The sequence below is a fragment of the Dipodomys spectabilis genome, unplaced genomic scaffold (assembly GCF_019054845.1).
Source record: "Dipodomys spectabilis isolate Male_0828 unplaced genomic scaffold, ASM1905484v1 ptg000069l, whole genome shotgun sequence".
Lineage (NCBI taxonomy): Eukaryota > Metazoa > Chordata > Mammalia > Rodentia > Heteromyidae > Dipodomys > Dipodomys spectabilis.
In genome coordinates this window covers 19,648,914-19,793,092 of record NW_024870746.1, presented here as the reverse complement: position 1 = coordinate 19,793,092, position 144,179 = coordinate 19,648,914, and the positions used below count along the sequence as shown (strand labels likewise).

Below are 144,179 nucleotides of genomic sequence, written 5' to 3'. Positions count from 1 at the left end.
TAATAAAAAGTTCAAGCCATCTCTATTCTCCACAGAAAACAGGCAACAGTTAATTTTCAGGGGATCTCCTTCTGGATCAACAGCAGCACCCAAACAGAAGGAGAAAAAAAAAAAAAGCCTACAAACCAGTATGGAGCAGTTCTTCAGATTAGTAACAAAGGCTGCTATTTATTCGTGGCCTAGAATTCAGAGTAGTTAAATTTCAGTTGCTGAATAAAATTACGAAAGACTGGCAAAGTTTTGAGTGTATGTGTGTATGTATGTGTCCTTTTGACACAAAAGTTTAAAAAAGGTTTCTAGGTGAGCACAGGTGGTATGCCTAGGGAGCAGGCGCCTCAGCACTATACAATGATTCATAAAATATTAATGACAGGGCTGGGAAGGTGGCTCAGTGGTAGAGCGCTTGTCTTGCATGCATGAGGCCCTGGGTTCGATCCTCAGCACCACATAAGCAAAAAGAAAAAAGCCAAAAGTGGCGCTGTGGCTCAAGTGGTAGAGCGCTAGCCTTAGGCTGAAGAGCTTAGGGACAGCACCCAGGCCCAGAGTTCAGGCCCCACGACCGGACCCAAAAAAAAAGATATAAAAAATAAAATATTAATGAACACACTGGATGTTTTATACATTTCTTATACATTTAAACAGAAAAATATTTAGCAATGGGTATAAGGCTGTGAATATGGGTGATGTCGGCGGTAAGGTTGCCTGGCCTGTCTGTCTCTGAAGGACCTCTCTGCCATGGCTGTTTGTAATCCTAAAACCTTGGTAGTGGAGAATACTGACTTTCAACATCAAAAGCTAATTTGGAAGCCAGGCTGAGATCTGAGGATTATGGCTCAAAACTAGCCCTGGAAGCAAAGGCCATGAGACTCTTACCTTCAATTAGCCACCAGAAAATGGGAAGTAGACCAGTGGGTCAGAGTGATAGAGAACTAGCCTTAAGCAAAAAAGTTCAGGAAAAGTGCCCAGGTTCTGAGATCAAGCCTCATGACTGACAAATCTAAATAGACCAGGTGCTAGTGACTCACATCTCAAATCCTAGCCACTCTGGAGGCTGAGATCTGAGGATCACGGTATGAAGCCAGCTGGGGCTTATCCTCCAATTAACCAGCAAAAAGCCAGATCTGAAGGCAGTTTTTTTTTTTTGGGGGGGGGTCCGGTCTTGGGGCCTGAACTCTGGGCCTGGGCACTGTCCCTCAGCTCTTCAGCTCAAGGCTAGCGCTCTAGCACTTGAGCTACAGCACCACTTCCGGCTTTTTTCTTTTTGCTTATGTGGTGCTGAAGAATCGAACCCAGGGCCTCATGCATGCAAGGCAAGCGCTCTACCACTGAGCCACCTTCCCAGCCCCCTAAAGGCAGTCTTGAATGGAAAAAAATCGAGTAAGAGTATGAGGCTCTGAGTTTAGGCCCAAGTACCGGCCAAAACAAAAAACTAAAAAACTAAATTACTTTCAAGTCAGTTACTACTCATCAAGTTCATGTTAATACCTGTATTACCTATTAACGGAGACCATCTTGCACCTATTTTCTCCATGGAATTACATGCACACGTGCAGTCCTACATCCTGTGTATGTGTTAAACCTGGAGCCTCCCTCATCAGAAGGTAGAAGACATGGTTTTTATGCTGGAGGGCAACATTTAAAAACCTTCCTTTACAGTGGAAAAGCTTTAGATTAATGATACTAAAAATAAGAGGGGGGGTCAGGCCTGGGAAGGTGTCTCAGTGGTAGAGTGCTTGCCTAGCCTGCATGAAGCCCTGGGTTCTATTCCTCAGTACCACATAAACAGAAAAAGCCAGCAGTGGTGCCATGGCTCAAGTGGTAGAGAGCTAGCCTTGAGCACAAGAAGCTCAGGGACAGTGCCCAGGCCCTGAGTTCAAGCCCAGGACTGGCAAAAAAAAGACTGAAAGAGGGAAGTGGCATTGTGGCTCAAGTGGTAGTGCTAGCCTTGAGTAAAAGGACCTTGGGGGCAGTACCCATGCCCAGGGTTCAAGCCTGAGGACTGGCAAAAAAAAACAAAATTAAAATTAAGAAAGAAAGAAGTAAAGACAATAAAGCACAATGCCTCTTGTCTGAGAGCCAGCACAATGGATGTCCAACAACGTATAAGGACTAGCAACTGAGTCTAGAGACAAAAGTCCAGCAGAAGGTGACAGCAACAGGGTGCTGGTGGCTCATGCCTGTCATCCTAGCTACTCAGGAGGCAAGATCTGAGGATAGAGCTTCAAAACCAGCCCAGGCAGAAAAGTCCCCATGAGACTCCAATTAACTATGCAAAAACTGGAAGTGGCGCTGTAGCTTAAAGTGGTAGAGTGCTAGCTTGAGCAAAAGAGCTCAGGGACAGCGCCCAGGGCCTGAGTTCAAGCCCTACCACAGTGTTAGCAGGCTTACTATGGAGTCTAGAGTAGATGTTTTGACTTTCAAGTACAGAACTCAGATGTAGATATACACTATGCTGTTGGAAAAGATTCGTGCACATCAGAACAACCCGACACAGACTTACGCTCCAGCCTTTCCTCACGGGCTTTGAGGGCTCGCTCTCGCTCCTGTAACTGCATTTCCTTTAGCTTCAATTCACTCAATACCGGGCTGGAATCCTGCAACTTTTCAGGCTCTCCTAATCGTCGCCCTCTCCTCTCAAGATTTTTTCTTTGCTCTTCTGCAACCAAGTCCACTATCAAAGGGTTCTCAAGAATGTCTTCCACAGAAGGTCGATGGTAATCCTGAGGGAGAATACTCAGAGTGACTGTCCCATTGTGTAACAGAATCTCCCCCCTATGAGAGCAGTTACATTAGAAGGGCCAATATACGGCATGGCAAAAGAAAGGACTTCTTTAGGGACAGATACTTAAACAAACATCTGAAAAAGTAAGTTCACTAGCCATGAGGGTTGGGGTCCACTAGGTGATACAGTTTCTTTTTTCTTTTGTATGTTGGGGCTCAAACTCAGGGCCTGGGCACTGTTCCCCAGCTTTTGCATACAAGATAGGCGGTTTACTATGTGAACCATAGCTCCTCTTCTGGTTTTGTTGTTTTGTTTTTGTTTTCTTGTGTGTGTACTTAATTGAAGATGAAAGTTTTATAGACTTCACTGTCTGGGCTGGTTTCAAACTGTGATCCTCAGATCTCAGCTTCCTGAGTAGCTAGGATTACAGTCATGAGCCTCTTACCCAGCTGATGCAGATTCCAACTTAACTTTTCTCTCATCACACCTTTCTAAGGAGACTTACATTCCAGAAGTATTCTGGCAATTTTACGTTGGTGCCTAGAAGCAGTGCTATGGTCTGCTTTAGGGAAGCATTGCCCTGACATCTGAATCTATTAATCTCCTCTACGCTCCTGCAGCATTCCCAGCCATCCTTACATGAGCCTGTCCCCAAGACATCTTCCTTCTCTCCACTCCCCCACCTTCCATCTCTCTTCAACTTATTTCCCTCTACCTGTCCCTTGGCCCTCTTTTCTCCTTCTGATCTTTTTTTTTCTTTTTTTGGTCAGTTGTGGGGCTTGAACTCTGGCCCTGGGCACTATCCCTCAGCTCTTCAGCTCAAGGCTACTGCTCTACAACTTAAGCCACAGCGCCACTTTCCGTTTTCTGGTGATTAATTGGAGATTAGAATCTCATGGACATTCCTGCCCTGACTGGCTTTGAACTGTGATCCTCAGATCTCAGCCTCCTGAGTAGCTAGGATTACAGGTATGAGCCACCAGCACCCAGCTTCTCCCTCTGATCTTTACAATTTCTCAATAAAATTAGAGGCAAAATAATAAAGTCAGTTTTCTGCCACTTCTCTATTATCTGTCACTATGAAGTAGGCAACAAAAGGGGAAGTGAGCATATGGAAACTTTTGCAGTCCTTCCTTGCTACCAACCATCTGTTTACACAGCAGTGGGAAGGAAAAGAAAGCGCAGAAGGCAGGTAGGCAAGGGGCCCCATTTCCAGATTTACATATGCTGTCACTTGTGTTAACAGAATATATTTAGCTAAGGAAATTAATGTTTCTTCAGTTATGTTAATTAATTAGTAAGAGTATATTTAGCCAAGGAAACTCTTCAGACTCTGCCATTCTACAAGAGAGAATATACACTTCAAAATGGAACTGAGAAAAAAAAAGACAATATAAAATCTTATAAACTTTACCTTTAAATTTAACATCCTTGTAATTATGTCATTCAATTCATCAGAGTAACGATATGGAATTCTCCTGAATTTGCCTTCTCTGATCTTCCCAGCCAGTTCTTTTTGGTTAAAAGCTGTAAACGGGGGCCTGAGACAGGAAACAGGGGCAGGGGGAGGGGGTGAGGAGGTTGGAAAAGAAGATACAATTAAAACTATGGAGGGGCTGGGAAGGGAGTGCTTGCTTTGCATGCATGAGGCCCTGGGTTCAATTCCTCAGCACCACATAAGCTGAAAAAAGCCAGAAGTGACAGTGTAGCTCAAGTGGTAAAGCACTAACCTTGAGCTGAAGAGCTGAGGGACAGCGCCCAGGCCCAGAGTTCAGACCCTACGACAGGCCAAAAAAAAAAAACCTAATAATGGAAACATACGGTACATAATAGGACCTGGATCAAGATCAAATGCACAGGAGGGGGGACCAAGATGGCGACGGGGCAGTAGGGAAACGCCACAGCTCTCTCCAACCAAAAAGAGAGTTCGAGTTCCAACGTTTAATCTCCCCAAGAGACCGACAACAACAAAAAGACGAACACTCAGAGAAAAACCAGAGGTGGAAAATAACAAAAAAAGAAAGAGAGGAAAAGAAGAATTTCAGAACAGAGAAGAGCGAAGACCCCTCCCCCAACCTTTACTGGCCGCGCGGCAGTGCGCCAAGCCGCCGGCCAGCCGGCCCGGCGGGGGCTGCCGGAGCCCCAGAGACACAGGGGGCTGCTTGCAGATCACCAGGTACCGGATTGCAGAACAGCGGATCGCCAGGAACAGAGAAACCTACCAGCCGGGAGTCTCCACGAGGATCCCACCCCCACCCCTCACTCTCCACCGGAGCGGAGAGGCTCCATCCCGCCAAAGCCGCCCGGCACCAGCAGCGCCACAAAGGGACCTGTCGGCAGAACACCCGCCCAATCGCGATCGCAACTACCCGGCGGGGGCCGCCCAACCCAGCCCGCAACCACCCCAACTGAACTCGGACTGCAACAACAACTGACGACCTACAGGGTGAGTACCCAACAGGGGACAGTGAATCCCTCAAGGGAGACCAGAGCTGGAGGGAATCCCCAGACCCTGACCTAGACTCCCTACCCCAACACCCGGACCACAGGACCCACTAAAACTGGGAACTGTTCGAGAGCTCCACCAGCCGGTGGAGCACACTCTGCTGGCCAGGCCAGAGCAAGAGCGCCCCTGGAAGGGAGCTTAAATGCTCAAGCCAGGAACAGCGCCCCTGGGTCAAGACTACCAACAGTAGAAGAAATTTGAACTGTGTCCTCCAGGCTGCATAACCTAGGTGGTATACACATTAGCACAGGCCTAACGAGCGCGCTCCAGGCTGGGGCCGGAACCAGGCCTGGGGACCGGCACCTGAACAAAGCAAAAAGGGTCAGAAGTGGGGCTGTGACTCAAATGGTAGGGTGCCAGCCTTGAGCTGAAGAGCTGAGGGACAGCACCCAAACCTAGAGTTCAAGCCCACAACCAGCCCAAAACAAACAAACAAAAACACATCAGGAGCCCATAGCAGACTCCAGTATTTGGGAGAGTGCATCCAGAGCATCTGATCTTCCCAAGAGCACCCGCAGGAGCAAACACAAGCAGTCTAGGCTGCTCAACCCTTCCAAAGGCGGGAATTGCTACAGCAGAGAGCTGAGAATCCCAAGTAAGTCAGAATAGCAGCTGGAAATAGGCTCCCAAAAGAATCCAGATCAGGCACAGACTCTCTCTACCAATACAGAATCAGCAACCAAGCAAAGACAGACACACCAAAACAAGATTGAAGAGCAGTCTCCTGAACCCCCATGCGAAAATCACAGAGAAAAATCACAAGGTTTACCACTACCCAGGACAGCAAGCTCACCTCAAAAGCCAGCAGCCACGCAGGGGAGAGCCCCAGTGGGAGCAAAGCAGGAATGGAAGACAAAAACTACATCCAAGGGTTGCTGGAGGCAATGACTCAAGAAATAAAGCGAGAAATGGATCAGAAATTGAGAGAGCACAAGGATGAACTATCAAAAGATATACAGGACATCAAACAAAAGTTGGATGCAAAAATAGAAGCTGCACAAACCTCAGTAAGAAGTGAGATAAACGCCAAATTAGAGGTAATGCATACTGATCTCACCTCATTGAGAGGTGAGATCAGTACTCTGAGAACCAACATTGAATCCATAAAGGGATCCATTTCCACCATGCAAACCACAATAGAAGCCACGGTCAACAGAGTGAATGAAATGGAAGGTAGAGTGTCAGATACAGAAGACAGAATACACCAACTGGACCAAAAAGTGACAGATATGGAAAAATCACTCAAATTAAACCAAAGGGAAATTCAAGAGCAAGCAGATAATGCTAAAAAATTTAACCTTCGCATAATCGGAGTGGACGAAGGTGAGGAATTCCAGAGCAAGGGAATACAACACCTATTTAACAAGATAGTCAATGAAAATTTTCCCCACCTCAAAAACGACCATCTTAACTACATCACAAAAGCTTATCGAACACCCAACAAGCAAGATCCCAGGAGAAACACTTCTAGGCACATTATAGTAACAATGATGGATCTGAATAATAAGGAAACAATCCTGCATGCAGCAAAAATGAAGAAGGAGCTATACTACAACGGGAAAAAAATTAGAATCACTGCAGATCTCTCCACACAAACAATGAATGCAAGAAAAGCCTGGGAAAGCACCATACGAGCCCTGAGAGCCAATAACTGCCAACCCAGACTGATATACCCGGCAAAGCTAGCATTCACATTCGATGGAGAACTGAAAACTTTTAATAGCAAAGAAAAACTAAATGAATACATAAACATTAAGCCAGCATTACAAAGAATTCTAAGAGGGGGGACACAACCTGAAGAAAGCAACCAGGAACTGGGACCTGCCCCAAACAGGCATTACTCAAAGTCTAACTGAGCAAGCCCAGGAGGAAAGGAAAAAAGAAAAACTTAGGAAAACGGAATGGCAGGGACAACAATGCATCTCTCTATACTTTCTCTTAATATAAATGGGCTGAATTCGCCAATTAAAAGAAAACGAACTGAGGACTGGATCAGAAAACAAGACCCATCCATCTGTTGCCTTCAGGAGACCCACCTCTCAGCCAAACATACAAACAAACTCAGAGTGAAGGGGTGGAAAAGGATCTACCAATCAAATGCCCCCAATAAGAAAGCAGGTGTAGCTATCCTGATATCTGACAAAATAAACTTTTCATTAAAATCAGTACAGAAAGACAAGGACGGACACTACATATTAATAAAGGGAACAATCCAAGAGGAGGATATAACCATCATCAACTTATATGCCCCAAATATCGGTGCACCCAGATATGTTAAACAAATGCTCTCAAACTTACAGAATAAAATAGATCCCAATACGATAATACTAGGAGACTTTAACACGCCACTCTCACCAAAGGACAGGTCTACCAACCAGAGGATTGGCAAAGAAGCTACCGAATTAAGTGAGGCCATACTTCAAGCGGAATTAACTGACATCTACCGAGTATTTCACCCTAAAACAACACAGTACATATTCTTCTCAGCAGCTCATGGAACTTTCTCCAAAATAGACCATATCATAGTTCATGCAAGGAACTTAAGCAAATACAAAGGGATCGACATAATCCCCTGTATCCTATCTGACCACAGTGGAATCAAGCTAGCTCTCAATAACAAAGCATACCGCAGAAATTTCTCTAATACATGGAGATTGAACAGCACACTCCTTAACAAGGCCTGGGTAACAGAAGAGATCAGAGAAGAAATAAAGCATTTCCTACAACTCAATGAAAATGAAAACACCTCACAAAGAAACTTGTGGGACACAGCAAAAGCAGTCCTGAGGGGCAAATTTATTGCCCTCAGTGCCCACATCAAGAGAATGGAGACAGACCAAGTAAATAATCTCATGTTGCAACTAAAACAGCTAGAAAAACAAGAAAAAATGGGACCTAAAGCTACTAGACGAAGCCAGATAACCAAATTGAGAGCAGAGATTAACCAATTAGAAAATCAGAAAACCATAACCAAAATAAACCAAACAAAAAGCTGGTTCTTTGAAAAAATAAACAAAATTGATGGCCCGTTGGCAAGATTAATTAAAAAAAGAAGAGAGGAAACCCATATTAATAGGATTAGGGATGCCACGGGAAACATCACAACACGTACCCAAGATATCCAAACAATTCTAACAGACTACTTTCAAAAGCTATACTCTCTAAAGGAAGAAAATCTGGCAGAAATGGATGCATTTTTAGAGAAATACAAGTTACCCACACTGAGCAAAGAAGAAGTTAACCAATTAAATAAGCCAATATCCTATAATGAGATACAGGAAGCTATCAAAAGTCTTCCAACAAAAAAAAGCCCAGGACCAGATGGATTCACAGCAGAATTCTATAAGACCTTTAAAGAAGAACTAATACCCATACTCCTCAAGCTCTTCAGAGAAACAGAGAAGGAGGGAGCTATCCCAAACTCATTCTACAAAGCCAATATCACACTCATCCCCAAACCAGGCAAAGACCCAACCAAAAAGGAGAATTACAGGCCAATTTCCTTGATGAACACAGATGCAAAGATCCTTAACAAGATTCTAGCTAACAGAATCCAGAAACACATAAAAAAAATAATACACTATGATCAGGTAGGCTTCATCCCAGAGACACAGGGATGGTTTAACATACGTAAGTCAATAAATGTAATCCAGCATATCAACAGAGCCAAGGTCAAGAATCACATGATTATCGCCACAGATGCAGAAAAGGCCTTTGATAAAATTCAACATTCATTCATGCTAAAAGCTCTGGAGAAAATAGGAATAGAAGGAACATTTCTAAAAACAATAAAAGCCATTTATGACAGACCAATAGCCAATATTATACTTAATGGGGAAAAGCTACAACCAATCCTCCTAAAAACAGGAACAAGGCAAGGATGTCCACTGTCTCCACTCCTCTTCAACATAGTCCTAGAACCCTTAGCCAGGGCAATAAGGCAAGAAAAAGACATTAAAGGGATCCGCATAGGGAAAGAAGAAGTTAAACTATCCCTTTTTGCAGACGACATGATACTATACCTCCATGATCCCAAAAACTCCATCCCCAAACTTTTAGAAATCATAAGTCACTTCGGCAAAATAGCAGGATACAAAATAAACCCACAAAAATCAGTTGCCTTCCTATACACTGATAATGCACAGGAAGAGAGGGAAATAAAGGGAGCAACCCCATTCACAATAACCTCCCAAAAAATAAAATATTTAGGAATTAACCTAACCAAAGATGTAAAAGAACTATTTAATGAGAACTATAAAAAGTTAAAGAAAGAAATTGCAGAAGACACTAGGAAATGGAAAGACCTCCCATGCTCCTGGATAGGCCGACTTAATATAGTAAAGATGGTGATACTTCCAAAACTAATATACAAATTCAATGCAATTCCTATTAAAATCCCAATGACGTACATCACTGAAATACAGAAAACAGTCCAAAAATTTATATGGAACAACAAAAGACCTAGAATAGCCAAAACAATTCTAGGGGATAAAGACAATATGGGAGGGCTATCCATGCCGAACTTCAAACTCTACTACAGAGCTATAATCACAAAGACAGCATGGTACTGGCACAAAAACAGACCCGAAGACCAATGGAACAGAATAGAAGATCCAGATATAAATCCACAGGCCTACAGCCAGCTGATATTCGACAAAGGAGCCAAAGACATACAATGGAAGAAACACAGCCTCTTCAACCGCTGGTGCTGGGAAAACTGGGCAGCCACATGCAGAAAACTAAAAGTGGACCCCAGCCTATCACCATGCACCAACATCAACTCAAAATGGATTAAAGACCTTAACATTAAACCTGAATCTCTGAAACTACTACAGGACAGAGTAGGAGAGACACTTGAACTAATAGGCACAGGAAGGAACTTCCTGAACAGAGTCCCAGGGTCACAACAAGTTGGAGAGAGACTCGACAAATGGGACTACCTTAAAATAAAAAGCTTCTGCACAGCTAAATCTATCGCAACTAAGCTAGAAAGACAACCAACTAATTGGGAAAAAATATTTACCAGCAATATATCAGACAAGGGGTTAACATCCTGTATACACAGGGAACTCAAGAAACTAATCCCTCCCAAACCTAACAAACCAATTACTAAATGGGAAAGGGAACTAAAGAGGGACTTCTCAAATGAAGAAATAAAAATGGCAAAGAAACACATGAAGAAATGTTCATCATCCCTGGTGGTGAAGGAAATGCAAATAAAGACAACCCTGAGATACCACCTTACCCCAGTCAGAATGTCCCACATCCACAAATCAGCCAACGACAAATGCTGGAGGGGATGTGGAGAAAGAGGAACCCTGTTACACTGCTGGTGGGAATGTACACTTATACAACCACTTTGGAAAGCAGTCTGGAGGGTCCTTAGAAAGCTAAAGATTGACCTCCCTTACAACCCAGTCATACCACTTCTAGGCATCTACCCTGAACAACAGGAACCAATATACAAGGACACGTGCACCTCCATGTTTATTGCAGCACTGTTCGCAATAGCCAGGATATGGAAACAACCTAGATGCCCCACCACAGATGAATGGATCCAAAAATTGTGGTATCTATACACAATGGAATATTATGCAGCCATTAGAAATGACAAAATAATGGCATTTGCAGGGAAATGGATGGAGCTAGAAGGAATCACGTTGAGCGAGGTAAGCCAAGAACGAAGAGACAAACGGTACATGGTCTCCCTGATAAGTGGATGCTAAATCCAAAAGGTTAGGTGATACGATAAAACTAACAGGACTTAAGAAACAAAGAACTCCCGCTCATCTGGTTGAACCACTACTAAATATCCCCATGCTGCTGATCACAAATATGGTATATAACATGTGAACACTGTTATATATTACAGACTGTGGTAGACAATTTGCTCCAGGGAAGTTAGAATGAACTTGTGACTTTGAAATTATGTAATCATTTAATCACAATCAAAAAAAAAAAAAAAAAAAAAAACCTCAGGGAAGGGAGGGAGGGAGGGGATGGTAGGGGGAAAACAATGGAGGGGGTAACAATGTTCAAGAGGAAGTGTACTCATAACCTCACTCATGTAACTGTAACCCTCTGTATAGTATCTTTACAATAAAAAAAAAAAAAAAAGATAACAGGAATCTGCGCCACTGGATAGCTTTGAAATACAAAAAAAAAAAAAGATCAAATGCACAGCTTAAGGACCAATCTGTATTTATGTTTGTACTGGGATTTTCTTTTATAATTAACTTTAGTAGTTCCTTGCCACTATCCATGTTGAGGGTTGAATAAGTTTTATTTGGGGATTGTCCTCTGTATTTTAAGGTATCTTGCAGGATGTGAGGCCTCTAGTCACTAGATGCCAACAGCGCTCTCTAGTGGTGAGGACAAAAAGTGTCTCTAGACAATGCCAAATGTCCCCATGAGAGCAAAATTGCTTTCTCATTCCCAGGAGAAAAATCAATGTTCCACAGAACAGTTCCAAAAGGGAAAAAACTAAAAATAGGGAAGAATTAGATCTGGTCTCCAGATTTCCATACTTTTCCCCTTGATCTTTGTTTCATTTCCTCTCTGCCCTTACAGTAGCTTTATGTTATTACCTGCCTGACCTATGAACTCTCCCCGTGGACTCAGCATCAGTTTAACCGGAAAGCAAACCAGTCAAGTCTCTTAACAAATGAGGACCAGGACTCCTAGGTCACACTTTTCATTTATATATAGTTATTTTTAAAAATCTGTCCTTTTCCTTTAAAAGTTTTATAATTTTTAGACTTGAGTATGTTTTTATTAGCATGGATGCTCAAAAGGCTGAACCACTAAGAAGTGTTGAGCAGTTAGTTGCAAACTTAAAACTGGGCATCAAACCATGTCATACTTACATTAATGCACACAGTTCATACAGCAAACAACCCAATGACCAGATATCTGATTTCTCATTGTAAGACATGCGATTTATTTGTTCCTAGATGAAAAGAAAGGGGAGGGAGTGAAAAGGTAACACTTTATTTTATTTTAAAGCTTAAAATACACCTGAGATCTAGTGCCTGTGCTCACAGCTGTAATCCTAGCTCCTCAGTAGGCTGAGATCTGAGGATAGCAGTTGAAAGCCAGCGCGGGCAGAAAAGTCTGTGAGACTCTTATCTCCAATTAGCCACCAGAAAACCAGAAATGACACTGTGGATCAAAGTGGTAGAGTGCTAGTGCCCAGGCCCTAAGTTCAAAAGAAAAGATTTGCTGGGCACCAGTGGCTCACGCCTATAATCCTAGCTACTCAGGAGGCTGAGATCTGAGGATCACGGTTCAAAGCCAGCCTGGGCAGGAAAGGCCGTGAGACTCTTGTCTCCAATAAATCACCAGAAAACCGGTGCTAGCCTTGAGCTGAAGAGCTGAGGGACCACACCCAGTCTCAGAGTTTAAGCCCCATGACTGAAAAAAAAAAAATTCCAACAAAACTAAAACATGGATCTAGCTCACATTAAGATGGATAGACAAGAGTAATTAATTGAATTACTCATTTGTATGTATATTTTTTTCTTAGTCTATTGTACAACAGTAACATGTTCTCATTACCTGCTTTAATTGTTTGCTTTTCTTTCATGCCCACCCAGGTACTGGTCAACCATAGCTGTCATTACCAACAAGAAGCCCACAGGCAAGCACCAAAATCTCCACAAGGCTGGATGTGAGTCTAGCAGATGCTTGATACCACACTTCTAAACAAGCAATGCCTTAGGGAAACAGCTGGTCTACTGCATGTGCAAAAGGGAAAAGGAACAAAAGAACTGCACACACAGGTTTCAAATTTTCCAAGAACCACTTCTGGATAATTTTCCTGTAGAGAAAAGGTTTGCTACGTGGAACATGATACAGTGAGGAAATGGCCCTGCTGTGGCCATGTCTAATTTATTATTTTATTTATTTTGTTGCCATGTCTAACTTTAGTTACAGAAGAAAATGATTAAGTTTGCAAAATTTTATATTGTAGTCAGATCTGATAGCATAACTTATGAGAATTTGAGCAAAATGCTACCAATGACTACAAATTACTGAAGAAACTCATTATTTGCTCAAATTTCATACACACTGATGCGGTCCCTTATAGATGAAGGCGTTTTGAAAAATCCTCAGACAGTATCGAATGACAGACCCAAATTTTGTTATAGTCTTTGTTACACTTCAAGGAAAGAGAAAAAAAGAAAGAAAGGAAGGAAGGATAGTTCATTCAAGGATATGTACAGCAGAGCTCCTTAGAATATTGTGAAATTTTAGAAACAAAATATCCAGCAAAGGGTAAGTGGGTGAACTCTGTAACACATTCAGGAAAAGGCAAGGGAAAAAAAATGCACAAGAAACCAATTAAAAACACCTAAAGTAGGCTGGGAAGGTGGCTCAGTGGTAGAGTGCTTGCCTTGCATGCCTGAGGCCCTGGGTTCAATCTCAGCACCACATAAGCAAAAAGCCGGAAGTGGCCTTGTGGCTCAAGTGGTAGCACTAGCCTTGAGCTGAAGGGCTGAGGGACAGCACCCAGGCCCAGAGTTCAGGCCCTGCGACCGGACCAAAAAAAAAAAAAACACCTAAAGTGATGAACCTAAGAATCTATCTAAGCCAGGTGCCAGTGGCTCACACCTGTAACCCTAGCTACTCAGGAGGCAAAGATTTGAGCATCACGGTTCAGCCAGCCCAGGCAGGAAAGTCCATGAGACTCTTATCTCCAATTAACCATCAGAAAACTGGAAGTGGTGCTGTGGCTCAAGTGGTAAAGCATTAACCTTGAGCTAAAGAGCTCAGGGACAGCACCCAGGCCCAGAGTTCTAGACCCATGACGTGACCGACAAAAAAAAAAAACAAAAGAATCTATCTAGAGAGTCTGTGGTCTAGGGCTGGGGATGTGGCTTAGTAGTAGAATGCTTGCCTAGCATGCATGAAGCCCTGGATTCGATTCCTCAGTACCACATAAACAGAAAAAGCCAGAAGTACACTGTGACTCAAAGCTCAGGGATAGCACTCAGACCCTGAGTTCAAGCCCCAGGACTGGCGGAGAGGGTGGGGGGGGGGGGAGAGGGGGAGAGAGAGAGACAGGGAGGGAAAGGGCCAGGGGAGGGTGTCTGTGGTCTATTAAAAATACAAGATCTAAAATAAAAGGGTGGGGGAGAATCCAAGCACCTTCCCAGACAGAGAAGGTAATCAACTGCATTTGCCCTTGAGGCCCAGGTTTCTATATGACTAATTCTGGGCTGCTAAAGTTACCTAAATCCCTTGCATTTAAACACTTAGCATTAGGATATTAAAAAGCACGTACATCCTGGAGTACTTACAGGAGACATGTAGTAAGGCGTGCCGACAAACGTTTTTGCAAAACTTGTATCATGATTTAATATCCTCGCTAGCCCAAAGTCTCCAAGCTTGACATTCTGCTTGCCATCCAGGAAGACATTGGCTGGTTTCAGATCCCGATGCAGCACGGTATGGCCGCCATCACTTCGCCGATGACACTCCTTCAGAGCCAGTGTCAACTGAGTCATCACTCGAAGAACAAACTCTTCCTCTAAGTACTGCCTGAAACCAAAGCCATCATATAAATGTAACTTCACAGAAAAACATTACAGATATGGACAAGGTCAATTATTTAAGTGTTTAAAATGCACAAATAGGGAAATAAATTACCTTTTTGTTTGTGTGGGTTTTTATTTTTTGAGGGGGCTGGAACTTAGGGCCTGGGCATTGTCCTTGAGCTTTTTGTGTTCAATACTAGTCCTCTATCTACTTAAGCCATAGCTCCATTTCTGGCTTTCCTGCTCAGACTGGCTTCAGACTATAATCCTCAGATCTCAGCCTCCAGATTAGCTAGGATTACAGGCATTTTTGTATCAGAACTCAGGGCCTCATGCTCTTGCTTAGCTTTATTAGGGGGAGAGGGGAAGAGTAGGGTATTGGGCACTGTCCCTGAGCTTTTGTGCTCAACTCTACCACTTGAGCCACAGCTCCATTTCCAGCTGTTTTGGTGGTTGATTGGAAATAGGAATCTCACAGACTTCTCTGCCTAGGCTGGCTTCAAACTATGATCCTCAAATCTCACGCTCCTGAGTAGCCAGGATAACAGGCATGAGTCATCAGTGCCTAGCTTTAACATTTTGCTCAAGGATGGTACTCTACCACTTGGCCACATCCCCATTCTAATTTTTGCTGGTTAACTAAAAGAATCTTTCAGATTTGTCTACCCAGGATGGCTTGGAACATATATCCTCATATCTCAGCCTCCTAAGTGGCTAGGATTACAGGTGTGAGTCACAGGTGCCCAGCAAATAAATATCTTTGTATAAAATATAGCTTCCAGTTTACCAGTCATTTTCTAAGATTCTGTGGATGAGCCAAAGAAACCCAAGAACATTTCCATATTTATACATACCTTGTCCCTGATCCTAACACAGGATGCTTAACAGTTACAAAATTAGACCCATTTTCAGTCTACATTTAAAAGACTGCATTTACCTTTCCTTGGTTCCTTTAGTGATCACACTTGCCAGGTCCCCTCCTTCGCAATATTCCATTACAATGTACAGTGTTGTGTTGGTTCGGTCAATAATTCGATCATAGTATCGAACAATGTTTGGATGTTTCAGTTCACGAAGCAAATTCACTTCAGAAACAAGCATCTGTTTCTCGGCTTCTGTCATGGAGCCATAATCAAGCTCTTTCCAGACTAGTATCTGAAAAGAAGAAAATTTCCAAGTTATAAGAACTTACTATGCTCAGAAACAAAAACTGAAATAGATAGATGGTCCAAAATTGCACAAATGGCCTCCCTTTTAAACAAATCCTCCAATCCAAAGTCATGATCATGTAATTCAGTTCAATAAACTGTAAGTCCTGACTTTACTTGCCTTAATCTTTCTCTAATCTTTTTTTTTTTTTTGGCCTGGTTGTGGAGCCTGAACTCTGGGCCTGAGCACTGTCCCTCAGCTCTTCAGCTCAAGGCTAGCGCTCTACCACTTGAGCCACAGCGCCACTTCCGGCTTTTTTCTTTTGCTTATGTGGTGCTGAGGAATCGAACCCAGAGCCTCATGCATGCAAAGGCAAGTGCTCTACCACTGAGCCACCTTCCTAGCCCTCTTTCTCTAATCTTTAAGCAGTAAATGTTCTGGGCAGAGAGGTGCATGATATATTAAGGTTCTCCAAATCTCTATTCTCAATTCTTAGTGGGAAACAGGCCAGTGGTATTTTGGTCAAAGCTAGTATTGAGGAGGTCAGAGTCCCCTAGCTGTCTATTCCAAACCGCTAGTGCCTTCCGAGAACCTTAGTAAAGATCCAGCCGCGGCTAGGCAGCTACCTCTCTAATGTTGCTTTCTGAACAAGATCTATGCTCACTGGGAATCCAATTTCAAACTAATAAGAGATTTGTGTGGATTGTGATTGCAGATGCAAAGCTTGAGGATATGGTGGCCTGCCCCTGGTCCTCTCTGAGCTGTCTGCCATCATTGGAAGATATTAAGGAAGTCAAAGCAGGAACGAGAAAATATGAAAAGAACTCATCAATATCTGTATCCGAGGACACGACCCAGGCTCCGCCCAGGCTGCGGGACGCAGATGCAGGGGCGAGGCTGAGACTTCCGGGCCGGGAGCCCCCGACCCCCACCCCGGGGGGCGCAGGGGCGGGGACTGGGCCAGAGCCCGCGCCCACCTTGCCGTCGCTCTTCCTCCGGATCTTCTGGCAGCGGCCGTAGGAACCGGTGCCGATGGTGTAGAGCACTTCATAGTCCTCCACCCGCGACGGCATGGCTTCCCGCCGCCGGCTTCCTGAGGTCACTTGCAAGCCGCACCGTCCCGAACCCCGGCCCGGGCCCAGTTTAACCGTCGCGGGCCCCGGCCTTGCCATCTATTGGCCGAGGGTGAGGCCGACACGCTTCTCTGATTGGCTAAGAAAAGAACACAGCACCCTAGGCATCCTGGGAATAGCGTGTCGCTAGGCAACCGCGTCGGGTCGGCGCCTGCTTCCGACCTCTGGGGAGAGGAGGGCGGAGCCAAAGCCAAGGCTGGTGGGGGCGGGGTAAGAAAGCCCAGGGGTGGGGGGGGGGGTTGTGTTTGGGGTTTGGGGGCGGGAGGGGGGGGAGAGTGAGGAGGAGGAGGGGTTCCAGTTCTAACCCTAAGCTGAGGTCACCAAGGTAACAAGTCCGTGGGTCTCAGACTCTTCTGCCCACCGCTTCAAAACCAACTGCCCTCTGACCTTTCCACTTTGACCTTAAGATAATCACACCCCTCTGCACCACGAGTCTCTCTCCCCTTCTCTAGCTTCCTCCTCTCCTCGCTCCCTCGCCTCTTCGTTTTCCTCTCTTCTCCTCCATCTCCTCTCTCCCTCTCTCCCTCTCTCCCTCCCTCCCTCCTGTCTCCCTCCCTCTCTCCCTCCTGTCCCCCTCTCTCTCCCTCCCCTCTCTTTCCGGTGGTGACTTCCTGCGCAGCCTAGGCTGTGTTATGCGCTTTATTTCCATCCACACAAACCTGTAAAAGCAGGAAGTAATGGTATTTATTTTTTTATTTTTTTGTCTGTTGTGGGGCCTGAACTCTGGGCCTGGGCACTGTCCCTCAGCTCTTCAGCTCAAGGCTAGCGCTCTACCACTTGAGCCACAGCGCCACTTCTGGCTTTTTTCTTTTTGCTTATGTGGTGCTGAGGAATCGAACCCAGGGCCTCAGGCATGCAAGGCAAGCGCTCTACCACTGAGCCACCTTCCCAGCCCCAGTAATGGTATTTTTATTTTTCAAGGAAAAAACAGAAGCACGCGCTTGTTTGGGGTCCAACAGCCAAAAGCGGAGACTTAGTGTCAAAAACAGTTATTCATGGGAATTATTTAAAACCTGACTTGTAGATAATGAACACCACATGCGGGTACCTGGTCGACTTCCAGAAAGGTGTAAAATCCTCATGGAGGAATAAGGAAAGGCCCTGATGTTTCCGAATATACAAGAGAATATGGTAGTCCTAAAACAGAAATGAGTTTTACCTTCAAGACTTCTATAAAACAACATCACTAGAAAACACTACCAGACACCTAGGGTGCCCAACACATAATTAGTTGGCAGTACTTCATGAATTGTAGCTTCCATGGAAACCAACTCACCTAGCTAAATGGAACAGTTTTATTTTTACCTGGGAGAGAAGTCCTAGAGCTCTCCAACCAGAGCTTGTTAAAGTATAATGTGTATTGCCAGAGAGTGAATAATTTGGTAATGCCATAAGTAGGTCAGTTTTCTTTAAATATCTATTCAGTGTGGGATTAAAAGGAACCTGATGTTCTATTAATAAGAACTACAAACCTATTATGTTGAAAATAACGTATTTTATGCACTGAGTATAGCATAATTGGAATTTCCAACCAGGGGAATTTTTAAATTAATAATCAAGGGCATCGTCTTCCCTCAAAGGAATAAGACCAGTTTGGGTTTCACAAGTTATGTAAAGGGCTACAAGTGGAGGAAGTCATTTGCATTCCTTCTTTTTCCTTCTTTCTTTCCTTTATTTTTTCTGTGTGTGTGTGTGTGTGTGTGTGTGTGTGTGTGTGTGTGCGTGCATGCATGCATGTGTGTGTGCTTCTTACAATTAGAATTCATGGAATTCTTTGGCTAGCCTGCACTAAATCTAGTCTTGAGCCTTCACTGTCTGCTTTCCTGCTGTGTGTGTCTGTGTGTGTGTGCACATACATATGTGCCAGTACTAGGGCTTGAACTGAACTCAGGGCATGGTAGTTTTGCTTGGCATTTTTGCTCATGGTTGGTGCTCTACCACTTGAGCCACGCCTTTTTACTGGTTAATTGGAAATAAAAACCTCATGGACTTTTCTGCCTGGGCTGGCTTTGCTTGTACAGTGATCCTCAGATCTCAGCCTCCTGAGCAGCTAAGATTAACAAATGTGTGCCACCAGCAACTGGCCAGTGTTCTATTCTTACTCTGCCCAAACCCAGAACACTTTTTCAGCTTCTCTTCACCCCCATGACCTCTGCTTCTGTCATCTGATTTGTCGGGAATTCCATTTGTCCTCCCTCCACTCCGCTCCCCCTAGTCATCTCTGTCCAGAGGTTACAATTTGCCTGGAAAAAGCCCACTCCAACTTTGTTATCTCTACTCTGAGGAGCTTAACATACTCAGACAGTAAATTCCTCTCTCCACAGTGTTCTCTGGTGATGATGTACATGAGTTAACACACTTGTTTATCAATGGTTTCACAGTAGTCAAACTCCAAGTGTCTTGCAGCTAACATAAATCCTGGAATAGGGAGGCATGCAAAAAAGCATTGTTAAATGAAAGAAGGTCATTTACTTATGCAAGGATTTGGAGTGAACCCTGAAGTACTCCATTTTCAAATGCCCCCAGTTCTGTGGCAGAGATTATCTGGGAAAGAGCCAACTCAACAAATGTTTACTGAGTGCTTACTGTGAACGTTGTATCAGTAGTGTGTGTGTGTGTGTGTGTGTGTGTGTGTGTGTGTGTGGTTACTGGAGCTTTAACTCAGGGCCTTGAGCTCTTTCTTAGTTTTTGCACTCAAGGCTGGGCTCTATCACTTGAACCACACTTTCAGCTTTTTACAGATTCATTGGAAATAAGAGTCTCACAGATTTTTCTACCTAGACTGGCTTCAAACCATAATCCTGAGAAGCTAGGATCACAGGAGTGAGCCACTAGCACCTAACTTTAACCATCTATTCAAGATTCAGCTTATGTTGGAGCAACAGTGGCTCATTCCTGTAATCCTAGCAGTTTGGGAAGCTAAGATCAGGAAGACTGAGGTTCAAGGCCAGCCAGGGCAGAAAAGTTTACAAGATTTCCTGCAGTGGCTTGCATCTGTCTTCTCAGTAAGGTTAAAGTAAATGGATCGAGACTCTGAAACTTACAGCCCAGGTTAGAAGTGAGAACCTATCTCAAAATAACCAGCAAAAGCCAGCCCCAGTAGCTTATGCTAGTAACACTTACTACTCAAGAGACTGAAAGCTGGAATCTTGGGGAATATCTCAGAAGAAAAGTTTGTGAGACTCTCTCTCCAGAATAACCAAATAAAAATCAGGGCTGGAGGCATAGCTGAAACTGTAGCGTGCCAACTGAGCACGCACAAGACCCATAGTTCAAATTCTAGTACCACATACACAAAAAACACTTTGTGCTCAGTTTCCTCCCTGATTAACTGCAATCCTCTGTAACCTCCTAATTCCTTCCAAGAGTAAGTGACTATGCTGTATACCTCTCATGTGTATCCATTCTATCTGTCCTATGAATTAAAAACCTCAGCTTCAGCGAGTATAAACCAAGACCCTGCCAAGTATTCATCTGCCAAAGATACTTAAGGAGAACAGATAAATAGTCCTGGAAGTGAAGAAGAAGATGTAACAATGTAACATAGACAGAGACACACATTATGAATTGAGCTGCTGATTTAAAAAGTTGAGATGGTTACAGTTCAGCAGAGAGCTGACTTTTTCCATGTATGTCATCAACCCTGAAACCGCTCTGTAACTGATCTCCCTGCACCAACTGTCAGACTCACTTTCCCTACACTTTGCTGGCCATATTCGCTGTGATTGTCAAATTCCATTCACATCTGGTGAAATAAGATATTATCTGCACTATATATTCTCTGTTCACAAGGGCTCTACCTAGAAAAGCATCACAAACTTCGCAGGTCCAAAATCAAGCTTGTGATTTTTTTTTTTTTTTGCCCCAAATTTGTTCAGATCTCTGTTTTAAATAACTGATGCAGATAGGCATTTGTGACTGTTTTATTCACTTAAGGATCTCCAGCACCTAAAACATAGCAGGGACTCAATTGAACATTTATCCCTTTAATGAAGGAATGATGGAAGCCATACCTCCTTGCTCCCTTTTTATGTTGTTTCTCACGACTGAGTTTCCTTACAGCTATATGAAAGGCCCACTAGAGGGCTGTACATCACTGCATGATGAGTTGAGGAGGCGGCATCGGCTCTGAGCTGCCTGTAGACACCTGTCCTTACAGGAAACCACAACATTTATTTAGTTGAATATTTATAATCAGATGTTGTGTAAATTTCATCTCCACAATTACTTGCTCAGGGCAGTTTGAAGCTAGGGATTATGGAAATTCTTTAAAGTGATTCAAAAAGATTTTTAGATGCTGCACACACGGGGGGGAATGGGGGAGTGGGGTGGGGTGTTGCATTCCTGTAATCTTAGCACTCAGGATTAGTCAAGAAGATTGGGAGTTTGAGGCCAACCTGAGCTACAGAGGGAGACTATCTGGAAAAAAATTTAAAAGTAGAAGGCAGAGGGTCGTAGATTTGGCTCAAGTGGTAGATTATCTGTCTTGCAAATGTGAGGTCCTGAGTTCAAATTCCAGTATCACTGAAAATGTAAAACAAGAGATTCTTTGTTGATACCAGTAAATTAACAAGTATTTTTTGTAGGAAGTGTTTAACATTTTTACTTTAACATGCTTAGCTGAGGGAAAAATGGGAGTTGGTCTTATGCTGTTTTATCTAATTTGAAAAAGATAATTACAATGGCTGTAGTGTATCATATACTTACTCATCATACATAGATCACTTCTGTCTGTGGGTGGGTTGTTTTGAATACTAGGGTTTGAACTCAGCGCTTCATGCTTGTTAGGCAGGCACTTTACCACTTGAACCACATACCTAGCCCTTATCCTTGGCTATCTTTTTCTCCTATTTGTGAAAGTAGGGCAGAGATTTGTTCATCTGAACTCCTAATTATGTCCTTAAGATGCTTGGTATGCTAGGCACCAGTGGCTCATGCCTATAATCCTAGCAACTTAGGAGGCTGAGATTTGAGAATTGTGGTTTGAAGCCAGCCTGGGCAGGAAAGTCCGTAAGACTCTAAGGAAGAGGAGGAAGAGGAAGAAGAGGAGGAGGAGGAAGAGGAGGAAGAAGAGGAGGAGAAGGAGGAGGAGGAGGGGGAGGAGGAGGAGGAAGAGGAGGAGGAGGAGGAGGAAAAAAAGAGGGAGGAAGAAGAAAAAGAGGAGGAGGAGGAGGCCTGAAGCTACAGCTCAAGTGGTAGAGTGAGGGCCTGAGCAAAAACAACTCAGGAACAGCATCCAGGCCCTGAATTCAAGCCTCAGGACTGGCACGTGCACACACGCACAAAGATGCTTGTTATATTTCTTTTCCTTTTCCTTTATGTGAAACCATGACATTAAGTAACCTCTGAGGGCTGGAAATGTGGCTTAGTGGTAATTTGCTTGCTTAGCATGCATGAAGCCCTGGGTTTGATTCCTCAGTACCACATAAGCAGAAAAAAGCCAGAACTGGTGCTGTGGCTCAAAAGGTAGAGCAGTAACCTTGAGCACAGAGAGGCTCAGGGACTGAGCCTAGGCCCTGAGTTCAAGGCCCAGACCCGACAAATGAATAAATAAATAACAAAAACAAGTAACCTTTAACATTTCTTCATTTTCCTATAAAGTATAATAGCTTGTCTCAGGAGGTGGTGGATCGGAGGATTGTAACTAGAGGTCAACCTGGGCAAAAAGCAAGTGAGACTCCACCTGAAAAATAACTAAAGAAAATTGGTTGCATATACTCAACAAATATGTGTTCTAGGATAAAAAAAATAAAATGTAATATAAACAGACACTGAATCTGCCTGCACCCTGTTCTTGGACCTCACAGGTTCAAAACTGTGAGCACAAATAAAATCTATTGCTTAGAATTTTCCTAGTCTGTGATGTTTTGTTCTAACAGGCCAAATGGCACGAGACAATAGTCTTCATGTATGTATAAGCATAAGAGGTAACAATGATCGATAGGAGATGGCTCATGTATCTTTACAATAAAAAATACTTATTTTTTTTTTTAAAAAAAAGGACAAGAGCTGGGCATTGGTGGCTCACGCCTGTAATCCTAGCTACTCAGGAGGCTGAGATCTGAGGATCACAGTTCAAAGCCAGCCCGGGCAGGCAAGTCTGTGAGACTCTTTATCTCCAATAAACCAGTAGAAAACCAGAAGTGGCGCTGTGGCTCAAGTGGTAGAGTACTCAGCCTTGAGCTGAAGAGCTGAGGGACAGTGCCCAAGCCTAGAGTTCAAGCCCCATGCCCGACAAAAAAAAAATAAATATAAATAAATAAATAAAGGACAAGTCTTTTCAAAATGGTGGTGTCCTTCAGCGCTGGAGGGAGGTGGGAGGTAGAACAGGTATGTGTATAAGTGTGTATGTGTGTGTGTGTCTGTGTCTGTATCTGTGTCTGTGTATGTAGGGTTTGAATATAAAAGGTCCCTCAAAGCTTCATTGTTAAAAAAAAAAATTGGTCTCCAGCTGGTGATGCTATTCTGGAAGGCTCTGGAAACCTCAGAAGGTGGGGCCTAGCTAAAAGAAAGAGGTCACTGGAAGGGCTTGTCCTTGGGGACTATAACGTATCCCAAGCCCTCCTTCCAGTCAATTGTAGAGTGAATATCTTCTCACAAGCACCCACTATTATCATATTCTGCCATACATGGACATATAATCATCAGAGCCAAAAGACTATGGGTAGAAACATCCGATATGGTAAGTAATTCCTCCCTTAAATTCTTCCTTAGATATTTTGTCACAACAAAGAAAAGTCTAACATAGATGCTGAGTTTATTTGAGCATAAGAGCCTGTGGGGAGCTAGACACAAGATCTCAACAGAGCCTTCTAAGCTCCAGACAGAGAGCCGAGAGCAGGTGTTGTCAGGGGCTCGGTGTGGGAAGAATACACCTGTCAATGGCAGAGTAGGCAGGAAGATCGGAAAGGAGCCTGGAGATAGATGTAGACAATGGGAGGAAGAAAAGTCAGCAAAGGGGACCAAGGGAGGTGAAGAGAGGAGCAGAGTGCCAGTGGAAAGAACCCGTAAGTTCCCACAAAGGGGAGCATGTCAGGAATGTAGGAGCGGCCCATAACACTCGCTGCTGTCACCAGAGCATGCAGGCTGGATTTGTCGTTTGGAGTGACCTCTCTGAGGACATTTTCAACTTGAGTGGAGCAGCATCCAGCCCACCGGGGTTTCTGAGGGCCCCGATGGTGAGGAGGGGTGGATGGGGTGTGTGTGTGAGGTCAGCCCTGGGCTGTTTTTCAGAGCAGCCACAGGCTCTGCCTTTTAGCCTGTTCACACTTTGCTTCTGTGTCCTGCCCAGCCCAGGGTGGAGAGGGGCAGATACAAATTGAAGGCCAGCTGGGATTCAAGCTCTTGAAAGCTGGTTTATATGGTTTGTGTGTAGTTTTATTCCGGGTGGATGGGGTTTAAAAACCAAACCAAACCACTACCAACAACGAAAATCCAGCAACAACCCAGTTTCCAGTTTGCGTTACCTATTGGCAGCGAATGCCACAAGTCTGGCCCATGCCTTCTGACCCAATGTCAACATCCTTGCTGAGCTCCGGGAGCTAGCCTGCCACCACAGCACTCACTGTAAGAGCAGTGGAGACGCAGGGCTTCAGGATGCTGCTCCTGAATCACACAGACCCCAGGCTGTCACTGAGCCCTGCTCACAAGCCAAGTGAGACCACAGGCAGTTACATCTCCTCCCTACGGAGTTCTGGATGCTTCCCTGTGCACTCAGGGGGGAATGGGGTCTGCTTTGCCAGGTTCTGTGGGAGGAAATGAAGTGTGGCCTGCCTAAAGGTCCCAGATACAGGGGTTGCTGTGGTTCTTAGGAGAATTATCCTACTGGGTAGAGTCATGGAGGAAAAATCCAATGCCCCCGAGCTCCTGCTGTCTAGCAAGATTCCACCAGGAGTATTTGATACGACCTTCAGCTTGGCTGTCCCAGCCAGCATCTCCCCAGCAAACATTTCCGAGGCTGACCTGTCCCTTCATCTCGCTTCCGCCTTGTCTTCCTCCATCCTGCCATCCTGCCCTGGGTGGCTCCTCAAACCGCATTCAAGGGCACTCAGGTAGGATCTCTCCTGTCAGTGAGGGGAGTGAGACCATGAGTAGCTAAAGCTACTCCCCACCAAAGAGCAAAGTGCTCCCAAATGCTCACCACTCCCTGCTGCACAGAGGACCTGCACAGGCTCAGGTACTCGGGCGAGTGGGCCAGGTGGCTGATGTGCAGCTGGGAGAAGCTCTCTCCTATGGTCCTCTAACTTAACCCTACACTGGCCTCACTCAGGTCTGAGACTATGCAGACAGCTTTGTCTTCCTGTCTTTTCTTTTCTTTTCTTTTCTTTCAGGAAACATCTGGAAACTCCTCAGGGGAGATGTGCCTCAAGGCCTGCAGTGAGTTTTTTAACTCCTGCTTATTCTCTTCAACTTCTTTGTTGGATGTTATGAGAAAGGACATGGATTTCTCCAGAATACACAGCTTGAATCCAAAGGATTGAATCCAAGAATACCAGAATGGACGGAACGAAGTCATCGGTGGAAGATCACTTGTGACACAAAGCGCTCATTATTTTAGGAAAGTATTTGCTCTTGATTAAATGCTAGTCTTCTAGACAGCTCTTAAAACATGTTTTAAATTAAAAGATACTCTTTGCATTGTTGTTTCTTTTGAGGAATTTGTGGTACACAGAGGAGGTCAAACATGCAACTATTCAGGACCTGTTGGGTTGCAGCATCATGGTGTTTGGGTCCTCCGTAGCCATGGAGGGGGCGGGGCTGGGAAACCTGGTGATCTGAGGGCACACAGAGACCTGGCATGATTGGTATGGCCTGCAGAACCAGGATGAGAAAAGCACCTGCTCACCCACACCCAGCCACTCACTCTTCTCTTTGGCTCTTTACCATATCCCACAATTGGAGCATTGGCTTATTTCCATTTTCCAGGAAAGGAAATGTGGTTAAGTCTCAGGCCTCGTAAAGCACCACCCACCCAGAGATTTTTCAGAAGGCTGCCTCAAAAATGTCTGAGAAAGCTCTCTCCTCAACTCATCCCCAGTTCTACGGCCAGCCACCCAAAGGACTTGTAGGGGTGAAGAGCCAGGGGTCCTGAGCACAGAACTGGACCAGTGACTGGAGATGCTCCAGGGAGGGAGTCTCCAAAGGAAGGAAGCCTCTGCCTGACCCCTGGTACTGAGTTCTTAGTGTTGTCACCAAAAAAAAAAAAAAAAGAATCTGAGGACACATCATAGTAGAAACAAATAAAGATTATTATTAAGGAGCTGGGAAGGTGGCTCAGTGCTAGAGTGCTTGCCTTGCATGCATGAGGTCCTGGTTCGATTCCTCAGTACCACATAAGCAGAAAAACCAGAAGTGGCGCTGTGGCTTAAGTGGTAGAGTGCTCACCTTGAGCTAAAGAGCTGAGGGACAGCACCCAGACCCAGAGTTCAGGCCCACAATCGACAAAAAAAAAAAAAAGATTATTATTAAAACATAGTACATAACCCAGACATGAGTGCTAGCATATCTGGTAACAGGGACAATGAGAGCTCTCCTATCATGGGTATTTATGGTGATAAAAGGTAGGTTGAGTTTGGCTTAAATGCACCTGAAGATGAATGTTGCCCTTTGTTCCAATAGCTGGTATATTTCATCATTTTTAATTTTTTTTACTTTTTATCATTATTATAAAGGTGATATAAGAGGTCTGGTCACAGTTACATAAGTCAGGTAATACATTTTTTTTTTTGTACATTGTCATCCCTTCCCTCACTCTCTCCCAGTCCCGCCTTCCCCCCACCCTAAACTCCATCCACACCCACAAGTTAGCTCATTTTGTGTGTTTTTTTGGGGGGGCGCCCGGTCGTGGGGCCTGAACTCTGGGCCTGAGAACTGTCTCTCAGCTCTTCAGCTCAAGGCTAGTGCTCTACCACTTGAGCCACAGTGCTACTTCCGGCTTTTTTCTCTTTTTTTGCTTATGTGGTGCTGAGGAATCGAACCCAGGGCCTCAAGCATGCAAGGCAAGCGCTCTACCACTGAGCCACCTTCCCAGCCCTCATTTTCAATCTAGTGAGTACCACTGCTGCATTTGTTTCCCCTTTGTCCCTCCATTTCTCTGCCCCCTTACCCTCCCAAAGACTGATGTCATATTATATAATAAATATTATTTTAAGCATTGTGTCTTTGTGTTGCTCTCCTAAGAATATCCTTCTTGGCTGGGAATGTGGCTTAGTGGTAGAGTGCTTGCCTAGCATGCATGACGCCCTGGGTTCAATTCCTCAGTACCACATAAATGGGAAAAGCCCCAGGTGAAGTGGTGCTGTGGCTCAAGTGGTAGAGTGCTAGCCTTGAGCAAAAGAAACTCAGGACAGCGCCCAGGCCCTGAGTTCAAGCCCCAGGACTAGCAAAAAAAAAAAAAAGAAAAGAAAGAAAAAAATAGATCCTTGCTGTTATACTATTTTGTTAGTTGGGCCCAGAAATTTCCGGGCTGGTCTTGGGTCATTGATATTTAGGCATCTTCTTGAAGCCAAGGATGGCTAGGGTCACATAATCTCACTAAGACAGGTGTCCGTCCCCAAGGTAAGTTTTCTCCCTTAAACGTGTCCTCTGCCAAGAGGAGTTATTTTCCCAGGATGTTACTTTCTTTAAAGTATTCTTGCCTCGCTCCCAGAGCACACTAATTATTTGGGCAAGCAGTCAAGGGTCAGAGGGAGAGAGCTGTTCCTTTTTCTTTGTTGTTTTGTTCTGTGCTCTCTTTTTCTTTTTACTAAACCATGTCGCTGCTGAGAGTACAAGGCTTACAGCAAAAATAATGCGTATGTGCTTTTAATCAAGCTATTCATTAATACAGTTAGGCTCTGAATTCCTGGCTGCTGTTTCCCAGGCCTCTTTTTCTCTAGGCTCCTGGGTGTGCGCCTTGCACGCTGGGTGGCCTGTGTGTGTCTGTGCACACAGAGGGAAGGGTACAGCGGTGATGAGAGTTGTTTTGACAAATAGAAAAGCTGCAGTCTCCCCATTGTCAGCCGTGTGAGTTATGTGTCCACCACAAAACAAATGGGGCAGGAGAATCATATAAAAACAGAACAAAAAGACCACAGCAAAGCCTGCTCCAACAGGAAATGAGAGAGGGCTCCCAGGAGAGAAAGAAACTCCTTATACTCTCTTCTTGAGTGCTTCATAAATCTAAAACCTCCCAAAACGAAAGCATTTGGGACTAAGGGTGTAGCTTGGTGGTTGAACACATGTTTAACATGCATGAGGCCATGGGTTTGATCCCTAGAACCAGAAATAAATAAGTAAATTATTTATTTTTGTCTGACACTGGGGTTTGAACTCAGGGCTTGGGCACTGTCCCTTAGCTTTATTATTCAAGGAGGGTGCTCTACCATTTGAGCCACAGGCCCATTTCTGGCTTTTTTCAGGTTAATTTGAGAAGCGTCTCATCAATTTTCCTGCCTGAGGCTGACTTCAAATTGCAATTCTCAGATCTCCGCCTACTGAAGAAGCTAGGATTATAGACGTGAGCTATAATGGCCCAGCAGTAAAAATTCATCAAAACTTGAAAGAAGTGAGCTGGTGGTTCACTCTTGTAATCCTAGCTACTCAGGAGGCCAAAATCTGAGGATCACAGTTCAAAGCCAACCTGGGCTTTGACCCTGAGACTCATATCTCCAATTAACCATCAGAAAACTGGAAATTGTGCTGTGGTTCAACGTGGTAGAGCTTTAGCCTTGAGAGGAAAAAAAGCTCAGGAACAGTGCCCAGGCCCTGCTTTAAGCCCCAAGATTGCCAAAAATAGAAAAGAAAAAAAACCTGAAAAAGAAAAAAGGCTCAACTGATCTTTGAACTTTAAGAATTTTGTTCTTTACCAAATGTGGATATCTCCTAATGTACTGTTTCAAGTAGTAGTTAGTTTGTCAGTACCTGAGAGCTTCCAATGTACTCATGGAGTCTAGTTCCTTACAGGAAGACCCACAGGGCTTCTTCAGGCTGAATTCCTCCCTGAAGTCTGAGACATGGAACAGTATTGCTAGAGTGGTTTCTGGGCTGGAGCATGGAGTGTGAGCCAGGAAAGGAGAAGGAAGAGAAAAAAGAGAAAGAAGAGGAAGAGGAAAAATGAGGAAGAGGGGAGGGAGGAGAAAGAAAAGGAGGAAGAAGAGGAGGAGGAGGAGGAAGAAGAGGAGGAGGAGGAAGAAGAAAGGTCCTAAAATAAGTAAATATAAATATGTTACACAAATCTAGTTGCATACATTCAAAACTGATTTTAATGGCTTGGTAGGTCTGACAACTCAGAATGAAAGGCTTCTCATGAAATCAATGCTAACCAAAGCTGACTTCCCCTCAGTCTAGCTTTGGGTCATTTTCTGATTGCTTTTCTTTCACATCCTGCTCAAAGCTTAGCCAATCTGAGCCTACTGGATGACCACCGTGAGTTTAATGTCCCTGTCCTTGGTGTTTCATTTTAACTTCTTCTTTTTTTTTTTGGTCATGGGGGCTGAACTCTGGGTCTGGGCGCTGTTCCCCAGCTCTTCAGCTCAAGGCTAGTGCCCTGTCACTTGAGCCACAGTGCCATTTCCGGCTTTTTTCTGCTTATGTGGTACTGAGGAATCGAACCCACGCTCTCATGCATGTGAGGCAAGCACTCTACCACTGAGCCACCTTCCCAGCCCCTCTTTTTAACATGTTTATTGTTATTATAAAAGTGATATACAGAGGGTTTACAGTTATAAACGTCAGCAATGAGTACATTTTGATTTTACAATGTCACCCTTCCCTTGCTCTCTCCCAATCCTCGGGGCTTTCAAAGCACTCTTCCCACACTAGGGAAGCCTGTCATGCTGTTTTCCTGTGAAGATCCTCGAGTGGTCTCCAGGCGTGCCTTTCAATACTCACTTCACCTAATCCTATCATGCTATGTTTGTAGCACAAGGTAACCAAGCCTGGGCCTGTCCCACATTTCCATCCTGAAAGTTTGCATTCTGGGAAGCTCCCAGCCCCAGGAAACCAGAAGCGTTGGTCGTTTTGCCTCTGGAAGCTCTCTGTAGTCTCGCCCATGTCACATGCAGTTGGTCCTTGGATGGCACAATAGAGAAGGCTGAAAACCATCTCCATCATTTCTATCCTTGCTATGCGTGAACGTGGCTTATAGCTCTACAAACTCACGTGAAAGTCTAATCTTCATAAGGGGATGGACATGTAATCTGATCGGGCTGTTTAGAGGTGAGTGAGGTGAAGTAAAGTCATTAGAGTAGATCCCTTATGTTTGAATACTCAAATGCTGTGAATCCTGTGGCTTTATAGGAAGAAAGACCAGAGAAGTCTCTCACACACACACACACACACACACACACACACACACACACGTTACAACCTGGCCCAGAGCTTTTGGGAGGGCAGCAAGGCACTACAGTACATGGAAACTTCTCATTCGGAACAGATATCAGTGACTGAATTCTGAAAATCTGAGGAAGCCTGCAAGTGTATAGTGCCCAAACACCATAATGTCTGTCTTTTCTGAGTATGCAGCAGAAAAGGAGAGCTAGAGGAATGCCTTAAGCCTGCTCTAAGTTACTGATTTAAGACAGACAAAAATTTGAAAATGTTGGCACCTTAACAATTATTAGCCAAAAAGTTATTTGTAAGACCTCACCATCAAGCTCAATACTCTACAGTTCTCAATTTGTGTGTGTGTGTGTTATGTGTGTTTAATACTGGGGCTACACCTCCGTCCTCCTCACCCAAGGTCTCTAGAAAGGGTGTAATTGTGATTTTGGGAATGCCCTCAGGTGGTTCTAGGAGAATCCTCCGAGAAGAACCAGTCCTGATCAGACCTGCCCTCTTTGCCATGTTGTCTGTCACCACGAGGGGGCGCCATCCAAGGAGAATAGGGACAACGCTGTTCTCAATCGCTAGGCTGGTATATTTGGGGGGAGGAGGGCTATGGATTGTGATACTGGACTCTAGAGAACTGGAAACCTTTGGGAGGCTTAGAGACGACACAATGTCTGATTATAGAACCACACTGACCCAATTACTGGAACAGTAACAGCAGCAAATTGCTGCTTTTTATGGACAGAGATGTTCCTGAAAGGGACTAGGGACTTGTTTGCCCAACCTGGGAGTGATTGGTTCTGATCCCTTCTCTCTTTTCAATTCCAGTTCTCTCCACCTGTTTGGATCTGACTTTGAGAAGAACCCAGGGAGGTGAAAGTCACAGCCCATGGGCGGTGGGACTTTTTCTCTCCAAGTGCTGTTCCAAGTGGGCTCTCAGAGCTCAGGATCCAAAGCTCAAGACCCAAGGCTCAAGACATGGCTCTGCCCTCTGACACGCAGAGCCTGGCTGTGCTGGGAAAAATAAAATCCATCATGATGGCCAAGTGGCACCTTCACTGCTTTGAAGAGGTAAGTACACAGAAAGCAACACCTCCTTCCTGCCTTGGGAATCAAGGAAGGCTGCCAAGGAAATAGACCCTTCAATTGGGTTTTGAAGGTCAAATAGGAGTGAGCTAGGAAGTGAAGTCTGGAGTGGGGGAAACAAAACACACAGTCTCTTTGCACTCACACATTTCTGCACTAGCGGTATGGTCTTGTTTTTGTTTTTTCCCACACTGGGTAAGCCTCCACTCCCAGCGGAGCATCCCACAATGTAATCCAATTCCCACCCTCTCCAACCTGGCTCAGGGGTTAAGTCCTGCAAGTCAAAACCCAGGGCTTCCTGCCCTTCTGACCAGCCAAGTATAAATTGAGAGTTGCCATATCCCCTCCCCTCCCCCCTCCCCCCTGCCAGGGGTCTCACAGTTTGCTAGAGTGATTCATAACCACAATAAGCCACTACCTACAGTTCCTGGATTGTTATAAAAGGATGCAACTCAGGAAGAGTCAGGAAAGGAGATGCACAGGGGAAGATGTGGGTGGAGCCAAGGTGTATGTGTGTTGGGGGGAGGGGGCCTTTCTGAGCACCCTACTCCTCCTAACACCTTTAACTTCTCACTCACCCAGACACTTAAGATCATCAGCTGCTGCCTGATAGTGGGAGCCACAGAAGCGGGCATGAATGAGGCGGCCAGAGGAAGGCATGGGCAGAAGTGACAAGATGGCCACAGAGAGGTGGGCCAGCCGGGGAGCTGTGTGGGGACAGTGATCTCTGCCTTCATGACTTTGCGAAGCTCTTGTGCTGATGAATCCAAGCCCAGTCATCACGATGGGACTGGCACTTGCTCTCCAATAAGTGAGCTTTTTTGGATACATATTAAGGTGAGGGTTTGGAGGCTGAGTAAACCAAGTTAGGAATGTCCCCACCTGCCTTGACCTGGATGGTAATGCTTGGATGGTAATGGCCTTGGAAGGAAGGATCAGGTGCAGAAGAGCATGAGAGAAGATGGAGGCCCCAGAATTTCTACCCCCCACTGTGTTAGCACCCCAGAAATGTGTGCCACAGGAAGAAGGTAGCAAGGTGGGGATATATCATCTATATACCAAAAAAGGGAAGCTCTGGAAAGAGAAGTCTGAAATTCAAGCATGATCCCTTCCTGCAGCAGCTTTGGAGGCTGAAGCAGGAGAGCTTGGGAAGAGAGCTGGGCCCAGCGCCTGTGGCTTTGGCCATGGGGTTTCTCTATCTGCATTTGTTCTTTCTCTTGTCTGCTTGTCCGTCTGTCCGTTTATTTTTGTTGTTGTTCACTGAATTTGTTTTTCTTGTCCCCACCTTGTGTGCTGCCTGCTGTGGTAGGTGCTGTACACTGTGAGGGTTCTTCTTGGGGAGCATTCACTACAGTGGGAGGAGAGGTCAGCTAGTAACTACACAAAGCTGACTCAGTATACAACAAGTAGTGAAAAGTGCTGCCATGACAGAATGGGTACCATGAGGGCTGTGTGTGTGTGTGTGTGTGTGTGTGTGTGTGTGTGTGTGTGTGTGTGTGTGTGTGTGTGTGTGGGTGGGTGTATGTGCATAAATACAGGGCCTGGGAGGTAATCTCTTAGTTTTTTTCAATGAAGCTTGGCACTCTGCCACTTGCGCCACAACTCTACTTCTGCCATTTTGGTTAATAGGAGATAAAAGTCTCACAAAATTTTCTGGCTGGATTTGAACCATGATCTCAGATCTCAGCCTCCTGAAGAACTAGGCATTAGGATTTTTTGGTCGCCTCCTTGAGTTCCGATGTTTTGGGTAGGTAGCACACTCTTCATTACAGTAAAATCATAACCAGTTCATGGATTCCCACCCAGGAACTTGACAAGGATTACTTCATCTAATCTTTACAACTTTAGAAGTTGATTCTAGAAGTGAGGTGCTATTTTTATATGGATACACTCCATTAAAGATAAGACAACAAGCCTCATTGATCTATAGGCCGATTCCCAGACAAGAGGAAGTCTGTTTGTCCCCAAGCCATGTTTGTGGTCACCAGTGTCCTTGGCTTCCTGAAGCAGTAGTTTCCTAGGCCAGCATCCCTAGAGGGGATACCAGAAGGGTGAGATATTACATAGCAGCCACACTGTGGGTGGGTGGGTGTCCTTGCTCACAGGCAAACCTGAATCCAGCCAGTTTAGAAGCCAGCATTTTCACAGGAGGCTGGGATGGCTCAAGTTATGCATGAACAGCCTCTCTGCACTGCAAAACATTGTTGTCTTCTAAAGAATTATGCACCTTGGGAGCTGGAATGTGGCTTAGTGGTAGAGTGCTTGCCTAGCATGCATGAAGCCCTGGGTTTGATTCCTTGGTACCACATAAGCAGAAAAAGCCAGATGTGACACTGTGAGTCAAATGGTAGAGTGCTAGCCTTGAGCAAAAGAAGCTCAAGGACAGTGCCCAGGCACCAGTGTGCAAGCCCCAGAACTGGCAAAAAAAAAGAAAGAAAAAGAAAAAGAATTATGTACTTTGGACATCGCTGTGGGCATCAGGGTGGACGGGGTCTTCCTGGCTGAGTTGGCAGGGGCATGTGACACCCATTTGTAAGGCTACATTTGCTGGATGAAGACAACACTAGAGGTATGTAATGATCCAGATGGTCGGTAGGATGGGTGGGCCCCATGTTTAGTCTCGGACATGGCTACTAAAGGGTGGTTTCCTGACCAGAAGTCCTGGAGGACAGCTCTTGAGCAAAGCAGATTCTGGCCCATCTAGAATTACTGAGTCAGGAACTCCAGGCAGAGTAGAGTCCTGGGTTTCAGGAATGGTGGCCAGGGAGGTGGCTGGAAACTACAAATGTGGTTTGAGGGCAAAGAGACTCCTATGAGAATTTGTCTCTGGATTACTGTGGCTTAGTTCACTTATCTGTTTGTTTGTTCTGGGCCTATCTTGGGCTCTTGGCCTTGGTGCTCTACCACTTGAGCTGCAGCTCTACTCTACACTTTTTGGAAGTTCATTGGAGATAAGAGTCTCCAGGACTTTCCCGCCCCCTGGCTTCAAATAAAAATCCTCCAGAGTGGCAAGTATGACAGACTTGAGCCACCAGTACTGGGCTTAGTTCTCTTATCGTTAAGAGGAAGTGTGTGTATATAAAAATAGCACCTAACTTCTAGGACCAACTTCTAAAGTTGCCAAGATTAGATTAAGTAATACATGTCAAGTGTCAGAGACCTGGCACAAATACCAAAAACATGAGCTGGTTATAATTTTCCTCTCATGTATATTTTCCTAGGTGCCTGCTGAGAGTGAGCTTATCTACCCAATCCACTAGAACACAAGGAGTTGTCACAAAGCTCAGTCTGGTTGGCCCTGTGCTGGGCAGGTCTGCAGTTCTGAGGCTGTCGGCTGCCTAGGCTCCAGGGCTGCGTGCCTCCTGGACCTGAGGACTTGTGGAACAAAGTCAGGAATCTAGGCCTTTACTTCCCAGCACTGTGACTTATTGGATCGGGTTACATATGCAGATCATCATCAGACACCAGGCACACTAAGCCTGGTAGCCTTTAGTGCCTCCTGTGTGATCTAAACAAGGGTATTGACCTTGGGGGGAAAGGAGAAAACATAGGAAGGTGACATGCTAAACAGGTGTGTGTGTGTGTGTGTGTGTGTGTGTGTGTGACAGAAAGGGCTGCTTCATTTTCCCATAAGCAAGAAAGGTGGTGACTACAGTCTTCAGTGTTTCTGTTACCTTTTGGACTATTTGTCTCTTTAAGCATCTTGAATCTTCTCTTCCAGAGCTGGGGACAGCCATGCTGCCCCGGGCAGATGGTCCAAGGCAGCTGTGCAAACACACGCTGCATGTTTCCAAACTAGTGCAGCTTGCCTCACTGCTCTTCTGGGAAATGGCAACATGTGACTAGACTCCCAGGGCTGGCAGCATGGGTAATAGGCCCGATACTCACTGCCTCCTCCCACTTGGAAGGGGAGGCACAGCCTCTTTAGGAAGCCCAAACCTCCCCCGGGGTGGTAGTGTCTCTGACTGAATACCTCCGTGTCATCCTTTCCCAGAGGAAGACATCTGGGCCAGTTTGGCACATCTGCTTGCTGGGACAAGGTCCTGAGGGGCTGGTGGCCTTCCCTGGGATGGAGTGTGCAAGTGGCCCCCGCCTTGTCTGCTCTACACTTTTATTTTTGGTGGGGGTTGAACTCGGGGCCTGGGCGCTGTCCCTTTGCTTTTTCCACTCAATGCTAGTGCTCTACCACTTTGAGCCACAGTGCCACTTCTGGTTTTCTTGTGGTTAATTGGAGATAAGATTTTCATGGACTTTCCTTCCCTGGGCTGGCTTTGACCCATGATCCTCAATATCTTAGCCTCCTGAGTAGCTAGGTATAGGTGTTTTCCACAAATTTGATTTGTGGAAATCAAATGATCTGCTTGAAAATACTCCACATTATGTGTCACTGTTTTCAGGTTATGCTTTGCCATGAATGACTCCGTGTGCATGTGTGTGTGTGTGTGTGTGTGTGTGTGTGTGTGTTACTGGGACTTGAATTCGTGGCTTTGGTAGTGTTCCTTAGCTTTTTTTTTTTTTTTTTGCTCAAAGCTAGTGTTGTATCATTTGGGCCATAGCTCTGCTTCTGGCTTTATTTTGGTGGTTATTTGGAGAGAAGGGTCTCACATTTTTCTGTCTGGGTTGACTTCAAGCTGTGATCCTCAGATTTCAGCCTCCTAAGTAGCTAGGATTACAGACATGAGCCACCATGCCTGGCATGCATAACTCCATTTTATAAAACAGCAGTTTGCTCCATTTGGAGCATAAATGCTGAGACAGAAGGACTTTACATTTTGTTTGGACAAGTAAACAATCACCAATTGTCCAGCACTAATGATGAAACACACCCATGAATAATTATGTAAATGAAAAATTACCACCTAGGAATTTATCACACTGAGCCAAGAACACACGGATACCTGGTCCTATCAAATCCATGTCAGAAAAGCCAGGCTTGTGACCTTATTGAACACACCAAACCAAGGAAGGACACACCCCCGCCCTCACCTGGATCACATAAAAGGAGGGGCACCTAACACTAGGGTATAGTAACATACACCGACCATCATCAACCAAGATCATTGCCATTGGACCATTGATTAATAAGCAATGAACTCCCTCCAGACTCAGGCCCCAGGACTCCAGCTCAGTTGGATCCCTCTGCTTGAAGTGAACCACTTGCCTTCCATAGACCAGACCCCGTAAGTAGATGCTTTGACCCAGCGTTGAACCTTGAGCTAGCTCCCTGTTTTGATACCATTGTGTCTCAAGAGCCCAGCAACTCAGTGTTAGGTTAGTGTCAACTCTGACCACCTGCAGCAGCTCACGTGCATCTGTTCTTGCTCTCTTTTGTGCCTTCATCAAGGCCTCTTCTGAAAGCCACAGCCAGCTGCTTCACTCTCAGCAATTCTGCGACCTCTATATTACTGTGGAGTATAATGTGTTAGTTAACACTAGTTAATTAAGGTTAATACTAGTAATTAAGGTTGGATAAAAGAAATGGTTTTCCAATTGCTCATGACTAGCAAGCGAAATCAGTAGTGCTTGGCAACTGTATGCCAATGAAATTGATGTAGCTTGTGAATTGATTGTTGCACAATGTGTTCTAACGACTAAGTGTCTCTGTTTCCCTATAGATAGCTCACCAGTGAACAATGACCTTTTTCTCAACTCTGCCCAGACAAGCAATATTTTTAGCCCTACAATGCTCTCCTGGCTTCCTGATAGGGCTCATAAATTGGGGTCAGAGAGCTGATATCCCAGCAAAAAAGTCGACCTTAATATTCAGATATGTATGTTTTCTAGTCCTTCTGATTTCTGTTCTTATAATTTATGAAGCTCTTGATGTTTTGATTTTTGAAAACTATTTAAAATCCCTTACAGAAGATACTTTTTGGGGAGGGGGGTCAATTGTGGGGCTTGAACTCTGAGCCTGGGCGCTGTTCCTGAGCTCTTTCACTCAAGGCTAGTGCTCTACCACCTTGAGCGATAGCGCCACTTCCAGTTTTCTGGTGGTTAACTGGAGATAAGAGTCTCACAGACTTTTCTGCCTGGGCTGACTTTGAACCGTGATCCTCAGATCTCAGCCTCCTGAGGATTACAGCTGTTAGCCACCAGTGCCTGGCTTCCCGTCCCCTGCCCCTCCGCCCCAACCTCATTTTCTCAGATGGCAGTCTATTTCTGTCTGAAAAGGGGATAAAGTGTGATTTCGGGAGGATGTTATCCCCCATGCCAGGATGCAGTCTTATCCCAGACACTGGAGAAGGTATGGGACTAGAGGTCCTATGATCTGTAGACCTTGGTGCTCTTCATTTTCCAGGAACAGCTTTTGTTCTTGTTTCTTTCCATCTCAGATGCCCCTCGGGGACAGCTCTCTTTCCTTGTTCCTCTTCTCTCAGGAAACCCCATTGAGGGAGAGGATGTGAACGCCCTCCTCTTGGTGGCCTCACCAGAACCCTCATTAGACATGGCTCTTGGCACACCATCTCACAACAAGCTTCTGAAACAGTCCTGGATGCCCTCCCTGCCCCCCCCCCCGCCTCCGCCCTCCACACACCCAGACCAACCATGGAGGCTCTCAGCCCTCCATGTACACTGTGGCTTCTTCTTCCATTTTCCCCCATCATCTGACCCAAGTGCCTAGCAGCCTATTGGTGGAAGAGGTGGTAGATCCACCACCGTCACTTTTCATTCCTCTCCCTTTTTTCTCTCTCTTTTTATGGTACTAGGATGGAACCAAAGACCTTGCACACACTAGGCAATGTCTGAGCTGTACATCCCAGCCTACATTCTGTGGGATCTGACATTTCTCTCCCATTGAAAGCCCAGCACTGGCTGCCAATTCTTATTGATAATGAATCCCTAAATATGAGTCTGCCACCATGCTGACAACCTCTGAGATTTCATGGAAGGACTCGGGATTACAGGCTCCACATCTGTGTAACTTTTGTTAGGAGGGACCGTGTGGTCCTCTGTAATTATTCTCAGGAGACTGGTTCCAAGATTTCTTGTCATTCCAAAATCTAAGGACACTTGATTTCCCAATATCCAATGATAGTATTGACATATAACCTACCCACACTCCTCCTCCTCCTCCTCCTCCTCCTCCTCATCTTCTTCTTCTTCTTTTTTGGTCAGTCGTGGGGCTTGAACTCTGGGCCTGGGCGCTGTCCCTCGGCTCTTCAGCTCAAGGCTAGTGCTCTATCACTTAAGCCATAGCACCACTTCTGGCCTTTTCTGTTTATGGTGCTGAGGAATGGAACCCAGGGCCTCATGCAAGTGAAGCAAGCACTCTACCACTGAGCCACCTTCTCAGCCCACACACTCTTCTGTATAGGCAGAGTCATCTCTAGTTGACAGAACACCTAATACAGTGTAAATGCTATGTAAATAGTCGTTACACTGTCTTATCTAGGGAAAAATGTTTGTGAAATTCAGTTACAGGTACAATCATTGCAGGCCTAAATATATAGTACACTTTAGCAGCAACAGGATTTTTTTTTTTAAAGTTTTTATCTAGTGCGTTGGCTGAATGTTTGGATGAAGAACCCACCAGTATAGAAGACTCATCAAATAGAGGAAAGGTTGAGCTGGGAGACTACTATTTGGACATAAAATGCCACTTACCTACTTTATATGCTTGGACAAATAACCTCTTTTTGTTGTTGTTGTTGTTCATGCTTTAGTTGTCTTTTTTTTTTTTTTTAGATAAAGTCTTAACATGTAGCCTAGTCTAGCCTTAAACTCATGAACTTCCTTCCTCAGTCTCATGGGTGCTTAGAGAATAGGTGTGTGCCACCACTCACAGCTACATTTTAGTCATCTTTTTTTTTGTGCCAGTCCTGGGGCTTGAACTCAGGACCTGGGCACTGCCCCTGAGCCTCTCTGTGCTCAAGGTTACCACTCTACCACTTGAGCCATAGTGCTACTTCCAGCTTTTTCTGTTTATGTGATACTGAGGAATCAAACCCAGGCTTCATGCATGCTAGGCAAACACTCTACCACTAAGCCACATTCTCAGCCCCCATTTTAGCCATCTTTAAGTGTTCAGTTCAGGGACATTAAGAATAATCACAGTATTGTACACATTATTATTCATCTGAGACACTGGCAGTTTGTACAACAGACATTCTAGGAAGTTCTGATATGTGCTCCAACATGGATAAATTAGTTACGAAAAGACAAACACATGATTCCACTTACATGACAGAGAACGTAGAAACAGAAACATTGGTGGAGGCCAGAGTCTGGGAAGGGGTTATTATCTGAGAACTTGCAGACTGGATGTACAAACACTCATAATATTTTAAGGCAGTAAATTGTATATTATGTGGACTTTTCCACAATTAAAAATTTTTAATGCTGAGGATACAACTCTGGTAGAGTATATACTAGAAAGTGTGAGATCTTGGCCTTGGGTTCAATCCTTAATAGGGTTAAAAAAAAAAGAACTCTCTGTACACGCTATCTCTTTTTATTCAATTTGTAAAGTAGGGATAATTAAACTGTTTCTTTCACAAGGTTGTGTTGAGGGTTCTCAGGGTAATGATTCACACTGCTGCAAGCTGTAATTATGGCGAATGGGGACAGGAATGACGTGAAGTGGTGTATTGGGAAGACCATCTAACTATTCCGAGATTGTAGGAATCTACCCTGAAAGGTGGAAGAATTTGCCAATACTTTGTTGGAACACCCGGAGCTTGATGGAAAATGACTTAAAATGAAAGCGCTCACCTTCCCCCCAACACCAGCCTCCCATAGCCATATCTTAGAACTACCCTTGCTGCCGACCCACTGAAACATCTCCTCTCCTCTGTCCCCTGAACAAACATACCCTGTGGTCTTAGAAGGGAGCCTAAGACCAAAACCACAAGGGAGGCTGATGCCCCAGTGGACTCAGATTCTGTTGAGAACTTGAAACTCCTCAGTCAAAATAACATTCATTGCTCGCTGCCTCCTCACCCCGCTCCCATCGGCCCCACCTGACTTCATTCCTTCCGTTTATTTAAAGAGACCCTAGTTGTAAGAGGCGTGGGGGAGGGGGGAAAGGACACTTGGTTGCCCTTCCCAGACTTCACTCCCCAATAAAGCCTGTTGGATTGTTGAGTTTCTTGTTTCTTTTCTTACAGGGTGAAAGGTCTGTCCTGGGCCATGCCGGCCTTGGCCTCTCCACTTCCTGATAAAGTCTCTGCCCAGAACCTGCTTTACCTAAGTAACTGGCACACCTGGAAGCAGTCACCTTCCCCTCTTCCCAGGTCACATCCTGAGTCACCCGTGTTCACACCTCCCATCAGACGGGAAGGGGGGGGGTCCCAGGCCCTGAGGTCACATCCAGATTCAGTGTGGACATATCTTTCCCCCACCTGGCCACACCTCTTCCTGTCCCTGGCCTAGGTAAGTCTTGGCTTGGGGATGGTTGGTTGTCCCCTTTGACGGTGTGATCTCCACCATGCATGGAGGGGCAGCAGTTCTGTAAAACAATAAACTTCTCTTCCTGCCTGCACACCACGTGGTGTTCTCTTTATTGGCTACCTAATTAAACCTACCTATTTAATTTACCTAACACAGGGCCCAGGGGAACTTCCCACAGACTCTAATAATTCTGAATTTCTGATTATTTGTACATAGGTTGGAGTGTCTGATTCTTTGGTCTCACAAAGTCTACCTGACTTTGGAGTCAAGTCAGGTAGACTGAGTGCAGGTGACACTTCTAAATTTCTCAGCAGAATAAATTTCCACCAGGACCATTAGCAGAGTTTCGCAGAAATGTAGTTGTAAATCATCTTACCTACTCAAGAAATTTTTTTGGGGGGGGTCCGGTCGTGGGGCCTGAACTCTGGGCCTTGGCGCTGTCCCTCAGCTCTTCAGCTCAAGGCTAGTGCTCTACCACTTGAGCCTCAGCGCCATTTCTGGCTTTTTTCTTTTTGCTTATGTGGTACTGAGGATTCGAACCCAGGGCTTCAGCATGCAAGGCAAGCGCTCTACCACTGAGCCACCTTCCTAGCCCTCAAGAAATTTTTCCTAATGAATGCCTTAGTTTTTTTTCATTCTGGTAAAATATACATTAAACATCAATTTTTTTCTTTAACATTGTCAGTGTGTGTTTCAGCAGTGGTAAGTATATTCCCATTCCCATTGCTGTACTTTTTTTTTTTTTTTTGCCAATCCTGGGGCTTGAACTCAGGGTATGGGCACTGTCCGTGAGCTTCTTTTGCTTAAAGCTGGCATTCTATCATTTAAGCCACAGTGCCATTTTTGGCTTTTTCTGTTTATGTGGTACTCAGGCATTGAACCCAGGGCTTCATGCATGCTAGACAAGCAATCTACCACTGAGCCACATTCCCAGCCTGCTGTCCAAGATGTATTTATTTAAAAGTCTCATGAAATTATAAAATGTCAATCACATGTATGTATTTAATTTTTATATTGCTGAGAATTGAATCTATGGTCTTGCATAGGAAAGTACTCTGCCACCAAAGTACACCCTCAGCACCCTCATTTAGCAAAAACAAAAACATTAATTAAAAGAAAAACTCACACTGGAAGCCTGAGAAGTACAGACCCCTGTTTTATTGGGATCCTATCATCATGAAACCAGGAGCCTGGACTCTCTCCTTTTCCCAGAGTTCTTCCTATGACTTGGAAAGAGAACAAGCAACTAAATGGAGTCCCAACAGTTTGAAGTAAAGATCCAGATGTAGATAGACAGCAAAGAGAAGCAGAAACAAAGAAAGGAGATTATTCCAGGGGACTTTACAACATCTGCCAGACCACATGTTCTCAGACATCTGCTCTGAGGGCACGCTAACAACCTCATTTCCCCTGAATTTCCCCAGCAGCCATCCTACAGGGCCACGTCAAGAGGTAGGCCTTGCCTTCAGGTGAAGGGACTGACAAACCCTAGAGGTAAAAACAAAGGTAGGAGTGAGGATGGGGACAGACTTCCTGCAGTCAGTCCTTCTGGCAGTCAGGGTGCATGGAGATAGAGGCGTGCAGGGCCCAGGACAGAAAGTACTTGGGCGCCTCGCTCTCCTTTGCCTCCACTGAGGTACAGAGCCACAGCAGCGATGCTGGGAGCACTGAGGTACAGAGCCGCAGCAGCACCAATGCTGGGAGCACTGAGGTACAGAGCCGCAGCAGCGATGCTGGGAGCACTGAGGTTCAGAGCCGCAGCACCGATGCTGGGAGCACTGAGGTACAGAGCCACAGCAGCACCAATGCTGGGAGCACTGAGGTACAGAGCCGCAGCACCGATGCTGGTAGCACTGAGGTACAGAGCCGCAGCAGCACCAATGCTGGGAGCACTGAGGTACAGAGCCGCAGCACCAATGCTGGGAGCACTGAGGTACAGAGCCGCAGCAGCGATGCTGGGAGCACTGAGGTACAGAGCCGCAGCACCGATGCTGGGAGCACTGAGGTACAGAGCCGCAGCAGCGATGCTGGGAGCACTGAGGTTCAGAGCCGCAGCACCGATGCTGGGAGCACTGAGGTACAGAGCCACAGCAGCACCAATGCTGGGAGCACTGAGGTACAGAGCCGCAGCACCGATGCTGGGAGCACTGAGGTACAGAGCCGCAGCAGCGATGCTGGGAGCACTGAGGTACAGAGCCGCAGCACCGATGCTGGGAGCACTGAGGTACAGAGCCGCAGCAGCACCAATGCTGGGAGCACTGAGGTACAGAGCCGCAGCACCAATGCTGGGAGCACTGAGGTACAGAGCCGCAGCAGCGATGCTGGGAGCACTGAGGTACAGAGCCGCAGCACCGATGCTGGGAGCACTGAGGTACAGAGCCGCAGCAGCGATGCTGGGAGCACTGAGGTACAGAGCCGCAGCACCGATGCTGGGAGCACTGAGGTACAGAGCCGCAGCAGCACCAATGCTGGGAGCACTGAGGTACAGAGCCGCAGCACCGATGCTGGGAGCACTGAGGTACAGAGCCGCAGCAGCGATGCTGGGAGCACTGAGGTACAGAGCCGCAGCAGCGATGCTGGGAGCACTGAGGTACAGAGCCGCAGCACCGATGCTGGGAGCACTGAGGTACAGAGCCGCAGCAGCGATGCTGGGAGCACTGAGGTACAGAGCCGCAGCACTGATGCTGGGAGCACTGAGGTACAGAGCCGCAGCAGCACCAATGCTGGGAGCACTGAGGTACAGAGCCACAGCACCGATGCTGGGAGCACTGAGGTACAGAGCCGCAGCAGCACCGATGCTGGGAGCACTGAGGTACAGAGCCGCAGCACCGATGCTGGGAGCACTGAGGTACAGAGCCGCAGCAGCACCAATGCTGGGAGCACTGAGGTACAGAGCCGCAGCACCAATGCTGGGAGCACTGAGGTACAGAGCCACAGCACCGATGCTGGGAGCACTGAGGTACAGAGCCGCAGCAGCGATGCTGGGAGCACTGAGGTACAGAGCCGCAGCAGCACCGATGCTGGGAGCACTGAGGTACAGAGCCGCAGCAGCGATGCTGGGAGCACTGAGGTACAGAGCCGCAGCAGCACCAATGCTGGGAGCACTGAGGTACAGAGCCGCAGCACCGATGCTGGGAGCACTGAGGTACAGAGCCGCAGCAGCGATGCTGGGAGCACTGAGGTACAGAGCTGCAGCACCGATGCTGGGAGCACTGAGGTACAGAGCCGCAGCAGCGATGCTGGGAGCACTGAGGTACAGAGCCGCAGCAGCGATGCTGGGAGCACTGAGGTACAGAGCCGCAGCACCGATGCTGGGAGCACTGAGGTACAGAGCCGCAGCACCGATGCTGGGAGCACTGAGGTACAGAGCCGCAGCACCGATGCTGGGAGCACTGAGGTACAGAGCCGCAGCACCGATGCTGGGAGCACTGAGGTACAGAGCCGCAGCAGCGATGCTGGGAGCACTGAGGTACAGAGCCGCAGCAGCGATGCTGGGAGCACTGAGGTACAGAGCCTCAGCAGCGATGCTGGGAGCACTGAGGTACAGAGCCGCAGCAGCGATGCTGGGAGCACTGAGGTACAGAGCCGCAGCAGCGATGCTGGGAGCACTGAGGTTCAGAGCCGCAGCACCGATGCTGGGAGCACTGAGGTACAGAGCCACAGCAGCACCAATGCTGGGAGCACTGAGGTACAGAGCCGTAGCACCGATGCTGGGAGCACTGAGGTACAGAGCCGCAGCACCGATGCTGGGAGCACTGAGGTACAGAGCCGCAGCAGCGATGCTGGGAGCACTGAGGTACAGAGCCGCAGCAGCGATGCTGGGAGCACTGAGGTACAGAGCCGCAGCACCGATGCTGGGAGCACTGAGGTACAGAGCCGCAGCAGCACCAATGCTGGGAGCACTGAGGTACAGAGCCGCAGCACCAATGCTGGGAGCACTGAGGTACAGAGCCGCAGCAGCGATGCTGGGAGCACTGAGGTTCAGAGCCGCAGCACCGATGCTGGGAGCACTGAGGTACAGAGCCGCAGCAGCGATGCTGGGAGCACTGAGGTACAGAGCCGCAGCACCGATGCTGGGAGCACTGAGGTACAGAGCCACAGCAGCACCAATGCTGGGAGCACTGAGGTACAGAGCCGTAGCACCGATGCTGGGAGCACTGAGGTACAGAGCCGCAGCAGCGATGCTGGGAGCACTGAGGTACAGAGCCGCAGCAGCACCAATGCTGGGAGCACTGAGGTACAGAGCCGCAGCACCAATGCTGGGAGCACTGAGGTACAGAGCCGCAGCAGCGATGCTGGGAGCACTGAGGTACAGAGCCGCAGCACCGATGCTGGGAGCACTGAGGTACAGAGCCGCAGCAGCGATGCTGGGAGCACTGAGGTACAGAGCCGCAGCACCGATGCTGGGAGCACTGAGGTACAGAGCCGCAGCAGCGATGCTGGGAGCACTGAGGTACAGAGCTGCAGCACCGATGCTGGGAGCACTGAGGTACAGAGCCGCAGCAGCGATGCTGGGAGCACTGAGGTACAGAGCCGCAGCAGCGATGCTGGGAGCACTGAGGTACAGAGCCACAGCACCGATGCTGGGAGCACTGAGGTACAGAGCCGCAGCAGCGATGCTGGGAGCACTGAGGTTCAGAGCCGCAGCACCGATGCTGGGAGCACTGAGGTACAGAGCCACAGCAGCACCAATGCTGGGAGCACTGAGGTACAGAGCCTCAGCAGCGATGCTGGGAGCACTGAGGTACAGAGCCACAGCACCAATGCTGGGAGCACTGAGGTACAGAGCCGCAGCACCGATGCTGGGAGCACTGAGGTACAGAGCCGCAGCAGCGATGCTGGGAGCACTGAGGTACAGAGCCGCAGCACCGATGCTGGGAGCACTGAGGTACAGAGCCGCAGCAGCGATGCTGGGAGCACTGAGGTACAGAGCCGCAGCACCGATGCTGGGAGCACTGAGGTACAGAGCCGCAGCAGCACCAATGCTGGGAGCACTGAGGTACAGAGCCGCAGCACCGATGCTGGGAGCACTGAGGTACAGAGCCGCAGCAGCGATGCTGGGAGCACTGAGGTACAGAGCCGCAGCACCGATGCTGGGAGCACTGAGGTACAGAGCCGCAGCAGCGATGCTGGGAGCACTGAGGTACAGAGCCGCAGCACCGATGCTGGGAGCACTGAGGTACAGAGCCACAGCACCGATGCTGGGAGCACTGAGGTACAGAGCCGCAGCAGCGATGCTGGGAGCACTGAGGTTCAGAGCCGCAGCACCGATGCTGGGAGCACTGAGGTACAGAGCCACAGCAGCGATGCTGGGAGCACTGAGGTACAGAGCCGCAGCACCGATGCTGGGAGCACTGAGGTACAGAGCCGCAGCAGCGATGCTGGGAGCACTGAGGTACAGAGCAGCAGCACCAATGCTGGGAGCACTGAGGTACAGAGCCGCAGCAGCGATGCTGGGAGCACTGAGGACCTTGGCTGCTTCTCAGAACTTGGGTCCCTGAGCTCTTTTGCTCAAGTTTATCCCTCTACCACTTGGGCTAGAGCTCCATTTTTGCCACCTCCTCTTTCTTTTCTTCCTCCTCCTCCTATACTTCCTCCTCCTGATGGTTAGTAGGAGAGTCTCACAGACTTTCCTACCCAGGCAGGCTTTGAATCACGATCCTCACATCTCAGCCTCCTGAGTAGCTAGGATTACAGGCAATTACAGTGCCTGGCTTCTACCTCATGCCTTTTAATGTTACTTTAGTTCATTTCTCTGATTTGGAATAGAAGTCTGACACAAACTCAGGCGAAGGCAGGCCCACAGTCTGTATAGCTTCCGTTGGCTACCCTTCCTGTGGCAGTCTATGTTCAGGCAGGGTTGTGAGGCCAACCTGAGTTACACAGCAAAACCTTGTCTCAAAACAGCAACATCATCATCATCAACAACAACAACAAAATTAACAACAATCTATCCAACCTTCATGTGACCTCCATAAAGCCTTCCCAAGTCCCAAGGCTTATCAGAGTCTGCTTTTGTTGTTGTTGTTGTTGGATGTGGGGCTTGAACTCTGGGCCTGAGTGCCGTCCCTCAGCTCTTCAGCTCAAGGCTAGCGCTCGACCACTTGAGCCACGCTGCCACTACTGGTTTTCTGGGTGGTTTATTGGAGATAAGAGTCTCACGGACTTTCCTGTCCAGACTGGTTTTGAACCATGATCTTCGGATCTCAGCTTCTGGAGTAGCTAGGATTACAGGTGTGAGCCACTGGCACCCAGCTTCAGAGTCTGCTTTTAAATATCATAAGATTCATAGCCAAGTGTCAACCAACAGCTCATGCCTGTAATCCTAGCTACTCAGGAGGCTGAGATCTGAGGATTAAAGTTCAAAGCCAGACAGGACAGAAAAGTCTGAGACTCATCTCCAGTGAGTCACCAAAAAGCTAGACGTGGAAGTATAGTTCAAGTGGTAGAGCTCTAGCCTTGAACAAAAAAAGCTCTAGCCTTGAACAAAAAAAACTAAGGGACAGTGCCCAGGCTCAGAAGTGAAGCTGTAGTACCAGCATGCACACACACACACACACACACACACACACACACACACACACACACACACACACACACACACACACACACACACACAGGCTCAGCAATCTTTGTTGCCCAAGAAAGCACAGTGGAGTATGATAACAAGCCTGAACAAACACTTGCGCTTCCTTCTGATGACCAAAGCTAACCTGATCAACCAGGCTACTATTGGACTACTCTCCCTTTCTCTCCACCTTCCCCTTCTCTAGTCCAGAAAATAAACTAAAAATTAAGGGATGGACAAGGAAGATCCTTGCAACCATTGTATTCTGAAAGGGACCACAGGATTCCTTGAGAATACCCAGCAGGCAAAGCTCAAATTTACTATTCTTTGTGCAGCTCTGCACTGGTTGACAGGCAGACCTCATAGGAGTGGATGACTTCTATGCCAATCTCCTATAGTAGTCTAATTTGTTCTTGCCTCTAGCTCAGCATTTATACTGTGCTTGTACTTTGTGCTAGTTGCTTGTACTTTGTTCTAGGTATTACAATCATGGCACATGTGTGTGTGCTTGTGTGTGGGATAACAGCTCCCTAAGGCCAGGGGTGATACCTCCTGCAGCTACACTTCAGCTGAGCATCTCTTTAGGGAAGACTTTGCCTCCCCTGGGCGCTTGCAGTGGAAAGCAGATGTTGCGCTCCTCCTTGCCTTCTACCTATACACCCAGGGCCCAGAATGAGTGTGGTTTCTGAGTTGGGTTTCTTCTATTGGCAGGAGATTTTTTGGGGAAATCACACTGAAGGCTGGAGACGAGCCCCAGACTTTGGGTCTCAATCTGTGGCAGACACCGAGGGCTGCTCAATCCCAGCTGCAGCACCCCAGTGCTGAGGCCTCTCAGGTTTCTTGACATATCAGAATGGTGAGGGAATTGAGAACCTGAGATTTCCTCAATAATTCACATCCATGCTCCTCCTTTTACTGGATTGTATGGCCTCAAACAAAGTCCGTGAACATTATCCCACAGCAACCTAATCTCCTAGATCAGCTAACAACAACAAGGAGAACAGTACCAAGAATTACCTTGAACTCTGGCCAGCAGACCCTGGGAGAACTGAACCTAGCTGGCGGCCAGTGACCTGGAAAAGCCATTTAAGCTCAGCAATGGGCTTCAATTTGCTGGGAAGTGCAGGATAATTGGGCAAAAGGAAGCTGTTTACTTTGAGAGACTTAGGAAAATAATGGAGGCCTGTGTTGCCTGGGGGGATGGTGAGTTTAGTCTGGATGTCCATTCCCTACCAGGCCTCTAGCACTGTCAATCGGGGCCCTCTGTTGGTCACTTGCTCCTTTTTCTTTCACTTGTGCTCCAGGGATGTCCCTGTCCTTGTCCTATGTTTTCCCTTCTTTTCCTATTCACCTGCTGTCTATACTGGTCCCATTTCCTCAATAAAAAACAAAGTTCTTGTAATTGGATAAAAATCCTTTGTCCATATGTTTATTCCTTTCCCTTCTTCCTTATTGTAGTTCATGATATCCCAAGGCCTCCAGTTCCATAAAATACAAGTTGTAGATACCTCAGGGTCAACTCCCTCAGCCAAGTCTTTTCTGGACCTTAGTCCAATGGATCATTCTTTCCTATTTGTGTCACTACATCTAGGTTAAGTTTGCATCTGTTCTTGTTCCTATGATTGCTTCTCTAACTTAGACAAAACACATATTCTTTCGGGGGTCTGGTTCTCTCTTCTTCACAGTGTACATCCCTCTTAGCAGAACAGAGTTTTATTCTTAATGGTTCTGTATTTCTAAGATGGATGTGCAAAAATACTTCTCATGTGAAATACAAGACCACACACACACACACACACACACACACACACACACACACACACACACACACACACGAGTACCTGTTACAGGCATTGACATAAGTTCTCTCAAGTATTTTTTCTGTGAGATGAATGCAATATAATAGAAAATGTAATCTTGGTGGCCAGAGAGGAGGTACAGCTCAGTTGTACGGTACTTGCCTAGCATGAGCAAGATCTAAGTTTAACTTTTAGAACTACAAAAAAAATGAAGGGAAGGAAGAAAGATGGAGGGAAGAAGGAACAAAGGAAGGAAGGAAGGAAGGAAGAAAGGCAAGATATTTGTATAATTTTCCCTTTGCAGAATACAGTACTGATATTAGTGAGCTCAGCACTAAAGCATCTAATGCTTTAAAAAATTCTTTATTAAGTGATTACATAAAGTTCACAATCTTGTGGGATAGTGATACTTAGCTAAAGTCGCAAACACATTTTAACCTTCACAAGGTGAATTGTCATTATTATGGTCTCGAAGTTTGTGAACTCTACAAACTTTGACACTACAATTATTTTTTTCCAAATCGGGTGATATGTACATTTCTTCCCTTTTGCTTAGTGTCAGCCGTTCCCTCTTTCCCTCTCATTCCCTCCCTCCCATCGCTGTCCTTGAGTTGCGTAGCTCACTTTCATCAATGTCCAGTGCAGTTGATGGGTCCCTCTGCTATATTTTCCCCCGTTTTCCTCTGATTCTGTGTCCTCCTCCTAGCTTCCCTCCGATGTGCACATGTATATACCATATGTGGGGTCAAGAACATAGAGTCCTCTAAAAACAATAGGACAAATTAAGAAGAGGTCCTATGTTTCTTGAATCCTGTTTACTTTGTCATATCTCGTGTTTTGAATTTAACATGTGCATATCAGGGAGACCATGTGCTGTTTATTTCTCTGATCTTGGCTTATTTCTCTCAACATGATTTGTTCTAGTTCCATCCATTTCCCTGTGAATGCCATTATTTTGTCCTTTCTAATGGCTGCATAATATTCCATTGTATATAGGTACAACAATTTTTAGATCCATTCATCTGTAGTGGGACATCTGGATTGTTTCCATATCTTGGCTATTGTCTAACACTTTTTACTCCCTTTTCAAAGGGTAACCATATGAAATTAAATTACAGGGCCAACCTTGGATACATGTCATTGTTTAAAGCAAATAAGTCTCCTACTCCAGCACTCTATGACTGCCATCACTACTTCAGCACATCTAATGATATAGTGTGTGCCAAGTCCAACTGTAGGGAAGGGCTATTCTGTGCATGTCCCAGCCAAGCACTGAAAGCCAGTTACCAGCTACATTGGGGAAGCACATGAACCACTCTTTGACTGTATTTTTCTTTGTTTATTCTGTTGATTTGCCAAGAGAGCCTAAGTTTGAAGCTGGCTATTAGCCAGATACTACTAGAAGTTCTTTACCATGTGGGCTTCTCCAACATAGTAGCTTGCTTCATCAAAAGTACAAAGAGAAAGAGTCTCTCCATCCTAATCTTTTATAACCTAATTACAGTCAGTACATCCTATCACCTTGGCACAAGTTCCTGGTTCAACTTATATGCAAGAGAAGGAATCCCTAAGTTTGTGAATACCAGAAGATGGGAAGGTTGGTGGCTGGGACCATACTCCAAGTCTGCCTACCACAAGGTACAGCTGTTTAAGAAATGAAATTACTAGCTGAGTGTCTACCTTATGCCTATAATCCTCGCTACTCAGGAGGCTGAGATGTGAGGATCACAATTCAAAACTAGCCCAGGCAGGAAAATCCATGAGACTCTACCTCCAATTATTGACCAAAAAGCCAGAAGTGGTACCGTGGCTCAGGTGGTAAAGCACCAGTCTTGAATGAAAAAGCTAAGGGACAGTGTCATGGCTCTGAGTTCAATCTGCAGTTCTGGCACAAAATTTTAAAAAATAATGTAACTGACTGTTCCTTTTGCTTTTCTACTGAATAAAAAAGAGCTCCATCAATACTTTAGCACTAACTCCCTCACTGAAGCATACTGATTTGCTTAAATAAATGTTTCATTCTCCAATTCTAAATTGAAAATCAAAGATGATTCCTGTGTGTACAATAAGCCTTTGTTTTAAGCTGGGATGATAATTCAGATTGCAGTGGTTGCCAGTGACAGAAAACAAATATGAACCTGTTTAGGTAAAAGGGGAAACATATTGGCTCAGGTAACCAAGCCATAAGGGAAGTTCTTAAAGGAAGTTCTTAAAGGTAGCTGTCACCAGCTCTTCAGTGCCACCGAGTCTCTGCACACAGTGTCTGCTCTTCTCTTCTCTTGCAAAAAAATCCCTTATGATTCCCATGCTCATCTCTGGGCCACTTGAGCAGAGAAGTGTGCTGGGCATTGGGTCTCATATGGAGAAGGAGGGGGAGGGGAAGGAGGTGGTAGTTATCTTTATTGGAAAATATTTGCAGATGTAATAAATCCTGGACTTAGGGTGAGTACTTAGGGTGGGCCCTAAATCCAATGATGTAGTGTTAGAAGAAGAGGAGGAAGGAGGAGGAGGAGGAGGAAGACGGGGAGGGCACCAATAAGCCAAGGAATGTCAAAGTTTGGAAGTCACTAGAAGCAAGGAAAGAGGCATGGGATAGTTTCCTCTTTCAGCTCTTAGAAGGATCCTACCTTGACTTGAGCTTCTGACTTCCTGATCTGAGAGAACAAAAATCTGTCATTCGAAGCCACCCAGTTTGTAGCAGTTCATACATTGGTCTTAGGGATGAATGCATAAAGATGAAGACTGTAGCCTACAAGTGTCTGGGATAAGCATAGCTTAGCAATTACATGGAAACCCATAGTACTTTTGCCTATGCAGGCTGTTCCAATCCCTCCTGACTGTGCTATTCTCCTACCTTGATCAAGCCAGCAGTCCGCCCTCATCTGTGTGGGATACTCTGAAGCTGGGCAGTCATCTCCAAACACAGAGGCAGAAGTTTCATGGACTCAGTACTGTCTCTACATGCTGGTAGTGTTTACTGAGTGTTTGCTTCTATGCCAGCCATTGTTCCAGGCACTGGCTCACCTAGTACACTGTGTGCCAGGTTCTCTTCTGCTTGTGAGAAAACAGGCTTGTGAGAAAAGTGGCTCAGCTCAGATTTGAATCCAAGTGGCTAGCACCTGCTGCCTGCCATGCTTCCCTAGGCAATGAGGAGCACCTTTTCCTCATTTATTGGACACAGCCATTATCAGAGCCCCTAGCTGCTAATCTGTTTCCCCCTTCCTTCTGCCTTTTGCCTCATTGTCTAAGGAGATTGCCCAGCTCTGAAAACTTCCCGTTTTCTAGTCTACCTCCTCCTCAGGTCAAGCCTGGCCTTTGGTGTCCTCAGGGACTGGCCAGCCCCACTGGCACAAATCATTACACATAGGGAAACAACCCGATTGGAACTGTGAACCAACAATATCCAGCCCAGGTACTTACTTCCAGGTGAGACATAGTTGTGAAAGTCCCCCATCCAGTTATCAGGGATCCCTACCAGCTGGGGTCCCCGCCAGCAATCCCAGCTCAGGGCTGCAGGAGGTTGCTCCTGGGTGTTTCATCCCTGAACTGTTGATTTTTCTCAGTTTCCCAAGTGGAAACGTTCAGCCATCCCCTCAGCTTCTACTCCCACCTTGAGACCTTGTCCTCACACTCAGCCTTTCCTGGCCATGACTCAGTTCTTCCTGAATCCCATAGGATCCCTGGTAGCCTACCAACCCCAACTGCTTCCATTTTATCTCTTCAACTCGGACACATCCCTGAGCTGGGTTTAGGAATCCACTCATTCACTGGAAATGTCCCCTTAGATATCTAGTGTCAGAAAACTTACCTTGTTCACAATTTTCCTGTTCCCATCATCCCGAAGTCAGCAAATGGTACCTCAGTTCACCTGGTTGTTTTAGCCTTAAACCTAGGATTGTTTCTCTCTCTCTCTCTCTACACACACACACACACACACACACACACACACACACACACACACACACACACGTTCAATTTCAATTAGTCAGGAAACCAAGCTTAACTCTTCCTCTCAAGCTTCTGCCCTAAGTGTGATAGCTCAGGGTGGAGGCTAGGCCTATCTCAAGCCTGACCACAGGCATCACGCTCACTTGGTCCCAGTTTCCATCTTGGTCTCTTTCATCCAATCCCCTACACAGCAGCCATATCTCTATGAAAACCCATAGATCAGCTTCCTTGTTCTTCTAGAACCCTCCGACTTCCTCGACATTCAGAATCAAAGGCAAGGTTTTGAGAATCAGAGTCAAAACCAAAGGCTCCAGAGGCCCACTGTCTTCTCTCTAGCATTTCCTTTTTTTTCTAGCAACCTAGCACAATCGGATCATTCCTGCTGCCATAATGTTTTGAGGTTATCAGGTCAATCCAGAGGACATTGACAAGTTGTTTAATTCTAGGACCTTGCAACATAGACTTCTGCTTGTGATTTTATTTTATTTATTTTTTATTTTTTGGGTCCGGTCGTGGGGCTTGAACTCCGGGCCTGGGTGCTGTCCCTCAGCTCTTCAGCTCAAGGCTAGCGCTCTACCACTTGAGCCACAGCGCCACTTCCGGCTTTTTTTCTTTTTGCTTATGTGGTGCTGAGGAATCAAACCCAGGGCCTCATGCATGCAAGGCAAGCGCTCTACCACTGAGCCACCTTCCCAGCCCCGTGCTTGTGATTTTAATAACCATTCTTAGACCTAAGGATGAAAAACATATTAGGCAGTTTTCTTGCATGCTTGATCCCTAGGGGGGAGGAAGTATCTTTCGGGAGGAGCATGAAGCTTAAGGAAAATGGTGTTTGTTCACATCTGCACCAGGCTATAGATCAATACAATGTCGATTTCTGAATTCTTGGGTTTGGCTTCTCATGACCCTACCTCTTCTTCATTCAACTTAATTATATCCTCACAAACGTTTCCACGGTTTTGGTTCCTTCCTGGCACTCCATGTTTTTCCTCCTGTCTGAGGCTCTGCTGCCAGATTTACACATGCCCGCACACGCCAGTCAGCTGGCAAATGCCTTGGATTCTCTCATCTTTCCCTTCTGTCTAGGAGCTTCCTGGGTGTGGTGTAGGAACATGCCACTTCCCTCACTGGCCCACTTCTCCACTTCCATGGTATCTGGTTCCCAGAACAAGGCTCTACCTTCCCTGCCACCCCCCAAACCGGTTCCCTAACCTAATGGCTGACCATTATCTGACGATTCTCCTTCATTTTGAAGTAAGGGAAGGACTAGGTTTAAGTAAGTCACCTTGTTTTCACAGCCATCTTGGCACCTAACCAGGTGATGGGGGCTGTCCACCCAGCTTGCCAGGCCTAGAGGTGAGTGAGACAAGCCATCCTTTGAATTGCAGATAAGCCATGATGTTTAGACCCAGTGAGGATGTGCAAATGTTTCCCATTGTTTGTTCTCAGGGAAGTCCCACCTCCCAGGTTATGGGTGTGCCTGAATTCCTAGAGGCAGGGGCAGGGACTTGGATGATAGGTTACTGGACCTGTCAGTCCTTTGCCTTGAACTTGTGACCCCTGCAGCCCCCCCCCCCCCCACCTCCCAGCTGACCAGATTTCAGGAGCTGACCAGTGTAATAATCCTTCACAACCATCCCACACAGAGGCAATTAGGCACAGGAGAAAGAGTATGATAAGGTTTCTTAGAGGGGCCATATCTCCCAGGAGAGGGAGCACATGGTGTCTGTCCCTATCCAAGTGGCAAGTAGGTCTGGGGAGGTGGGTGTGTGCCCCGGTGGGTCTAGGCCAGCTGTATAGCATTAACTCTTGGGCTGGGGGAGCTCAGGTCTGGGTGGAGCTGAGGACCAGAGGTGGGGATAATACACAACCAGATTTTAGGGTCAGACCAGCACAGACGCCATTACGCCAGGCCTCGTGTGCTGGGTCCTGTCTCCTGACTCAGCTCTGGTCATCGTGATGTCCCACTTCAGCTCTCCATTAGGGTGGATCTGTGTGGTTAGGATTTTTTTCTGCTCTTTCTTTCCTCTCCTGCTCTCTTGGCTCAGTTTTCTAACAGTGTTGAGTGTATAGGGGTGGGGGTGGGGGGAGGTTGCAGGTCTTTGTGACAATAGTCTGCTTGAAGATGCCAGCTTTCAAGTAAAGACTCCCAATTCGCCCTCTCAAGATGTGGCTTCTCTGTATCTCACTGACTGGATTCACCTTACAATAATCCATCTCTCTGATCCTGAAACACAATCTAAAAGGGAAAGGTAAGGAGCCACTTGACCTTCCATTTTAGTTACGTGAAATATATAATATTCTGTAGCTATTCTGTAGTTTGGGGACTTCAGTGTCTTCCAGATGAAGTAACAAGACTGAGTTTATGTCCTTGAGCCCCCCTGATTGTTTCCCTCGATGGTTTGCTTTTCTGTTAGGTTTAAGCGTCCTCATCTGGTTTGATTTGCTCAAGTATAACACTTTGGTTGAGTTTGACTCCCCATACCTTGTGTGGTTTTGGCCCATATAAGCTTTGTGCTAGCTGTATTTGGGGCTGCTGGTCTTTGAGACCTGAGTCCACCAGGAATCCTCCAGCTTTCCAATAAAGACTCATAACTTGGCCTTTTAATTGGTGGCTTCTCACGATTGAACTTCCTTACAACACAGGGTGGAAAGTATATTGGGTCAGGGATTAGAAGTCTTGACTTAATAATATCAGTACCATAAATGTTGCTTTGTTCAAAGTCATCCTCCTGCTCTCCTCCCTCCTAAGCCTGCCTCCTCTGTTTTACCTCATGCTGTCTTACTCCAGGGTCTCCATTCTAGGCTCTGCCTTCTCTTTCCTTGTTGATCCTCCCATGGTTTCTCATTGTCTTCCATTTCTGGGACATACAATAACCATGAGACATACAACACCCATGGTAAGAGTACCAGTACCCCTGGTGTCTTCATCTATTTCATGCTGCTGTAACAGACTGGGGAATTGCCCTTGGTGAGAGCCTTTTTAGTTGTATCATCTCATAGTAGAAGGGCAGAAATAGGCAAAAGAACATGGGAGTTGGGTGCTGGTGGCTCAAGCCTGTAATCTGAGATCTGAGGATTGCTGTTCAAAGCCAGCCCAGGCAGGAAAGTCTGTGAGGCTCTTATCTCCAATAAACCACCAGAAAAGGGGAAGTGGTGGCGTGGCTCAAAGCCATAGAGTGCTAGCCTCAAACAAACAAGCTCAGAGATCACGCCCAGACCGCAAGTTCAAGCTCCAAGACCAAAACACAAAAACATAGGAGACTGAGAAACAAAAGGACCAAGCTCAACCTATCACCAGTACCCACTTCCACAATAACTAACTCCCACCAGGAGGCATTAATCCATTCACTAGGGCAGAGCTCTCTTGATCAGATCTCCTTTCAAAGGGTCCCCTCCCTCTTCTCAGAAGACTCCAGGAACTTTGGAGAATACATTCAAACCAAAACACTTGGCTAGTAAAGATGAGTCATTTGTTTTGTGCACTTTTTTGTTTTTCTTTTCAAATGTACCTTAAAACATTTCAGGATCTTGCCTTCAAGTCTACACTAGGCTTGCTGGTTGGATGAATGCTATGGAATCAATTCAGAAAGCTCATTTTCCCCCAGTAATAATACCCTATGTTGACATAGCATTTGACCATGGAGCTCACCCTTGTGTGGAGAGTCACATCTAAGTGACTCTCGTGAGAAGGCAAAAACAGACAGGAGCAGGCCTATTAGCTCCCTTTATCAGTTGAGTCACAGGAGGCTCAGAAAATGCAAGACTTGGCCTCAGGCCATAGATCTCCTAAAGTTTGGCTCTGGAAGGAGAATTTCTGGCTCCAACCCCAGGTCAAGCACTCCTACAACCCTGAGACAACTTACTTTTGGGCCTGTTTGAGCATCCAGATTCCAGACAAACAGGTGCTTGCCAAGCTAACCAGCTCCAATAAGAAACTCCGCTGTGTGTACCAGGAGGCCAACCTTGGAACAAGGCACCAAGGCAGCCAACTGTTGTTTTTCACATCACATTCCTATTAGATTGCAGTTGTGTGACAGAAAGTTCCTTTCAGAGGCATGGGTTCACTTGATCTCCCAAAGACCCGATGAAATGGAAGTGGCAGGGCTGATCACTGTCTCAAGAGGAAGAAATTATAGAAATTAAAATTCTTCGGATCATACTTTAAGATTCCTACAGTTCCTTTGAGGTGGCTTCTTCCATGTACAGATTAATGATATGTTTCTGCCTCTGCTGGCAGGTTCAGGTTCAGGGCTTCTGGGGCTTCTCTGAACAATGTGAGAGATAACTGGGTCAAGGAAATGAGGAAATAAGGTTCAGGAAAAGAGTCTTGGAAGGGGGAGGAAGAGCTCAAGGTAAGCCTAGGCAGGTGTTTGGGGAACAGAGCAGCAGAGTCTCTGGTATTCATTCTCGCGCCAGCAATGGGGTTCATTCTGGATCCTTTCCTAGGCTCCATGCCTTTTACTAGGAAGACTTTAAGGGTTACCCCCACCCCCCATCCAAACACATCCCAGACACCCTCAAGCGCTGCAGCACTGCTATGGCTTATCTTATTTCAGCCTTAGGCTGTTACCTGTAATGGTGATAATGCCTGTACTAGTCCTGCCCCACCGTTCCCTTCTCCAACATGGTGGTTCTACTTGGGAGGAGGCTCGTTCCAAGAATGTACAGCTGTCAGTGAGAGGGAGTAGAGGAGGGAGGGAGGAATTTGCAGAACAATGCACATCATTTTCTGCTCTTACACTGTGCCACTTCTGCCCAGTTTTCTCTTGGGAGGCTAGTCCCTAGGGAAACCTGGGCCATTGGACAGACAGATGGACAGCTTACTGCTTGCTGCTCAGTACATCCCCTTGGCTCACTATTTTCTGATGTCATTGTGACTGCAGCTCTGATTCTGTAGAACTCGCTCACTGTGGGCAATTTCCCACCTCAAACACACAGGCAAGTCTTTTGCCTTTGTCCTTGGGGATTGTCTGGTGCTAGGGATGGAGGGACCTTGTGTGTGTGTTTGTGTATGTGTGTGTGTGTGTGTGTGTGTGTGTGTGTGTGTGTGTGTAGAGGTCCTTGGGCTTGAACTCAAGGCCTGGGTGCTGTCTCTGAGTGCTCTACCATTGGAGCTACAACTCCTCGTCTGGCTTTTTTTGTTTAATCGAAGATAAGAATCTCATGGATTTTCCTGCCCAGGCTAGCTTTGAACCTTGATCCTCAGATCTCAGCCTCCTGAGTAGCTAGGGTTACAGGTATGAGCCACCAGCAGTCAGAAATAGGGAACCTTTTAGTAACCCACTGCAGGGGCAACCTAGGTTTTGTTTGGTTGTGGGGGAGGGTAGGTTAGTGATCACAGAGATAGCTATTATCCAGTGGGGAGGGAGGCAATTGGTGAAGGCTAGGTTTCCCATCCATCTTTTAGGGCCCCAGGCTTACAGTTGAGTGCTGATTCACTTGCACTCTTAATGTCCTGCCCTCTAAGAGCATTTTGTCCAGTGCATGAGAAGGAGGGACAGAGAAGGGACACTGAGGAACCCAGGTATCTGGCTCCTTCGGACTCCTCCTTTCCTTCTGAGTGGTCCCGGTAGGAGGGCTGAATTCACAAGTGTGTAACCTGCTCGTTCCAATGTTCTGCATGCTCTCTTGACATTTGTACTAAGTATTTATGAAGGCAGAAAGATCCTTCTAGATTTCAGTGACTTGAACAACCTGCTATTCATTGATCAAAGAAAGAGATTAGATACTTGGTAAAGATTTTACTATTACAAGACAAAAGAACAAATTCAAAATAGTTGCCAGGGGAATTGTTTTGTATAAAAACAAAAAATGAAAAGCAAGGAAATTCTGAACACTTTTCCGCCAGGACCTCAGAATTTTCACTTTGCAACACAAGCGATGCAGCCGCCCCTGCCTGGTGGTTTAAAGCTTGGAGAGGCCTCCCCAGGTGACAAGACCCTGCCTTCTGGCCAGGCTGAGATCATAGTTCCCTCTCTCCTCTGAGCACAATAGAAAAGACAAGACACAATAGCAGCTTTGATCAGGGTCCCTGTGACAAGGGCCTATGGTAACTACCAAAGGAGAGAGGCTTTAGGGGGCCAGCTAGTCCAGCCCCAATGCTCACCCACTACCTCCCCCTCTCCCAGTCCCAGTTGGGTTCTTCCACCCAGCACCCCTGGTACTGGCTTGCTCATCCTTTGTGTGAATTCTTCTGGTGACAAGAGAGCACTTGTCTCATCGTGGGCTCTTACAACTGCCCTCACATGTGAAGTATTTTGAGTTTTTTCCAGCCTTTTCATGCGGTCAAGTGATCTCCCTGGATGCTAATGGCCTCTCCTTGGGCGATGTGTAATCTCTAAGAAGCAGACACTGAGAAAACCATCAAACATACTACTTGAGCAGCTTTGCCCTTATGATCTGGCTTTTTCCTTTTCCTTTCATCAGCTGTGCATATCTTGCTTCATTACCAAGTCTTTCAGCCTATCAGAAGAGAAGAAGGGAAAAAAAACAAACGCTACTGACTCTATACTAAATCATTTCCTCCTTGTGGTATAGTAGTCAATGTGATGTTTGTTTTTCTCCAGATGTGTCTCACTTTAACCATCTGAAAATGGTACGCATCCCAATAACCTTTCTATGTTTTCTCCAAATGCTTTAAATGTATTAGAACTCTGTTTAAGGGGGGCAAAATAAAGCAGGGTCTCAGAATCTCCCTCCCCATTGCCCAAATAAATAAATGCCAAAATTCACAGACAAATAGAAGCAGTAACAACTACCTCAAACCACCGGAGTCATCAACATCACTCATAGAAGGAAAGGGCGCAGTGCATGCTGTGAGAAGTATCAGTAAGGGAAGGACATAGAAGTTTCTAGACTCAAGAGACCTTTACTTCATCCCCATAATTCATAGGAGCAGCTTCCTGAGGAGTGCAGGGCAAGGATCTCTGTGAGTGTATGTCTTTAGACTGGAGCAGTGCAGGAAGAGCTGTCCAGAGGTTGGCCATCTTCTAGGTGGGGCCCAGGGCTAGAAATTCTTCTCTAACTTCAAGTTTTATGCTTGCCATTGAAGGCCTTAGATACATTAGATAGGCCTGACATTGGGGTCAGGAGCTTGGCTAAGCCCATGTGAAGGGTAGTCCAGGTAGAATAAGCATACACACACACACACACACACACACACACACAGACGCACGCACACACACACACCACTGAGTTGTCTGGTGCCAACCTGAAGCCCAGAACAAGACCGCTTATCTGCTCCCACTTGCTGATTGGGCTGAAAGCCCTCCTGCTTCCATAGCTTAGAGCAAATCTTACTGGCTCAAGGCCTTTTGCTTTCTTCCTGTGGCTCCCAGTCTTACTACCTAGGTCCTGTGCCAACTCTGCCTGCCACTCCTCTCCCAATAGTAAATACTCTTGAAATGACAGGTTCTGTTTGCCTTAGACTGTGCCACTGTTAGTTGGGTGCCTCAAGTGGGGCAGGGGAGGTTGGCCCTACTGTTACTCTCTGTCCTTCCTCTTTCAAGGTCTAATGAATGAAGAGTAAACTAGCTTGAACCATGTGCTTCCTGACCCACCAGGCCCCCCATTGTTCATGCATAGTCACCAGTCCTGTGTTCATCCCTGAACAGACACCCACACACTCTGAAAGCCCAACTGCTCAATGCAGTCAGCTACTCCACTTCTCTGCCTCCGTGGAGAACCTGGGATATAAATCCGTGTCCAATCGTTTTTCCTTTTTAGCAATGGCTTGGGAAGACAAAACAGGCCTCCTTGACCATGAGCAGCCCAGTACTGCGCTGAATGTCATAGTGCCTGAGCAGGCATCTCTGTATCTATGAATGATTATGCTAAGCTTCCTACAAGATGATGCCTTATGAATACTAAGACATCTATTCCGTAATCTCATCTTTGCTCTGCATCTTGTTCTCTCCTGCAATCTCCACCTTGCAGTGTTGCTCTGTAGAAGATCTGCGATTATAACCCATTGGGTACCAGGTTGATACCCAACCTATTGGATACTAGTGGCTCATATCTGTACTCCTCGAGCCTCAGAAGATCTTGGTTTGAAGCCAGACAAGTTAAAAAAAAGCCCGCCTCACCAATTAACCAGCAAGAAAGTAGGTTGGAGGTATAGCTGAAGAAGTAGAACACAAGCCATGAGCAAGAAAGCTGTATAAGAGCACCAGGCCAGGGCTGGGAACGTGACTTAGTGGTAGAGTGCTTGCTTAGCATGATGCATGAAGCCCTGGGTTTGATTCCTCAGTGCCACATAAACAAAAAAGGCCAGAAGTGACGCTGCGGCTGTAGTGGTAGCAAAAAGAAGCTCAAGAACAGTGCCCAGGCCCTGAGTTCAAGCCCTAGGACTGGGTGGGGGGGGGGAGGGGTAAAGAACCTTGCACTTAAACCCCAGTACCAGCACAGAAAACAAACTCCTTTTCACTGCTACCATCCAGCATATCTACTGACCAAAGCAAACCTCATTTTCCCCTGTAGCATACCACAGTCTCAATAAACATAAAGCAGGACAGATTCTTACCTGCCACTTCTTCTGGCATCTTCATTCTTTCTTTTTTGGTCTGTTGTGGGGCTTGAACTCGGCCTGGGCACTGTCCTTTGACTCTTCACCTCAAGGCTAGCACTCTACCACTTGAGCCACAGTACCACTTTTGGCTTTTTCTGTTTATGTGGTGCTGAGGAATCAAACCTAGATCCTCATGCATGTGAGGCAAGCACTCTAACACTGAGCCACCTTCCCAGCCCAGCACCTTGATTCTTAAGAATTAATTCTCAATACTTGCCACTAAAAAATGGCAGTCAAAATATAAGCTTCTGAGATTTCTTCTGCAACCAGGAAAAAAAAAGAGTTTTCAACATTACTCTCATCTTCCTGAAAATTTAGGATGCTTTCAATGCAGAGTTTTATATTTAGGATCAAATGAATTATGCAGACAGAGGGAACTATGGGCTGGATGGTGGCTCGCTTCCAAACACTAGAAATTAAATTTCCCTCTTGTTTGATAATTAGTTCAAGGTCTTCACCATAGGTTACATCATGTCTCAGAAGCAAAAATAGGTCCCTATTAAAACTATGTAATGTCTCCTGTCTAGCAGATCCTATTTCTTCTTTATGCTCCCATCTCTCCACCTTCATAATTGCTTCTCCAACCTCAGAGCTCTTTTCTTATACAGGGCCTTAGATATATCAGATACAGGACAGGAGCTGATGATGGGGACTGCATTTGTCTAGCTTAGAAACTCAGTGCACCCAGGGCTCTGGAAAATAGGCTTGTAGGCATTAATAGCCTACGTGAGTGATACAATTTTTATGCACAGATCAGGTCATTTGGAGTTTGGGCACAGCTAAGTACAGGAATAATTACATCCTCTGTTGAGCTCAGTGGAGCAGATAAACATCCTCTTACTGAACATTCAGCACATGTGCTAATGACCTATGTACCTCAGATGTTTCAGCACACTTTATACCATAAAGAACTCTTTGAAAGTTTCCCATTAGACACGTGTGAGTGAAGTTGAGAAGAAATATACCAAAAGGCATAACTAGGGCTCAAGCTCATGGCTTCTGTGGTTCTTCTGTGGGCTCCTTCTTGAATTTAATGGTGCTATGATGGAAGGACACTAAGGCATTAAGGTAATAATCACCGCCTAGAATTTATCACCCAGCATCAGTTTCATACCTGGAATTCAGAAATAACAGGAAGTATTCTGAGATTGAAATCTCTATTTCATTCAGTGAGAAGCTAAGGCACTTGTTAATATTCTACACAGGGCACACTTCCACAGCTACAACCCTAAAAGAACAAAACTATGAACTCTAGGCTCTTTTTAAAATGATAAGTGGTATCTTTGCAATACTTGAAAGGCACATTTATAAAAATTATCTGATTTTGGCTAGGTGCCAGTGGTTCATGCTTGCAATCCTAGCAATTTAGGAAGCTGAGGTCTGAGGATTGTCATTCAAAGCCCAGCCCAGGCAGGAAAGTGTGTAAGACTCTTATTTCCAATTAACCACCAAAAAGTGGAGCTGTGGCTCAATTGGTAAAGTGCTAGCCTTGAGCCTAAAAGGCTCAGGGTGGTACCCAGGTTGAGTTCAAGCCTCAGAACTGGCACTGGCACTGGTACACACACACAGACACACAGACACATACACACACACACACAAGCCATCTGATTTTGGGGACTATTAAGTTTACTTTAAAATTGAGGAAGAAGAAATTGTAGAACTCTTAGACCATCATCCCCTTTATAAATATATTTAATCCTTGATGTTTAATTCTCATTTACTAAAAATAGAAACCTGAACAGAGGCAATCTGCTGTTTTGGACAAAGCACAATTATCAAGGAGCCATTTGATTCCACAGCAATGGACACAAACTACACCAGAATAAAATCTGTCCTCCCAGAGCAAAGTGATTTCTAAGGTTTCTAATAGATTCCAAGGACCAGTGACTCACACATCCATCAGTGTCAAAAATAGTATAAAGACTAATCCCAAACAAAAGCTTTGTTCTTTTAGCTAGGTGTCCATTTGATTGTAATGTAAGAGAATGAGTGGCAGTATAATAGATCTAATCGGCTAAAGTATTTGGAAACTTGAAACATTTCCAATTAACGGGGATTGTCAAGTATGAGAACTCTTCTCAATATTCTTTAAATAGCCGAGGATGTTCTACTGTGATAGCCAATCTTCAAAAATAGCTCCTATTACCAGGTGCTAGTGGCTCACACCCATTGTCCTAGCTACTCTGGAGGCTGAAACCTGAGGATGGGCAGAAAAGTCTGTAGGACTATCTCCAATAAACTCAGAAAAAGTTCAAAGTCGTGCTGTGGCTCAAGTGGTAGGGTGGTAGCCCTTAGAAAAAGAATCTCAGGGATAGCACCCAGGCATTGAGTTCAAGTCCCAGGACCATCCTCTCCTCCAAAACAAATAGCACCCACAAAGCTGAAGGTGTGGTTCATCAAGGTGTGGAGCACCAGCTATAACTAGCAAGCCAAACAAATGAGGCCGAGTTTAAGTCCTGATACCAGCAAAAGCAACTCCTGCTGTGAGCTTGGATGGGACCCTGTGACTTGCTTTAGCCAAAGAATACACAGCAAGTGATGCTGTTCCTGGTTAATGCCTTAAGAGGTCCTGGCAGCTTAGGCTTTTGTGCCTTTGGGAGGCCTAAGCTGCCATTGTTCTCCTTTCCTACATTAAGTACACCAGAGATCCAATAAATCTAATACTGGCACAAATTCTAGGGCTATCTTTGTTCTTACTGGTTGTATGCACACACACACACACACACACATATGTAATTATACACATATATATTTGGGAAAAAAGCTCTATTGTGGACTATAGGTGATGACTAACTGTCCTTTGTTGGGCCTCCCAGAGGGAGGTGCCTAATGGTTGAGAAATATGCTTTTCTTGTGTTATGTGCATGTATATGTACATGTGCATATGTGTGTGTGCATGTTGTGTGTAGGGGGCAGATACCTGAAGGAAAAGATAGGCTCAAAGCTGAAGGCTCAAGATGGCCCTGGACAGTTAAATGTGGAAGCTGATTTTCTTGAGATTATCACTTGTTGCCAGTTAAATTTAGGGATTTTTTTTTCCCCTTCCCCTCAACTGTCCATCAAGTTGGCCCTGAGAATGCCAACTAGTAGGATGCTGCAGGGAGTTTTTGCATCAAAATGAGATAGAGGGATAAAGGTATATATAATAGTAAGAGTTTTCAGGGCTGGAATTTAAGTCACACATTTTCTCAGTGATACCATTAAGACAGCCTTCACATTCACGAGATGGCTGCGTCTTCTCCTACCTTGGGTCAGCTCCAGAGTGAGGCACACCTAAAAGGCAGGAAGTATTCCCAGAGGTCTGTGCTGTGATAGGTTCCATGATTCCTAACAGAAAATAGTATTTCAATTCCTTTTGAATAAATGGTCCAATTATATCTAACCATTTTATCTAAGCTATTTTTTTCTGAAAGGAGCCTGTCTTGTTTCCAATGATTTGCTAGCCCTTTTCCCAGGTTGTATTTGTGCATTTATTTTGCTATGACTCTAGAAAACAGTTGGTGTTTCTCCAGCCTCAAGGTTAATAACAAACTTTCCCAAATCCTGAGAAGTAAAAATTTATTGATTTCTATATCAGCATTTATGATATGGTTACACCTGTTCATACAGCTGACTTCTTAGAGCCAAGATTTTGCTTTTCCTTTTAAAAATACATTTTTTTCACCAGGAAGAAACATTTTTTTTAAAGCAAGCAACTTCATATTAAGTGGGAATTAAAAACAATAGCTTCCCCCCAACTTGTGAAGAAGAGGGCTGGTCAGCAATAGATCTCTGAGTGCTTCGAATTTACTTTCAGGCCTCTGTCCCAATCTGTTCTTCCACAGAAAGTACTTCTCAGAGGAAAAAAACCCGAGTACCTCACCAGAACAGCAGCTTAAATCTAGATTAAAAAAGAAGAGGTAGACTGAACTGTAACTATTTAACTTATTTGGTAGATAAGACAAAGTATTTTTTTTTAACACATTTGAATTTTTCAGTGGGATCACATTCTACAAACAAGTAACTAAACGATGTTTCAAATGCTTACAACAAAGTCTTAGAGATACTTATAATACATTTACTTAGCTTTGAGTAATAAAAACATTTTAGAAATATGCAAGCTTCCCTTGTACTTCAGGAAGTTTGCTCTTGTCAAATTCTTTTCAGATGAAAAGCTCACTCACTAGGGTTGATCTGAATGACTTTTCAGAGCCTTTTAGGCCTCTTCAAGGGTCAAGAGGAGCATCTTCTCTGAGCAGTGAGTAAATTAGTTTTGAGAAGTTTATCCAATATCAATAATTTAAAACAAAAATGAAAAATCCAACCCTACAAAGAACAGGGCAGTGGTGTGCTGGAGACAGCTCCTACTGGCTCCCAAGAGCCAATCATTTAATTTTAGGATTTTTTTTTTCAGTACTTGTTAAGCAAGTTGTTAAAAACTTACTGAGTTATATAAAGTTATAATTGGTGCTAAAGGTACATGTGGCTTTGTATAAGCAGAAGAAATAATTTAACAGGAACAGTAAATCACATATTAGATTGGATGACAATAATTTTATTGGGAAATGAGTTAGTAGTTTCGGACATAATGCTGTAATGCACATCTTGGTTGATCTAAGACCTTAGGTTGGCCATGTTTTAGCAAAAAGCAATTAAATATCTTGTTGAGAATCAAGATATAATTGGTGATCTGGACTGATGGTATTTATAACTTATTCACTCATGGACACATAATTTTTTTTGGTCGTGGGGCTTGAACTCTGGGCCTGGGCGCTCTCCCTGTGCTCTTCAGCTCAAGGCGAGCGCTCTACTGCTTAAGCCACAGCGACACTTCTGGTTTTCTAGGGGTTTATTGGAGGTAAGAGTCTCATGGACTTTCCTGCCCAGGCTGGCTTTGAACCGTGATCCTCAGATCGCAGCCTCCTGAGTAGCTAGGATTACAGGTGTGAGCTACTGGTGCCAGGCTACATACATACATACATACATACATATATATATATTCACCCTCGCCCCCCAGGACAGTGGATTATTACCAGCATACTGCAGAATGGAAAGATAGAGAGAAGGGGACAAATCATGAAACCAGTGAAGGAAGTCTGACATGTTTTCATTTGGTGTTCCAGCTTACCCTCAACCTTCAACTGCATCATAGGCTCTAGCTTCACGCCTACAGGTGTTAATACTCACACAGCTCCAGGACACAGACACCACAACCCCATTACTAAGAATGAAAAGCATTGTACTTGAAAAAAATCAACTTTATTTTCTCTACGTTTAAAAAAAAATAGAACCAGCTATTAATTTTTGCTGAGAAAAATGCTTCTTTTGGTGTTTACATCTAAATTTCTGAAAAGGTGATCTGGTTACTAATTTTTATCCCAAATGCATTCGTAGCCAGATCCATGTGTGACCAGCCCTTTACAGAAGTCAGTTACAGTTGCCACAGCCTTTACATTCACTCTCATCACACAGTACGTCATGTCATGCAGGTACACAAAGAAAGGTCAACAAGCCAAAGTAAACATTACAGCAGAAAATGAAAATCCATCTATATAAAATAAATAGAACTTCGTAATAAACTATAAAGAAAATGAAAGCACTTAATAAAAAAGTGGCAGGTGAATGTGTAACTGTCTCATTACCCAATCATCAAGGAAGTTACTGTAAAATGCATAGATTCCTTACAGGGAAAGAATTTGTGCACCACAGTCAAGTGTTCAACAGTTTTACACAATAAAAATAAAGCCATCTGAAATGTATGCACACATTGCAACTAGAATACACTTAAAATCTTTTTGCTCTTTAAATTGTTTTAAAAAATATCAAATGTAAAAATCCTCAGAGGGAAATTTTGCAGAAATTCCCATATTTTATCTTCATATGGCTACAGTCACCCTCCCCCAACAGTTCGCACCCTCCACATACTCGCACAGCCCACTTCCTAAGTGTTGGGGCCTGGTGCAAAATGGTTATAATTAAGCACCGAACAATGACTGCTCCAGAGTACACTTGGCCCTTTAGTGATCCAGAAATTTCCAATTTAGGTGGTTTTGGTCCCAAACCCATTAGTCTCTAATCCTCATAAAATGAACTAGTACACCTGTTGCCCAGTGCTCCTTTTGACTTTGCCTTGCATGATAACAGATGTTAGGCTCATAGCACTGCAGGACAAGAAAAACAAAACAAAACAAAACCACATGACAAACCATTATTACCCATCCACTGTGGACCAGAGTTGAATACACTCATAATGGTAACTCTGGAGTGAAGTCCTTGTAGTGACCTCAAAAAAAGAACAACAGAAATAGTTCACTCTTCCTATTCAGTAGTGCAAATAAAACATTTTTTAAATATAAAAAAAGAATATACAAGACTACTTATGATCAAAGACTACTTTCTAAGATTATAACCAGGACCAAGTAGTTCAGAAGAGTTTTTTCAGAAGTGATTGTCAAAAAACATGACTAAGACAAAACCACAAGAAGTGATCAACCAAAGTCAAGAATGAAGTTGTATTTTCAACACTAGAATGATGCTCTGAGGTTTTATGCTAGAGAACTGAAGATTTCGTTTTCAAAACAATTTTAGCTCCAACCAGCTCTTGATTATTCAGGGATGCCTTTTCCAGCCCAGGGGTTACTCAGGTTTTGGTACTTCTTCTTCCTGATAGCAGTCTGTATTTCCATGTCATTTCACTTATTCATTAACACAATCATAAATACATAGGCAAAAGAAGTCAATCAATTCTCTCATTGATCCAATGGAAAAAAATCAGAAAAAAAATTTATATTAGTAAGCATCCCTACAAGGAAAAAATGAGTGAAAATTCACACTTCTACACAGAATTTTTTTGGCTTTCCTATGACTTACTACTACTGGATTAACTAACCAGTAATAAGTATGCAGTAATCCTTAATTCCTTTACTGTGGAAAATTAAGAATTAGTTGTAACATCATAAGAGATTGAATAACATGACAGATCTGAATTCACAGCTATCTTATATTCTCAGCAATTTTGCCCACCCCAAACATTTTCTTTAGCTTCATTGTGTATACGTTTCTCTATCATATATTTCAACACCAATCATTTTGAAGCTAAGTAAGAGTGAGCTACTGGCTTGGTCACTTTTGGAGTCACTGAACCCTACTGTGGCTGAGCAGATGCTCTATTATGACTGGCTGATACTAGATTTTGGTAGGGAGTTCTCGACCTGTCTGTAGTGGGAATCTAGGAAGTCCAACTGAGCCTGCAATGCTGAGATTTCTAATAAGTCACTGGTATAAAACTGACATAGGCATCCCCCCAACACACTTAGAACAAAAGCATAAGCTCCTTTAATTTCACTTTACAAAGAAAGCGCAGATAGGTATTTTTATTCAATTCTGTGTAGTGGCATATTGCTGCTGCCCCTGATTGCCATAAATGAACATGATTCTTTCTTTACATGTCTTAGTGCAAGCAGGTGAACTCCAGTTACTAAGAAGGAAAGCACTATCAATGCTTTCAAATATATTTTGCAAATATTTTCAGAAAGAATTGAAGAGGGGCAGGACAGTCAAATGCACATCATGGATCTATTTCAAAAGGTAACTCACAAATCTATATATCATTTTAGAGACTGTGAAAATGACACTGCATTTGAAATGTAAAGCATCTTAACAGGAGAGTGTGTCTAACGCATACAGTATATTTAACAATATCATGTTCCTTTGGAGCACAGCAGTGGCAAAGGTGGCCCAATGCCACATTTATTTATGCACATATGCACTATTTTTTGGATTAGACAACTGACACTCTACCCTGTTGTCTCCTTTGCAATGAGGAAATAGTCTATTAGCTAGAACTGTACATGCTATACTTGACAGTGAGCAACTTCTTCCCCAGATGGCTAATGCCTCAAATGATCAACTTCAATTCATACTGAGTAGTGTTTGGTCTAAAAAAAAACCCAACCCATTGTACAGCTTCTCTTTGGCTTTCTATCATCACTGATACCTCTAAATGAGACTTTTCACAAATTCATTCATTATAGAATACATAATGATGTGCTGACTTCCCAAAAACTGAATAACAGCTGTTCCCAAACCAAACATTCTGCATTTTGACAGTAGTGGTATAATATTCAATGAGGTATTTTCAGTTAATGAATCATTCTCTCTCATGTATTCTCTGAGTTATCTTAAAAGATGAAGCCGCTGGAAGAGTTTATTTGGTGTTGCTTTAGCTTTCCCACATAACTGGGGGAAAATTCACATTTTTTTCAGATTTTTCTTTTGGTTTATTTGGAACAGAGAACATTAGCTTTTATTTTTGTTCAACAGTCTACTTCTCAGAATTGTTATTTATGTGATTAGTTGGTAACGGGGATCTATAGTGCTTACATTACAGAAAACTACCACTGACTTATTCTTCGATCTTAACAGTTTTACAATCCTAAGCCAAAAACAAAAACAAAAACAAAATCCTCTACCTAAACACTGATGTAGGGCCTGAACTTTTAGTGAAGTTTGGTTCTCCTATGAGGTAAATCACATGAACACAATGACAAATTAAAAAAAAAGTTTTCTAGAAATAATAGAACCTTGGCTTTACCCTCTTGTATAGATTGTACCACTGGAAAAGACCGAGAAGACTTTTGTGCCGGTCTCCCCTTGGTTACACCGCCCCGAGCGGCCAGCTGCTAGTTGTAATAACAAAACATTGCTCTCTGCACCAGTTCTGGGATGCTCACAAGACCTTGTCACCACTCTAAGCTAATGGATGTCTGGCTCAAGCTCTTATATTCCTAATAAACTAGTCTATTTTCCTTTAAGCTGATCATTTGAAGGTTTTGTTTCAATTATCCCCAACTACATTTACTGCTACTATGTATGTCAAGATGTGAAAAGGTTTCCCGCTACAAAGGGCATGGGGTCAGGGAGGTGACCAACACAGTGTGGTGCGGGAGCGCATCTGGGGCACAGATGAGGACAGGAGAGCCTCCTGGGAGCAGCTCACTGATGACGAGGCTTCCCTTCATTTGTGGGCTTTGTGACTCTTTTGCTATGTCTGCATCTGATAAGAATGCATTTTGTAAAATACAACTATCAGTCTGTGATATGCCTTCTGAACAGAAAGAGAAATTCAGTGACATAGCCACAGCAGAAGGGAGAGCACTAGTGCATGTAAACATGGTGCTGGACTGAGCTGGCCTCTGAAGGAACACAGGTGTTCAGTGGACACCGCCCCGTCCTCAAGAAGGCCAACACTGGGTTTCTGTCCCGTGTCGAGGACTGGAGTCTGCTACCACAAATGGCCAGGACACCAGTCTTCAGGAGGTGCCCAGTTGTTCTTCTCAGACTACTAGAACCACAGTGTGGGTGAGTGAAATGAGGGCGCTGTGGAGCACTGCTCTGATGGAGATTACTAGCTAGGAGGGGTGAGCCCACTTCTGAGCCTGCACTACATGACCAAGTGTATCTGGTGGCAACAGTTTCTTTCGATGTCTTCTAGGATGATTTTATGATTTCTTCTTCTCCAAATAGGATGTTTTCTTAAATATATTGTAGAGTGTATCTCTTTAAAACATGGCAAGTTCTTAAAATATATTATTAGCAGGTCATTATATTACTGATCTTCATTTTAGTGGAGTTTTAAAATATCCCAAAGGGGGATAAACATTAATCCATCCATTGAATTTCCTTTGCTTTTTGATAGTATTTTGATTTGCACATGTAAAATAATGCACACTTATGAAAGTCTGAACTCCTATGGTGACCTTGACAAGTCCAAGTCAATCTCTAAAATAGGCAATGGTAAAAATACTGAATGATGTTGTACCACATGTAGCCTGACAAAAACGCAAAAGACTGTATGAGAAATATCCACATGTTGCTGAGGGTCATCTCCTTGGAAACAGCTTCTTTATGGCCCTTGAGAGGTGGAAAGGCTCCTAAAAGATAGGATAGAAATTTGTTTTATTGTGGTGGCAGGTATCCTGGAATAAAAGTTGAAGATTATTTTAATTACACTTGTGTTTTTCTGTGATTTTTCATTGCTTTTGAGAGATTTAGTCTAAGCTGTGTATCCTTGTCTTATATCCTGGCCCTTGACTTTATTACTCTGCTTTATTACTCTCCTTCTCAGTAAATGGCTGGATCACTGGCATCCATCCCACACCAGAAAAATGCCTACCCCCTGAGCCCTTTCATTCTCCTGTCCAGCTTTAGTTCCTTCTTGGCATTTTCCCCCATGTGTAATGGTCTCTTGTCTCTGTCTCTGCCTCTCTCCTTGTTTACCACCTGTCTACCAATGGAATAAAATCTGCATGAGAACCAGGACTCTAGTTGCCTGTCTTATATGTCCACTGGATCCCTACAGAGTTCCACAGATCTGTAAAATCGACATCAAACACTTTCTGAAATAGCAAAATTTATACTAATTCCTCTATATACAAGTTAGATTTATTTTGGTCCTGAAAAGTACTTATATAATACTGACTTTTTCAAGAGGCAATATGATTTATTAAATATATCTTAGTAACAAAAAAGGGGAATACAAAGTAATTAGACATGTCTGAATTCTCTTCTGAAAGGAAAACTAGATCACTTCAGAGCAAACTTATGAAGGTCATCTTTAACACTGTTCAGCATTCAGTCTGTCCTTGCTAATAATCCCCCAGGGTAAGCAGATTCACAAGGGGATTTGCTTCTTGCAAGTAATTTAGCGTGCACTTTAGGATTTCAAGATCTAATATGAAAATAGCTTTGTTTCTTTCTTTTTTTGGGGGGGCCAGTCCTGGGGTTTGAACTCAGAATCTGGGAGCTGTCCCTGAACTACTTTTGCTCAAGGCTAGCACTCTACCACTTGAGCCACAGTGCTACTTCTGGCTTTTTCTGTGTACATGGTACTGAGGAGTCAAACCCAGGGCTTCATGCATTCTAGGTAGGCACTCTACCCCTAAGCCACATTCCCAGACTGAAAATAGCATTCTTAAAAAGAGTTTTCCAGGCCGGGCGCTGGTGGCTCACGCCTGTAATCCTAGCTACTCAGGAGGCTGAGATCTGAGGATCTCGGTTCAAAGCCAGCCCGGGCAGGAGAGACCGTGAGACTCCTATCTCCAATAAACCACCAGAAAACCGGAAGTGGCACTGTAGCTCAAGTGGTAGAGCGCTCGCCTTGAGCTGAGGGACAGCGCCCAGGCCCAGAGTTCAAGCCCCACGACCGACAAAAAAAAAAAAAAAAAAAAAAAGAGTTTTCCAAGCTGGGCATGAGGGCTGAAATCCTATCTATTCAGGAGGCTGAGATACGAGGTTTGCTGTTCAAAGCCAGCCCAGGCAAGAAAGTCCATGAGACTCTAACCACTGGAAAACTGGAAGTGGCACTGTGGCTCAAAGTGGTAGAGTGCTTGCCTGGAGCAAAACTGCTCAGGGAGATCAGCTAGGCCCTGAGTTCAAACCTCATGACCTACAAAAAAAAAAAAAAAGAGGCTTCCGTTATTCCATTACTCTTGCTATAATAATTTAGGCCAAATATCACAAGACAAGTGACTGAGGATTAAAAAGGAGAGAGACCATGCTGGTCTCTTATCTCATGCCTTCTCAGCCCTTCAGTCAAATCTGTGTAACCAATGGCTATCCTGAGATCCAAGGTACCTCTGTTTACTTTTTCATCCCCTTTAGTTGCTAGAAAAATAGGCCTACAGCACAGCAGTTCCTCAAAGCACTTTGGACGTCTCTGGCATTCTACCAATGTTATTTCTTTCCTTTCTTCTTCCACCTCCCCTCATGTTTTTCTCATTGTAGTACTCATGAAATATTGAGAAGATAGAATTGAACTGAGTTTCAGATAGACATGATTTCCTTCCCAGGGAGAAAAAGACTGTATCCATGAAAATTTAAGAAAAAACTATTCCTCATGTAAAGTTTTTTTTTTTTGCTTCCCAGATGCTATAAAGTAAGCAGCTTCTCTCTATCTTGTGTCTTTCGCCATGATCTTCACAGATCAAGTGACCACAGACCAAATTGTTGCAGCTGGGCTCACAATTAAGTTTACCTTGAGGCTCACAAAAGACTTGGTTTGGATTTTTGAGTAATGCTGAAACTCTAAGACTTTGGGGACTTACAGAGATGGATTAGAGGCTGATTATGAGATGGACTTGAGTTTTTAGGAGTCAGCAGCAGCATTCATGGTTTGGCTCTGAACTATTTTCCCCACACCAGTAGAAGCCAACCTGTGGCACTACTGGAAGGTGATGTAACCTTTAGGAAATGGGATGTAATGAAAGAATCGAGTTTACTAGTGGGGCAGGGTACACCTTGAATGGATATTGGGACTCTGGCCCCTCATTGTTTTTGCTTTCTAGCCACCAGGAGGTGAGCAGCTTTACTATGTCACACATCTACTAAAATAATGTTCTGCCTGGTCCCAGGCCACTGGCCCAAAGCAATGGACTGAGACCTCTGAAACCATGTGACAAATCTTTCCTCAAAATTGTTTTCAAAAAAGCATTTTAAAAAATGACCACAGGGCTAAGAAGGTGGCTCAGTGGTAGAATGCCTGCCTCGCATCCAGGAAGCCCTGAATTCAATTCCTCAGCACCTGCAGAAACAGAAAAAGCCAGAAATGGTGCTGTGGCTCAAATGGCAGAGTACTACACGTGAACAAAAGAAGCTCAGAGATAGTGTCCAAGCCCTGAGTTCAAGCTCCCGGACTGGCAAAAACAAATAAACAAAAATGACCGCAAATGACACTAATAATCAAGTACAGTGATTAGACTGGATGTTATCACTACTTCGTAAAACACCTCACATAATGGGGTAAGAATGACTGTAGCCTGTAGCCTGTTGTTCCTTCTTGTGTAGCCTCTTGAATGAGATCTAGTATGTGACATCACACTTGTCACATGGTCCTTGCCCACAGGTTAATAAAGAACATAAATACATTTAACATAAACTTATCTTTACAGAAATTCTAAACAGAAAATCTTAACTATAAAAATATTCCGATTTCTTTAGGATATCGACAGAATTTTGAAGAAAAAAAAGGTTCTCTCAATGCATACATTTGAAATATCTAGTAACTTCACAAATGCATGTAAACAGAAGAGACTGTGTACCTGTTTCATAAAAATGTGATAAGAGGTCCTCTTTTTCAATAAACCGTTGATAGAGCCAATTGGCAAGATCATCTGTCTCCAGAGGTACATCTTTAATTGGAAAGATCCTATTAAGAGGGGAAAAAAGGGTAAATTTGCCCTTAATTCAGAAGTGGAAATCATTCAGAACCATACATTAGCTTTGATGATAAAAAGCTGAATAAACTTACTAGCCAACTGTGCTTTTTTTTTTTTTTTTTTCCCAACTGTGCTTTTATAAGGGTTAGCCTCTTCAGCTTCTCAGGGCCTCCTGACCTTTTGAAGTTATTGATTACACAGCAGTCATTTATACATTCATATAAAAACATTCAGTCTCATATTTTGTGTTAGGTGCTGAAAAGCATACTTTTAAATTGTGCTCTGTCGGAAGTGGCACTGTGGCTCAAGCCGTAGAGCGCTCGCCTTGAGCTGAAGAGCACAAGGACAGCGCCCAAGCCCAGAGTTCAAGCCCCATGACCAACAAAAAACAAAAACAAAATAAAACAAACAAACTAAATTGTGTTCTGTCAATGAATAATTACTAGGAATGATTATGTCTCGTATGTTTGTGGATTTATGAATGAGCAGTACATAGAAGAGATAAAAATTTAAATGTAGCTAAATGAGTACATGCTCAGTCATTTAGTGAAATGCTAGATCAAATAATGCATCTTGGCATTACTTGGTGGGAAAGTCTGAGAACCAAATGAAATCTGCTCAAATTAGTGGCTTTTACTAATTATTTATTTCACGAATAGACTACTTTTTGTTTTCCAGTATTGGGGTTTGAACTCAGGACCTTTTGCTTGCCTGGGTAGATGTTCTACTATTTGAGCTATATCCCCAAGCCCCACTTTTTTTGTCAGTAGTTGGGCTTCAACTCTGAGCCTGGGTGCTGTCCCTGAGCTCTTCAGCTCAAGTCAAGCACTCTACCGCTTGAGCAACAGTGCCACTTCTGGTTTTGTGGTGGTTAACTGGAGATAAGAGTCTCATTGATGTTCCTGCCTGGGCTGGCTTTGAACTGGGATCCTCAGATCTTAGCCTCCTGATAGCTAGGATTACAGGCGTGAGCCACTGACACCCTGCCCCAGTTCTTTTTATTTTTTAAATTGGTCTCATGTTTGTGCTCAGGTCAACAAGTACTGTGATCCTATGTATACTTCCTGTGTAGCTGGGATGATAGGTGTGTGCTACCATGATCAGTTTTTTAATTGGTTGAGATAGGAGTTTTGCAGACTTTTGCAAAGGCTGCATTAATTCATGATTGTGTAGACCTCAGCCTCCCAAGTAGCTCAGACGATAGGCTTGAGCCACTACCATCTATCTAGCACACGCTGGCTTGAAACTTGCAATCCTCCTGCCTCTACCTTCCAAGTGCCAGGATTACAGACATGACCATCATGTCCAGCTAAGACAACTTTTACTAACTGGGAGTGGCTTTTGGGACACTATTCTAAAGACTCTGGGATCATGTCCTAGTTCAACAGGAAATATGATTGTGAGCATTAATGATACCAATAAAGTGAGAAGAAAAGAGGCAGTATGAGTGTTATTTACTATGAGGTTTTTGTGTTTTTCAATTTATTGGCAGCTTTTTCTCTATTTTTTTTCTTTATTAAAGACATAAGCATGTAGCTTTAAAAAAAATCTGCATTGGGCTGGGAAGGTGGCTCAGCGGTAGAGCGCTTGCCCTGCATGCACGAGGCCCTGGGTTCAATTCTTCAGCACCACATAAGCAAAAAGAAAAAAGCCAGAAGTGGCACTGTGGCTCAAGTGGTAGAGCACTAGCCTTGAGCTGAAGAGCTGAGGGACAGCGCCCAAGCCCAGAGTTCAGGCCCCACAACCGGACCCCAAAAAAAAATCTGCAAAAAATATATATGAAAAATGGCAGTCTTGCCCTTCTTTTTGTTTCTCTCTCCCCAGGGGAATCGATTCTCACCTCCTTTAAATGATTACCTTGGTATTTATGATTATGTTCCTTCTGTTTTACATGGTTTGACTTCCTGATAATGGAAGATAAGAATCAAATTGCTTCCTTTTCCTATTCACATGCACACCTTTCATCTTCCCAGTGCAGTTGTATAGTTAATTCAGTCAGCTCAATCTTAGCTGTTTTGTAATATCAAAATCTAGGCATAATCATATGAAGTAAATCCTGGCTACTTTGTCCTCTTGCCCAATTTTTATTTTCCCTAGATTAGTCATTTATATTGTTTTCCATTTGCTTCATTTTCTATATACATGCAAGTACTGCCACCATAAGCTCTGTCAGTTGCCTAGATCACGGACTGTTTGAAAGGCTAGGTAGATTTTAGATGTTGAACAATTTGGTCTCTGTCATAGCTACTAGTTCTTTCTGTAGTAATGAAAGTGGCTGGTGAGAATGTATAAACATGCTGAACTATGATTAAAAAATTTTATCTTAAAATGCCATGAAGACTGGATTTGATGCTTGCCATTTTCATTCTGTGACATCACTATCATCCTGATATGCTACACTCCTAAAATGGATACAGTGTACCCCAAATCTCAGTCTTCCTTTTTCCCTCCTCATTTCATGGAACATATCCTCCAGAAATTCTTTGAGAAAGGTTATTTCAAATCTTACATGTCTGCCACTGCCATTTCCCCCCAGTATTTCTGTAATTTGAATCTTAAATGTCCCCCAAACAGTAATATTGTGAGAGGATCAATCCTCAGGGAGGAGCTAGCTATCAGGAGGCGGTGAATCATTTAAAAGATGGAGGCTCGGGGCTGGGAAGGTGGCTCAGTGGTAGAGCGCTTGCCTTGCATGCATGAGGCCAAGGGTTTGATTCCTCAGCACCACATAAGCAAAAAGAAAAAAGCCAGAAGTGGCGCTGTGGCTCAAGTGGTAGAGCGCTAGCTAGCCTTGAGCTGAAGAGCTGAGGGACAGCGCCCAGGCCCAGAGTTCAGGCCCCACGACCAGACCAAAAAAAAAAGATGGAGGCTCTTGGGATGTTCTTAGGACGTGTCCTTGAAGTAGGTGTGGGGTCCCAGCTTCCTCTTCTCTCTTTGCTCCTTGACCTGAGGTGAGTAGTTTTGCTCCACTACACACTCTGACCATGATATCACAAGCCCCAAAATAACAGGGCCAATTCATCTTGACTAAAACTTGTAGAACTGTAAGCCAAAGAAACTTCTCTTTATAAGTTATATATAATTATATATAACAAGTATCTATATCAGGTATTTGTTAAACTTCACAAACATAGTCCTCAACCTTGGCTGCCTAATAATTTGGCTAGATATAGGATTCAGGGTTAGAAACTATTTTCTTCCATTGCTGTCTTTTTGTTTTCCTTTATGGAAGACTTCTCATTTAACTTCTAAACCTCCTATTGACATGTTCTTTTATTGTATTTTTAATTTCTAAGAGCTCTTTCATGTTCCATTTTTATAGTATGCTATTTTTGTTTTATTGCTGCAGTCTCTTATTGTTACAAGAAATTTTTACAACTATAACAGAAAAAACTTAAATATTCACAGAAGTAGAGAAGAGGGTTAAAATTGGAATTTTTGGAAGTTGTCCTTTCCTCATACTGCCTCTGTTCCTCCAAGTCACCTCCTCTGTTGGCTTTCAGAGAAATCTAATACTGGTATTAGGTTGCTAATACCAGTAATTCTTTGTTGCCTTCTCACAGTTGCAGATGTAAGGCTAAACAGCTAATTCAAGGTTCTCAGAGTGTGTGGGGCCTGCTAACCATGAGCTCACTGAGGGCAATCTGGAGGGCCCATATCAAATAGTCTTTTTTATTTTTTTTTTGAGTCTGGTCGTGGGCCTGAACTCTGAGCCTGGGTGCTGTCCCTCAGCTCTTCAGCTCAAGACTAGCGCTCTACCTCCTGAGCCAAGTGCCACTTCTGGCTTTTTTTTTCTGCTTATGTGGTACTGAGGAATGGAACCAGGGTCATTCATGCAAGGCAAGCACTCTACCACTAAGCCACCTTCCCAGCCTGTCTTTTTTATTCTTAAATGCATCCATTTCTCACTAGAGAGTAAAACTTTACTGTGGCCAGAGAAATAAGAGGGCTGGGAATGTCAGCACTCAGCACACTGACATCCCTTTACCAATGGGGACCTGGGCCTCAGCAAGGCCTGTGACTCCTTAGCACAGAGTTCCTATTTCCTACTCAGCAGGAAGCCTTCAGTGTTTGCCAGGCCAGGGAAAGAATTAGCCAGCTGCAAGGTGCAGGATCTGAATTCTGATCTGAGTTCTTCCAGAGCATATTTTGAACAGTTTGCCAAAAGTTTAGTAGCACTTTTAACCCTATGTCCACAGGTACTGATGTGGCCAGCCTTTCAGAAGCTCTACAGTGTGAATTCCCACTTCCCCACATGGGGCTCAGAATTTTGTTGCCAGCTTCCTAAGGACTGATGACAGTGGCTTCCCTTATGTTCTCTTCTTCCTTGTGAGTTTTACCTTTAAAAAACCCATTTAGACTGAGCGCCTGTAATCCTAGCTACTCAGGAGGTTGAGATCTGATGATGATGATTCAAAGCCAGCCTTAGGCAGGAACGTCTGTCTGTGAGACCCTTATCTCCAGTAAACTACCAAAAGCCAGAGGTGGAGCTATATGTGGTAGAAGGTTAGCCTTGAGCAAAAGAAGCCTTGGGAACAGAGTCCAGGCCCTGCATTCAAGCCCTAGAAATGGCAAAGGGGGAAAAAAAAAGAATACAGGTAGGTTCCTTTTTACAAACGTAGTCTCCAAGTGCTTCACACTTGGAAGAAATCAAATTATCCCTATTCACAGATGATAGAATTCTATAATTGAAGACCTTAAAGAAGCTGGCTCATGCTTAAAATCCTGACTTCTCAGGAGGCTGAAATCTGAGGATCTGAAGCTACAAAGAGGATCCATCTGTGAGTCCTTTTCATTCTCTTTAAGATTATAGCTGTCTTATGTTTTCATCTCAACATTCATCTTAATTAAATAAAAACATTCTGAGTCATGAAGATAAGCACCTTATAATTAAGCACTACAGTTTGACTGTCAGGCCTGTGCTTGTGCAATCAGTTGGTACCATGTAATACTACTGAAAGCAAAAGGCCAGAGAAGTGAGCAAAGGCATATTTAAGAGCAAAGCCTATTCTCTTACCGCTTGAAGTTGAAGACTGAGCTGTAACTCTCATAACTTTTGTCTGTTTTTATGTTTTAGCAGTACTGGGGCTTGAACTCAGGGCCTCATGCTCCCAGTCCTTATTTGCTTTAGTTAGTTTTCAGGTCGCTCTCTTGTTTCTACCCAGAACTGGCCTCAGATGGCAATCATTCTACCTCCAGTCTCCTCCATCGCTGGGGGATGACAGGTACATGCCACCACATCTAGTTTATTGATTCCAATGAAGTCTTGCTAACTTTTTGCCTGGGCTGGCCTCAAACAGCAAACCTTCTGATCTCTACTTCCCCTGTGGCTAAGATTGCGAAGTTAGTGAGCAACCATGCCTGGTCCTTCCTGTGACTTTCAATATCTATTAAAATACGAGAGGCGGGCTGGGAAGGTGGCTCAGTGGTAAAGCACTTGCCTTGCATGCTCGAGGCCCTGGGTTCGATTCCTCAGCACCACATAAGAAAAAAGCCGGAAGTGGTGCTGTGGCTCAAGTGGTAGAGTGCTAGCCTTGAGCTGAAGAGCTGAGGGACAATGCCCAGGCCCAGAGTTCAGGCCCCACGACCGTCCCCCCCCCCCCCCCAAAAAAAAGAAAGTAAAATACGAGAGGCTTCTGCTTTCTGTAATGGTAAATTCTAGACAAAAAAATGTAAGACACAACTACTGGGTAAACTGAACTGGGAGTCATTAAAAGCAGGCAGGTATTGGAGGTGAGTCAGCACAGGAAGGCCTTTTACAGCTTTTCACCTGAGAATAGTTCTTAGTTAGGACCATATAGGGAGGCCAAAACTTATACAGAACCCTGTGTAAGTCTTATTGGTTAACAAGTAGGAAGACAAGAGATTAGAGTAACAATAGCAACTGGAAATCTAGGAATCTCCAAAGGAGTAAGGTCAGACAGAGTGGAGTATAAACACTACACATGTATGAATGGGGTTGACACTAACCAGAATTAAGTCCCCCCCAGTTATTAACAACCACAATTCTGGGAATAGGAAATTCAATAATTTGTTTCTTTCTCTTTGTTCCAATTTAAATGCTCTTAAAAGGTCAATGAACTTTGTCCTGATACTAGACAAAGGGATGTGTTTTATAATCCCAGCTCCGTGGGAAACTGAGGCAGGAGGATCCTGAGATCATGACCACAAGGTTATGTATCTTAAAACTAAAAATTAAATGAAAAGATAGATTCCTTTTCCTTTTTGTTGGTCAGTCAGGGGGCTTGAATGCAGGGCCTACTCACTGTCCCTGAACGCTCAAGGCTAGCACTCTACCACTTATTTTTTAAGTGAATGCGCCATAAATTACTGAATTTTTACTTTTAGATAAAAAATTATCTAGCTGTTCTACATATATATTTTCTAGTCTAAATAGTCCTTAAGCTATAACACACAGAATAGGTAGGCACTCTTTATAAAAGTGATATATACATACATAGCCACACACAGACAGACACACACACACATATGTATATATAAGTCTGTTGTGGGGCTTGAACTCAGGGGCTGGGGGCTGTGAAATATTTCTACTCAAAGCTAGCATTCCACCACTTTCAGTTACAGCATCACTTCCAGTTTTATGGTGGATAATTAGAGATAAAGTCTTATGGACTTTCCTGCCCAGGTTGGCTTTGAACTGCAATCCTCAGATCTCAGCCTCCTGAGTAGCTAGGATTACAGATGTCTCAGACACCCACCTTGAGATGAATATTTAAAATCACATCAGATAATACATACAGCATGTTTTGAAATATGTAAGATTAACTTGGTTTCTATCAATATAAAATCAGGCCTAACTAACTGAATGAGCCATCATATTTAAGATATCCTTATGAGGAGCAAGCTAACATTAAAATAAAGGCTGAATTAAACAGAACTTTTGGTTTGGACTGAAAACCTAACTGCTGTCTGACCAGAATAGTATGGATATTCTTTTGACTAAGAAACAGCCAGGACAGCAGACCAAATGCTTATTCTCATAAGCAATCTTTTTCAAAAAGCAGAATCAGGGAACTGTGACCCATAGAACTTGCAAAGAGGAGGATAAGTAGATAAACCAAAATCAACAAATAAATGGGGGTAAGGGACTACAAAAGAATGAAAAAGTAAGAAAGACCAAAGAATGAGACAGTAAGAAGAAACAAAGAATGAGGAAATAAGGACTAGGCACTAAATCTCTATATTAAGACCACCAATCTGAAAATCATTTTAAAGGATTTCAATTCTCACTATTTAACCTAAGGCCAAGCAAGCTCTTTAAGGAGGAAGACAATAAAGATAGTACAAGATGGCCGATTTGGGCTGTCTTCCCTGTGGCATATCTATGGCATACTGCTGTGTGTCTATCTGTGTGTGTGTGTGTGTGTGTGTGTGCACGTGCGCACATGCGCGCATACTACTTTGTGTGTGTTTGCCAATACTGAAGCTTGAACACAAGGCCTTTTCAGCTCAGCTCAAGAGCTCTACCACTTAGGCCACAGCTACATTTTCAGATTTTTGGTGGCTAACTGGAAATAAGACACTCAGGGGCTTTCCTACCAGAGCAGGCTTTGAACAAATTCTTAGCTCTCAGCTGCCAGAGTAGCTAAGATTACAGGCATGAGCCCCGGGTGCTTAGGGCACCCTTGCTCTTTTAATAAACTTTTCTATCATCTTTACTTTTTAAAAAAGAGCAATCTACTTCTATAACTGATTATTGTGTACCCTAGGATTAAAATATTAAAATGAATAATCCTCTAATACAATAAAGGAACAAAAGTAGTGAATATCAGGGAGTTCTCTTGGAATCAAATAAGAAGTGTTATTAGAGGGTTTAAAGAAATAAATCTAAACATATCAGAAATAAACCTTAAGAATACCAATAGCTAAACAAATGGAAAATAGCTCCTCATTTTTGAGAAACAAAAAACTGTACTACCAGTAATATAAAATGTGCATTTAACAGAATATCTCACCAAAATCCATAGAATTTGATTTAAAGTACTAGACGAACCCAGGGCCTCATGCATGCAAGGCAAGCGCTGTACTTACACTTTCAAAAAAGATGTAAAACAATGAATAGATGGCACTCTCTATATTCAAGTTAGAATATTTGAATTTTAAGCCATCAAGGTACCAAAATATGAGCCAAAAAACCTAATTAAACTCTAAATTCGAATGTGTCAACTACACATAAGGAACCAAGCATAGATGGAGATGCTGGGATAATCAATTCTTGGTTTCAAAAGATTAGTACGAGAGCAAAGTGATGAAAGAATTAAGCCACCAAATATGGCAAGTGTTGTATAAAGAGTTTGAAGAACTATTATATGAGTTTAAATGAATGTTTGTGTTCATTTATGGCACAGATTATGGAACAAAGTATCACTTGAGTTTTGTTTAAAAGAGCTAACAATTAAAAACATTTTAAACTAACACTGCATATAATTTTCAAAAAGCAAAGTATACTATGATAGGCAATGAAAAAGTAATTTCCCTTTTCCTTTCCTTCCTAGATCCCTGTATGTCAGATGCAATCCCATTCTTCTAACGGTATCTTTTGCTATTTGCTTCCATCTAGCTTAATAACATCTGAGTGTTACTATTTAGGGATGATCCCATTGCAAATGTGCTCACTGCTTCCTGCTATGGAAGATAAGTATCTGCGTATCTTCTACCATTTCTTCTCTTTCTCGTTCCTCTTCCTCCTCGATTAGATAACTAAAACTTCCTTCTCCTCTTTAACTGACTTTAACTGTTGCCCCTCTGTATATGACTTTTATAATAACAATTGTTCAAAAAGTTATTCTCTGAAGCCGGGCACCAGTGGCTAGGATTATACCTGTAATCCTAGCTACTCAGGAGGCTGAGATCTGAGGATCATGGTTCAAAGCCAGCCCGGGCAGGAAAGTCCGGGAGACTCTTTCCTTGTTTATTTATTTTTTAGGTTCTGGTTGGGGGGCCTGAACTCTGGGCCTGGGCGCTGTCCCTCATCTCTTCAGCTCAAGGCTAGCGCTCTACCACTTGAGCCACAGCACCACTTCCGGCTTTTTTTCTTTTTGCTTATGTGGTGCTGAGGAATCAAACCCAGGGCCTCATGTATGCAAGGCAAGTGCTCTACCACTGAGCCACCTTCCCAGCCCTCCATGAGACTCTTATCTCCAATAAACCACCAGAAAAACCAGAAGTGGCACTGTAGCTCAAGTGGTAGAGCATTCACCTTTAGCTGAAGAGCTCAGGGACAGCGCTCAGGCCAAGAGTTCAAGCCCCACAACCGACCAAAAAAAAAAAAAGTTATTCTCTGAAAAAAAAAACAACTTCTTTCTCTGTGCTCACTTGGTCCTTTTTAACTATGACTATGATTATATTTATTATTTTATGGCCTCTGTATTTTCTTAAGTGTTTGTTTCCTGTAGTCAACTGTGTTATACTCATCTTTGCATACCCAATGTAAAAGCCAGTGCCTGGTCTTTAATGGTAACTCACTTTTGCTGAACTGAATTAAACTGACAGTGCTAAGAGTGGCTCAAATGGGACTATGCTTGCCAAATAAGCACAAAGCTCTGAGTTAAAACCCCACTATGACTAACCGCCCCCCCAAACTAAACTGACAGTAATCTGCTGGCATAAAACTTTATGAGGTACCACTTGTAGATAGTCATTGATACCATGGGCTTAGTGAACTGACACTATCAGAGTTAGAAAAGAATAGCTGTGCAATCCAGAAACTACTTGTATCCAAAAAAAACAAAAAAACAAAAAACACCACCCAACAACAACAAAACAAAAAGCAAAAAAAAAAAAACACCTTATGATCGAGTACAGGCACCATCAAATATTATATTTCAGAATACCTCCCAGCATTCATTTCCCCACAGTTTTACCCTGAGCCATTATCCCAAGGTAAGCTGCTTAGGCCTAATCTTCAATACTAAACCATAATAGCTATATAGATCCCACTAGAACCATTACAAATGCTTTAGAAACCACTGTGTTATCTGAAAACAGAATTCAGAAAACCAGATGTTAACTTTTATCTATTTTTTAAAAGAAGGAATAAATGAAGGCAGACATTTCCAGAGACTCTACAGGTAGCAAACCTATAATAATACTAGGAAATACTGTTGCATGACCTTAAAGTTTGTTATTTAGAAGGAAGATGGCAAATAGCACATAGGTTTCTGCTTTGCTTCACAGTCAGGGATAACTGAGCACCTTGCCCTGGAATCCTGCTTGCTGCAACAGACTAAGCTACATCATACTAGATTAGCAGTCCTTGACCCCCTACACACCCAACAAGCTGTGGGGCTTGAACTCTGGGCTGTCCCCCAGCTCTTTTGCTAGTATTCTGACACTGAGCCACAGCGCCATTTGCAGCTACACCACACTAGAATGCCACTTGAGAATACAAAGAATAAGATGGCACTGCTTAGAATCAAAACTATGGATGTGACAGTTTTCTTCTGCTAGAGGGGAAATGCCACTTTTAGCTCAAGAATGCTCAAAGATTTTCTCATTTGTAGATAAGTAATCTGGAGCTTGCTGAGGGTAGTCAACTTCTAAGCACGTTCCAATGTGCCACTTGAGTGGGTGACACATTAGGGTTATTCATAGCTAATAAGGAAAGTAGACCAAAAACATGATTCTCAATGTGTTAAAAAACAATAGCTTCACTTTTATTATATATTGATTTTACTCTATTCTAACTCTTACATCAAAAAGTTATATAAGCCAGGCGCTGGTGGCTCACGCCTGTAATCCTAGCTACTCAGGAGGCTGAGATCTGAGAATCGTGGTTCAAAGCCAGCTGGACAGGAAAGTCCTTGAGACTCTTATCTCCAATAAACCACTAGAAAAACGGAAGTGATGCTGTGGTTCAAGTGGTAGAGCACTTGCCTTGAGCTGAAGAGCTGAGGGACAGCGCCCAGGCCCAGAGTTCAAGCCCCATGACTGACAAAAAAATAAGTTATATAAATTTTAGCAGGGCGCCGGTGGCTCATGCCTGTAATCCTAGCTACTCAGGAGGCTGAGATCTGAGAATCACAGTTCAAAGCCAGCCTGTGCAGGAAACACTGTGAGATTCTTATTTCTAATAAACTACTCACAAAACTGGAAGTGGCACTGTGGCTCAAGTGGTAGAGCACTAGCCTTGTACTGAAGGGCTGAGGGACAGCGCCAGGCCCAGAGTTCAATCCCCACAACAACAACAACAACAAAAGTTTTATAAATGTTAACCCCAAGAGCTCAGTTTTACAAAGAAAACACAAGAACATAATTTAAGCTAGTTCAATATCTTTGATTTAAAAGAAAAAAAATCTATTTAATATCTATTAAATGTTATGCATTTTAAATGTGAACTTATAAATTTTTTATAACTATGAGATGAAAACACTTAGGTTGCAACCAACTAAGTCCTGATTCTAAATTGAGTGGACAATTTCATTTTCCAATTAATTTTTTAAAATTAGGGACTTAATAAATGTACACTGTAAAAAACAAAAGCGCTCAGTAAGATAATAAGAAGTAGGAGCCTCTACCCAGAGACACATAGCCAATGGCTGAATACCTTCCTGTTTTTCTGTTGCAGAGGAACAAGGATGGGGATGGAAGAACATTACCTTTAAAACTCTTTTGGTCTGTTTGAAGTACTTCCTGCAGAAGCTCCAATTAAATTATAAACAAGCTTTCCAGCATTGATTTTAGAATTTGTCCCAGTTTTTAAGATGTTAATATGTGAAAAATGTACTTTTTCTTTTCTTTTTTTTTTTTTTTTGGTCTGTCATAGGGCTTGAACTCTGGGCCTGGGTGCTGTCCCTCAGCTCTTTAGCTGAAGATAGGTGCTCTACCACTTGAGCCACAGCACCACTTCCATTTTTTTGATGGTTTATTGGAGATAAGAGTCTCATGGGCTTTCCTGCCTGGGCTGGGTTTGAACTGTGATCCTCAGATCTCAGCCTCCTGAGTAGCTAGGATTACAGGTGAGCCACAGGTGCCCGGATTAATTTATTAATTATGGTACACTGTGCCATTTTCATTACTTGAATTTGGCATTTAAGACGTGAAAGTACCTCATCTATATGAGCTATACTTTAAATATCACTTGTATAACTGCTAAATATAAGAAATATAAGATCGGGGCTGGAAAGGTGGCTCAGTGGTAAAGTGCTTGCCTTGCATGCATGAGGCCCTGGGTTCAATTCCTCAGCACCACATAAGCAGAAAAGGCCGGAGGTGGCGCTGTGGCTCAAGTGATAGAGTGCTAGCCTTGAGCTGAAGAGCTGAGGGACAGCGCCCAGGCCCAGAGTTCAGGCCCCATGACCAACAAAAAAAGAAAAAGAAAGAAATGCACGCACGCATGCACGCACACACGCGCATGCGCACACACACACACACACACACACACACACACACACACACACACACACACACACACACACCTATTTTACCTTTTCACTTATCTTTATTCCCTCAAATGAATTTTATAACTATTTTGTCAAGTTTCCTGAACAACCATTCTGGACTGTGACTAGAATTACATTAAAAATTATAGATTCATTTGGAGTAACAAACTATAATTTTGAGTTTTCTCTTCTTTCCTTATTAAGATTATTTTATGTTTTAATATTTTACATAATACACAATGACAAGTGAAGTGATGTTCAAGTCTTGCTTCAATTTGGGTCATGGCAATAAAAGAGGAAATATCCTTGGTCTTAAGTTGGTACTTGTTGAAGGGGTAAGATTGGGGACATGAGGCTTCATTTATAGGCTGTTACACCATTTAATTAAGAAAACATTGGGGCAAAAATGTCAAAATGGTAATATATATATACTTTACATAGGCAGTGAGCATATTTGTCTTAAAGCATAGATATTTCTTCTCTGAATTAAAACCCCCAAGTTGAAAAGTTCTTGCCTCAAGTCCATAATTGAATACCCTTTCCAAAGTAACCAATTCTGCCATCAAATCAGACATGACAACATTGTTTCTGCTTTAAATCTATCTATGCCACTACACTTAAGACTTCATTTTTTTCTTCAATTTTTTAAAATAAAAAGGATCATCTTTAACTTACTGTCCCAATTTGGAGCGAAGCAGACATTTATATTAAGGAGAGGAATTATTGTTCTTTTTACCCCTTTGAACACTCTTGCCTACGATTAAAATCTAATCATGCTTAGTTTGCTGATTATTTAACAGCAGTATACTGTGTCTACTACCTATTTAATAGTAATAAGCTGTCTTCCAGTTTAACTAAAGTAAAAAGGGGAAGGGGAAGGAAAAGTTCTTTCTTCTCAGATGTTTTCCATAGTTAAGCCTTAATTCCTCTTGTAAAACAAGCTTTACTCCTCCCTTTCTCCCTCCTGTTTTTTAGTTTTTTGACACAGAATCTCACTACCATAGCAGGCTGACCTTGAACTCTAGATCCTCCTGGCCTTGAACTCAATCCTCTTGCCTCAGTCACAAAGTCTTACAAATTCCTGAAAGAAAAGGAAAGTATATTTCCTCACCTGTCCCATGAGTCCTAGGGTATGCATACATAAATAACTGGGTATAATGTGCACTTTAATGAATTTTTCAGAGTATTATTCCATATCTTAATTTAATCTCTACAAACCCAACACAACAAAGCTTTCTTTTGAAAAAAATTTTATGCCTAGCAATAACATTTCTATTAACATACTTCCGTGAAACTTCTTTTTAATCATTGGAAGTATTATTCTGTATCAAATCAAATGGTCCTCATTCTCTATCACCAATATAGTTTTATTTTCTAAGATACAAATTCTTTATTTATGAGTCATAATTTTGAGAACACAATGAATGCTATGAACCTTCTCTGTAAAAAATCCTACATTATACACAAAGTTTGCATATAAATTCAGCAAAAAAAATTCTGAGATCTATCCATGAGCCCAAATGGTAAAGAACTGTGTTTCAGCTGAATTTAAGAGTCTTATCCTGGGGCTGGGAAGGTGGCTCAGTGGTAGAGCGCTTGCCTTGCATGCCTGAGGCTCTGGGTTCGATTCCTCAGCACCACATAAGCAAAAAGAAGAAGACCGGAAGTGGCACTGTGGCTCAAGTGGTAGAACACTAGCCTTGAGCTAAAGAGCTGAGGGACAGCGCCCAGGCCCAGAGTTCAGGCCCCACAACCGGACCCCCCCCCAAAAAAAAGTCTTATCCTTACTCTTGTTAAAGTAATTCTCCTAAAAATGGGCCAGTTCTTCAGTTTTTAAGATCCTTTATCATTTATTTTTTTCTGATTATCTACAAGTAAATTCCATCTATTTCCTGCCAGCTTAGGCAAGAAAGTCCAGGAAACTCTTATCTTCAACTAAGCAAAAATCAGAAGTGGAGCTATGGTTTTAGTGGCAGAGCACTATTCTTGAGCAAAAAAGCTCAGGGATAGTGCCCAGGCTCTTAGTTCAAGCCTCAGGACAATATACGCACCAAAAAAGGCAAGTAGGGTTAACTATAACTGAATGGCTGGATACTAGAATATTTCTTTTAGTTCTTCAGGGTACAGTTTGCTAAAAATATCATGTATATTCAGTGCAAATGCAATCTATCTGTATGCTACACATATCCAACTACCATGTAACCCTAGTTTAGACATTAACACTGAACTTTACTGATAATATTATTCCTAGAGCAATTCTTCCAGGGCCTAGCACATAACCTTTTATATAGTGCTCAGCAACTTAAGAAAGATATACAGCATTCACGGAGTAAGAATCAAAGCAGTCTGAAGAATTATACTCTTATAGCTGGGTGTGGTGGCTCATGCCTGTAATCCTAGCTACACCAGAGGCTGAGATTGTGAAGATTATGGTTCAAAAATCAGTCCAGGCAAAACAACCTGTGAGACCTCCATCTTAACCAATAATAATCTAGGAGTGGTGGTGTATATCTGTGATCTCAGCTATTTGGGAAGTGTAAATAAGGAAGGAAGAATGCAGTCCTGGCCAGCCCAAGTAAAAAGCAAGACCCTATTCAAAGGATAACAAAAGCAAAAAGGGCTAAGGATGTGGCTCAGGTGGTAGAGTTTCTGCCTAGCAAGTATGAAGACCTGAGTGTACCACCAAAAAAAGAAAAAAAAAAAAGAATTACACTCTACTATTATGTTATGCATGGACTACCCAATTTGGCAATGTAAGTCAAACAGTAAAATCAACTGTAATTTTATAGCCACTTATCATACATCAAAAGTCCAAACTAGAATTTTTTTTTTTGATGTCAGTACTTAGGCTTGAACTCAGGGCCTGGGTGCTGTCTGTCCCTTAGCTTTTTTGTTCAAAGCTGGCCATAGCTCTACTTCTGGCTTTTTAGTAATTAATTGGAGAAAAATATTATGGACTTTCCTACCTGGAATGGCTTCAAACTGTGATGCTCAGATCTCACCCTCTTTTTTTTTTTTTGGGTCCGGTCATGGAGCCTGAACTCTGGGCCTGCTGCTGTCCCTCAGCTCTTCAGCTCAAGGCTAGCACTCTACCACTTGAGCCACAGTGCCACTTCCGGCTTTTTTCTTTTTGTTTATGTGGTGCTGAGGAATTGAACCCAGGGCCTCATGCATGCAAGGCAAGCACTCTACCACTGAGCCACCTTCACAGCCCCAGATCTCACCCTCTTGAGTAGCTAAAATTACAAGCATGAGCCATCAATACCTGGCTAACATTTACTTTTTTTTGGTCAGTTGTGGGTCTTGAACTATGGGCCTAGACACTATCCCTCAACTCTTCAGCTCAAGGTGAGCACTCTACTTCTGGTAGAAGTGGTACCATAGCACCACTTCTGGTTTTCTGGTGGTTAAGTAGAGATAAGAGTCTCATGGACTTTCCTGCCCAGTCTGGCTTTGAACCAGTATCCTCAGATCTCAGCCTCCTGAGTAGCTAGGATTACAGGTGTGAGCCACTGGTGCCTGGCTAACATTTACTTTTTTTTTTTTGGTCCGGTCGTGGGGCCTGAACTCTGGGCCTAGGTGCTGTCCCTCAGCTCTTCAGCTCAAGGCTAGCACTCTACCACTTGAGCCACAGCGCCACTTCCGGCTTTTTTCTTGTGTGGTGCTGAGGAATCGAACCCAGGGCCTCAAGCATGCAAGGCAAGTGCTCTACCACTGAGCTACCTTCCCAGCCCCCTAACATTTACTTTTAAGTTACAAAATTTAAGTTTTAAATCCCTCCAACCTGTCCTTATATTTACATATAAATATTCTTCCAACTACATACTTATAGAATGCTGATTAAACATGTGATGCACATGAAAACAAGCTAGCTATGTGCTATTGATGGCTATGCAATTTGAGCAATTTTCCTTTCATCTTAGTGTCCTTTATGGGTACTGTTATCTTCCTTGGGACTAATTCCTCACATTTTAAGTTAGTTACTTTGCTGAGGTGTCTGACAGGGAGATGAAAGCTAAATGGCCTATCCAAGCCTTATCCATGTCATGCTTTAATATGAACTTTCACAAATTTACAAGAAACTCCTTCCAAAAATGTACATTAAAAAAAATTTCAAGAAGCTAGCAAGACTACTCAATAAATATTTTTTCTTTTATTTATGCACATAGGATGGTCTTAGCAAAATATTAAAAAATATGTAAGAGTAAGTCATATCTACGTTATCAGTTTACTCACTCAGCATTTTTTTTTTTTTTTTGAAATCAGGGCCTGGGCACTGTCCCTGAGCTTCTTTTGCTCAAGGCTAGCACTCTACCATTTGAGCCACAGCACCACTTCTGGCTTTTTCTGTTTATGTGGTACTAAGGAACTGAACCCAGAGCTTCATGCATGCTAGACAAGAACTCTACCTCTATGCCACATTCCCAGTCCTCACTCAGAAAATTTTATGTGGATTAATCATTTCAAAACAAAGTCCACTTCTATTAACACATATCTAGGTAACCCAAGTGAGTATATGTTTATTTCTGACATCATAGTGTCTGAAATCACAGTATATGCAGAATACCACTTTTAGAGATCTATATTACTTGGTGAAAACTACTTCAAACAAATGAATGTTTCATATTAAACATTTAGCATAAGAGTAATTTTCATTCCTGCAACCATGAATCATGAGATGTAATTCAAGCTGGCAAGAGCAAGGCCCCAAGTTCAAATTCCAGTGCCACCAAAATAATTTAAAAATTTACACTGTCCTGAGGTAGTATGGCTGTATATATAGTGAGTACTAATGAATAATTCTTACCTGTAATGTACATGTGTAACTGTTGGTTTCCTGTACCCAAGGATCCAGGTTTGAATATCTATAGGCTCAGCTTTGGGATAAGCTATGGTTGTATCTATTATCCACTGGAGGCCTTTTGATTTGCTCTCTGAGAAATAAAAAAAATGATTTAAGATTGGATCAAATTTTATGCTATCTAAGACAAACAATACAATATATTTTATTTGAGCAGCAAAAAGTTTATCAATATAACTTCTGCTTTAAAAAACAGAATTCTGGTTCTATAATGCACTTATGATTAAATTTAAAACTGTAAATTTTAAATTAAATATTTCTAGCCAGATGCTGGTGACTCATGCCTGTAATCCTAGTTACTCAGTAAGCTAAGATCTAAGGATTGAGACTTGAAGCCAGCCTAGGCTGAAAAGTCCATGAGATTCTTATCTTCAACTAAGTGAGAAGAGATGGAATGACTCAAGTAGTAGATTGCCAGCCTTGAGTGAAAAAAAATCAAGCTAGAGTACCAGTTCAAGCCCCAGTACTAACAAAAAAATTAAACTAATTTAATTAAAATTTCTTATTATAAAATGAACGAACTTTGAACAAATAATACAACACTATTATTTACTACATATGTACCATGAGAGTATTCCATATACTCATAGACTATTACTTATACTTATTATAATGCTGTATTTTGTCACTGTTATAAAAGTGGCTATGAAGAAAAAGGTTAGAAGTTAAAGCATCATATCACAAAAATGAAAAAAGAGTTCTAATCAAAACCAAGCAATTCCCTAAATGAAATGTAATATAATACAAACACCAAAATCTGCAATGTTTAGGTGAAAGGGTAATAGAAATAAGCATTTGTAGACATTTCAGTCAGTCAGAAGCTCCTCCAATTTTAGCCTTCCTGTCCTTCAGAAGGAGTAAAAGTGCTGTCAGAGGGGTTGGGGAAATTCTATTTAGTCCTCTCCTTTGTAACTTAAAAGTGTAATAGTAGCTGGCTGCTGATGGTTCATGCCTGTAATCCTAGCTACTCAGGAGGCTGAGCTCTGAGGATTCTGGTTCAAAGCCAGCCTGGGCAAGAAAGTCTGTGAGACTCTTATCTCCAATTAACCACCAGAAAACCGGAGGTGGTGTTGTGGATCAAGTGGTAGAGTGTTCGCCTTGAGCTAAAGGGCTCAGGGACAGTGCCCAGACCCAGAGTTCAAGCCCCACAACTGACAAAAAACAAAATAAAACAAAACAACAACAAAAAAGTGTAAGCCGTTCTGTTTAAAGTACCAAAGATTTGAAAAAAATAAATAAATAAAGTACCAAAGAGATTAACAACAACTATAACAATAACAACAACAACAAAACCCTCACAGGAAGTAGCACTATAGCTTAAATGGTAGAGCCCTAGCCTTGAGCACAAAGAGGCTCAGGGACAATGACCAGGCCCAGAGTTAAAGACCCACAACTGACCAAAAACCAAAAACAAACAACAACAACAAAACCCTCTAATTTTCAAGCCTAAATCTAAATGCACATTAAGAATCAATGAACTATTTTTTTTGCTTTCATACAGTAAAATCTGGCCATAAATTCTTTAAAGATTTTTGAACAACATTCTGAAGGAGGAAAAATAACCTTTAGAAGAAGTTTTAAAAAAACCTAAAACTCATTTAAAAGTAACTTGCTGGGGGAGGGGCACACGACTATAATCCCAGCACTATGTGGGAAGATTGTGAGTTCAAGGCTAGCCTGGAAAACATAGCAAGACTCTGTCTCAAAGCAAACAAATAACAAAAAAACAAACAAACAAAACCCAACCCCCACCATTAAAGGAACAGATTCTGTGTAAAGATTTTAACAAGTTACCAGTTATATATTCTGGGTAAAGCATACTGATAATCTCTGAGATACATCTGAAAAAAAAAAAAAAAAAAAACCAAACCAAACCAAACCCACAAGATGGATGGAGTGAAGGGTAGAGAGAAATGTGAGAAAGCAAATATAGCAATTTCTTATAGAATCTAGTTGGGCAGTTTATGTATAATCTCTGTAAATCCTTTGGATTTTATTTGAAAACTTTCATAATAAAATAAAGGAAGAAGCTTTCAGCGTCCCAGTTAATATGTAATGAATCATACACCAAACACAAAAAACACAAATGCTTTTCAAGTTAACCAGGTAGGCTAACCAGATAGTTGACCAGATAACTGTGATTTATTTGCATCACATATTACAAGAAATGGAAAGTCATGGTTTGTATTTACAGGGGATAAAACACTAGCTCAGGCTGGAAAGTATGAGAGACTCATCTCCATCCACAAATTACTCAGAAACAGCTAAAAGTGGCACTGTGGCAAGTGGCAGAGTGCTAGCCTTGAGCAAAAGAAGCTCAGGGACAGCACCCAAAAGCCCTGAGTTCAAACTCCAAGACTGGCAGACAAACAATCAAAAAAACAATACTTGCTAATACAAACATTAAGGAAAACAGAATACAGAATATCAAAACATAAAGAAGAAAGTAGTCTAATACAGGTCAAACTAGTTTTCAGAAATAATGACCTTTACTAAACTGCTACAATTTTAAAAAATTAAGGTAACAATAAAGTATTTTGCTATAAAGAGAAATTGTCTCTCCAAAAGAAAACCATCTTCTTTACTCCTAAGCAACTGGTATGACATTTGCCCCTTCCTTTGAGACTTAGAACACCACAAGGTCAAGGTAGTGACCAACGGACTATTTAGACAATAGTCTGCCTTAGTGAGACTAATTCTGTTTGAAAGACCTTTGCCTTCAGCTTTGGCTTGGCAACTGCCAGTGTCTCTCCATCAGTGAAGCTGGAGTGAAGCTATTTTGAACTTTCCTTTTCTATTAAAAGACTCTTTCAATTTGTCTTTTTAATGGATGATGAAAGATAGTTGACTGCCAAGCAGTTCCTTGAAAAAAACGAACAAACAAATGAACAGAAAAACTCAGTGCAATCTAATGGGCATTATTTCTACATCCTCTTTTTAGCACCATTTAAAATGTAGTTTTGAGAGTCAATAGTTCAATCTTTATTTTATTCAAAGAATATTAAAATAACAAAATGCTACTAGGGAAAAAGGCCTGGAAAATATCATTCAGCTTCTTAATTTATAACTTTTCCCTACATTTTTATAGTGGTAGTGGCTTTCAGCTTGTTCAAAAGACTAGTTTAGTTGACACAAACACTTTCTGCAAACCTTCACAAGACAATTTTGTCTATTGATGACTGCCTACATATTCTTTTCCATAAAAGAAATTACTTTAAAGAAGGGGAAATTCAACTAGGTTCTACTTACTGGCTTACTCATATAATTCCACCTATTCTGTTGGCTCAGATGTCAAGAATCACAGCCTAGGCAACAAAGTCTGGGAGACACATCTCCAATTAACAAGGCTGGAAGCATGGCTCAAGTGGTAAAGTACTATCCGAACAAGCAAAGCTGAACAAGCCTGAGGCCTTGAATTCAAGTCCTGGTATCAGAAATTTAAAAAGAAACTCAAAAAGTATTAAGAAATGGGGGCAATATACATAATGCAACAACTTAGGGAAACTTTTAGAATCTTTTAGAATGTCTTTTAGAATGTTAATACTTTTAGAATCTTTTCTGCTGTCATACAGTTTATAGCCTTTGTTGATATTGTTCCACAAGAGTTGTGTTTCCCCACCCTACTAACAATGTGGCATAAGAACTCTGCCAATGCTAGCCTTGAGCTGAAGAGCTGAGGGACAGCGCCCAGGCCCAGAGTTCAGGCCCCACGACTGGACCCCCCCCCAAAAAAAAAAAGAACTCTGCCAAGCCAATAAAACCTTTTCAAAATCATCATTATAGTGATCATGTTATATTCCACAGAACAGATGTTTAATAATTACTTATTCATTCTCCCTCTGATCATTTATAACTAATACTGTGACAAATTTCAATGCCTGGACTTCAGATTATTTCCTTTTGGTAAATATTACTTGCAATAGACTAATAAATCCATTTATTAACATTTTGAAGGGCTTAATAATGTCATTAATTAAATTTATTGCCTAGTAAAAGCAAACAAAAGTTAGAAAGCTTTTACAGAAAAAACTGATTAAGTGAAAAACATGCATCATTACTATGATAGTTTTTTCCAACAATTTATTTCTGTATTTCTTTTAACCTAGCAATTCCACTTCTAGGCAACTGTGCCACAGAAAGAGTTTCACAACACATAGATATTTCTAGGAATGTTTAATTTGCAGTGGGATATGTCCCGAGTAAAGATATGTGGGCAGGAAAAACACCTTTGACTTTACACATTTCTGTATTATTTGAACAAATTATTTTAAGCACAGACTGCTTTCGTAAATAAAAATCACCAGAACTTAACAGTTTTATCCCCTTGAGTATTATTTCTATTTGATAAAAATTATATTTCAAAACCAATTACATCATCTGGAACTCCAGAAAAACCTTCAATTCCTACAAGGTTTGAAATGCTAAAAGCCATCATACCTAATTGTTTCGCATCTCCTCCTGCTGGACTTCCATTCTCCTGTCGTGCTACCAGTGCATTCAGAATAATTTGTGTGGCCCCAAACCTTGGCAAAGTGACGTGTGTAAGAAATGGCAAGTTGTTTTTCTTTGCAAATGCCTGACTCGTTTCTCGCCTCTTCCTGAGGAAGCCCCCTTCGGGAAACAAAACAATCCATTTTCGATTTCTGTTCCTGTAGTTATGTTCTAGGTGCTTCTTGAGAAGAAGCAGTTGCTGGTCACGATGAGATTTTCCCTAGAAGGTACACACATACAGTAAGGACAGGTAAGCTGAAAGATTAAGTAGAAATAATAGTTTCTAAAATCCAATCATAGGAAAGAATAGTGACTGCCCCCCTCTTCCACTTCTCTTTGTTACTCCGGGGCTAAAATGAGAGACATTATTAGTGCTTCAATAAATCTTTGTTTCTGAAAGGAAAGCAATTTGCTCATTCACCAACTCAGTGATGGAATGCCTACTATTTGAGAAGCATAGTCAAATTTTAGAGTCAGAGGAATCAGCAGGAAGCCCTTGGGCAGTTGACGACCTTGGGAAGGTAGTAAATCTAGGGTATAAATTCAGTTGATGACATGCACTAGGAAAAAAAGAGGGTCTAGGTGGTCAGGCAAGCCGCTGCAAGATGACCATGAGCAAGATGCTGCTACTGTGAGAAAGTATGAAGATGAGAGGCAGAATACTCCAGTGACAAGAACAAAAACAAGATGAAGGCCCAGAGGTGCGAACATACTTGACATGTTCAAAGAACAGTACCAAGGCCAATGAGGCTGAAGAGATGCACAGGGTAGTCAGTGGGAGAAGATGACAAAGCAGAGGGAAGTAGAGGCCAAATAAAAATGGACCTGTCAGAAGACGTTTTAGATGTGAAACCTCTACAGAGTTTTGAACCAGAAAGTATCCGAGTCTTGTTTATTCTTACATGCATAAGCTAAAATCTCATTTGCACTGCAGTCAAAATCTGTGACAAAAAGCCCATAGGCTTTGCAAGAGAGAGAGTGGCCTGCAGTGGTTGACACAAGGTTCAACTATAGTGTATTCATGAGAAGTGGGTACACTCAGGCAGAACTCTGAAAGCAAAGCTAACAGGACATTCTGAGGGGTCAGATTTTTGTTGTGAGGAAAAGAGTAGGAAGAGGCTGAAGATTAAATATAGCAACCCAGAAAAATGTAGAGGAAGGCCCCAAATCTAAACTGAATATCATAAAAGTTCTTCCTTTCAGTATAATCACTTGCTAATAATTTCTAGACAAGGCAATTCTAAAACCTTCTTAAGCCAGGTGTCAGTGGCTTATGCCTGTAATCCTTGCTACTCAGGAGGCTGAGACTTGAGGATCGCGGTTCAAAGCCAGCCTGGGAAGGAAAAGTCTGTAAGACTCTTATCTCCAATAAACCACCAGAAAACTGGAAGTGGCGCTGTGGCTCAAGTGGTAGAGAGCTCGCCTTAAGCTGAAGAGCTGAGGGACAGCACCCAGGCCAGAGTTCAAGCCCCAAGACCACTAAATAAACAAACAAACAAACAAACAAAACCTTCTTAAAACAATTAGTGCACGTTCAGTCTTTAGTATCCCAAATATAAAACAACAAAGATATTTTATTAGCTGGTTAGGTGGCTTACTGAATTGAACTCATAACTTTTAAGTTACCAAGACAAAATACTTTTGTTTTTACGATTCTTGGAGGGCTTATAAAAAATGACCTATTAGCAAAGTCCTAAGAGATTAAAAGAAGTTTTCTATTCCAATAGCTTATTATAGAATTAATTCCTTAATTAATTTGTATTGAGGACTAAACACTAAACTACATTCCCAGCCCTACTTTCTTACTTTTTGTTTGAGAGAGAGAGAGAGAGTGTGTGTGTGTGTGTGTGTCCTGAGCTTAAATTCAGGGATACTCTGGGTATTATCCCTGAGCTTTTTTGCTCAAAGTTGATGCGTTGCCACTTGAGCCACAGCTCTACTCTTGGCTTTTTTGTGGATAACTGGAAATAGACTTAGTGACTTTCCTGCCCAGACTGGCTTTGAACCATAATATTCAGACCTCAGCCTCCTGAGTAGCTGGGATAACAGGTATGAGCACTGGCACCAAGTCTGTTTTAGATTTGTATAATTAATCTATTAGAGGAAAAATGTTGGTCTTCAGAGAAAGGAAAAATGTTGGTCTTCAAAGATGAATTTGTAGCTCTGTCAGATATACTTATGTATTTTTTTATGTATGTAAAACTTTACATTGTAATTAAGGAAAGTATTATGAAATATGTAATTTTTCATTTTTAGCACCTCTACTGATAATTTAGCCTTTTCTAGACTCTTGAGAGTTATCACAGAATCAACTGTTATAGTATACTACAAAATAAATACTTTCTCAGATCTCCTGATATGAGGAGCTTAACCTCCACCTGACTTCCCCAAGTTGCTAAGCTTTGTAATGGTCGGTTCTGCTGTCTACAAAAGTAAGCAGTATGTAAAAAACAAAAATATGCTCTGTATATGAAACTATGTGAAAAAGGAAAATGTGTTCCTTGGAAGTTTTTACTCACTTCTAGCTAATTTCTAGTTTGTAGTTTTTAGAAGAGGCTTTATTCAATGCACTAGTTATTTACGAAGTACTCATTGTACAAGATAGTAAATACATAAACACCAAATAAGTGTTGCATGACCATGCAGAGAAACTCTTCACATGTCATTGCTTTCCTCTTGGGAGAAAATAAAGGGTGTGATACTAGCAGCATGTGTAGGAAATACTATAATGCAGAACTGACAGGCTAAGAAGTTATGCTAATTTTCCTACACTAAACTATTCCTCATGGTTGGGACCCTTCTTAATTCCCCATTATCCATTAAATCCATACTTACATTCTTTAGAATTCATGCTAAATATCATTTTCTGTAAAGTTTTTCTGGGTTCACAGAAATCTGATATACTTACTTTTCCTAGTATGAATTTCCAAAACATTTTCTAATGAGCTTCCTACTGGTGGTTAATATATCTTCTGTATTATATGATAAGGCTTTGTAAATAAAAAATAATGATAATATAATAACAGTGGTAATCCTGACAAAATGATAATGAAGTAGCAAGCACGATTCTTTCTGAGTGCTTCATTTGATTCCCCATAGCAGGTGTCTGCGGGAGAATTCCTATCTCCCCCAAAATGAAACTTTGGCCATTTAAGTAATGTGTACAATTCATATAGCTAAGAAGCTGAAGAGCAGGAAATGTCACAGGTGCTTGGCAAGTGCATTATAAGGTTCTTACTAGTTTTTTGTTGTTGTTGTTGTTTTTTGCGGGGGTAGTCCTGGGGTTTGAACTCAGGGCCTGGGCACTGTCCCTGAGCTTCTTTTGCTCATGGCTAGCACTCTACCACTTGAGCCACAGAGCCACTTCCAGGTTTTCTATTTATGTGGTACTGAATCGAACCCAGGGCTTCATGCATACTTGGTAAGCACTCTACCACTAAGCCACATTCCCAGCCCATGGAGCTTATTACTTATACACCCTTAAATTCATGTTGGAATAAATGCTTAGGAGACAAAGATCTAAAGGAAGAGCTCCCCAATCTACCAGAACTGGTTCTTCTGTCTTGTTACACCTCATTTCAAAATCAGTAATCAGTTTGACCAGGCTATCACTAAAGATAAAAATGCTAATCACTTACTTGTCTTATAAAGAAGTCTCCATGAATTAGAGAAACAATTCCAAAGTTTGTATACTTAAAAATATGATCCATCAGCCACATCATTTGAGCAACAACCTAAAATATTTAAAAAACAAAAGATAATTAAGTGTTGGACAAAGAAGCTTGACTTTGGTCTAATCCATGTCGTTAAGTTTTAAATACAACTATCCAGACATATATATATATATATATATATATATATATTTTTTTTTTTTTTTTGCTGGTCCTACAGCTTGAAGTTTGGGCCTAGGCACAGTGTCTGAGCTTCTTTTGCTCAAGGCTACCTCTCTACCACTTAGCACAGTTTTACTTCTAGCTTTTTCTGAGATTATTGGAGATAAGAGTCTCACAGATTTTCCTGCCTGTGCTGGCTTTGAACTACTATCCTCAGATCTCAGCCTCCTGAGTAACTAGGATTACAGGTGTGAGTCACCAGTGCCTAGTTCAGACATATTCTTAATGACTAAATATGTTAAATCTAATAAACATACATATCACTATACAACAAGCGAAGATAAATTAACCTCTTAACTATAGACTTAAGATTTCAAATTTATTCTACCTAAACAAAGTTTATTACAATTCTTATAATTTACAAAATTATATTGAATTGATATGAATAAATGGTTAAAGTTAACAAAAGAAGGTTATACGTTTAATTAATAAACACTAAAACGTTATAAAATGTAAGTGCACCTTAACGGATAAGAGATGAAAAGTTACTGTTCAAAATAAGAAAACATTTATAAAATAATTTAATAGGATGATTCATACATTCTATTATGTTATGAGAAAGTTATTAGTGTGTGGAAAATCATACTTATTGCTGACATATATAAAATGTCTCAGGCCTTACACACATTGCATTGCTGACAAGATTCTCTTTGTGAGAGCAGACTTCCTTTCAAGCAAATTTAAAAATTAAAAGTATAAACAGGATCTAATTAATGAACTGGTTAACTATCATTTCCTGCTGAGGAAATAGCATTCCTTGTTATAAGCCTTAAAGTAAAAGCTATAACTTCATTGAAGAATACAATGAGCGGGGAGGCCAAAATAGAATTTATTGCATTTGACAATGAAGTTGTTCCTGAAGTCTCTGGAATTTAAAATGCTGTGGAATATTTTTAAACTATTCTACAAATTAGCAATAACCTTCTCTTTGTAAATGAACTTATGGAGTAATCAATGAATCCAAATAAGCATTCCCACTTGCAAATATAACCTAACATTGCTCTATGCGTATTAAGAAGGAAGTAGAGATTATAATGCTTTTGCCCTTATATTTCTCAATTTCTATGTTATGAAATAAGATTTAAAAAATTCTAGGTTTAAAATTATTTAGTAATTTCAGGGTATTATCAAAACTGATTGGTAATTCCAGGTGCTGGTGGCTCACACCTGTAATCCTAGTTATTCAGGAGGCTGACATCTCAGGATTGCAGATTGAAGCCAGCCCAAGCAGTACAGTCTGTGAAACTCTTATCTCCAATAACTAACAAAAAAAGCTGGAAGGGGCTGGGAAGGTGGCTAGGTGGTAGAGCGCTTGCCTTGCATGCATGAGGCCCTGGGTTCTGTTCCTCAGCACCACATAAGCAAAAAGAAAAAAGCCGAATGTGGCACTGTGGCTCAAGTGGTAGAGTGCTAGCCTTGAGCTGAAGAGCTGAAGGACAGCGCCCAGGCCCAGAGTTCAGGTCCCACGACTGGACCCCCCCCCCCCCAAAAAAAAAGCTGGAAGTGGAGCTGTGGCTGAAGCAATAGAGCACTAGCCTTAAGCAAAAAAATTCAGGGATAGGGGCTGGGAAGGTGGCTCAGTTGTACAGCGCTTGCCTTGCATGCTCAAGGCCCTGGGTTCGATTCCTCAGCACCACATAAGCAAAAAGAAAAGAGCCAGAAATGGAGCTGTGGCTCAAGTGGTAGAGCACTAGCCTTGAGCTGAAGAGCTGAGGGACAATGCCCAGGCCCAGAGTTCAGGCCCACGACCGGACCAAAAAAAAAAAAAATTCAGGGATAGTGCCCAGGCCCTGAGTTCAATCTCCAGACACACACACACACACACACACACACACACACACACACACACACACTCACACACCTGTATCACCTAACCTGAAAGTAAAAACAAAATTACTTAGGATATGAAAATGAACCACAAATAAATTAGAAACTTTCTATGTAATCAAACCAACCAACCTTCCACTTGTCAATATGACCTATGAATTTCAGATTACCTAATATTCTGGTTAGTACAGTTATCATCTGAGTCAGAATACAATTAGGCATATTTATACTGTTCATTTCAGTTATTCTTTGAGAGTCAAAAACCACTTAAGAACACTGTATGATCTCAGAGCAATTATGGTTAAGTATAATTTTCCTATCAGTGTGAATAAAAATGTCAATTGGGGAAATCTCTTCTATAGAAAGCCAAATAAAGTAGTTTGTACAATTTTTTTTTTTTGGTTCTACAAAATTTTAACAGCAGGCTAGGAATGTGGCTTAGTGGTAGAGTGCTTGCCTAGCATGCATGAAGCCCTGGGTTCAATTCCTAAGTACTACCTAAACAGAAAAAGCCGGAAGTAGCACTGTGGCTCAAGTGGTAGACTGCTAGCCTTGAGCAAAAGAAGCTCAGGGACAGTGCCCAGGTCCTGAGCACTATATCTGGCAAAAAAAAAAGAAGCATGAATTTAAAGGACAAGCAGTAAGTATTAGCATAAGTGCAAATATATCTACATAGTAACACAATTATAATAATTCAATAATCTGACTGTAAGAGGGATCATGTTTATTTCCTATCCCAGCAAACTTATACTTGCTTTTCAGATAAGCAACAAAAACAAATTCTGCAGAGTCAAACATACTTTCTTTTGGTCTCACCTTATTTTCTGACTATTCTCTTCTCCCCTGGTAAACCAAAATCACCAGACCTAAAAAAACCCCACACTTATTTTTGCCTCCATGATTTTGCCAATATTATTCACTAAAGTTAACAACCCTTGCCTCACTACTCTAAATTCTACTCATCTTTCAAGGGCAAGTTTATATCTCCTCCCCTCCACAAGGTTTTCTATATCCACCAGGTAATGGTTAGCTCACTCTGTTAAAGCCCTTCCATTTTGCAACTAAGTATTGCTTATGACACTGTCTCTCCACCTCTTATGGAACTGCTGTCTCTTTGAGGGAAGGATTGTGCCTTTATACTTCTTATTGTCATTGGCTATGAACATTAAACTTAACTAGCATCTAGTGTTTTGTTTACTTACAATTAGGCCAAATACTGACTCCACTGATTTTAAACACTATTCATTCATTTAGTTTCTATAAGCCTAATTTCTTTAATTCTCAAGTAATAGTTCTTTCTTTTTTGGGGGGGGGAATCCAGTTGTGGGCCTGAACTCTGGGCCTGGGCTCTGTCCCTCAGCTTTTCAGCTCAAGGCTAGAGCTCTACCACTTGAGTACTTCCGGCTTTTTTTTTTTTTTTTTGCTTATGTGGTGCTGAGGAATCAAACCCAGGGCCTCTTGCATGCAAGGCAAGCGCTCTACCACTGAGCCACCTTCCCAGCCCACGGTAATAGTTCTTTCTAATGATGAAGATTGAACTTTTTTTTTTTTTTTGTGGATCATGGGGCTTGAACTCTGGGCCTGGGTGCTGTCCCTCAGTTCTTCACTCAATGCTAGTACTCTACCATTTGAGCCACAGCGCCTCTTCCTAAACTTAAGCCTGTCTTTGACTTTGTAAATTTAATCCAAAATAAAAATAACCTTAACTTCTCCTGGCTAAGATCCCATGCTAATATAATATCCTCATTACTTTTACTCTCTTGCCTTAAGCAATTTTTTGATTGTATTTCTATCACTTCCCCTCCAGACAGCACTTAGACTATATTAACTTTTCTCCATTTTCATTTCCTATTTTTAAGTAGTTTTATTGAGATGTAATTCACACCATCCCATTTGTTTACCTTTTTAAGTTCCTCGATCACTGTTCTAGAGTGACTTCAAATTACATACTTTTTTCTTTTTAATATTTTCTGAAGTTTTGGGGAAACTACACATGCCAAATCTAAGTCTATGTGTCAAACAACAGTGACACACTGCCTTCAGGATGGCTTACCAGTCCCTTGTCCTGTAGGCACATCATCAGTGTGCATACATCTCCTGTGGCCTGATGGTTTACCAACATCACTGCTTCATCTTTTGCAATTGCTTTAATATCTTCTCCCCATTCCATCACTGTAAAACAAAAAGTTTCAAACTGTTAAAGTTTTTAAATAACTGAAAACCTCCTATTAGGAAAAAAATGGTATACACTAATGAGGATACCTCTAGAATGCTAGTGGGAGCCAATAGCTCATGCCTATAATCCTAGCTACTTAGGAGTCTGAGATCTGAGGATCGCAGTTGAAAGCCAACCTGGGCAGGAAGACTCTTATTTTATTAATTACAAAAAAAGTGGCTCAAGTGTAAAGTGCTAGCCTTGAACGAAAGCAGCTCAGGGATAGTGCCCAAGCATTGAGTTCAAGCCCCAGGAGCAACACACACACACACACACACACACACACACACACACACACACACACACACAAATTAGAATATTAATAGAACATTTTATAGTGACTCAAATATCCACTGAAGCATAAAATGGCCAGTATCTTTAATATAGAAATTATCTTTCCTGGAAATTATCCTATAAAATACAAATAGGATTACTCAAATAGGAAAAATATAGATAGGTATGTAGGATATTCGTTACAAGTTAAATGTTTACCCATAGGGGAATAAACAACAAAATGATAATGTAAAGGAAGAGGATAAATCCATTAATAACCTTCCAAACTATACAAACTTTATTACCAACTGTGATATTATGAGATATATTATATATATTATATATATATACACACACATAGGTATTGTCTAAGGTTCCTAGCTCCTAAATGCTTCCCCAAGGCAGGCCATAGGAACTTGAATTTCTTTTTCTTGTGGTAGTCATAGGTCATCCAAACTCTAATCTTCCCTGTCTTTCTCTGATCTTTCTTGTCTAATATAATAAGACAGCATATAGAAAGAATCCAGACCCATATCTCTAGGAAGGAATGTAGTAAGGAAGGAATGCTGAATAGACAGTTCTTCCTGGGTTTCTCCTTCCATTTATTAGTGTTTATTATTTGATATGTAATGAAGTTTCCATAAAATCCTAAAGGACAGAGTTTAAGGAGCTGATTACGTGGAGGTTCCTAGCAATCAGGACTCCAGAGAAGGCAGAGAAGCTCTATGATCCTTTCCTTGTACCTTGCCCTGTGTACCTACTGATCTGTATCTTTGGAATATGTTTCCCTGGGTTCCATGGGTTCTGTGAGCCACTTGAGCAGATTAACTGAACCTGAGGAAAAGGTTGTAGAACCCTCATTTTTTATTTTATTTTATTTTTGTCAGTCGTGGGGCTTGAACTCTGAGCTTGGGTGCTGTCCCTGCGATCTTCAGCTCAACGAGAGGGCTCTACCACTCGAGCCACAACATCACTTCTGGTTTTCTAGTGGTTTATTGGAGATAAGAGTCTCATGGACTTTCCTGCCCGGGCTGGCTTTGAACCGAGATCCTCAGATCTCAGCCTCCTGAGTAGCTAGGATTATAGGCGTGAACCACCGGCACCCGGCTGGAACCCTCATTATAGTTAGCTGTTGAGAAACACAAACAACTTGGAATTGGTGACGGGTATCTAAAGATGTGGTGAGGGCAGTTGTGCCAATTGATCCCTTAACTTGTGGAGGCTGATACTATTTCTAGGTGGATGACGTTTAAAATGACTTGGATTAGAGGATGCCCAATTGGTGTGCTCTGTTGCACTGACTGCTTGCATGGCAGAAGATGGGGAAGGACCCCCTACCCATTTGGCATCACAAGTAATCAGTACAGCATTGGTGGCTCACATTTGTTATCTTATCTACTCAGGAGGCTGAAATCTGAGGATTGAGGTTCAAACCCAGCCTTGGTAGCAGTCTGTGAGACTCTTATCTCTAATTAACCAGCCAAAAGCTGGAAATGGAGCTGTGCCTCATGTGGTAGAGTGCTAGTTTTGAGTGAAAAAAGCCAAGTGAGAGCACCAGGCCTTGAGTTCAAGCCATAGTGCCAGCACACACAAAAATGGTGATCAGTGTTGAGAGTATAGTAGGAGAAACTAAACTTGGTTTGTTTTATTTTTATGTGGTTCTGGGGGTCAAAGTCAAGGCCTTTCATATGCTAGGCAAACACTTCATTCCTGATCTAAACCCCAGCCTTTGGGCTTGGGTTTTTTTTTTTTTTTTCACTGTATATCTGGACCACTATATCTTTAGAGACAAATCATAAGATAGTATATACACAGAGTATTCCATCTTTTTAAAGAAGGAATAAAATTTGTTATTCAATGCATTGAGGGAATAAATGTCATACAATTCATACCAATTATTAGGATATGGTTACCATACCCTTTGATATCTACTGTGTAAGAAAGTAGACATTACAAAAACATGCATTTCACCTTAATATTTAAAAAACGAATACGAAAGTTAAATTTGTCTAAAATCTGCAGATAAAAGTATTGTACAAAACCTATATGTATGTTCCATGACTACCTCACTCATCTATCAGGAAAGAAGTCAATCCTGATGTGTTGGCAGTGCTGGATACACAGTGATAAGAGGCCCAGAGTCCCTACTTCACAGTCCTCAGCCTCTTCTTCCTCATCACCCCTGGATCTCCTCATAACATGATAGGGTTGTTCATAAGAGTTGATTTAAGAAAAGGGCCCTGCTGATAATTTTCTTTCTGTTGAAGCCCATTTAAGCAAGGCTTCTATCCCTTTTAATGATCTTAGTGATCTGTGAAGTAATTTTCAGCAGGACTGAAAATATATCAAAGTATGGTACATACCACAAGAAGTGAGGTAATACCATCATTCTAGCAGATGCTGTATTAGTTTATGGTGCCCATGAAAAATGTTTTATTTAAAAAATTTTAAATGAGGGGCTGGGAAGGGGGCTGAGTGGTAAAGCGCTTGCCTTGCATGCATGAGGCCCTGGGTTCAATTCCTTAGCACCACATAAGCAAAAAGAAAAATAAATAAATAAATAAAAAATAAAAAATTTTAAATGAAAAACAAAAACAAATTTAATAAAAGCCAGGCACTGCTGGCTCACATCTTTAATCCCAGAAACTCAGAAGACTAAGATCTGAAGATCTTGGTTCAAAGCCAGCCTGAGCAAGAAAGTCTATGAGACTCCAATTAAGCAGCAAAAAGCCAGATGTGGAGCTGTGGCTCCAGTGGCAGAATTCCAGCCTTGAGTGGGAAAAGCTAAGGGACAGTGTCCAGCGCCTGAATTCAAGCCCCAGTAATGAAGAAAGAAAGAGAAAGAAGGAAGGAAGGAAGGAAGGAAGGAAGGAAAAGAGAGAAGAGAGGGAAGGAGGGAGATACAATGCAATCCCTAGGAACAGAGCTGGAGAACCTGGCCTCTTGCAAATTTCAGTAGCATAGATTTTTTTTCAGAACCCCCTAGCATAGATTTTTTTCAGCACCCCCTCCTTCGCCAGCTTTCCAACTCAGTTCAGCTGACAAGCTCACTTTCCTGAAACACATTTAAATAACTGATACATTGCTGGAGGACATTGAAAGTGGTACTTTTTTTTAAAGTCAATATGTCACTACATTTCAAAAGAAATTCACAAAACATTTTACCCAGCAATTCCACATTCTAGGGATTCATCCTACAGATACACTCGCTCATGTGCAAAATGACATGTATGCAAGACTATTTACTGCAACATTGTTTTCCAGAGCCTTTGCATCTTCATGAAAACAACTACAAAGGGAGACCAGTTCAAAGTAAAACAAAAAACAACACCCCCCCAAAAAAAACACATAAACATGGTTGCCAGGGGGACAGTGGTGTTTAAGGAGTAGTTACCCCTCCTTACTTGCAGTGAACTGGTTCTAGGAGTCCTTGAGGATACCTAAGTCTGTAGATACTCCAGTCCCTTACAAAGAGACACAGCACTTACCTATAACCTATGCATATCCTCCAGAATACTTTACATCATCTCTAGATTAGACTACTTCATACAATGCAAATGCTATATAAATAATCGTTATACTACATAGGTTAGGAAATTAATGACAAGAAAAAAGCCTGTGCAAGTTTCATTCAGAGGCAATTTTTTTTCACATATTTTCAATTTGCAGTTGGTCAAGTCCATCATGTAGAACCCATAGATATGGAAGACCAAATGAATCAGGTTTTAGTCTTGAGAAATGAAAACTTTGGGAGACTGATTGCACAACAACATGAATACACTTAACACCAAAGTATTTGGGGGGAGGGGCACAACTGAGGTTAGAATCAGGACCTAGACAGCCTCTCTATCCCTTGAATCATGTCCCCATCCCCCAACAGCCACCTTTATCCATCCTATTTACATTTCCAATGTAGTTGGGATAACAAGCATGCACCATCGTTTTCAACTTTATATTGATTGAGAGGGGTTCTTGCAGACTTTTCACCTGGGTGGTCTCAAACTTCAATCCTCCCAATCTTAGCCTCACAAGTAGCTAGTATTATTATTCAACATTAATTTTCTACTAAATGTAATTTTTCTTTTAAAATATATTTCGTGGCTGTCAGAAAATTAAATGGCTAACAAAAATAAAAACCATGGAAAAGAAAGAACAGTTTATTTTATATATAAAGTACCTATGTTCCTCAGCTCTCCCAGGACCAATAAATATAGTAAAGCTAATATCTTAATGAATGATAGGATTATTGTTATGTTAAAGAATAGAAGCTATGGATAGCAGCCAATTCTTAAATTGTACTTGATTAGAGGAACAAAAATATAACACTCAGTTCTGGGAATTCATTCTAAAAGAGTACTAGGTCAGGTGTACTATTTCCAAGGGGAATGAAGGGTAACAGAATAATAGCTGAAAGAAAGGTCTTCTATCTTATTAAATTCTCTCTCTCTTTCACACCACCTCCCACATAATCCTAAAAGTTATAGATTATAATTGATCAGGACAATTTACATTTCAGACAGAAATAAAAATAGTAACTCATCAAAAATTTTTTTAACAATTGTGTTAGCTGGGCACATTAGCCAGGTGTGGTGGCTCATACCTGTAATCCTAGCTACTCGGGAGGCTGAGATCTGAAGATCGACGTTCAAAGTCAGTTCAGGCAGAAAGTCCCAGTAATCTCCAATTAACCACTCAAAAACTGTAAGTGGCACTGTGGCTGAACTGGTAGAGTGCTAGCCTTGAGTACAAGAGGCTCAGAGACAGTGCCCAGGCCCTGAGTTCAAGTCCCACAACCAAAAACAATTGTATTAATCATAACATATATTAATATATTAATATGTAGCCAATAATAAGCTCTCTTTTTAGCTGTGCACAGTGGCTCATACCTGTAATCTCGGCTACTTTGGAGGATCAGGAAGACCACAGTTCAAGTCTAGTAAGGACAAAACACTGGCAAGACCCCATCTCTGTGTCTGTCATTCCAGCTACATGGAAGGCCATAGGTAAAAGGATCATACTCTGAGTCCACACTGACAAAAAGTGAGACCCCATATGAAAAATTACCTAAAAGCAAAAAGGGCTGAGGACATGGAGCAAGTCATATAGCACCTGCCTAGCGTATGCAAGGCCCTGAACTCAAGGCCAGAATTATCCCCCACAAATAAGCTCAAAAAGAATTATGCCCACCTGCTTATTTCACAAACTATTTTCACCATTCTGTCTGTACTTTAGTCTTCTCATTTATGAAACATTACTAATTTCATTAATGCTATTCATTCATATTGTAAATATGAATGAAATATAGCATAGTACTATAGAGATACTGGAGTAATAGAACAGTAAAGTCACTTTTATAATTGCTATCATCTAGAAGCCATATGCCTCTGTGTCATGCCAACATGGATGGTAACAATTTAAGAACCAAAATATACCCATGAATGAATCTTTGAAAGCTCAAGAACTATGGCTATTAGTCATCCAGGTATTAGGAAGAGTGCACAAAATATCAAATGTACAGATAGTGTTATCCCCATTTTACACATGAGGAAAATGAGACACAGTTAGGAAGCAGAGGAAGTAGGATTAAAACCATTGTATCATACCTAAGTTGTACATGAGGACATCAGGGAACAGGCATTGGTATGCCAAGTCCTATAGTCCTCAACAAATAAGCTTGATGGGTGGTAGCAGTTAGAGAGGCAGAAGAGGGATGAAGTCAAACATCAGGTAGTTTTGAATGACAACTGAAAAATAACTAAGCGTAAAGAGACAATAGGTAGCTAAGGAAAAAGCAACATTAGGGCTAGGAAGGTGGCTCAGTGGTAGAGCACTTGCCTTGCATACATGAGGCCCTGGGTTCGATTCCTTAGCACCACATAAGCAAAAAGAAAAAAGCCGAATGTGGCGCTGTGGCTCAAGTGGCAGGGTGCTAGCCTTGAGCTGAAGAGCTGAGGGACAGCGTCCAGGCCCAGAGTTCAGGCCCATGACCGGGCCCCCCCTCCCCCCCCCAAAAAAAAGAAAAAGCAACATTGTCTTTGAGTCCAGCAGGACGTAGATTAAATTTAATATGTTTAATGTAGAAATGGCTCTTGTCCCTAATCTTCTCTAGTGAACCATTTGTTCATCTAGTTATCTCAAGACAACACTTAAAATTCCCTTCGGTGTCTTCCTTTCCTTAATCTTCCACAATTAGTTCACCTCTAAATCTTATAAACTGACACCTAAAAACAATCTTGCCTTTCCAGTGTCTCCTCTTTTTTCCAATTGCCATTCTAGCCCAACCCATCAATAACTATCATCTAGAATTCCGCAGTAACCTAATAACTAGTCTTCTTGCTTCTACTCTGGCCACCTAAAGAAATATTCACAATTCCAATTTCAAAATCAGAGTTAAAAAATAATCACAATCATTGATGACAAGCATGACCTAAAGAAAATTAGCAAAATAAAATAGAATTTTAAAAAATAATAATAAGCAGGGCATCAGTGGTTCATGCCTGTAATCCTAGTTACTCAGGAAGCTGAGATATGAGGATCGTGGTTCAAGGCCAGCCCAGGCAGGAAAGTTTGTGAGACTCTTATCTCCAGTGAACCACCAGAAAACTGGAAGTGGCACAGTGGCTCAAGTGGTAGAGTGCTAGCCTAGAGCTGAAATGCTGAGGGACAGCACCCAGGCCTAGAGTTCAAGACCCACAACCGCCATAAATAAATAAATATATAAATACAATTAAAAAAAATAGTAATACAGTCAAGTGCCAGTGGTTCACGCCTGTACTCCTAGCTACTCAGGAGGCTGAGATCTGAGGGGCACAGTTTGAAGCCAGCTTGAGCAGGAAAAATCTGTGAAATAATTAACTAACAAAAAGCTAGGAATTGGAGCTGTGACTTAAGCAACGCTTGAGGAAAAAAAAACAAAGCTCCAGGACAGTGCCTACCTAGGCCTTGAGTTCAAGCTCCAGGACTGGTATATGTGGGGGAGAAGAGGGTCACAAACTGATAATTAGCTCAACTGGAACTGAGATTTGCTTTAAGACTTGTACTGTTCTCAAAAGAGGATCTATTGTCATGTGTGGAAGAACAATTCTTCCTCTGTCATTCGTATTACAAAACTTCTAGTACTAATATAAATTAGGTCAATATAAGCCTGAGAGAGGTAAATAACAAACAGGCATCTTACTAGAAACAAAGATCCTCTCTCTTTCTTTCACACACACATACTATTCAGCTCTCAGGCAACTAAGAGTTTGGAAGTCTTTTCTAGAACATCTGAGTAACTCAAGAAAGACCTATACATTAACAATAAAATGTTCCAAGCACATCATCCTACAATGAGGCTCAGTGTCAATAAGTCTCGGCCACTTGCATGTCTACCGATCAATTTTTTAGTTTACTTGTAAAAAAAAATATTTTTAAAGATAGTTGAAAGGGAGCCTCTCTAAAATATTTCACTTTGGTATATTGACTACTCTGAGCTGAAGGGAGCTTAAAAATAGTAGATGAGGGAAGGGTTATGTTCCCTGTATCTGTCTAAAAGCAAAGCATAAATTCTCCATGAGATGTCCTCTAGGTATCAAGAATAATCTTTTCCAGTCAACATGGAGATGAGTCTGTATAAATAAATCTTACTAAAATAATCTTTATTTTCCAATAGTTTTCCCCATATACTCTCTCACATACCCAAATATTTACTGCTCCTAGGAACCCAAATCCCTTTTTCATTGTCTAGTTACTTCTCCATGATCTACTGCTCTTTGATAATACGGTATGTAAGAGGCTGAATCTAAATATTTCTTTGGAATTTTTAGTTCTTTTCTATGAAGTCCCCAATCCCACATAGATATATTAACATAAAATAAATATATATATGCTTTTCTAATGCCAATCTTGTTGTTTGTTTGGGCAGAATCCAAGTTTGAACTCAGGGTCTTATGTTAATAATTTCAACCACATTTCTAGCCTTTTTTACTTTTAGCTATTTTTCTGAATATGGTCTCACATTTTTGCTTGGTGCTGGCCTTATACCATGATCCTCCTACCTAGGCCTCCTACATAGCTGAAATAACAGCTATATATCATGGCCCTGGAGTAATATTTGTGTGTGGAGGTGAGTTCTGGGGCTTGAACTCAGGGCCTGGGAGCTGTCTCTGAGCTACTTTGCTAAAAGCTAGCACTCTACCACTTGAGCTACACCTCTACTTTCAGTTTCTCTAGTGATTAAATTGGAGATAAGAGTCTCATGGTGCTGGCTTTGAACTGCATCCTCAAACCTCATCCTCCTGAATAGCCAGGATTACAAGCATGAGCCACTGGTGCCCAGCTCATAAACTAATATTTTTGCTTTGCTGGATGAATTCACAGGTCTGTTCTATAAAACCTAAGAGAGCAGCTTTTCCTTCTTTATGTAGTCATACACTATCAGATGTCTGAAAAAACAAGTCCCTCATGTGAAAGGGATCAAAAGCAAACAGAAAAATGAAAAACCTGAGGGAAACAGAGATAACACATGAAAATGGAAACTTGAAAAGGACCAGCATTAATACCCATGTCACGGGGCTGGGGATCTGGCTTAGTGGTATAGATCCTAGCATGATCAAAGCTTTGTGTTCAGTATCTCACCAAAAGCAATCTACACTGAAGTAAAAGATGAGATGAGATGACAATCTTGAGACATGAACAATGTGCTTTTAAAAAGAAAAGGAACCTGTTGGAAATTAATAAGATAGAAAATAGTAAGCCTCAATAGAAGGATGGAGAGCTAAAAGTTGGGAAAACCTCCTAAACAGTAGATCAAAAGACAAGATGAAAATGAGAGAAAAGATGTGAACAAAGTGCAATATTCAAAGAATAGGAGTTCCAGAAAAAAGAAAGAGAAAAAGAAATCCAAGGAATAATAGAAACTTTAGGCTCAATGTCTTCAACGGAACATGTGCTACTCTTTGAATGTGTCTCCCAAAGCTCATGTATTGAAATCTTCTTCCTTAATGCAATAAAGTTGAGAAATGAGGCCTAATGAGAAGTCATAAGGACTTTGCCCTCAGAAATGGACTGAGGTCATTATCTTGGGACTGTGTTATTTATCTCAAGGGTGGATTGTTATAAAATTAGTTTAGCTTCCACTAGTTATTTTATTTTTGCCTTCCCTCACTCTTCTGCCTTCTGCCATGGGCTATTCTATGAAAAAGCATTCCTCATGTATCTGCATATCTTGGGACTTCCCAGCTTCAACAACTGAGAGCCAAATAAATGTCTACTGTTTATAAATTATTCACTCTGTGGTATTTTGTTAAAAGCAGCAAAAAATGCCCTAAAACAACATCTGAGAAGGATTTCCATATTGAGAGGAAGTAGACTAACTTTCAAATTTTTCAATAGCTATAGAAAGCTAAAAGATGGTAGCATTTCAATCTTCAAAATCCCAAAGAAAAATTAGTTCCAACCTAGAATTCTCTACCCACTCAAAGCTATCAGCTGTGAGGCTAGAAAAAATATTTTCCAGTATGCAATGTATTTTTAAAACTAACCTTTTTTTCTTAAGAAGATAGTGGATGATGTCCTTCACTAAAATGAAGAAATAAAGGGAAAAAAATCCATGACACAAAAAATTGAGATTGTAACCCAAAAGAGAGACCAAAGGAATTCCCAGTATATTAGAGAACAAAGATAATAAGCTTTAGTGGATAACAGAAAAGCAAGTTCCTCAGTGTGATGATCATTTTTCTACCTCAAACTTCTGTTTTTCTATCTCAAACTATTAACTACTGTTAACACAATACTTTAGTGGTGTTTCTCCCTAAGGCTGCAAGCAAAGCAAGGATTACCATCGCTCTTATTTAACATTGTACCAAAAGTTCTAACCAGGTTAATGATGTAATAAAAAGAGGCAAAAGGCATACTGGCTGTAAAGGAAGATGAAACAAACAAACAAAACCTCTTACAGAGACTGAAGCACAGTTTCTGTATGCAGGACTAGAAATCCATGAAGTAAATCTTTTTAACAATTAACAGTTTAACAGAATGAGTATTAGAAAGCCGAAACAAGTTTGAATGGGGGAAGCCCAGCAGGAGGGGAGTGGATGAATGAAAAAGGGAATGAGACAAATAAAATCAGAATATTTAAACTACATGTATGATATAGGAAGTGAGAAATGTGAAATGAGTCTGGGGGGACAAGGCAGTCAGAATGGGCAGTCAGAATGGGGGTGATGGATGGAAAGGGTGACTAACCAAGAAGCACTGGACACATAAATGGACATGTTAAATTGTAGCCTCTTGTACAACAAGTTGAGGTATTTTGTTTTTTTTTTTTAATTTTCACAAGCTTGTTGTTCTAACTACTCAGGAAGCTGAGATCTGAGGATCATGGTTCAAAGCCAGCCTGGGCAGGAAAGTCCTTGAGTCTCTTATCTCCAATAAACTGCCACCCCTCCACCACAGAGAGAGGGGGGAGGGAGGAAAAGTTGGGGGAAAGCCTGGAGCAAGAACTCAGGGACAGTGCCCAGGCTCTGAGTTCAAGCCCCAGGATTGGCAACAAAAAACAAAAATAAAAAACAACAACAATAAAACCCTTCACAGAGATCCTTATGAGTAAAGTTAGCAAAGTGGCAGTATAAAAGATCAACTCAAAAATATCATTTCTTGGGGCTGGGAAGGTGGCTCAGTGGTAGAGCGCTTGCCTTGCATGCCTGAGGCCCTGGGTTCGATTCCTCAGCACCACATAAGCAAAAAAAAAGAAAAAAGCCGGAAGTGGTGCTGTGGCTCAAAGTGGTAGAGTGCTAGCCTTGAGCTGAAGAGCTGAGAGACAGCGCCCAGGCCCAGAGTTGAGGCCCCATGACCGGACCCCCCCCCAAAAAAAATCATTTCTTTATAATAGGAATGAACAACAGGAATCTGAAATATTTTTTAGACCTCATGAAAGCTCCCCCCAAATAAAAAATGTAGCCCTAAATCTAAAATACATAGAATCTATATATTAAAAACTTGGTAGTTTTAAAACATTGATGAAAGAAACTGAGTCTAAACAAAGAGACATATAATGTTCATGGACTAATATAATATTACAAAGATGATAATGTAAAGTGTTATATTCTGTAAACAATAGCAATCAAAATACCAGTAAGAATTTTTACAGATAAGTGACTGCTAAAATTTATACAGAAAGACAAATAAAGTAGAATGCCAAAATAACTAAAAATTTTTAAGAATTTAATTTTTCTTTAAAATATTACATTTAATATATAAAATATTATATAAAGTGTATTTATTATATGTAACAATTGTATATAAGTACATATATATCAGCACCTTCTCATGAGAACTTCAAAAAATTCAGCTGGGCGCTGGTGACTCACTCCTATAATCCTAGCAATTCAGGAGCTGCGATCTGAGGATTGCAGTTCAAAGCCAGCCCGGGCAGGAAAGTCACTGAGACTCTTATCTCCAATAAAACTGGAAGTGGAGCTATGGTTCAAGTGGTAGAGCGCTAGCCTTGAGCTGAAGAGCTCAGGGACAGTGCCCAGGTCCTGAGTTCAAGCCCTACATCTGACCCCACCCCTCCCCCCCCAAAAAAATTGAGAAAAGTGATATCAAGTAGGGCTGAGGATGTGAAGTAATGGGGCTTTCTAGGCATTACTGGTGAAAAGCATAAACCTATAACAACCTCACAAGGGATATGGATCTGAAATACAGAAAGAATTCTCAAAACTTTGTAGTAGGAAAGCAAAATAATCAATTAAAAAATGAACAAGAAACTTTGACATCTCACCAAGAAGGGTACAATATAGAGATAGCAAAAAGTCATCTGGAAAGATGTTTAACATCATTAGCAACCAAGAAAATAAAAACTAATACCACAATAAGCTACATTAATAGGTTTTCTCAAACTTAAGAAGAAAAAAAGCAAAATTTCATTTACCTGTAAAGTGACCAGCTATAGTGAAATAAGGGATTACAATATAAATCAAAGGTCATGTAATTCTATCCTGTTGGGAAAACATTGGGTAATGAAATTAAGTATAACCTACTTTGGATTCTTAAAAAGATATATTAGAAAAAACAAAAAATGCTAAGTTCTTCTAATAATAAATAATTACACCTAATTTTCAGGTAATAAGTATGTAAGTATCTCTTTTATGCTACCACAGCTATTTCCTATCAGGCAATAATAAGGCTTTTGATCTTAAAGAAATGTAGAACTGGAAAAGAATTTAAATAGATTTTCATCCAAACTCTTTACAGGTATTTTCAACAAATACAAGCAACATAATACTATGGCTGCTTCTTGCTTGACTGAATAGTTGCAGAGAAAAGCACACAGATGGCAAGTATAATTAATTTGCACCACCTCCTGCTCACTATCCCCCAAAGCTGATATATTCATTCATTCAACTAGGTTTATTCTCTGCTCAGAGACAAGGGGCTCAATCATTGTGGGGAAATATAAAAGTATATTGGAATTCCACCATGAAGTAGGAAAGTCAACTATATGAGCTTAGCAAAAAGAAAAAAAAAAGATAAAGTGGGTGAATAAAAGAGTGGGCAGAAGTAAAAAGAAAAAGGCACAGACAATCATGTTGATGCATACATGCAATTGTGCCTGCCTTTTCACGCAACAGATGTGTGCCCTGCGGTAGGCACAAGGCTGGAATCGTGAATCTGTTGTACCCTGTCACCTGCAGCTCTGGTGTACCCAGCATCATGCCAGCATCTCATTGACGTGTGATTTTAGTTTTTAAAGATATGTTTCCCTCCATATACAACAAAAGCCAGCTTTTAAAATATGATCCCTGTTCTCAAGGAGTTTGCTCATTGATTGGGAGTAAAAGACAAACTGGGGAAGAACAAAATAACATGTACCGCAGGAGGAAGAAATCCTTTTGAGCAGAATGAAACATGAAGGGAAAAGAAAGATAGCAAAGCCATGGATAATACTGCTGGGCAGAGAACTCTGGAATAAATAGCCAGCATTTGTAAAGATGAAATACAGTTTGTCTGTAGATAAAAGTTCGGCTCATAGATTTTTGTTTTTTTTTTTTTTTGGGGGGGGGGGAGGTCCGGTTGTGGGGCCTGAACTCTGGGCCTGGGCGCTGTCACTCAGCTCTTCAGCTCAAGGCTAGTGCTCTACCACTTGAGCCACAGCGCCACTTCCCGCTTTTTTCTTTTTGCTTATGTGGTGCTGAGGAATCGAACCCAGGGCCTCTTGCATGCAAGGCAAGCGCTCTACCATTCAGCCACCTTCCCAGCCCTGGCTCATAGATTTTTGAAAGTCATATAATAGAATATAAAAATTTTAAGTCACCATGCAAGTGACAACTTGTTTAAAATCAAAGCACAGATCTCACCCAAGGAGGGTGGCTACTACCTAGTTCCAGTCTCACATTCATATTTGACATCAAAGTTTATGGACTCAAACTACCATGTCCTCAATTCCTTAAGAATACAGTTATGAGTCGCATAAGGATGTCTTGATCAATGAAGAGCTGCATACACACAGGTATTATATAGCCCAGATATATAACTGAATTTTGTGTAAATACATTATACGATGTTTATACAGGACAAAATTGTCTAACAATAAATTTCTCAAAATATCTCTATCACTAAGCAACCCATAATTATAACTGGATATCCAAGAATCTTTATGAAAGTTAAGGAAAGAGTAAATTAACCATGGAGGAAGGTTCCTGAGCCAGGAAGAAGGAAAGAAATCCAAAGTAACTAGCTCTTGAAAGAAGGAACACTCTTACTATGGCAAATAGAATAAAGGAGAAGAGTTCCCAGAGATATGGCTGAAGAGGCAGGTTTGGGAAGCCAGCTTATTAAAGTACCAGAATTCTCAATATTATTTTAAAAACAACAGAAAACCAACAGATACTGATACCAAAACTGATACTATAAAGGAAGAAATGAAGGTCCTGAGGATGAAGGAGCATACTGGTCTGCTACATGGAAGTAGTTTTTTAAATAAAAATGGTGGATAAAGTTGAAGAAGCCCATAAAGTTAAAGAGCAGAAAGCAGAATATGAGTATTTGGGTCAGCCAAATTCCCACTAATTTCTGAAGCAAAGAAATTTTCAGTTGGGGTTAATGTAGCTTCTGGTTTGAGGCTTGGCTATATTCCCTAAATTTGAAATCTAAGAAAGGAAAAGAGAGTCTGAACACAATGACTGGCTGAGAAACTAACTGTGCTACATATTAGCAAAGTTTTCTTACTTGGAAAAGCATTCATTCATAACTTCAATTTCAACAATAGCCCCCAGAGATATATAAGCTAGGACTAGGAATTAGCCTTATTTAAAATTAAGGATCAGACATGATACTCATGTAAGGTAATACTCCCAACTAACCATAAATCTGACAATGATGGAAGACTTGCTAGCAACTGAAACCAAAGCAAAGATTTCCCCCACTTAATGTGAGTACTAAAGTGAAGTGTGCTATGTTCTTGTGGCAGATTGGGCTTCTGAGTAAAGAAGTTCATTCAAAGACCAGCTGTATCTCTTGTGGCTCTATCACCGCCATTGAGCAAGTTACTTAACAGATACTTATATAGTAGCATTGAGGTGACCTCCTCTCAAGACTATTTATTTTTGAAGGTTTTTTTTTTTTTGGGGGGGGGTCCGGTCATGGGGCCTGAACTCTGGGCCTGGGCGCTGTCCCTCAGCTCTTCAGCTCAAGGCTAGCACTCTACCACTTGAGCCACAGCGCCACTTCCGGCTTTTTTCTTTTTGCTTATGGGGTGCTGAGGAATCGAACCCAGGGCCTCATGCATGCAAGGCAAGCGCTCTACCATTCAGCCAACTTCCCAGCACCTGTTTATTTATTTTTTATATTATCTTTATGTAATTGTACAAAGGGGTTTCAATTCAGCATGTCAGTTTATTAATATAATCCATGTTGATCCATGTTACCCCTTCCATCTTTCTCCTTGATCTCTCCCAACCCTACAAATTCCAAGTTAACTATTTCTATTTTCACATAATCACATTGAATATTACAAGTGTATTTAACCATCCCCTCTCCATCTGTCGTCTGCCTCTTCTAGATTTCCCTTCCCCTCCTGAAAACACATATTTAAGTTTCCTGGTATTCATTTTGTTACATTGTAAGTTGTTTAAGGAATCTGGAATCTGCCTCTTCATGTATCATACTTTAGTCAATTTGCTTGTGCATATGAATTTGATCCTATATATGTTTTCATATATGTGTATAATTTAGATCTAACTTCAGGACTGATTTTAATATTAAATAAGAACCCACGTGTAAATACTTGTTAAAAGGCCTAGCACACTAAGTCCCAGCTAGTGAGTTTCTCTTCTCTTTGGAAGTATTACCAGTTTACCTATTGTTTGCATGAAAGTTACTTGTCCAACTGTAGAATGGAATGTAAGGCTTTTCTTTTAAAAAAATAAGTACTGGGGCTAGGAAGGTGGCTCGGTGGTAGAGTGCATGCCTTGCATGCACGAGGCCCTGGGTTCAATTCCTCAACACCACATAAGCAGAAAAATCCAGAAGTTGTGCTATGGCTCAAGTGGTAGAGCACTAGCCTTGAGCTAAAGAGCTTAGGGACAGAGCCCAGTCCCAGAGTTCAGGCCCCATGACAGACAAAAATAAACAAATAAATAGATAGATAGATAAATAAATAAATAAATAAAAAATAAGTTATCAAAGGACTGATAATTCTTTGTTTCTTTTTCTTTTTTCTTTTTTTGGTTGGTCATGGAGTTTGAACTCTGGGCCTGGGCACTGTCCCTCAACTCTTCAGCTCAAGATGAGCGCTCTATCATTTGGGCCACAGAGCCACTTCCAGTTTTCTGGTGGTAAATTGGAGATAAAAGGCTCATGGACTTTCCTGCCCAGGATGGCTTTGAACCATGATCCTCAGACGCAGTCTCCTAGTAACTAGGATTATAGGCATGAGCCACCCATGCGGATTGATAATTCTTAAAGGAAGCAAGGAAATTAACTGAAATAGAAAACTGCAAATTGAATGTCACAAGAGAAAAACATTTCAAGATTGATATTAATAGGATGAAGACTACAAGAACAAGACACCAAGACAAGAGAAAATTAAGGAGGTAACATAGAATATACAGTAGATGTATGCTTCCCTTTTTGAACAAGGAGTACAAACCTAGAACCCATGGGGTTCATGGATAAACTTCAAAGACTTTTGACTCTTGCAAATGTTGGTGAAATTGTGAGCATGTGCAAAAGTTCTGCAGGAAGATTCTTGCCCCCAAGATATCCATGTCAAATCCCTGTAACCTGTGAGTATCACTTTCATATGATAAAAAAAATGTGATTAAGTCAAGGATCTTGAGAAAGAGGGTTTATCCTGGATTATCTGGATGGACCTCAAGTCCAATGACACTTAACTTTTATATGGAAGACACACAGGAGAAGGCAATGTGACACTGGGAGGCAGAGACTGCTGTGAGGCAACCATAGCCCAGAACATCCCAGAAACTAGAAGAGGGCAAACTTCTGTAGAGGCGAGGTGTGGTGTGTGTGTGTGTGTGTGTGTGTGTGTGTGTGTGTGTGTGTGTGTGTGTGTGTGTGTGTGTGTGTGTGTGTGTGTGTGTGTGTGTGTGTGTGTGTGTGTGTGTGTGTGTGTGTGTGTGTGTGTGTGTGTGTGTGTGTGAGAGAGAGAGAGAGAGAGAGAGAGAGAGAGAGAGAGAGAGAGAGAGAGAGAGAGAGAGAGAGAGAGAGACTGGGCTCTGTTGACTCCTTGGTTTGAACTTGATTTGAACTTCTGATCTCTAAATGCAACAAACAAATGTTTGTTGTTTTAGCGCTTCCGTAGTAATTTGTCAGGTCAGTCTGGAAACTTGTAACAGGTGCTTACAAGTTGCTTTTACTGAGAAACACTGAGTCCTTACTTAGTCAACTAAATTAAATAAAAGCAGGATAAAAGCTAGGCATCTCAGCCTCCATTATGCATCTATGTCGTTTGGCTTGAGCCATTCTCCTTAGTAGTTACTTTACAGGCATCTTGGAATCTGGGAAGGATTCCTAAAGTGACTGCTAAAGACAAGTTAGCATTAGAGTTGTTAGCACTTTATCACTTGAAGGAGCAGACCACAGGTGGTGATAAGGCTCACACATTCTTTTAGTTTATGACAAGATAGACATACAACGCTTCTTTTTTTTTGTCCGTTGTAGAGCCTGAACTCTGAGCTTGGGTGCTCTTCTGAACTCTGAGCCTGGGTGCTCTTCTGAACTGAGTCTGGGAGCTCTTCTGCTCAAGGCTAGTGCTCTACCACTTAAGCCACAGTGCCACTTCTGGCTTTTTCTGTCTACGTGCTGAGAAATCGAACCCAGGGCCTCATGCATGCAAGGCAAGCACTTTACCACTGAGCCACCTTCCCAGCCCTGCACAATGCTTCTTGTCAGCTACTGATAGCTCATATGTCCATTTTGATAATTTTGCGAGGTTCATAATGAGATTATAAATAACAAAATGACCTGTTATAAAAAAAAAAATGGTTCCCTATTCCTTCAACAAGAACTGAGATAAAGACTATCAGAACATACATGAACTGTTTACTATGCCTACCTATCACCCAGTGCTTCTATTTCTTTCTTTAAACCTATAGCTCATGTCTGTATCTGGAAGGTGGCTGAAGAGAGGCTAAAGCGCTTACTTCATTTCTTCCCATGGCTAATGGTGTCTATAATTAATCTCCTTTCTCTACCCTGGCCCATGTCTCTTTATTAGCTGTACAGAAATGAGTGGCTTTATCTGACATGGAGAAATCCTGGCATTTGGGCCCTGGAGTTGGCCCTGGAGGTGGGCCTAAAACACCTTCTCATGTTTGAGTGAGGAATATGTTCATTAGATTCTGGGATTCTTATGAATACCAAAAGATAAAATAACTAGTACATGGAAAGTAAACCATAATTCGTAAGAACTAGAAATTTTAAAAATCTGAAGTGGTTATTTGTAAAAGGTCCCACAGCCAAAACAAACAAACAAACAAACAAGAACAACAACAAAAGTTGAGCCAGGCACAGGTGGCTCACGCCTGTAATCCTAGCAACTCAGGAGGCTGAGATCTGAAGATTGTGGTTCAAAGCCAGCCTAGGCAGGAAAGTCCATGAGACTATTATTTCCAAAACTACTCAGAAAAAAGCCAGAAACAGTGTTGTGGCTCAAGTGGAAGAGTGCTAACCTTGAGCACAAAGAGGTTCAGGGAGAGCATCCAGGCCCTGAGTTCAAGCCTCAGGACGAGTGCCAATACCCTCCCCTCCCCCCCCCCCCAACCAAGAAAAAAGCTGGAATAAGACAATAAGCTATCCTTTAACATATAATTCAGTATCCACTCCATTATATTGGGGCTCAAATCCCACAAACACATTAAAAATCAATGATTCAGCCAGGCGCTGGTGGCTCACGCCAATAATCCTAGTTATTCAAGAGGCTGAGATCTGAGGATCACAGTTTAAAGCCAGCCCAGGGAGGACAGTCTGTGAGACTCTTATCTTCAATTAAATCACAGAAAAAACTGAAAGTGGCACTGTGGCTCAACTGGTAGAATGCTATCCTTGAGCAAAGGATTTCAGGGACAGCCCAGACTGAGTTCAAGCCTCAGAACCAGGGGAAAAAAAAAGTCAATGATTCCCAAACAACTCAAGATGGCTTGTTAAAATTTTGAGTTCCCAGGCTCCACTTCGAACATTCTTCTCCAGGGTATATGTACAAGTATATCTGTATGTATACATATACTGATATATGTTTAAATTCTTATGGATATATGTGTATTATGCATTTACTTATTAAAGCTCATCCGATAATTCAGATAAACAAGTTGGAAGACTACCACTATAAAGCAAACTTTTTCTAAAAAGGGTCATATGATGGAAGTTTTAGGATATACAGGTCAATAGAAAAAATTCTAGGTATCATGTAGGTACTTACGTAATCTTTTCTAACATGTTCAGCAAGATTTTTGTTGATACAACTCAAAATATAAAAATAAAAAATAATAATTGAATACAACTCTGATTCAGAGCTATCTTTAAGAAGCATGGAATTTTTTCTTGGGAGACACTCAATTGGAGTGCAAAGTCAGTTTGTTCATCAAATTGACTGCAAATGTTTAGCTGTAAAACTCTTAGCTGGAAGGGACTTACAAAACAGAAAGTGAGCTGGATACTGAAGTAAAGTGGAAGAATTATAACCTTTGCCCAAGCAATTATTGTGTTAAAGAGACTGAAACAGCAAAAGTAAAATAGTGAAGAACATGAAGCAGAATGCAAGATGCTAGATTTTTTAGTACAATGATCAATAATCTTTCAAGTATGAGCATTCTTTTCAAGGCCAAGAAATAAGGCAGACCTCTACATAGTAGTTCTACCATTGAGTGAAAATAACATAAAAGCAACTATAACAAAAATCAACTACCTTTCCACAATACTTTTAGGTTTCCTATCAAAAAGAGCTATATATATTAGGAAAATATTAACATATAAGAACATTACTTATGATCCACAGATGGTACTTAATATGTATATGTACATTTCTGGCCTTGGGGATAACTAAGCACTGAGGAAAATTTCAGCCCAGTGGTTAGAAACCACAATTACAGAAGAGATGCCATAAAGGTTCAGAAAGAAAATAAAGGCAACTGGAGTAGTGGGAAAGGTTATTACTGTGGGAGGTTTGAGAGGCAAGATCAAATTTAAAAAGAAATGCAAGAAGAAGCTTTAGGGCAAGGGGAAAAAAGCTAATAATTCAGGGCAGGCATTGTGATGGCTCACAACTTGTAATCCTAGCTACTCAGAATGCTGAGATTGGACATCCTAGTTTGAAGCTAGCAGCACAGAAAAGTCTAGGAGACTTTTATCTGCAATTAACTATAGCAAAAACACAGAAGTGGAACTATGGCTCAATAGAGCTACAGCCTTGAGTGCAAAAGGTCAAGGGCAGTGTCCAGACCCTGAATTCAAGCCCAGCCAATATTAGCACAAAAGGGAGGGAGGGAGGGAGGAAAAGAGGGGTGAAGGGAGAGGGGGAGGGGAGAAAGGAAAGGGAGTGGGGAGGGAGAGAGAAAATGCAGAGGAATTACAGGAAAGTAGCTTTACTAAACAGTTTGGAACTAGACCAATTCATGGAGGCTTTCGACTTCTCTGCCTTTCTCTACCAATAGAGCTAATACTTAAGTGCTTTCCATGTATTGAGTGCTGACAGACATTCTCTTATTCAATCCCATCAGGCCTAGTTTTCTAAATACATTAGCTGTGTAAATAAATGATGTTTGTTCCATCCGGTTCTCGATTTTCCATTTTTAAAAAAAATGTTTTTTTAAGCTGGTTCTGTGTCTTGAACTCGACCTGGGCACTGTCTCTAAGTTCCTTTTGCTCAAGGATAGTACTACTTGAGCCACAGCACCACATTTGGCTTTTTCTGTGATTCACTGAAGAGTCTCACAGACTTTCATGCCTGGGCTGGCTTCCAACTGTGATACTCAGATCTCAGCCTCCTGAGTAACCAGGATTACAAGAATGAGCCACTGGTACCCAACAAACATATATTTTTTCAATGTGGGGCTTGAACTCTGGGCCTGGGCGCTGTCACTCAGCTCTTCAGTTCAAGGCTAGCACTCTACCACTCTGAGCCACAGTGCCACTTCTGGTTTACTGGTGGTTTATTTGAGATAAGAGTCTCATGGACTTTTCTGCCCAGGCTGGCTTTGACTAGCCATCCTCAGGTCTCAGCCATCTGAGTAGCTAGGATTACAGGTGTGAGCCACCAGCCACCAGCCACCAGCCACCAGCCCCCAGCCAAAAATGAAAAATTTTAAAGGGCCCCAGCCCGGTATTCTTCTGCAACTCCCACCCTCTACTCCTTCACAGCCAAACATCTTTTTCCATTTTATCCCTTGAGATTTCATCCTTAATCTCCAACCTACTCCAATCTACTTTCTAGTTCTGCCACCTCAATGAAGCTGCTCTTGCCAAAATTAATAAATGATATGTTAGCTCTCATCTTACAAACCCGAAGCTCTCAGGAGCATTCTGGTCCCTCCCTGCTGCCCTGCACACATGCCTTGAAAGGCTGTTGATTTCTGGAGTGCTGTATTCTTAGGCGGGGCAAGAATTCCTTCTAGTTGTTGCTCTTCTTAAGTCTGTCCCATGGGCCTCCCAACTTCTTCATGCTGGCAGCACTTGGGGTGGGGGGCTGAGGTTGATCCTGGGCCACCCAACACCCAGAACTTCAGTCTCCCCAGGCCATCTCATCTAGCTTCTCAGCTTTAAACGCTCTGAAATGCCCATTTTTCTTTCTAGCTCAGCTTCCGTCTTGAGTTTCAGAATGTATATACATGTCTATTTCATAGCTCCAAATGGGCAATTCTCACCTACTCTATGCTAAACTTTACAGTCTTCCCTCTTGTTGCTTCCCAATCTACTCAGAAGCTCCTACCTGAAACCTCAGGGTCATCCCTGTTAGCTGCAGGGTAGGGATGTCCAGCCTGTAAATATATATTCTTTTCATCGGCTCTTCATGGTCATCTGCCTGTGTTGATAACTTTATATAGCCCACAAAAGTTATTAATATCTAAGTAGTGGATGGTAAAATATTAATAATAAATTCCTGGCTCCCATACCTAGCATGGTACCCTCCACGTTCAATCCTTCAGCAAGTCCTGACAATTTTCCTTTTTATGAAACTCCTCAAAGTTATCATTTTTAGAATGCTAAACACCATGCTATTCTAAATCACAGTCTCTAGCCCATTATTTTATAAATCAATAACTTTGCAGGGTGTGGCTCACATGGTAGAGAGTTGGTCTAGTGAGCTCAAGATCCAAATTCAAATCATAGTATCACCAAAATAACAACAAAAAAACTTTACTAACTGGAAGTAAACAGTCAATAAACATTTAATTAATCAATCACAACTCCATACTTCCATAACTGATGTTTTATTTTTTAAGAGTAATATTTATAAAACAATTACTTGTAAAATGTTTTCTCAGTATAAAATAGGAAGAGATCTAGCCGGGCCCTGGTAGCTTACGCCTATAATCCTAGCTACTCAGGAGGCTGAGATCTGAGGATCGCAGTTCAAAGCCAGCCTGGGCAGGAAAGTCTGTGAGACTCTTATCTCCAATAAACCACTAGAAAACCGGAAGTGGTGCTGTGGCTCAAGTGGTAGAGTGCTCGCCTTGAGCTGTAGAGTGCAGGGACAGTGCCCAAGCCCAGAGTTCAAGCCCCACAACCAAACCAAAAAAAATAACCAAATTATATGTATTAATTCAAGACCTTAAGTCCAAAATGGTTTTAAATTAGGATTTCTGAGTAGTGAACTAGCCTTACTATTGTCATAATAGATAACAAAAAATGATAATGAATTTTTCTTTCTTTTTTTCCTGATGCTGGTTCTAAGGCTTGAACCAGGGCCTGAGCACTGTCCCTGAGCTTTTGTGCTTAAAGCTCTACCACTTTGAGTCACTGTTCCACTTCCCACTTTTGGTGGCTAATTGGTATCCATAAAATAAGAGTCTCACAGATTTTCCTGTTTAGGTTGGCTTTGAACTGTGATCCTTAGATCTTAGCCTCCTGACTAGCAATGATTACAGGCATGAGTCACCAGTGTCCAGCAATTTTTTTCATTTTTATTAATGCATATTAATTATATAATGTAGGGGATTTATTGTAGGATTCATATTTTTTTTTGTGGGTCCTGGGGCTTGAACCCAGGGCCTTGGTGCTGTCCTTGTGGGGTTTTTTTGCTCAAGGCTAGTGTTATACCACTTAGAGCAACAGATCCACTTCTGGTTTTCTGGTAGATAATTGGAGATAAGAGTCTCAAGGGACTTCTCTACCTTCTGGCTTTGAACTGTCATCCTCAGATCTCAGGCTCCTGAATAGATTAAGATTACAAGTAGGAGCCACTGGCGCCCAGCAGACTGAGAATTCTTTTTTTTTTTTTTAATATTTTTTTATTTTTTATTATAAAGATACTATACAGAGGGTTACAGTTACATGAGTAAGGTAATGAGTTCACTTCCTATTGAGCATTGTTACCCCCCTCCATTGTTTTCCCCCTACCATCCTTTCCCTCCCTACCTTCCCCAAGGTTCTTTTTTTTTTTTTAAATTGTGATTAAGTGATTACATAATTTCCCGAATTTCACAGTATTGTGGAATAATAATGCTCATTTAAAGTCACAAGTTCATTCTAACTTTCCTGGAGCAAATTGTCTATCACACAGACTGAGAATTCTTCAGAATTAAAATACAATGAAATATATATATATATATATATAAAATTTAAAATTTACTACTCAGTAGGCTGAGATCTGAGAATCATGGTTCAAAGCCAGCCCACACAAGAAAGTCCATGAAACTCTTATCTCCAATTAACCACCAGAAAATCAGAAGTGGAGCTGTGGCTCAAAGTGGTAGAGTACTAACCTTGAGCAAAAGAGCTCAAGGACAGCACCCAGGCCTTGAGCTCAAGCCCCATGACAGACAAAAACAAACCTTACTACTAAATTGCAGTCATCAAGACAGTATAGTTCTGACATAAGGAGAGGCATAAGGATCAATGGAAGAGAATTAAGAGTCAAAAAATAATTGTCTATCTCAATAGGCAACTAATTCTTAACAAGGATACCATGATCATCTAGTATGGAAAAAAGTTTTTTTGACAAATGACACTAGGACAGGAGAGATAGCCATATGGCAAAGAATGAGGTATGGACCCCTGCATCACTTCACCAGAAAAATTAACTCAAAATGGACTACACAACTACATAAAAAAGATAAAAGAGAAAATATAGGTATAGCTCTTCATGATCTTGAATGAAGTTTATGACACTAAAAACACAAGACTCATGAAAAAACACGAAGAATCTAGTGTCCATAAGCCAGGTGCTGGTGGCTCACACCTGTAACCTTAGCTACTCAGGAGGTTAAGATTTGAAGGTTCAAAACCAGCCTGGGCAGGAAAGTCTATGATACTCCTAATTTCTAATTAACCTCCAAAAAAAGCCAGAAGTAGAACTGTGGCACAAGTAGTAGAACATTAACCTTGAGCACAAAAGCTCAGGGACAACAACCAGGCCCTCAGCTCAAGCCCAGGGCTAACAAATAATAATAGTAATAGAATCTAGTGTCTATAATTTTAGAAAGAACTCATAACTTTTATTAGTCAGTTTTACATTAAAACAACAAAATACCTGAGACAGGCTAATTTCATAAGAAAAGAGAAGTTTATTTAGCTCATAGTTTTAGAGGGTCAAAGTTCAAATGCCACAGAAAGGGCTCAAGCTAGCATCCCTCCCCAGCTATGTCACCCCATGGCAGATTGCAATGGCAGGAGTGAGCAATCACTTTACCAAATTAAAATTAAAAGTTCTGACTTTCATAATAATTCCCGTAAGAGACTTACCACAGTCCCACAAGAAATATGTTCATCTCTTTCAGTACATCCCAGATTGATCTAAGGGCTTTGCACTAGGCCTCCCCTCTTAAAGGTCCAAATAACCTCCTAGTAATGCCACCTGGGGGCCAAGCTTCAACACAGGACACTTCGGAGGAAGAAACAACATATAAACCATAGAATACAACATAATGAAAATTCCAACAATCCAGTTTAAAAATAGGCAAAAAAGTGAGGAGACCTTTCTCCAAAGATAATACAAATGGCCAATACTATATAAAAAGATCATTAAAGAAATACAAATCTAAGCCAGAATGAGGTAACACTTTACATCTCCTTGAGTGGCTAAAATAAAACAAACAATAAGACAGAAAATAACAAGTATTAGGGAAGATGTTGGTGGGAATGTACAATAGTAAAGCCATTTCCAAGAACAGTTTGGCAGTTCCTCAAAGTTAAACCTAAAATTACCATATGACCTAGAAACTTGACTCTTAAGTCCAAAAGATCTGAAGCAATATATCTATACAAAACTTGCATATAAATGTTCATAACAGCTAGGCACAGATGGCTCACACCTATAATCCTAGCTACTCAGGAAGCTTGAGATCTGAGGATCACAGTTTGAAGCCAGCCAGGGCAGGACAGCCCATGAGAGAGACTCTTATCTCCAATTAACTACCAAAAAGCTAGAAATGGAGCTGTGGCTTAAGTGGTAGAGCACAAGCCTTGAGCAAAAAAGCTCAGGGACAGCACCCAGCACTGAGTTTAAGTTGCAGGACTGGCACCAAAAACAAACAAACAAAAAACCAAACAGCATTATTCATAATTATTCAAAAGTGAAAACAACTTTAGTTGTTCAACTGCTGGACTATATATAAACAAAATATGGTCTCTCTACAAAGTGGGATATTACTCAGACACACAAAGGTATAAAGTACTGATGTATGTTATAATATGAACATTGACAACTTTAGGTTAATTGAAAGAGGCCAAACCAAAGAGATCACATATTACCAGATTCCATTTATATGAAGTGTCCAGAATAAGCAAATCCACAGAGACAGAACACAGACTAGTGGTTAACAGGGGCAGGGAGGAGGGATGGGGAGCAAGAACTAATGAGTTTGAAATTTCTTCTGTGGATTATGAAATGTTCTAGAATTAGGTGGTGGTGAGGGATGTATAACCGTGTGGATATACTAAAAACACCCAACTGCACACTTCAAAACGGCAAATATTATACTTTTATTATATGTTCAACACTAAAGTTATATTGACTTTGTCTTTGGGTGACTCAGAAACATTTTGATGTAATTTGATTGTAAGCATTTTCCCTTAAATGATCAAACAATGCAATTTTCTAATTATAGCAATGTAAACTTCTACTTGATATATACATATATAATATACATTATTTCTTTTTCTTTCTTTTTTTCAGTGCTGAGGATTGAATTCAGAGCCTTACACTTGCAAGGCAGGTGCTCTACTACTTGAACCGTGCCTCTAGTCCCTATTTACCTTAGTACTCTCAAGATTGGGTCTTGCCTATGGACCTCCTAACTTGTCCTTCCGCATGTTGCTGGAGATGATAAGCGTGTGCCACTGAGCCCAATCATTGTGGTGACCGAGATGGAGTCTCTAACTTTTTTGTTCAGGCTAGCTTAAAACTGCTATCCCCAATCTCTGACTCCAGGCTAGGATTACAGGCTTGAACCATTACCATACCCAGTAAATTCATATGATTTCTTAATGTTTAACAAATGTTTACAAGTTTGGCAAAGTGTTTTGAAATCAAGATTTGAGCAAAACTATTACTAAACTATAATAGGAGAAAAGTCTAACATTGTAATTTTTTCTTCTTTTTGGTCGGTCTTGGGGCTTGAACTCTGGGCCTGGGCGCAGTCCCTGAGCTCTTCAGCTCAAGGCCAGTGCTCTATACTGAACCACAGTACTACATCTGGTTTTCTAATGGTTTATTAGGGATAAGAGTCTCATAGTCTTTCCTGTCCAGATTGGCTTTGAACCATGACCCTCAAATCTCAGCCTCTTGAGTAGCTAGGATTACAGGTGTGAGCCACCAGTACCCGGCTCTTGTACTTTTAGTTACCAATAATTTAAAATAAACAGAAATCAAACAGACCTGCTTCATTTTTCTTATTTTAAAATATGAAACGGTAATGCAATTTCTAATGATCTAGATTTTACACAACTGTATTCTTTTTTCTTTTTTTCTTTTGTCAGTTGTGGGGCTTGAACTCTGGGCCTGAGCTCTTCAGGTCAAAGCAAGCGCTCTATGACTTTCCTGCGCAGGCTGGCTTTGAACCACAACCATTACATCTCAGCCTCCTGAGTAGCTAGGATTACAGGTATGAGCCACCAGTGCCCAGCACAACTGTATTCTTAAGAAGGGGTTAGACATTCCACTAAATAATGTGTGCATAAACAGGAAATGTTTCACCAGGTTAGTGATATGGTACATGAAACTTGAAAAGTTTGTGACTACAGCTCTTTCTAATCATAATCACTCTTGATTTTCAATTCCTAATGAATGCACCTACTTCATAAAATGAGTAATGGACAATACTAATCAACTTTCAGGTTGAAATGATAGGTTCACAAGTCTCAAGGACAGCTACAGCTATATACTTTGTATATTTATATAATACTAAACAACTAACATATGCCTATCACAGGCAGAATAGTAATTATAGTTTAAATTTGTTTGTTTGTTTGTTTGTCGGTCTTGGGGCCTGAACTCTGGGTCTGGGTGCTGTCTCAGCTTTTCAGCTCAAGGCTAGTGCTCTACCACTTGAGCCACAGAGCCACTTGCGGCTTTTTCTGCTTATGTGGTGCTGAGGAATCGAACCCAGGGCCTCATGCATGCAAGGCAAGCACTCTACCACTGAGCCAACTTCCTAGCCCCGTTTAAATTTTTTTTAACAAATAAACATCACCCAATTCTCTAGGACCCGAAGAGTTGAGGTAAGGCAAATGACAAAAGTAGCTTCAAAGTTAAAAGAGAAAAAGCAGCGTTTGGGGTGAACTGGAGAGTACAGGCCATACACATGGTCTAGCAGACTGCTCCTACCAGGAGTCAGGGTTAAGCATGTCACAATCACTAATTTCTTAAGAGTAACTGGAAACAATAAACTTATCCCTAATATTGAAATGCTGGCAGCAATTTTTTGAAAAGTTTAACTAGCCAAGTACCTGTAATCCTAGCTACTCAGGAGGCTAAGATCTGAGGATAATGATTAGAAGTCATCAGCAGCCTGATGATCTTATTTCCAATTAACTACCAAAAATGGAGCTGTGGTTCAAGAGGCAGAATGCTAGCTTTGAGCAAAAAAGCTCAAGGACACCACCTAAAAGGGTTGGTGCAAGTCCCAAGACCAGCACCAAAAAAAAAAAAAAAAAAAAAAATTAATAGTTCTAAGGCCGAATAAACGTTTCAACTGCTGAATCTGGCCATTAGTTTATAAACTCTGAAAAGCAACTCTAAAGACAAAGGCTAAGCCAGATACCAGGCCCTCATGCCTAAAATCCTAGGTCCTTGGGAGGCTGAGATCTGAGGATTATGGTTTGAAGCCAGCCTAGGCAGGAAATTCCATGAGACTCTCACCTCCAATTATCTACCAAAAAGCCAGAAATGGAGCTATAGCTCTAGTGGGAGAGTGCTAGCCTTGAGCATCAAAGCTCAGGTACAGCATAAGGATTGGGTAAAAACAAGAAACTAATTTGTATTTTCAAAATGTGAAGGACATTGTGATCTTTAACATTTCCAAGGTGATTTACAGATCGGATTCTAGGGAATGGCATTAGTGTCATGTTTTATTCATATTCCTTACTGAAGTGTCAAAGGTAACTCATTTCTTTCATTAATTTTGATAGCATTTTCTTACTGAAGCCAAATGGCACCAGCGTAAGTGTCTAACCACATGCAGTCAGTAAATAGTCCAAGATAACAATTTAGGAACCACTGGCAGGGAAAGCATACATACACATATACAACATATCTGGAGGCTACTTCTTGCTTCTTCTTGTGAGCAACCTCAGAGAAAATTAACTAAATGGTAAAATTGGTCTTCATTTTATATTAGTTAATAGTACAGTAGAATGATACAAGAAATATTTGAACAAGTAGGACAGAAGAGTAAGAACCTATGCTGTACTTTCTGATAGCGATATAGACTGTCCCTGGAAAGCAACAAGGAAATAGAAAACATAAAACTCTTCCTTTCTTCAGCAAACCAAGGGAGACCTCAGATAAATAAACCTCCAAAGTACCTGAGAACAGGGCTGGGATCCAATAAGGGTGGCAGAATCCATACTGAAATGGAGTACAGAGATGGTGACACACCAGTGGTATGTGCTGAGCTGACAAGGGCTCAGCAGCAGCAGATCTCAGAAAGCAAGAGTTGCAATGAACTTCCTTAAGGAAAGGGGTTTAGCTAGCATGCTGAGGTGTGTTTCTCCAGTCACATCTGCAAAAGAAGTAGTGGGAGGTCCAGAATTGGCTGCAAAAGGCGACTCAGTCTCACTTGAAGAAGAGTAAGACGGGCTGGGAAGGTGGCTCAGTGGTAGAGTGCTTGCCTTGCATGCCTGAGGCCCTGGGTTCGATTCCTCAGCACCACATAAGCAAAAAAAGAAAAAAAAGCCGGAAGTGGCACTGTGGCTCAAGTGGTAGAGCACTGGCCTTGAGCTAAAGAGCTGAGGGACAGCGCCTAGGCCCAGAGTTCAGGCCCCACAACTGGACCCTCCCCCCCCCCCAAAAAAAAAAGAAAAAGAAAAAGAAGAGTAAGACTGTGACAATAAAAATACATTCAGGCACTATATGTGGAAAAGACCATCTTTGAAAAGAGAATCTGGAAATCTACTCTGACTCCAACTAAACCTCTTAAAATAACTTCTTAGGAAAATCAAGTTCATTAAGTTACAAGGAATAAAAAGGTAGGTGTCAGGGCATTGATGAAGAGATACTATAAGAAAAACGTTAAAACCTAAGTACAAGTACAGGGTGCGTGCTTATAATTCCAGTGCTTGGGAAGGTGAGGAAGGAGAACAGGAAAATTTGAGGCCAACGTGAGCTATGTAGCAAAACTCTAAAAAAGAAAGGGATGAAGAAAGGAAGAAGGTAATGAGAAAGAATGCAGGGAGAGAGGGAAAGAGGAAGAGAAGGAAAAAAATTAAAATAAAGAAAAAATAATAGAAATGAGCAGCAAAATATACTGCCAAAGAATACTCACCAAAATAATTATACTGGAGGTGATAAAATTATCAAAACATTGTCTGGGGGTTTTTTGGAGACAGAATTTCTCTATGTAGCTGAGGCTAGTCTTGAAACTCATTATGTAGCATAGGCCAGCCTCAAACTAGAAATCCTCCTTCCTCAGCTTCCTGAGTAGTGAGATTACTTACATGGCGGTGTCCAACAATAATTGAATATTTGTGCACAAATGTAAAATAATGAAGCCACACCATCCCTATAAGCAAGACCATAAAGCAGAAATACATGAACTCAAGGAAAAACATCTAGGTAAGGGGAACAAGGGAAGCAAACACTGCCAGAATTAAACAAGCATCTAGAAGAACAAACAAAACACAGAAACAAAAAAAAAAAAACTGAAAGAAGAACAAAAAGGAGACATTTCACAAAACACAGTAAGAACATAAAGAAACAAATGAAAAAGTAATTAAAAGAATTAAAGAGAAAGAAAACAACTGAAATGGAAAAACATACAAAGGAAGATTTGATATACACACTATTAGTCTCCAAAAAAGAAAAGCAAAACAATGAGACATTAAATGATGTTCATATAAGATGAATAAGTAAATATCTAAGATGAACAAAATTACCCTGAAATAAAACCAAACTTAAATCTATACTTTAAAAGAACACAATACATCATGAAAATTTGAGCTTAAAAAGCCAACACCAACATATCCCAGTAAAATCACTAGATATCAGAGACAGAGAATCCTTTGGGTACATAGGCTATAAAGATCAAGTGACTTTGGGGGGGATGGGGGGGGTAGAAGGATGGGAAGGGGAAACAAAGGAGGAGGCTACAATGTTTGATAAGAAATGTACTCATTATTTTGCCCATGTAATTGTAACCCCTCTGTACAGTATTTTCACAATAAAAAAAAAAAAAAGATCAAGTGACTAATAGTGGGGAAATACTCAGGCTGGCTTTCCATATCGCCACAAAAACATTTAGTGTAATACTGTGTGTAATTGTGTAATACTGTAAAATACTTAGGAAAGGATGAACCAAACATTTTATAAGCTGTTTAGCCCTTCAAATATAAATCAATAAGAAAGAAGTTCTGAAAATGTTGTAAAAATTATCTCCAAGCCAGATATAATCCTAGCTACTCAGGAGACTGAGAGCTGAGGATCATGGTTCAAAGCCATCAGGAAAGTCCATGAGATTCTTCTCGCCAATTAACCAGCAGAAAACTGGAGCTGTGGCTCAAAGTGATACAACACTAGCCTTGAGCAAGAAGAGCCCAGGGACAGCACCCAGGCCCTGAGTTCAAGCCCCATGACCACCACCAACAAAAAAAAGTTATCTCCATTCTGTTTCCATAAGCCTTCATTCAGAAACTAGAGTTTGCGCATCCCCCATCCAAAATGCTTAGGACCAGAGATGTTCAGATTGCAGATTTTTTTTTTTGATTTGGGAATATTTGCATATATGCACAATGAGATTTCTTTTGGGCTGGGACCCAAGTCTAAACCTGAGTTATTTATATTTCATATATACCTCAGGCACAAAGTGTAAGGATAACTTTTGGCTATGACTCATCACATGAAGTCAGGTATGAAATTTTCTACTTGCAACATTATGTTTATGCTCAAAAAGTTTTGGGTTTTTTGGAGGGGTATGTGTATGCCGGTCCTGGAGCTTAAATTCAGGGTCTAGGCACTGTCCTAAAGGCTAGTGCTTTACCATTTCAGCCATAGCTTCATTTCCAGTTTTTGGGTAGGTAACTGGGGATATGTCTCAAAACTTTCATGCCTGGGCTGTTTTCATACCCTTGATCCTCAGATCTCAGCCTCCTGAGTAGCTAGGATTACAGCTACTGGCTCTGTGGATTTTGGAATATTTCAAATTAGGGAAACTCAATCTATACTAGAAGATGAAGTTCACCAACCAAAGGAAACTGGAAAAATCCCCACCCAAAATACATGAGTAAGCATTACAGTTATTTAACTGAAAAAGCAAGACAAAAAGTGAAGATAAGGGTAACAGAATAGAACAAAATTACAAGACCCCCAAAATACTGTACAAGTACAAATAACACAAATTGGTAAAAGGAAGAAAGCAAAGTTATATTTTTAACAATTCATTGATTACCTTATGTAATGGCAGGTAGATAGCCTTAAAGCTCAGAAGTCAAATGAGGAAGGTAAAGAAAGAAGGATTAAAAATAAACCTAGGTAGGTGCTGGTGGCTCATCACTGTAATACTAGCAACTCAGGAGGCTGAGATCTGAGAATCACAGTTTGAAGCCAGGTTAAGCAGAAAAGTCCATGAGACTCTTACCTCCAATAAACCAGCAAGAGACTGGAAGCAGAGCTAGGACTATAAAGTGTTAGAGCACTAGCCTTGAGCAAAAAAGATAAGAAACAGAACCCAGGCCCTGAGTCTAAGCCTCTGCCAAGCCTCTGTACTGGCACAAAAGAAAACAAGTAAGTTAATCTTTGATCAATGAAGAGTTACTAACAATAGAGAATTACGAATATTACATAAAATAACCAGTAAGACATACGAAGCTTCCTAAATAGCAAAACATAAGACTACATAGTTAACCACCTGATAAAACACACAAAGGAGAATTTGATGAAATTTCCAGTATACCACAAATATTTCCATTGAAGTATTATTTTTATAGCCTCTTGAAGAAGTCCACATATGTGATGTTGCTTTTAGATGTCAGCCTTTTAGCTTCAGAAAGAAATTTTATACCTCTAAAGCAAAAGAGCATATAGGATTGTAAAAAATTAAGAAACAGTCTAGGAATATTATCTAAAGATCAATACTGGCTCTTTAAATACAAAAATAAACTTGTGGCAACATTAATTCAGTCAATGCTTAAGGGAAAGTAACTGTAAAACCTGTTTCATTTTCAACATCAATAACAAAAGAAGGGGGGATGATAATGGTACCCAGCTAGATCTGAAGATCATGGTTCAAAGCCAGCCCGGCAACATGATTCTTCTCTCCAATTAATTACCAGAAAACCAGAAGTGGAGCTGTGGCTCAAAGTGGTAGAGCACTAGTGTTGAGCACAAAGAGCTCAGGGATAGTGCCCAGGCCCTGAGTTCAAACTCCACTACCACCACCACCACCAACAAAATCTACTCTAATTACTCATGACAGAATTAGACAAGATGCCTACCATGAAATACTAACCTAATGGGGGTGAGGAACCCAGGAATTTGAAGTCTCTCCTTTGTTTCCTATTCCCTTCCTACCATCTACTGCAGTGGTAGACCAAAAGCTTCATCAGTAGTGATCCAGTGATGGTGCCCCTTCTTTTTCACCCTACAGTACATCTCTATGACAGTACAATTCAGTGTACTATATACTGTCTCTCCACCAATACTACTGAGTTCCTTAAAGTTGGCAATAATGTCTTGTTATTTATGTCAGCATTTCCAGGACACCTATTCTTACACATAAGCAAAGCTCAATAAAAGCTGTGTAACATTAATAAATACCCATTTTATATTATCTGGATTAGGTTTATATTTTATGGACTGCAACCACCTTGATATTACACCTTTTAGGAAAGCGGACAGCCAAGGATTCTCAGGATCAGGAAAGAAAGAAAGGGATTATTCAAGAAAGACATGTTGGGAGCTAGGCTTAATGGCACTGATATTGCAAGTATAATGCCATCCTGGACTACATAGCAAGATTCTGCCCCAGAAATTAAAATAAAAAGACACTTGATCCAGGTATCAGCAGTCTGTTGGCTGGTCAGGCATCCAGGAATGGATAGAAGAAATCCAAACAACAACAACAACAAAAAGACACCTGGGCTGGGGATCTAGTTCAGTAGTCCCTGCCTCGCATGTCTGTAACTTTGGATTCAATTCCTAATATTGCAAAAATAAAACAAAATAAACAAAAAAATTATGACAACAATAACAACAACAACAAAAGGGACACTTATCAAACACTCTGAGCCTCAGGCAAGCATCAGGCAACAAATTATGCTCTAAAAAATCCAGTGGTCATGAAACAGGTAGGTCTCTCACCCTGACTAGTGAGCAAAGATGTTATACTGAAAGCTAGATCAATACCACTGACGCTCAGAGTCACATTAGCTCCACTACATCAATACCTTTCAAATGTTGACTATACTCATAATAAAAAAATACATCCTGAAACACCATTTAGTTCAGATATAGAAATTTCTGATTTTTATTTATTTATTATTATTTATTATTATTATTATTATTGTCAGGGCCAGGGGCACTGTCCCTCACTTCTTCAGGTCAAAACTGGCTCTTTACCACTTGAGCCACAGTGCCACTTCTGGTTTTCTGAGTGGTTTATTGGGCTGGTTTTGAACTGCTATCTTCAGATCTCAGCCTCCTGAGTAGCTAGGATTACAAGTGTGAGCCACCGACATCCGCCTTTTAATTCTGTTCAATTTCCCCTTAAAAATATACATTTATATATCTACATATCCATCTTGACATACTTAACTGGTTTTATGGCTCAAAGGTAGAGAAGACTTCTCTAAGAGATGTTATTTCCAAACTTTCTCTAGAATTTCAAGGTATAATTCCTAAACATTAATTGTTTTGTATACAACAAATTTTTATGCCAACAGGAAAAAAAAAAGTAGAGTACTACTAAAATAATCCACAAAATCAAATAACCCACAAAGACAAACATGCAGCCATCACAGCTGAGGAGTGGGAGGAAACTAAGCCTAATCTGCATCAGCTTTCCCTAAAGCCACCCCCAGTAAATACCCAATCTAAGGGAAAGAGCATTTGCTAAGCAAAACCAGCTTGACAGCAATTCCCCAGGCACCCCAATTCCCTGCCAGCCGGACTCTGGCCCAAAAGACTCAATTCAATACAGACATTCTGGAGCTTCTACTTACAATGATAATCTTTAAGCTGTTTTATGTACAGAGACTTTAATCAAATGTGTTTGAAGGACAATGACTTTATTAAAATAAATGAAAAATTAAAAAAACAATTTTAAATAAGTATATTTTGTGCAAAATCTCTCTGAAATTTCCCAATCTTCACTTAAACTGGTGGGAGGGATGTACTGGTTAACCCTAAATCCAAATAAAGCATGCAGAAGTTGATCATTAGTTAAGTAAAGGCAGAAAGACCAGAAAAATCCCTTTTTCATCTTTGAGTTTCAATCTCTGAGAATGCAAACTAAGTACAAGACAGTTCATTTAACTTCTTGGGTATACTGACCTCCCATTCCTCATCTAAAAAGCATTTCTGTAACGTTTTTGTAATGTTTGTCTCAAATTCAGAAGCAATTTTGCATGACTTTAATAAATCTTCCTGTATACCTAAATGAGTTATGTTCATTTGTTTGCGATGCGAGGATCAAACCTAGGGCACACCAGACAAATGCTCTGCCACTAAGTTGCACCTCTAGTCCAGAACTCTGTTTAGAATAGAGACAGGTGTGCTTTTTTAAGATAAAAAATAAGTTCCTAATGAAAAAAGTTCCAATTATTGCTTATTAGCTCTGTCAAGTGGAATGATACAAGTGATGATATAATCGTTCTGTATCTGCACTGTCCACTAAGTGGCCAGCAGAAAGCCTCCAAGTACTAAGCATTTGAAATGTGGTTGGTGTAACTGAATTTCAATGTTATATTTTAATTCATTTAAGTTTAAATAATTATATTATTAGTGGTTGTCGATGTAGGTTAGATAATCAGTCTAAGTCTACAGCAGAACAGCTGAATAATTGGCTTGTCTTACACATTTTGAAATGTCACAAGCTAAAAACTTGATATCCTAAACTAATGTTCAATTTTCAGTTTCCTAATTGCTATTTTAAGGCTTCTCATGAGTGGTTCCTGAACAGTATTTTGGCAATTTTTATTCTAAAACATGGATACACTAATTCTGCTGTGCAGAGTTCTTTTGGAACGTTCAGTCTTCCATCTGTGAAAATTGGGGTTGGAGAAGAAAAACAATAACAACAACAACAAAAACCAAATGCACCATCTTCTGCATACCAAGAAGTTAAATACATAGAGCAAAGGAAGGCTGATTGTAACCCCTAAGATACTTCTTACGGGTACACTCCCTTATCAATTCTTGGGTAGGTTGGCATCTTTACACCTGGTTGTGACTTTCAACAAATTTCATCCATCCAGTTTTTGATCTGTTGACTATTTTGATTAGACTATGACCAGACTCTCTAGCATCAACTATTCTGCTTATGGGAAAACCACTTATAATATACACACTAAAGTATTCTACATTTGAATGAGAAACAGATCAAATTGTCAAAACACAGTAGCCTGAAGAAGAGTAGAAGCTTCAGAGAGACTAAGATATACAGATCATGCCAAGAGCACTTTCCAAGCAAGTGGGGAAGAGGGAGAAAGTTGCAGTTCTGTAGTCAGCAAGGAAGAGATACCTCATGGAAATACACTTAAAAATACATTGCAGCTGTGCTATAGCCAAAGGGTAACTAACTTCAGTCAGCAGTACTGTATTCTCCACAACCTCAAGGTCAATGACTAATTTTTTCATCTTCCTATCACTCATACATAAATATATATAACACACATAAACACTGGCACTCATACATAAACATATCACACATAAACACAAACACTTCAGCAACTGCATCACATTTAAATAGAATAAACAATTAGAATCAGTTTCTAAGAAGACTATAAGTTCAAATCAAACAAGCAAGTTTAAGTACGCTGTGTAAAGAGAGCCATCAGATATTGCATAGCATATTAGGCAAACCATATTAAGCAAAGCTACTCTAAGACAGCACTGTCAGATAAGAATTCAGCAGCATAGCACAGACTAGAACTTTCCTTTATTCCTCTATCACTGTTACTGGTACCATGAGGTCCTAAAAAGGTTTAGAAATCTACTATTTCCAAGAGTATTAGAATCTCAAGAAGACCAATGATAAGGAAGTAATGTATACACTATCCCAAGGACTTCAGTGCTTGCAGATTTCACAATATTATTGGGGGGGGGGGGGGGAGAAGGGGGAAGCTTCATCTCAAGCATCTGAGAACATTCTGACATAGCAAGAGTCTGCCAGACTCCCTAAAAGCTGTGTGCTGTCAGTCCTTTTCTCCTGGGTATGGACAAAATCTGCAGATGCAGCTTGGGCAGGAAAGAGGAAGACAGAATTTAAAATGGAGAACGGCATGAAGCCTGACACTGAAAGCATGTACCCTCCTCACTTTTCCAACCTATGAACTGCAGATTATGGCTGACTTGACTTCTGCTGCATGACCACTAAGCAATCTATCAGTTATACATTTCTGTGGTTCAAACCTCCAGGTCTGATAAGCTCTGCACACCTCACAGCTTTCTTCATTATCCTAATTCCTAGAGACAAATATCAAATAAGTATAATAAAATAGTATTGTCAAGGTAGAAACAGAAGCTCTCAGAGAACCTAAGAAAAATAAACGCTACTTCTCATTTAGTTTTATGAAAGTCTCCTTCAGAACAGTCCTACTCCTGTTCCCTAAAATGCAATTTAAAACCTGAAACAGAAATCTACTTAAAGACTTCAAGAAATAAGTTAGCTTAACACAGATAATTTTTATAACTTAATACTGTCAAGTGGGATAAAACATAGATGCTAGAACACAAAAGAAGCATGCCTAACAGCAAAGATCCCCCTCTTTTTTTTTTTTTTTTTGGTTTGGCTTAAAATGTCAACACAGTACAATATCACATTCGATGGAAAAAAGCACTTATTACACTGTTTCAGCATAAGCACAGAGCCCAGTTGCCTTTCTAAACTCCCAGTGCTATATATCTCACTCCTAATCTTCCAAGAGCTTTTACAGACCAGTTTTAATAAATGAATGTCAATCACATAAAAAATTCGAGGAACTTATCAATACTTAATTATGAAATTACACTTCTGAGAACATCATGTTTCCTCGTTGAGAAACTGGAGAGCACTGTCTTCTATTTATTTGTTCAATACTAAAAGCATAAAAGCACCTTCAACCCAAAGCACCAATCATGGCTCCTGACTTAAAACATAACATTGCATTTTTTTTTCATACCCATTCCACAGAAGTACTTTTTTCCGCTCTTACCTGTATATCCAGCATACCATCCCCAGGAGGCCACCATTCCTAAAAGCCATTTATACATGATTCCTTCTATATGCCAGAACCGCTTGCTGTCCAGCACTCGAAGGGGCTGCAGTATAATCACATAGCAGATGTAGGATGGAATAGCCACCAGGTTGTTGACGACCATGAAAGCAAATCTCATCAGGGCTTTCACCCACATCCAGCCTAGCCACGGAGCTTCTTCCAAAGTCACAGCCATTCTCACACTGGAGTCCATCCTGTCTTTCTGGAGATGAAAAGAACATTCATTTGAAAAGGAACATGGGTGAAACACCTCTAAAAGAGTCAACGGTGCACAAAGTCGCCTCTAGCACAAAAATAAAATAAAAAGAGGAAGGGGGGTTGGGGGGGAGCGAGGGTCTTAAGCTTTTCTGGGTGTAGTACCTCAGTGATCTCTAAGGAGAAATTCCAGAGGGGGACAGAGAGCCCGAGAGGAGGAGCCGCGCAAGGTCAAGGGAGCTGTTCACCGGGACACGGGGCACGTCACATTGAGCCAAGGCTAATACAATTCCCACTCACTAATTGATGGCGATCGCCGCACCGCGTCTCACTGCGGTGGTCCATTTGGGACTTTAAGGAAGAAAAAAAGAAGGAAAAAGGAATAGAGCCACTTGCTCAGTTAGCTCCCGAGTGACGACCCCGGGGACAGGAGCCAGGCTGAAACAGGGACCTCGCGATCAGAGACCCGGAGAACCGGGGTCCCCCGCCGCCCCCATGCCTGCACACTGAGTCGGGCGTTTAAAAGGTCTCTGGCATCCGCAGATCTCTCATTTGCAGCGAGGGGGTGGCGGAGGGGGGGCAGATGTTTGTTGCTTTCTCCCCCCCCCCAACTCCCCGCAAATTATAACAAGAAAGAGGCCTAGGGTGGAGAAGGGGACCAGGTGGGAGGAAGAAAGCCGGCAAACGAGGCGAAAAGCCGGCCGAGCGGGAGGAGGGGGAGGGAACCCGGGGGACGCGGGGCGAGGAGAAGATGCCCCGGCCGGCCCCGGTCCGCCCGGAACCGGGAAGCGAGGGATGAGGAGCGAGCCCGGGGAGCGGAGGCACCGGCCGTGCGCGGCGGGGAGACGCAGCGGTTTGGGCGGATGAGGCTGAGGACTGGGGCGGCGGCGGCGGCGGCGGCGGCAGTGGCGGGCGGGCGGGCGCGGCGCGGCCCGCGCTCCAGGCTCACCTCAGCGGGCGCGGGGGCGAGCGGGACTCGGGGCCCGCGGCTCGGGGCGCGGGGCGGGGCGGCGGTGGCGGCGGCGGCAGCGGCGGCGGGTGTCCCTGGCCAAGGGGTCGCGGTCATGGACACGGCGGCGGCCGAGACGGCCCGAGGCGCGCGGCGCGAGCGGGCGCGCGCGGGCGACCTACTCCCCTCGCGGCTGCCTGCGGACAGAGGGACGGCGGGGACTCAGAGGCCGGACCTGTCACCAGGGCGGGCCCCGGGGAGAAGGCGGGCGGCTGCCCCGCACTCCCGCCTCCTCCCCGGGGCCTACCGCGCCTCCGTCCCGGGCCCGGCGACACCCCTTCCCCGCCCCCTCCCCGGGCCCCCGGGGCCTGCGCCCCGCCGAGCC

The 144,179-nt window shown here is 42.2% G+C and overlaps 3 protein-coding genes across 5 annotated transcripts in view; 1 reads left to right on the top strand and 2 right to left on the bottom strand.

Moving 5' to 3' along the window:
• Nek2 (NIMA related kinase 2) overlaps positions 1 to 17,067 on the bottom strand; it is a 22,918-nt gene extending 5,851 nt beyond the window's left edge. For 2 of the 3 annotated variants that reach the window (XM_042681869.1, XM_042681868.1), the window contains exons 1-6: positions 16,894 to 17,067; positions 15,705 to 15,922; positions 14,531 to 14,771; positions 12,095 to 12,177; positions 4,137 to 4,263; positions 2,501 to 2,720 (exon numbers count right to left, since the gene is read on the bottom strand). In XM_042681869.1, coding sequence (XP_042537803.1) covers positions 2,501 to 2,720; positions 4,137 to 4,263; positions 12,095 to 12,177; positions 14,531 to 14,771; positions 15,705 to 15,922; positions 16,894 to 16,989 — 985 coding nt within the window. In that variant the 5' untranslated portion in view covers positions 16,990 to 17,067. The remainder of the gene's footprint in view (positions 1 to 2,500; positions 2,721 to 4,136; positions 4,264 to 12,094; positions 12,178 to 14,530; positions 14,772 to 15,704; positions 15,923 to 16,893) is intronic. The other variant, XM_042681867.1, reaches the window with a different exon arrangement.
• A 25,330-nt stretch (positions 17,068 to 42,397) lies between these two features.
• Positions 42,398 to 48,245, top strand: LOC122109310 (cell wall protein IFF6-like). Its single transcript, XM_042681560.1, has 2 exons — positions 42,398 to 46,326; positions 48,113 to 48,245. Exons 1-2 carry the CDS (start codon positions 42,398 to 42,400, stop codon positions 48,243 to 48,245), a joined length of 4,062 nt encoding a protein of 1,353 aa, XP_042537494.1.
• An 18,691-nt stretch (positions 48,246 to 66,936) lies between these two features.
• Lpgat1 (lysophosphatidylglycerol acyltransferase 1) lies at positions 66,937 to 143,911 on the bottom strand. The gene is made up of 8 exons (XM_042681496.1): positions 143,795 to 143,911; positions 142,588 to 142,852; positions 104,437 to 104,555; positions 100,302 to 100,397; positions 96,610 to 96,883; positions 92,119 to 92,245; positions 74,794 to 74,900; positions 66,937 to 71,628 (listed from the first exon to the last, which is right to left on the bottom strand). Exons 1-8 carry the CDS (start codon positions 143,909 to 143,911, stop codon positions 71,477 to 71,479), a joined length of 1,257 nt encoding a protein of 418 aa, XP_042537430.1. The 3' UTR covers positions 66,937 to 71,476.
• Positions 143,912 to 144,179: the final 268 nt, after the last annotated feature.

What these genes read in the sequence shown, in the direction of transcription:
- LOC122109310 (XM_042681560.1), top strand. Translation starts at nt 42,398, where the DNA reads ATGGAGATAGAGGCGTGCAGGGCCCAGGACAGAAAGTACTTGGGCGCC. An exon ending in GGCTGCTTCTCAGAACTTGG is followed by an intron (nt 46,327 to 48,112) that starts GTCCCTGAGCTC and finishes TTCTATTGGCAG; the next exon opens with GAGATTTTTTGGGGAAATCA.
- Lpgat1 (XM_042681496.1), bottom strand. Translation starts at nt 143,911, where the DNA reads ATGACCGCGACCCCTTGGCCAGGGACACCCGCCGCCGCTGCCGCCGCC. An exon ending in TCGCCCCCGCGCCCGCTGAG is followed by an intron (nt 142,853 to 143,794) that starts GTGAGCCTGGAG and finishes TTTCATCTCCAG; the next exon opens with AAAGACAGGATGGACTCCAG. An exon ending in GCCTACAGGACAAGGGACTG is followed by an intron (nt 100,398 to 104,436) that starts GTAAGCCATCCT and finishes TAAATATTTTAG; the next exon opens with GTTGTTGCTCAAATGATGTG.